Source organism: Dermacentor andersoni, chromosome 6, assembly GCF_023375885.2.
Source record: "Dermacentor andersoni chromosome 6, qqDerAnde1_hic_scaffold, whole genome shotgun sequence".
Classification (NCBI taxonomy): Eukaryota; Metazoa; Arthropoda; class Arachnida; order Ixodida; family Ixodidae; genus Dermacentor; species Dermacentor andersoni.
In genome coordinates this window covers 85,807,814-85,947,903 of record NC_092819.1, presented here as the reverse complement: position 1 = coordinate 85,947,903, position 140,090 = coordinate 85,807,814, and the positions used below count along the sequence as shown (strand labels likewise).

The window sequence follows — 140,090 nt, the reverse complement described above, 5'->3', positions numbered from 1 at the left end:
ATACACAATGCCTCATGACCTCGAACGTACCGGAATCTTGGAAGAACGCTAACATAATCCTAATCCATAAGAAAGGGGACGCCAAGGACTTGAAAAATTACAGACCGATCAGCTTACTGTCCGTTGCCTACAAAGTATTTACTAAGGTAATCGCAAATAGAATCAGGAATACCTTAGACTTCTGTCAACCAAAGGACCAGGCAGGATTCCGTAAAGGCTACTCAACAAAAGACCATATTCACACTATCAATCAGGTGATAGAGAAATGTGCGGAATATAACCAACCCTTATATATAGCCTTCATTGATTACGAAAAAGCATTTGATTGAGTCGAAACCTCAGCAGTCATGAAGGCACTACGGAATCAGGGTGTAGATGAGCCATATGTAAAGATACTGGAAGCTATCTATAGCGGTTCCACAGCCACCGTAATCCTCCACAAAGAAAGCAACAAAATCCCAATAAAGAAAGGCGTTAGACAGGGAGATACAATATCTCCAATGCTATTCACAGCATGTTTACAGGAGGTATTCAGAGACCTGGAGTGGGAAGAATTGGGGATAAAAGTTGATGGAGAATACCTTAGCAACTTGCGATTCGCTGATGATATTGCCTTGCTTAGTAACTCAGGAGACTAATTGCAATGCATGCTGACTGACCTGGAGAGGCAAAGCAGAAGGGTGGGTCTGAAAATTAATCTGCAGAAAACTATAGTAATGTTTAACAGTCTCGGAAGAGAACAGCAGTTTACGATAGGTAGCGAGGCACTAGAAGTGGTAAGGGAATACATCTACTTAGGGCAGGTAGTGACCACGGATTCGGATCATGAGATTGAAATAACCAGAAGAATAAGAATGGGCTGGGGTGCGTTTGGCAGGCATTGTCAGATCATGAACAGCAGGTTGCCACTATCCCTCAAGAGGAAAGTGTATAACAGCTGTGTCTTACCAGTACTCACCTACGGGGCAGAAACCTGGAGGCTTACGAAAAGGGTTCTGCTGAAATTGAGGACGACGCAACGAGCTATGGAAAGAAGAATGATAGGTGTAACGTTAAGGGATAAGAAAAGAGCAGATTGGGTGAGGGAACAAACGCGGGTAAATGACATCTTAGTTGAAATCAAGAAAAAGAAATGGGCATGGGCCGGTCATGTAATGAGGAGGGAAGATAACCGATGGTCATTAAGGGTTACGGACTGGATTCCAAGGGAAGGGAAGCGTAGTAGGGGGCGGCAGAAAGTTAGGTGGGCGGATGACATTAAGACGTTTGCAGGGACAACATGGCCACAATTAGTACATGACCGGGGTAGTTGGAGAAGTATGGGAGAGGCCTTTGCCCTGCAGTGGGCGTAACTAGGCTGATGATGATAATGATGATGACAAGCGTGGTATCTATTTTCATTGTTGAGTTAGAGAGTTGTCAACTTAATAGTACTGTTTTCTGAAATTTTGCAAATTCCAACAATTTTTATTAAAACGAAATCAGCGGTTTAAATGAAGATTTGTTTCTAATAGTCACTAGATTTAAACCTTTCCTTTTAATGCAACACACATATTCAAATTTGGTACGGTGGTTGCCGAGAAAAAAAAAAATGTTTGTCCGCTCTCGTGTATTCAAATAAAAGCCAGCGAGCTAGAGCTTCTTGTTAAGTTCTGGTTTGGTTAGGGAAAACACCTAGTGAAACATGGAACATGATTCAGCTAGTAAATGGTGACGAAGCATTAACGAGAAGCCGTGTCTTTGAGTGGTATCAAACGTTTAGAAAAAGCAGAGATTCTGTTCAAGGCAATCACAGGGTGGGCCACCCTTAAACGACAAGTATCGCGGCCAATGTGGAACATGTCATGCTGTTAATGCATGAAAATCTCCGTGTTACCACGCACCTAGTATCACAAGATCTCAAATTCAACAGGGATGTGTGTCACCAGTATAATACGCAACGATTTAGGGAAACAAGAACTGAATTCGAAAATCGCTCATTGACAGGCGAACAGAAAGATACCATACCAACAATTCCTCCCGGATGTTTGGAAAGGGCGAGAAGTGATCCTACGTTAGCGTTAAGCATCGTCGCAAGACATGAAAGATATTGCTATGAGTGTGACCATCAAACCAAGTGACAGAGCATCGAATAAGAAGGTCACGGTTCGCCTCTCTCTAATAAGATGAAGCGAGAACCATTAAAACTAAAAGAAAAAATTGTGTTGATCCAGTTATTTTTGATGCTAGAGGATTGGTTCGTACATGTCAAAAATTAAGCGCAAGCTTTTGCACTAACGAGCAAAAACATTTGCGCCAAGCAATTCGGCGTCATCATCCTGATTTGTCGTCATTCTTGAGCCGTGGTCCTCGTTGCACGACCACGCGAGACCCCATATTGCTACCCGCCATGGTTGCTCAGTGGCTATGGTGTTGGGCTGCGAAGCATGAAGTGGCGGGATGAAATCCCGGCCACGGTGGCCGCATTTTGATGGCGGCGAAATGCGAAAACACCCGTGTACTTAGATTCAGGTGCACGTTAAAGAACCCCAGGTGGTCCAAATTTCCGGAGTCTCCAACTACGGCGTGCCTCATAATCAGATCGTGGTTTTGGTACGTAAAATCCCATAATTAAATTCTTAATTAACCCATATTGCTATATTATGTAATAACGATTAGGCATTTATTTAATAAATTAAAGCTATTTAATAACCCGTATTAACCCATATTGCTATATTATTCCACGAATAGCTTGGCTATGCACCATACATCCATTATAATCACCAGGCCTGTTGCCGCGTGATTTTGTTTGCAGTGTCGAAATTGCCGCTGGGAGCGAAGTGTCATAAAGAGTAGGTAACAATCTTAATTGCTGAGGTTATAATGTGCTGAAGAGCGTCCTGACTGAAGTTTTCTATGCTTGCTTCTATCACCTCCCGAAAAGATGGCAGCAGTTGCTTCATTGCCGAGGGAGCTATTTTTTCGGAAAGGAGCTGTTTTTTTTTTTTCAGAATGGTCGTACGCTTGCAATACAAAAGTGAGGACTAGTTGCGTTCATTGGTCCTGATATAGTGTAATAACGCTTTGTGCACGTGAATAATGCTTGTTGACGAAATCTAGAAGAGCTCAGATAAATGAAGACTGACTTTAGGTTCGTAACCCAAGTTCTAAAGGAATCTGTGCTGAAAGAACGCCTCGCGGTCGATTGTGGTGATTGCGGCTACGTGATAGATGCTTAAAATGTCTTTAGTTTCTTGAGCGCACCGGCTGCATAATTATGATACCGCCTTCGTGCGTATATCGTAAACGTTTCCATTAAGCGCCCCCTTGACACTCCTCTTATTTGTTCTACACATCTAGCTAGCCCATGTTGCTCCGCCTTTAGTATCCTAAATCAAGTTATTGTAGTTAGGTTGAGAAAGCATTTTCTAATGATATATAGAATTCAAGCTGCCGCGCGACTGTGTTACGGAGAAAAAGAAGCTGTGCCTTTCACAAAATAATCAAAACATATATCGGTCTGCAGCATTTTTTTAATGCTGATGCACGAAGTTGGAGGCTTCGTGGTCTTTACACTTCGGCAGGTGCACGTTCGCACTTGAACAGCAGTTATTTGGAGGTTCGACCAGTCACGAAGTCACCGAAAACGCGAGAACCTCATCACGACTTAAATCGAGGGAAGGTGGTTGGTTAGGTGCAATTTTGCAAGCTCTCCCCAGCACCCATTCGTCATTCGGCGCTCGTTCTGCTTCAACATGGTAGGATGCTCTCAGAGTAAGAAGTTCGTACTCAATTCGCTTCTTGTCCTAGTGCTTTCTGCGGCAAGCTCTCAAAAGGAAGTCAAGATAACGTTCGAGGCAGCGGACGTGGACGTTCACGCACGCTTTGGAGTGTTCGTCATCGCAGACGACAGCGGAGACAAAAATGAACTTTCACCGGAGTTGCCTTCAGAACCGGCCCACGGCCGCTTCAAGAGAGCCGACGAAGACGATGGAGGTGGCATGGGAGAACACGGCGGTGCCCACGGACATCATGGAGCAGCGGGGCACACCGGACACCAAGAGTTCTCATTCGAAGAAACACCCGTCGTAGTCACCTATGAAGGAGGTGCCGGCGAAACGGGAGTACCAGAAACGGGTGTCGGCTACGAAATGAACAGAGGCCTCGGAGGAGGTGGTGGTATAACGTCCATGGGCGGTGGTAGCAGGCGCTACCTGACACCGACTTCTGGCAGCGGTGGAAGTGTTCGTTTAGGACGCATTGTGTACGGCGGCGGTGGTGGCTTGCGACCGGGCTACGGCATGGTAGGAACTCAATTGGGAACTGGTATGAGCGGCGGCCGCCTTGCTTACGGCCTTCAACCAGCACTGGCGACGAGTGGACTAGCGTTACAGGGAGGACCAGCGATGAGCATCTCCGGGACTCAGCTCGGACTGGGAGGCACAAGACTCGGCTTGGGCGGGAGTAGACTCGGTATCTTAGGCACTGGCGCTGGCAGCGGGATGGGCTATGGCTTCCAACCGGGCGTAGGCTACGGACTAATGCAACAGGGAATGCCTGGCTTGTCTACGATGGGCACTCGCTTTATAGGGGGGTCACCAGGAGTTCTCTACTCTGGCGCTGTCAGAGGAGGTCCGGGTATCTACGGAGGTGGCATAGGCTTAGCGCCTGCATACCAAGGTGGATACAGGTTAGGCGGCGGTCAGATGGGGACTATGGCCCTCAGAAATGGTTACGGAGGTAGCTTCGGTGGTGCTAGAATGGCCATGCCGAATGTTGGAGGCTACAGTATCCGCAATGGGATGGGTATGGGTGGGCTTGGAGGTGTCCGAAATGTCGGTGGTAGCTCACTTGGTCTTGGTAGTGGCTTGGGTGGTTCTTTAGGAAATCTGGGTAGCGGTGTCGGATATAGACGCATCGGTCTAGGTGAAACAGGAGGCAGCGGTGGTATGTCCATGGGTGGGCTAAGAAGCGGCTCTCTTGGCATGAATATGGGCGGTGGCAGAGGATCAGTTGGTGGTGGTGGATTGAGAGGGGGATCGATTGGTCTTGGAAACAATGGACAGAGCTATGGCGGCTCTCTTGGCATGAACGGGGCCTCTCTTGGTGGCAGAATGGGCGGAATAGGATCTGGTAGAAGCATGGGAGGTAGTCTATCGGGAGGATCTCGCGGTGGATCTCTGGGGTTGAGTGGTGGTAGTGCGAGAAGTGGAGGAGGTCTTGGTATAGGAGCCAGAGGCGGTTCTGGTAGTGCAATGGGAGCAAGCGGCGGGCTCGGATCTGGTGGCCTCGGCGTCGGAATGAGAGGTGGCGGAGCTAGAGGGTCTATGGGCACCAGTGGTAGCCTTGGGGGAGGCTCGCTTGGAAGTGGCGCGGGACTCGGTTCTGGTGGAGGAGGACTGGGGATGAAAGGCGGCTCCCTACGTATGGGAGGAGGCGGTGGTTCTAGCGGCCTGGGAGTTGGAATAAAAGGAGGTTCTGGAAGATCACTCGGCAGCGGACTCGGCGGTGGTTCTCTAGGAGTAGGTGGTAGTGGGAATTCTGGTGGTTTGGGAATGGGCCTCACAGGTGGTTCTGGAGGGGGACTAGGTGGCAGACTCAGTGGCGGTGGCATGAAATTGGGTGGAGGCACAGGCGGGCTTGGACGCAGCGGATCACTCAGTGCTGGACTCAAGGGCGGTGGTCTGGGTGCGCAAGGCAGCAGTCTGGGCATGGGTGGCGGCACTGGCATGGGGCTCAAAGGCGGCTCATTGCTCGCCGAGGGTTCGAAAGGAGGGGCCTTGGGTGGCGGCTTAGGTGTTGGTCATGGAAGAGGTGCCTCTGGCGGGCTGGGTGTGAAAGAAGGCGGAGGATTAGGCGTTGCCCTGGGTGCTGGTGGTGGTGGTACTGGATTAGGACTCAAAGGCGGCTCCTTGGGCGGTAGTGCAGGTGGCGGACACACTGGCCTAGGAGGAGCTGCATCCGGTGGCCTCGGTGTCAAAGAAGGTGGCGCGATGGGTGGAGGTCTTGGAGCTGGTGCCAGTGGAGGTGGAGCGGTCGGGGGCAAGGGCGGTCATGGTCTAGGTGTAAGTGGTAGCGCTAGCGGAGTACAAGGAGAATTAGGTGTCGGTGGTAATGCCGGTCACTAATGGGCGGTAAGTGGGGTAGCTTTAATTTAGTGATTTGAATAAACGAGCATCATGTGCCTTTTTTGTCATATTAATGCGCAGTTCCTTCCGTTATGCCGGCATGTTTTGTGTGAACAAAGTGAAAAAGAAAACGTGAGAGCGGAACAGCCAGTAAGCAAAACGGAAAGAAAAGCTGCGAAGTAGATTAAGGGCAGCAGAACACAGCAAGAAGGCTGGTGTTTTTCTTGTGTCTCACTTTCAGCAGCTTTTTTCGCCTATCTTGCTTGCTTCAACTTATAGTCATGTATCAAATCGCCCGGCAGGCACGCCCTATGAGAAGTAGATATAGCGTTTGGAAATCCTGGTGAAGAGCCTTCGTCATTTGAGAATTTTAGCATGTACTTACGGGTTGATATTATGCGTTTGAGATCTTCGTTTTTTGTAGGTTAGCGGACATATATTCTTTACTAAGGTTGTTACTAGAAAACGATCCTAGTGACACTAAAAAAATTATTTGCGGCGCAAATACTTAGCTGTCAGAGCCGATAGTACAGACAATTGAACGATGCTTAGGTAAAACATTATAATTCTGTGACTTTGACCAATATTATAAGCCGCCTAACTATCTCTAAGGTTGAAGTATCCCGATTTTAGCCAATTACTTGCAACAAACGGTAGCCTAACCTTTAAATAATTTGAAGGAGCAACATTCCAGCACATTCAGTCAACATTTCAGCCTGTTTGAGAAATTTCCCAATTAATTTTGACATTTCGTAGTGAGAAGAAATTGGAAAAAATTGCAGCCCCCCCATTTCTAGAATACTTTACCAAGACATTAACCATAGTTGGTTACAAGATTGGGCGCTGCGACATTGTAGCACCGTGAGCGGATGCGGTGGCAACGTGAACGGATGCGGATGAGCCGGGCACGCGATTCCATCCTCCAGTATAAAAGAAACAGAAGGCAGGTTACGTTGTGTTCTGCACAGCCTGAAACTTCATCGCCAGTTCTACTACAGTGGTCGGGCAAAGACCTATTGAATGCGTGTGCTTGAAGGCGCATGCGTTGGCCCTAAATTATCAGACTCTTAGCAGGACACAGATCAGCTAATCGTTACCGTATTACTATGATACGAAGGCGTAGCTGGGAGCAAGAAAGCTGATGGCGACCTCTTGTGGCGCTCTAACGACGGCAAATGTATTGTTTTTAATGATCTACTTTGATGGGTGAGTTGATGGCAAACTTCGTGTGGGTGAACAGCGCAAAGACGGCAATAGCAGTCCGGTCGTCCCTGCTGTGTCACGTTGCTCTGCTGTTTACTCATGTATATATTGCTTCCCTTACTTTAAAGACTTAAAGTTCTGGTAGCGTATCTTCGTGAACATGTTCCACATTAACGAGTTCTAACCTCTCCATAAACGTATTGCCCTTTGCGGAGTGGAGGATTATGGGAGACGTAAATGTGAGCGGTCGGGTTGCTGACGCCACCTGATGGCGTGGAGTTTGACTAGAGAGGATAAAGAGGTATTATTGAAGCGCGAGGTCTGTCCCAAAAGCTTGCGCAGAACGTTTAAAAAGATCGTTTCTCACACTTTCAGATATGTCAGGGCGGTGACCTGCAAAAATACTCGACGTTAGATACTTGTTCCACCTCTTCTTCCATTGGCGCAAGCACTCTTGGAAGTCCTCTCCTGTTAAACGTTTCAGTAGCCGTGTCATTTCTTTTTGAATTTTCCAGACATCCCCGAAATGCCACTTCTTGGGTAACCATCTTGCATCTGGCGAAAAAAAAATCCAGGAGGCTTAAATCCGGTGCGTATTGCGGGTGCTCCACTGCAGTGGCGGTATCGCGTGCCAAAAACTTGCGTACTATCAATGCAGAATGCACCGGGGCAATATGATACTGCACACGATTTTTTTCTGACGCTTCGAGATTTCCACGTTACAAGCTGCATTGACAGTTTGACCTTCAGGTACAAATTCGTGGCGCACAATTCCATGGCAGTCAAAAAACACGATAAACATGACTGATTTTTGCTTTGTTCTTTCGAGGTTTTTCTGGCTCGACCCATCTTTTTTCCACTCCTCGCTATGTGACTCCAGCTCGGTGCCGCAAACCGGCGGTTGGGACAGATCGTGTAAGTAACCATATCGGTGGTTCCGGTATGCGTCTACTGCACTGCCTACGGGTTTGACAAATCATGCGTCGTTGAGAATTCCGGGACGTCTTGGAGTGCTTCAAATAGAATTGTCCACAGTTATTAGGGGCAGAGAATTCGACTAAAATTATAATTTTTGATGGCCGTGGGGATCGACAGGTATATTCATACAATGAACGCGTGAAATAATCGTTTATAAGCCTCTCATTTAACTTCAACTGAATAATTAATTTCAAATTTCTTACTTCCAAGCACACGTTGCTACTGAACAACTGAAGTTCATGGCCAAAACTCCTGCAGTAGAGGTCCATAAATTACTTGCAGCTTCGAAATGTTCGTCCCCTAAATCTGCCTCAAATTACATTGATATTCTAGATTGCTTTTTTTCCCTAAATTATGCGCGTCGACTGATGTACGTTGCCGCATGTATGGTGACGTATAATTCGAAACAGACGCTAGTCTCACGGCCCCTGCCGGCCTTGAGCCATGACTAGTTTCAATTACGCAATTTCTAAATATATGAAAAATCAAATGCAAGGATTATCAGTGCGTACAACACTTAAAGTCAATAATTTATTTTTACACAGTGGAGAAGCATACTGAACATTTTCGCGGAATCTATGATATACTCTGCTGGTATGAATCTTGGCCAGCAAAAATTGTAATTTTTCCTCTAATTCTACATTTTTATTTATTGGAGACCGCCGCCATTGAAATAACTGGCATATGCATACTGCTTACAGAAGAGCCACTGAGTTGGCGTGAGTATTGTACCAGTGCCGCACGCTTGCCGTCATTAGCCATTAACCCCTCCGTAGTCATCAGAACATGTTTAAGGCTGACGTAATATGATGCAAACTTTCGTTATGTAAATGGCATCACGAGTGGGAAAAGAAAAAGACACGAAACGCGCTAGTGTTTTTCTTTTTCTTTATGATGATATCATATTCGACTGTTTCCTTTAACTTTTGTACTCCTAGCTCGTGCAGCTATCTGGTGAGATCATATAGCGCTCGCAACTACCATTCGTTAATCAGAAAGCGTTCAGTTGTGGAATTCATTAAAGGCAAGAACGAATGGAGGCGGATACAACTTGATAAAAATTCAGTGGTGACTTAGCGGTGAATGCGAGAGAAATGCCTTAGCTTTAAGCCGCACGGCTTTGAGGTCCCAGATCCATGATTTAAAGCACATTCACCACATTGCAACGTGCTATTCGGAACTCACTTGACACACGTGCTGCCTCTTTGAGAAGTGAAGTTCAACCGACAGTGGTACGGAGCAACGGAGCAGAGGTGGTCAGTTATATATATATGAGAAGAATGAGAAGCACAACTTCACGGTTATCCTCGGTATATTTGCTCAACGCTATCGGTCGGCACACCAACTTTGGTTTGAAAGAAGGTGAGGCGCACGTAGAAAAGCCAAAAGAAACATTTAATTTGGATCAACGTTTCCTAACGAAGACCGCACCACGGGCTAAAGGGCAAAATAAATGTTAGCATTTGCTTTGCTGCATGCGCTTGCACTTCTTTCAATTCAAGGTGGATCCACCGACCACACACACACATACACACACACACACACACACTATATATATATATATATTTGTCGTATCATAAGCAGCCAACCAGCCATGACACCAAGGAGAGCATAGGGGAGATTATATGCAGTTCTTTATTGAATTAACGAAATGATAAATGAATGAAAATATAAGGGGTTGAAAGAATAACTGGCCGCTGGGGGGATACTAACCCATGTCTCATTCGATACGAACCCATTCACATTACGCATGCGATGCTCTTAACCAATTGAGCTACCGCGGCGCCGTTTCCCCGTCCACTTTCCGGGCTATTTATGTTTATTTAGTACAACTGACCCTGGAAGTGGTTGTCAGCGCCACCACTCAAGGCCTTGGCAGCGAATGTGAAACATGCCTTCTGCCATAGGCGTCACATGTACTTGAACTTTTTCAGGTATATATACCGGTTGTCCCACCTATCATGCACCGAAATTTAAGATACGGAAACGCCACGTAGCTGAATAGAACCAAAGCAGTGTTGTCTGTCATCGCTTGGAGATACTCCGGCTATTTTTTGCATTCCGCCTAATTACATAGTCTTAATTCATTAATAAATTCCTCAAACACTATAGTTAGATGAAAAGTTTCAATGGGAATATTGTAGAACAACATGAAAAACTCCCGACACAATTTTCCTTAGCGCAATACGTGCTACCTAGAAGTGTTTGTCCGAGCGTGAAAGAAGCCCACGGATACACGCGAAGTGCCTCGAGCGGCCAGTCGCGCGGCAACATTGAATGCGTGCATATATATATATATATATATATATATATATATATATATATATATATAATTTTTTTTTCTTTCCTGACACTTTTCTCCAGGACGTTACTTTCAATGAGCGTTGCGTGGCTGCTCTGGGTGCTACACGTACAGGTCAGCATAGTATTCTTTACTACATGATCGAAACCAGTGATGACATTACCCTGCTTATCTTTGACTGCATACAACTTGCTCTGTCGTATGCCAAGTTTTCTTCTCACTGATTTCATGCCGCCGCCATTTCACAGCGTAACCTGTTATGGGCTTAGGCTAACAGCCGTTTCGGTTGGTGACGGTGTGCACCACCACCGGTGTCGCCGGCTCTGTGAGAGCTATCGCCGGCAATGAGAAAAAAAAAATCCGCGTTCCCGCCACGACCAAAACTGGGCCCGATGCGCGTGAGCCATCTACTCTACCACTTAGCCACGCCAGCGCTTGCTAGCTTGTAGCGGAAACATGCCCCGTACAGTCGCCCTAGCGCGCGAGGAGATACGCCATGAGAGATGCGCGCCGTGTAGCGTCGATGCGGGCGCACTTTGCATTGCATTTGCCTAATATTACACCAGGTGGCATAACCATGCAGCAGTTTCATAGATAGCGGTACACGAGAGGTAAAAAATTTTTCAGGAAGAAAAAGAACATTAAGGAGGTGTATAAAAAACATCCAAGAATAGAAAGCTAGCCATGTTCTGGGGCAACAGCAACAACAGACGTGTATGGCTCACCTGATTAAATCAAGCAGGCTAGGTAACTGTGAGCGCCCCGTTTCAAAGGGGATGACAATAAATCATCATTATTATTAGCATCGCACCGTGCCACTTGGCACCCGATGTGAGATGCGCACCGCGGAGCTTCGATACGTGCACACTTCGCATTGCAGTTGCATATTATTACACCAGGTGGCACACCATGTAGCAGCTTATAGGTAGCATTACAAGGTAGATAGAGAATGTTTGAGTAAGAAAAATAATAATAACGCGTTAAGCGTTAAGGGCACCGCGTCGCAGAAAATCCGGCGTGGGAGTCCCTTTTAGAACAAGTTTATTTGAACAAAAGACGATGCGAACACTGAGTCACAGTGACGGCACAATTGCACTTGGACGATAACATGTACAAACTACGAAGCGTTGCATACATGACACGATTTGAAAGAAGTGCCCGAGTCCACACTCACTAACATATAACCACATAGACCCGCGGAAACCCACAGTTACAGATAAACTAATTGTCGCATTACACAAAATGATGTTAAATATACACAGTGTACACAGTAGTTATGTACAACGATGATGTGACTTTACATAGTTTTGCAGCGATGTTTCAGATGTGAATATACAAAGATGATCATGCATATACGAGAGCACACAGAAATCACAGGCACCTACATACATGTATATTCAGTCAACACTTTAATGGCCTGGCTAGAAGAACCAGGCTAGTCGAAAATTAAGCCATAAGCGTCCGCGTGTTTAGAAAAAGTTTATTTCGACAAGAGAGGATACGAACACTGAGTCATAATCACGACACAATTCCACCGGGACGATAACATGTAAGAAACGAAACACAGCACGTTTTCAACGTAAGTAATGTCCGAGTCCTCACGCACTAACATATAAACACATATACCCACAGAAAGGAACAGTTACACATAAACTAAATGCCACATGTACAAAATGATTTTAAATATATACAGTGTACACAATGGTTATGTACAGTGATGATGTGATAGAACACTTTACACAATTTTGAAGTGATGTGCACGAGATGTGTATATACAAAAATGATCATGTATACGAGAGGACACACACACAGAAATCACGGGCACCTGCATTCTATCTGCATTAATTGAATACTTCTGATAGTCTGGCTACAAGAACCAGGCTAGACGAAAATTCAGCCATACGCGTCCATCAGCCACCGACAGGAAACGACATGACCATTGTCGAAGGAACTCTTCTTCTCCAAGGAAGAACAACTCCTCCGACAGAAACGACAGTAGCTCAGAGTAGAGCCTCCCTATAAGTGGAAACAGAGCGCGGTGACGACGTCCCGTGGCAACTGCCTCGCACCGGTTACGCCATAGACAGATGGCCCCCGCAGCAATTAAAAGTCGCGCGAAGCGGCCACGTGAGCAGCGACCAGACGTAATAAAGCGGTTAACTCCAAGGCCACGAAATCCAGTATGCACGGCCCTCCAAAATATCCTGGCAACGACGCATTGCAGCAGTACATGTTTATTGGATTCTTGAAGGGGGCAATTGGGACACCGCGAAGATGGGACAACGCCCCACCGCTCAAGCCTGTCCCGAGTTGGAAGCACTTGCCACCCTAGACGCCACATGAAGTCGCGTAGGTGGCCAGGCAGGAATGATGCCGTTATCGCATCCCACGACACATTATTTGAACGTGCGAGGCGCGCTGGGGGAACTAGAGGAAGCAGTAAGGCTGACATAGTATCTACTACACGGTTTTGGAGAACGTCTACATCAGGACATACCTGTTGTATGTGGCGATAAAATGCCACGGCCGTACAGTAAAATGTAGGTGCGTTTAACACTTGTGGTCCGCGATTTAAGTGTACGCCCGGTAACATGTAGCGAATTTTTGTGCCAAGGAAATAGCAAGCGAGTTCACGCGCTGGACACTGATCATGCTGTAACAGACGGAGCAGAAATCGCAGAGCAAGCAGCCGGCAGCGGACAGACACGGATGGGAAGGCAAACCCACCGCGAGAGCGTGGTTGCCCAAGCGCCGCTCGACAGACCAGTTCTGTACGGCCCGACCAGAAGAAGGCACCAAGAAGGGACTGCAAGGACCTAGTAACCCGTAATGGTGGCTGTACGACGTGACAAACGTACCACACTCGGCCGCAAAATACAGACTGCGCTAAGTACCTTCTTTCTGATAGGGGTAAATCATACCCTTGAACCTCTTCAATATTTCGCCTTACATCTTCAAGAATTGAGAGCCACACAGAGTCTGATATGCCATTAGAGGTGTAGTCAAGGCCTAAAATGCGAAGAGAATCGCTCTTTTGAAGACGGAAAAGGGGACTTAGGCGTGTCTGTGGTGAACCAATGAACAAATAACGACATTTTGAAAAATTTAGCGCAGCACCTGAAATATTTCCGTACTCAGTGAAAATTCGGAGGCTAGGGGTTAAGCTATCTTCATTCCTGAGATATAATGTGATGTCATCGGCGAAGGCTGTCACCTTCACAACACCGCTACCAGGCAGTGGGAGACCGCATACGCAACGGTCTCTCACTATTGAGCGCAGAAATGGTTCAAGGCTGAGCACAAAGAGTACTGAGGATAGAGGGCACCCTTGACGAACGCCACGAGTAACGGGAAACGGTGCAATTTCTCGACCATCAAGGAACAACGTACTTCGGATATTTGAAATCAACGGCGATCGTCGTTTCCGCAAATATCAGTTCGAGCCATGCAAACCCAATTATGCATATCCAACCACGCAGACCCTCCGTGTAGCGCAATGAAGTTATTGAACTAATCGAATTTCTCAAAGTAATATATGTCAGAAAAATCGTAAAGTACGACTTATACACAACCTACAGACATGATAGCCTCGGATTGTGATTTAAATATACGAGAAAACACAATTTTGTTACGCGGAAACTCAAACAAAACCCCTATTTCCAGAGTCTCTGCCAATCATAGACCGGCCACGGCACCGAGATTCGCGCGCGCCGAGGCCACGGAGGGGTGCGCCCGGTTCCTTGCAACACCTCCAGATGGTGCTCGCCTCTAACGCGTTTCTACAGAAAGCTCGCCTTCGTGTACAGCGTTCGCCGCCAGCGTTTCTCGGTAAACATTACGGTTACATAAGCTGCAGTTGCCGGGAAGCGTGATAAGCAGTCAGAGACTTTTGAATTCTATCGCGTTCCCCTTTTAAAGGCAAAGCTTAGGCGTCCTCCAAATTTTTAAGGAAATGCACACAAAAAATGCTAGAACGAAAGAAGAAAAACATCTACAGTATACCTTATTAAATCAAGCTGGCTAGGTGACTATTTGTCACCGCCCCGTTTCAAAGGGGTTGCCAGTAAATCGTCATCATCATCATTAACATGGTATCGTGCCACTTGTCACGCGATGCGGGATGCGCGCCGCGTAGGGTTTATGCGTGCGCACTTTGCATTGCAGTTGCCTAATATTAGACCAGGTGGCATGCCATGCACCAGTCGCATAGCTGGCGGTACAAGGGAGGTAGAGAAGCATTGAGAAGGAAAAGAAGATTAAGGAGATCTATAAAAAAATCTTAGAATGAAAAAGATGTATGACATACCTAAATAAATTAAGCAGGCCAGGTAACCTTTTGCCAGCAACCCGTTTCAAAGGGGATGACAATAAATCATCATCAACATTAGCATCTTCTCGTGCCAGTAGTCACGCGATGTGAGATGCGCACCACGTAACGTCGATATGTGCCCAATTTCCATTGCAGTTGTGCATTATTACACCAGGTGGCACGTCATGTAACGGATCATTAGTAGCGGTAAAGGCAGAGAGAGACGTTTTGAGGAAGAAAAAGAAGATTCAGGAGATATGTACAAAACTGCCTTAATTAAAAAAATATATTGAATAAATCAAGCAGGCTTGTTAACTGTATGTCACTGTATGCCATTTCAAAGGGATGCCAATAAATTGTCATCATCATTAACATCATATCGTGCCACTTGTCGCAGCTTGACAAGCGCGCCTCGTAGCGTCGATACGTGCCAATTTTGCATTGCAGTTGCGCTGTATTCCACCAAGCGTCCTGACATTTACCAGTTGCATGTAGCAGTTGGTTGTTGCATGTAGCTGGACCTCGTCAACTCAAGCACGCAAGGTGAGTATTTGTCCCTCCTTGAGGGACAAATGAGTATTGTACGTGAGTATTGTACCTCCTTCCCAAGGCGATGCAAATAAGCGATCATCGTCATCATCAGCAGCATCAGCATCATCATCGTATAGTACCACGGGTCAAAGAATGTGACATGTGCTCCGCCTAGTGAGGATACCTGTGTTTACCCTTCGGGGCCCGTTATGGCGCCTCCTCGCAATTTCTGAATATCCTAGTGTGTGCTGCCGAAAATGGAGCTGCAATGGAGGCACTCCTCCAGCTTACGCGGTGGCGTGGCTGTGCTGCGGGTGCTGCTCAGCCCTGTCATTTTTTTTACAGCGAAGCTGTATATGACTAGGTTTCCCTGAGTCTTTGTTCTCCGTCGACAAAAATGATTATCATCAATGGTTCATATACCCCCGTAAGCAATCAATCCCCCGATAGCAAGCAAAACATGCAATGGCGTAGAGTCCCGTAAGGCAGAGGCTACAAGCACTCAACAAGGTGAAGCGAACAGTGCTTACGTTCTGTCTAATCACGCACACAGCATACTTTTTGTCTGGTTGAATGGATTCTTACCAATTCTGCTAGACACCAGATAGGTAACGTTTTCATATCTGAAGTTCCTGTTAGCAAGAAAGCTGATTGCGTATACATGAAGGACGACATCTGAATCTCTCTGAAAAATACCTATGTTATTTTGGTAGTGCCGCAAGAATGCTTCGCGAGATTGTTAAGCCAAGAAATAACGAATCAGAGACTTTGATTCATTAGGTCGGTTTCGTCAGTGCTCCTCAAGACAAGCAAGACAGATCTTAATGAACAAGGTATCTTGATTATCAGCGTTGACAAAACACGCAAAACGTTAGCGCGGAACCAACGTTTAGACGACAAAGAAACTTGTCCTCGTCAGGATAGCAGGTTTGAGCTAGCGTGGCATTTCCTCACGATGACCAAGTCCATGCTTTCAATCAACATCTCATGCAATGGTTTCGCCCCCATATATCCTTCTAATCTGAGACGCTTCCAAATTTACTACCTCTCCGCAAGTCCGATCAAAATAAATATTTTTTTTCTCTCTCAACGAGGTTACACTAGCACGAGGACTAGTCAACCGTGCCGGAGACGGTGCAGGTGCACCCGCAGGACGCGACCACATTACAATATACAACGACCTTGTGAAGTCATTTTACCTCGCAAGAAAAACCTTCCCCACCCCTCACCGCAAGTTAAACAGAGCGCAGGCAACCACCCTTCGTCTGTTACAGACCAATACATACCCCTCCCTCACACGCTCTCACATCATATATCCCGACATCTACCCGAGTCAGACGTGCAAGATCTGTAAAACTCAATCAGCAACACTCACTCACGTGCTATGGGAGTGCAAACATCAATACCGAAACTTTAATCCCGTGACCCTCTCGTCGAGATGGCACGCCGGCCTGCGCAGCTCCCATCTCGACGACCAACTCTGGGCGACCCAGCAGGCCTACGAAGCGGCGAAAAGGCAAGACCTCGACGTACCATCGTGGGAGGCCTAGGCCCAGCCGACTAAACTGCTGGTTCTCATTAAAGTTATCTCTCTCTTGCAAATTTATTCCCACTCAAATGATTTTTCTGGCAATCTTAAAGGATTCCCTGTGACCTTAGCAACCATTGGCTGCCACGCATCGTCACCAACTCACCACCCTCCTTCATTTGTGATACGAACGAACGCGGTGGTGACTCCAGTTTTCACAGATCAGAGCCAGCACAATTTACATGTTACAGAACAACAAAAGAGGAGATATTGCAGCTCCTATAAGTGATACTCTATTCTTGGACCATGACGAAATATGACGCTTATGAGAGCGGATGCACACATCGTCGTCTTGTCAGCCTGACACCAACTTGATGAGTAGGAGAAGACGGCGTGCTAGTCATACCACTTTGGCCGCACCAGACAGCCTTTATCGTCTATTGTGTAGCGAGAAAACCAATACGAGCAAGACAATAGAAGACTCAGCGACCTCTACAACGCCTCCGCTACTAAAAATAACTTTCATTTTGAGTGACGCTTGATAACCCCAGTGTGAGGCGTTCGACGTAATTAGAGTGGGAGGTTCACAAAGGTTACGTCGCCACGAAGCTTTCCAGACAATCTTGTTTTGAGGTTGTGCCAAATTATGAATCCAGAAAAGCAGTCTTCTTGTGAATAGCGTTGCAAGTTTTGCTTTTTTATTAGGCTCTAAAAATGTTTTTTGTGTTTTCGTCTGCTCCATTCTTGGCCAATCGGAAGTGCCACTGCAATCTGAGCGATCACAGATCCCAATTTGCGCACGCCTAAAGAGACTACTTGAGTTATTAATACGCTAAGAATCCTCCGCACAGTCATGCATTAACCTGTGAGCAATATATGTGCCTTCTGCAGTTTCTTTTAGAAAATAAATGACAGTGTCTGTTAGTTAATGCTAAAGTCCAACTTTCTTACCTGCCCAGAGAATGGGTAAATGATAATGTAATCAACGTCGTCAAAGAAAGAGACTTTATTGTCCAAACTGAAAGAAAACAATGCATTGACGTAATAGTTCTGCGGAAACCCGCAAGGTGGAGAGAAGTAATTAATGAAGGGAAAAATCAGACATCCACCCGTTCGTAGCGATTGCTACAAAGGAAACCCATACGGGTTCCTCGAAAGAAAAGCCTCACAGTTGAAGAAAAATTTGTCCCGGTCCGGGACTCGAACCCTGGACAACCGTCATTCCGAGGGAGCCGCTCTACCATCTGAGCTAGCCAGGCGGCAAGCAGAAGGCAGGGCGAAGTCGAATTTGTCGACAACACTCCTGGTCCGGGACAAATTTTTCTTCAACTGTGAGGCTTTTCTTTCGAGGAACCCGTATGGGTATTATTTTGGAGCAATGGCTACGAACGGGCGGATGTCTCATTTTTCCTTTCATTAAAAACAATAAATTTCATGAAACAACAGGGCGAGCACGTTTGCCCACAAGCGGTGGCTTTTCGGTGTAAAAATAAATTATAATAATATCAGTAGTTTGTGTATTTTGAATAAAACGCAGTATTATTACAATTAGCGCCTTGGAAAAGAAAGCGCATGTTTTTTTTTTTTTTCGTTCAGTTTATTCTTCGCTTCAGCAAACACTCTGAGAGGCATCAACCTAAAGCAAGAATTAGCTTGAGTTTGGTTCTAGCGAGATAAATGTTCGGTTTATTTTTCAAAATGCCATTTTCAACAGTCTGCAGGAATGTCAGAAAATTAAAATAATTAAGGTTTTGTTTTTTACGCTAGGTGTCAAGACTAGTGTTATAAACTGCTACACGAGAACTATTGCTCTTGCTTGTATAAAAAGGTCCACATCGTATCACCAATGCAATGTTAACTTTGGGGGGAGGGGAGGCTGGCGATATATTCATTGTTTCCTCAAATATTCGTTCTCATGCCAACATTCGAAAAGCTACCTCGAAATTGGCTGCATTCCCAACAGGACGGCCAATTGCCTCTACGCTGATATACGCAGAGAAGAGCGCTTTGTTGACTTTGGCTGATTAGACCACTCCGAGCAATCGACGAGTAGCACAAGTTAGCAGAGCTCCCTTCGCTCTGGACGAATACGTGAAATTTCCACGGATATCTTCACAGCTAAGCCACGTGGCCGGCGCGATGCACAACACGCACGAAGGAGAAAGTAAGTTCTAGTAAAAATATATTTCATTGTATTTCCGTTCAGCACATCAAAGAAGTCTGAGTATTCTTCTTTTTTTCGAGTAGAATTAAAGAGATAAGGTTATAAATACATTGAATAGCTATAAGGAATACAATGAAATACACTGAATAGGCTAAAAATTCGTCCAGTAATAGTTAAGTTTCAACTTAAGAATTAGAAGTCGGTTAAAGAAGTAAGATGTGCCATGTAGTTCAGCAAATTGAGATGTTGGGCTTGTTGGTGGTGCACATCTGTCAATGCATATCGTTCTAGGTAAGAATAAATGCAGAAAGATGGAATAAGGGATTCTGTCTTTTCGTTCTTTCTTTTTACCTCTACTGTGGCCACCTCGAAAAGATACCTTTGTGTGTTAGCGCGATTCCTAATCAACCCTGATCGTCCGCCTTGCTCATAAACACTCGTACTGGATTTATGCGCGGTGCCATCGATTCGCTTAGCTAGGGCACAAGCCCCGCTAACCCACTGTTCATCTATGGCGGGTCCGAAATGCGGAAATTTCTTTGAACGCGCAAAATTACGTCATAAAACCACTTCTATTGTTCAGCTTACATCGGCCCCATTTGAGGTGATAAACGCTTCCAAACGAATCAGACGGTTCCGATATGTCAACAGTCAGTTTCCAGTTTCGTAGCTTACGAATCAGCTGGCGTGCGCTGTGACTGGCGACTGATATAACATAGAGCAACGGTGAGATCGCATTGACTGCTTGTTGGTGTATCTTGAGTGTTGTGGAGGCTCCTAATTCATAAAACCTCATGCGGGAGCTCTAACTCAATGTGGGTGCGTTGTTCATTTATTTGGCTGCTCTCGAACATTCTGTAAGTTCACCGGAAACTATCTGTCGGTGACCAGGCGCAAAGAAATAGTAAACAACAAACGAAGCGAGGAAGTGGAGGAAAATTGTTTTCCAGTGACCAGCAGATATTTAGCAAACTATTTAAGGTCCACCAAGCTGCCTTGCAAAAATTAAAATTTGTGCACCACAGCAACGAGAAACAATATAATTTATATGGAGCGTGGTCTTCCACGTGGTTAAAAATTGAATTATGGGGTTTTACAAGCTAAAACCACGATATGATTATGGGGCACGCCGTAGTGGGGGACATCGGAAATTCAGACCACCTTGGGTTATTTAACCTGCACCTGAATCTAAGTACACGTGTGTTTTCGTATTTCGCCACCGTAGAAATGCGACCGCCGTGGCCGCGATTCGATCCCACGCCCTCGTGTTTAGCAGCATCTTCCACTTCCTATACATTTGTAGAGATGAATAAAATTTTTGTTGTGGAACAATATGCATACATGAACTCTGGCAAACGTGCGAGAGAAAGCCACAGGAGTGCAAGAAAAGCATTGCGTGGGAACTGCATGTGGAAGCACGCTTGAAACAGTCAGTTATTCCTATGATTTCTTCCACAGTTAATTAACCAAACAGGTTGCAGAAGCATTTTTCTCTGTGCTTAGAAGCAAATCTAAATATTTTGCAAACTGTCTGCCTATTCCTGGCAAACAAGCGTAATCTTACTAAAAAGAAAAACAAAGAAAAACTATTTTCTCGTTTCTGTTGTCTAGGGCTGAAGGCGAACAACCGAAAGAAGCCTAACCTAATGATGGTCAGGGGCACTCCTTTTGCGGGCTACTTCCATCGCGAGTACATCGAATCTGCCATGGACTACGTCCACCGCCAGGGCGACCTGTTTATTGTAACCTACGTCAAGTGCGGTACTACGTGGATGCAGCACATCGTGTACCTTATCCAAAACGACGGCGTGCCTCCGGCTAGTGCCGTAGAGTTCTACAAGGCTTCACCGTTTATCGAAATCTGTGGCGCTGACTGCATGCAATGGGTGAAGAGGTCCGGTGCCGTCAAAACCCACCTTCCGCTACATCAAATGCGCTACTCCCCCGAGGCGAAGTACATCGTCGTTATAAGGAACCCATTCGACGTCTTGGTGTCCATGCACCACTTCTGGTTCATGATATCCGCTTACGAGTACGAAGGCAGCTTTGACAACTCCTTCGAGAACTTCATGGACAATTACATAGAGAGTGGAGACTACTTTGCCTTTTACCGAGACTGGTACGAACGCAGCGCCGATCCCAACGTGCTGTTCATGGTCTACGAAGAGGTCAAAAAAGATCCGGAGGCAGCGATACTTAAGGTCGCCAGGTTCCTCGGGCCAGAGTACGAGCAACGCCTGCTGCTCAACGACGGCAAGGTCCTCAAGGACGTGCTAAAGTACAGTAGTGTGGAGGAGATGAAAACGTACACCAACGACATGATCCACGACTTCTACGCGTCCGAGTTTGCCTTTCAGGGAGAGGCGTACGAAGGCCTGCGTAAGTTTCATGAAGTCGTACACAACGCGCGCGGTCGAGAAGATGGACACGGTGCATGTGCGGACAAGATCTACTACGTGCGCAAGGGCGTGGTCGGAGACTACAAAAACTGCTTGTCTCCCGAACAGGTGAAGAGGCTGAAGTCGAGATTTCAAAAGGAAACGCAAGGCAGCGGAATCGCTAACTTGTGGCCGGATATGGGATTCCATGAATGAGAAGAATGACCTGCGACCACAAAAAAAAAAAGGAAGAAAATTGGTCATAAAAAAAAGGACGATGCGTCAGTGCCAGGTCTGTGGTGTCGACACAAAATGAACATCGCTTTTCGTATGTCGCAGCAGTTTAGTACGCACGATTTATTATCGCATCTTCGTGTAAACACTATGTCTGACCCCGCTGGCCTTTCAAGTAAACAAGTCGGAAGTGCACGGCGCATGGCCCGTCCCTTGTATTCTACAACCCCTGTTGATTAGGTACATCATACGTCCCATCGTAGGTGTGACAAACAAGTGCTCGGCAAGCCTAAAAAATGATGAGGTTTTACGCGCTAAGACCACTTTCTGATTATGAGGCACGCCGTGGTGTGGGACTCCGGAAATTATGACCACTTGGGGTTCTTTAACGTGCACCTAAATCTAAGTAAACGGGCGTTTTCGCATTTCGCCCGAATCGAAATGCGGCCGCCGTGGCCGGGATTCGGTACCGCGACTTCGTGCTTCGGCAAGCCTCGTACCGATCGTTCGTAAACAGCGCTATCTCGCACAATTAAGGAAACGTCCTTTGCTGAGTTTTTTTTGCTAAACTCATTCAGCAACTAACTCAATGGCAGCAGCATCAGCCTCTATAATGGCAGCGTCTATAATGGCAGATTTTCATACCTCCACAAAACGAGTATTACGCAGATCTGAGACGTGCGTTATTCTGCGTCCCCTAAACGACCTAATAGCGGAAGTTACTGCGTATCATACTGACCGCAAATAAAAACGGAGACACTGGCAGAGAACACAAAAACGGCATGGGCGGTGTATGATAAGCAGTAATATGATATGCAGTAAACACCAACTAGGCCAAACTGAAGTTCTGAAGCAGAGGTTACCCTTCACTATAAAGAAAAAAGGTTGATTTGCTAAAAATACGGTAATTAAATTTTCATGCCATCAAAACATGAGCCTTCTTATTCATTTATACTTTGTTCGGAACGTCCGAAGGAAATTGCCGTGCGTCCTATCGCCAAGGCTGAGATGGCTTACATCAGGATATAGGTACGGCGACTACTTTTCCTGGTTTGTCTGGAACGTCGCGGTAAGTACTAGCTTTGAGTGTTGCCTTTCGTAATGTAATGTCATACACCTCGCCAGTGCCTTCAGCACCAACATCGCTCAACAACTTATTGCTTTGCTCTTTCTATTTCCACGTGCCGTGTATTGCGCTAAAGGTTGTGAATCACGGCCGGCAATTCACTCAAATGTTCACGTTGCCTGTTAGACAGATGCGCCGTCTCTGAACGTTGTCAAGCACAACCAGCAGGTATATGTACTGGCTGAAAGCAACCTATCTGTCTGTAGTGGCCGTCCCAAAATGCGATAGGCCTTTGCGCGACCGTGCCGGCTTTTGTTGCTGCGATAATGCTTACTTTGTTGTCGCAACGACTTCAGGCGGTGCATTAGAGTCGCTGAGGTTGCAGCAATACAGCTTCGACTTAACTGCCGTGTCGCGAGTTCAGATAACGGCAGATAAGCGATGGCATTACGATAATAACTTTTTATGTTGCTATATTTTGTCTAGTAATGTCAAGTTTTGACGCTTTGCAACATTTTTTTGTTGCCTTCTGCAACTAAGGTGGTGACGATGCTGATAAAGTTGAATATTACATGTCTATATTGACCACCTTGCAACTTTTCGCAGGCAGTCTTTGTACAGAATACTTCACACACAGCGATCTACTTGTTTAAGCTTATAAACATTGGGACACTGCAGTAAGTGCGCGACCACGCCTTATAAGGAGCTTTGTTCATCGTGACCTTTATATCATAACAGTCAGACCATTCCCGTGATAGGAGCTCTGTGATTTGTAGATCTGACCGATCGGCAAAGCCAAGCGATTATGGCGCATACATTGCGCTCGAGCCCCCATTTAAAACTCGGGAACACTGTATAGGAAGTAAAAGTTTATTTCATTCATTCATTTCTGAGGTTTTACTTGCCAAACTACCATATGATTATGAGGCATGCCACAGCGGTTAACTCCGGATCAATTTTGACCTGCTGAGGTTCTTTAACGTGAACCCAGAATACGGAACGCGGGCGTTCTTGCATTTCACCCCAACCGAAATGCGGCCGATGCGGCCGTGATTTGATATCATGCTCTCGGGCTTAGTAGCGCAACGCCAAAGCCACTACGCCTTGCGGCGGGTGAAGTTCTACGTATTACTAAACGTTGACGCCAACTTTTAGTGCTTACATGAGGAGGAAAAGGTGAAATGAACTTTATTTATAGAAATGAGCAGACGGTGGAATCGTCGGACGTGGGCGCCGTCCCCAGTCCAGGATACCGAGGGCCCGAGCCGATAGCGTGGCCCTGTTCACCAAACAGTTCTGGTCTCCAGTGCTCGGGCTCGTCGGCAGAAAATAGCATGAAACCAGCGGTCCGGCCGAGACCAGATACGAGTACACACCGAGCGGTAGGGCGGGTCCGCATGAAAGCAGTTTCCCGCGCGCACGCCACTGAAGGTGCCGCTCTCATTGCTGTCCGCCGTTCGTGGCTCGCGTCTTTCATCTGCGCTTTCATCTTTCGCCGTCGTGCTCTTCGCTCGGTTACGGCGCCGCCACCGCCGACAACGACGCTCGCTGTAAGAACGGCACGCTCTAAAATTGCACAGTTTGCACGAACTTACATATTACGAGATTTAGCGAAGCTAGTTTTTTTATGCAAGATCTTGCCGATCTAGTTATTTTATATAACCTTACCATTGCTACCAGCGCGTTATGGAGAGCCTAGCAAGATATATGGCAGCAAGTTACCAACTTCAAATTAGTAACGCGGAGAGGGAGACATGAATAAATGTTTATTAAAAATAAGTAAGAGGCAACCTTTGTGGTTCCTCCATACAGGTGCCTTTATTAGGTGGATTATCTACTCTTCAGTCTTGGTAAGCATAATAAATAAAAAGACAATAACCAATCAGCAGTCGTATAGACGGCTTTCTGGTGCGCAGGGGTACCTCTTGGCAGAATCCAGTCCTTTAATGAAACGACTAAGCTCTGTAGAGAGAAAAAGATCTGTCTCCATTACACTCTGTGAAAGTGGATGTACAGCGAAGCTGTTGCTGATGTTGGACAAGTGCCACGACCCCAACTGACGCTAGGCGACGTAACACAAGCGCCACCACTACAAGTGACGTATACGTCGTGCCAGCACGCACATGTGCGAAAGTGCGGCATATATCCTCATTCTTCTAGGCCCTCCGCCAAGCGCAAGTGCCTTATTGAACTTAAATGAATTTTTCAAAGTAAATTGCGTAAGAAAATTTGTAAGGTATAGACTTACACACAAGCTGCAGACATGATGATTTCGCACTGCATTTCGAATATACGAGAAAAGAAAAACACCTGTTTCTGTTATGCGGAAACAGCGTTTGCCATAATGTCAATTAAGGTCGCAGTGCACGATGTGCGACAGATGCAACGGGCAGATCACCCACGCATCAAGGACAGATACATCGTGCGCACACGTACGTCACGCGCGCATGTACGTGTGCGGAAGTGCAGCACATATCCTCATTCTTCTTGGCCCTCCGCCAAGCGCAAGTGCATTAGCGTACAAAGTTAATTTCTCAAAGTAAACTGCGCCAGAAAATTTGTTAAGTACACACATACAAGCTGCAGACATGGTATATCTCCGGCTTCTTATTGGTATAGATTGGTATACTGTATTCGAGAAAACAATTTTGTTAGGCGGGAAGTCAAAGACAAAGCTCTTTTCCAGCTGCCGTTTGAGGTCCGTCAGAGAGGGCGCGGCTACTAGATGGCGGTACTATTTTTCGGTGAGCAAGAACGAACGCACGAAAAATCGCGACCAACTAGAGGCTAACAGCTTCGCTCTAAACAAAGACTGTGGCGATCAATCAATAATACGCGTGAGCACACAAAAAGGAATGGCGCTTCTGTCTTTGCGAACGGCCTTCTCCCTCTTCAACATGCGAGCGCTTCTGTGGCATTCTACAGCTCCGACGCGACAGCTACGTCAACTTTGTCCTCGTGCCGCCTGCCTCGTGCTTCCTCGAAAGAAAAGCCTCGCAGTTGAAGAAAAATTCGTCCTGATCCGGGACTCGAACCCGGGACCACCGCCTTTCCGGGGCAGCCGCTCTACCATCTACGCTAACCAGGCGGCTAGCGTAGCGTAGCGCAGGGCGAAGTCGAATTTGTCAACAACTCGAGGCAAAGGCAAGAGTTTGACGTCATAGTTCTTTTGGAAACCCGCAAGGTGGAGAAAAGTAATTATTATGGGGGAAATGAGACGTCCACCCAAACGTAGCTAAGTGCTATGAAGGAAACTCTTACTGGTTTTTCTTCAACTGCGAGGCTTGTCTTTCGAGGGAACGTTAGGAACGCACCCCGTAATGACAAGGTGGTCGCCACAATGTAGTGGTCACTACCAAGGTGCTCCTCTAAAGGCCCGTGCGCAACGACTGGGCCAGTATTGCGCACGAAGGTAAGGTCAGGGCAGGTGTCACGAGACACGCTGTTCCCCATCCGAATGTGGTGCTCTGGGTCGGTAAGCAGTGTGTATCTCATGTTACAGATGGCATTCCATAAGCGGGTCCCTTTAGCCTGCGATTTAACGTAACTCCATGCAGTATGCGGAACGTTAAAGTCGCCGGCCACCACACAAACCCGTCCAAACCTACCAAATTCTGTTAGTAGGTGCTGAAAACAGTGCGTTTGCGAACGGGGGGAAATGTATGCATTGAGTATAAACAGATTCTCGCTGCGTTTACCTTGCGTAATTATTTCCAATATTTGGTGAGCAATGTCAATCTTAGTGGTATGCATGCGACATGTAACATGTTTCGAAACTAAGGCTCCCACAAGAGGAGAGACACCCGAGAGCGTGCTGTAGCCGGATAAAGAAGGGGTGCAATTGATTTCCTGTAGAGGATGACATCGGGAGGGTTCGTGGATGTGGCGATATACTGCTGTAGGGAACCTCGTTTTCGGCGGAATCCCCTACAATTCCACTGCCACACCACTAGTTGCTCCGCGTTACGCGGCGCTATCATCATCGCGAGAGGAAGCAGGCGGTCGGGCATAGGGATGCGGGTGCCGGGTGCCCACATTTGAAGGTTGCGGCCGAGAGCCTTGGTCGGAAAGCGCGCTTTCGTTGTTACCGCTAAGCTCAGGAACTTGCATGCGTGCGAAAGTGCACTCTATACATGATTTCACTTGCTCCGTAATCCCTATTTGAAGCGCCTCCATTTGGCGTTATATCCTGTCCAGAGCCGCCTGCATACTAGTGCTCATGTCTGCCACCAGTGCGTCCATTTGTTTTTGCAGGCGCTCACAGCGCGCCTCCATGTCACGACGTAGGCGGGCTATTTCTATTAGAGGATCGGGATTTGATAACGAATTGGTAATAGGGGAAGGGGTAGGGAGAGACTTACGGGACGGAGCGAGCTGTGGGTGACACTCCGCCCGACCTACCTCCCGAGGCGCCTCCATTGCTGTTTTCTTCTCCGGGGTCCGCTGCACCCCTGAAGGGACCAGGGTCACCTTGGCTGGGGCGTTGGTCTGCAGGGCCTTCTTGTAGGGTTGTTGGGAAGATGGGGAAGAAGGGCGCCTTTCTGGGAGGCGCACCGATGCCTCCCGGGATCGAGACCGACACTTGGAGCGGGTCCGGAACTTGCGACGGAATCTCGAACGGGTCTCCGACCGGACTTGTCTGGTCTCCTTCGTTGGGGCGCGCGACGTTCGGGTCTCCGCCGTATCTGTGGTAGTGGTCGGGTCGCTGGAGGGTTGGAGTTCACTCTGCTCTTTCTCGACAGCTTTCCGCACCCAAGCTTTGTTCAGTGTCTGCCTAGCACGCCGCGGGCAGTTTGGATCCGCTGTAGGGTGGGTCCCGTCACAGCATCTGCAGTGTGGGGTGCACGGATGTGACGGGGTTGGGTTGTCCGTCCCGCACGTCGTGCAAATGACCACGTGCGGCGTAGGACAGTAATCAGCCCAGTGGCCGAACTAGTGACATATCTTGCAGACCAGTTGGCGGGGTCGATGGGGGTAGCAGCGGAGTTCTGCACCATAGAAACGCACGTAGCGAGGCACTTTAAGTCCTTCAAATGTTACCAACGCAACGTTGGTTTGACCCATCATTCGTGCTTGAAGTATTTGAGTTCCAGGAGCCAAAAGCTCATCCACTAGCTCGGAAGACGGTGTACCGGGCAAAAGACCAGGAACAATTCCCTTGCATGAGTTGTCTAGGGCCGCAAAATATGTTGTGATGGGATAGACCCGCTGACCAAGGTTCAGCTCCCTCACCTTGTACAATGCGTCGGCTACCTGTGACTGGGGTGTGCTGATGATTGCCAAGTTCTGCTGAGGTCGCAGTCGGAATATGATGTCCTGACGATCGTCGGTGGTCAAGCCGGCTGCACTCCATAGAGCACTGGCGAGTTCTGGGCGCGTCCACTTATCGAGGCAAAGTCCTCCGTGAGGCCGCAGAATTATCTTTTCATCGTGCAAAGGAAGTTGAGGCAGGTTTTGATTCCGACTGCGTTTGCGTACGGTAGGCTGGGAGGCGTCCGGAATGCCGAAGATGTTCTCGAAGGGTTGCGTCTTAGCGTGCGTTTGACGGATGCGTCGCTTATGTATGACTGTCTTCCAACAGCCACCTGTGTCATCGTCAATTTTGTCGTCGTAAATGTTCGGGGTAGCATCTCCCTCCATCCTTTCCCCGGTCGGAGTGTCTACCTCTCGTTGTTGGGAGGGAAAATTGGCGACGATGTGATCGGCGGCCACTCCCGCGGCATCCACCTCGGGCTCTTCGTTGTTGTCGAGGAACGCGCGGCGGCGTTCTCCGTCGCCGATTGCGTCTTCTGCTCGTTGGAAAATGACGTTGCGGTAGATAAATGCTCCATCGAAACAGAGCGGTGAATTGGCCGAAGGCCCTTTGCACGCCCGTTTAGAACATGGGCCTCGGAAGAGCTGGTCGCTTGGCGCCCTTGGTTCATCGTGTAGAAAACACGCCAAGGCAGCTAAGGCCCCGGCAGGGGCAGCAGCGTTGGAATTGCTTCAGAGCTGTAGAGGCGCGGGGAGCGGCAAAAAAGTCCCGGGAAGAAATGGCGGTCGGTGGGAAACGGCGAGAAAGCCGCTTCCCATATGACTCCCGGCGAAAGCGGCCCGGGCAAGGGCGGTCAAGGGCGGTCGGTGAAAGGTCGCGTGTCTCGGTGGTTGGGGAGCGCGCCGACGACACGTCCGTTCACTTCGGCCGACTGACTGGAACTCTCAGGCAGCGCTGAATGGCTAAATAGACTCACGCAACACAAGCTGACGGAAAAACTGAACGTCCGCCGATATACTGCATCTCTTTGACATCAGCTTAGAAGGTGAGGGCCTGATTAAAGGCCCTAGTCGTGCTGCGAAGAGCAAGAGCCTTTGAGGTACGGTAGAAAGCCGACAACACAGACACCCGTGCGCTAGAAACAAAGCTGTTCTGTGTAGAACAACATAAGCAGATGTCCTACGAAACTGTGTAGCACGGAAAGATGGCTAAACACGCCAAAGAGTTGTGTTCGTCAATATAGATATTAAAAGCACAGATGAAAATAACATATTTAAAGCCTGCCGCAGCGATCATGAAACACTTCTTATTGGAGATGCGCTGCAAGATTGAATAATATGCGTAAAAAGTTTAGTAAAGCGACTTGAAAGGTAGGCTGCTGGCTCTTGTGTCTCGGTATCAGTATGTCACGACGTAGTGTGCTCACTTCTTTTATTGCATTTCACGACAATTTTCCTAAGACGTACTTTCTGGGCAGTTGAATGGATTCTTACCAATTCTGCTAGACACAAGATAGGTAATCATTTCATATCTGAAGTTCCTGTTTGCAAGAAGGCTGATTGCGCATACATGCAGGACGACATCTGAATATCTATGAAAAATACCTATGTTATTTGGCCGTGCCGCAAAAATGCTTTACGAGGTCGTTAAGACAAGAAATAATGAATCAGAGACATTGATCCATTAGGTCGGTTTCCTCGGTGCTCCTGAAACCAAGCAAGACAGTTCTTAATGAACTCGGAATCTCGATTATATCAGCGTCGACCAAAGACGGAAAACATTAGCGCGGAGCCATCGTTTAGACGACAAAGGCACTTGTCAGGGTAGCAGGTGTGAGCTAACGTGGCATTTTCTCACGATGACCAAGTCCACGCTTTCAATCAGCATCTCATGCAATCGTTTGGCCCCCGTATATTCTTCTAATCTGAGACGCTTGCAATTTTACACCCTCTCCGCGGGCCCGATCAAAATAAAACACTTTTCTTTCTCTCTCTCTTTTGCAAATTTATTCCCACTCAAATGATTTTCCTGGCTATCTTAGAGGTTTCCCTGTGACCTTAGCAACAACTGCCTGCCACGCATTGCCACCACCTCATCACAATCCTTCATTTGTGATGCGAACGAACGCGGTGATGACTCCAGTTTGCACAGATCAGAGCAAACACAAATTGCATGCGACGAAATAACAAAAGAGGAGATATTGTAGCTCCATTATTATATTCTTAGACCATGACGAAATACCTCTCAGACTCACGACATCAAGAATTATTGTAGTCAGATGTTTATGGGGGCGTATGCTCACATCGTCGTCTTGTCAGCCTGACTCAAGCTTGGTGAGTAGGAGAAAACGACGTTTTTGTCATAACACTTTGGCCGCACCAGATAGCCTTTATCATCTATTGTGTAGCAAGACAAACGATATGAACAGGACAATAGAAGATGCAGCGACCTCTACAAAGCCTCCGCTGCTAAAAAACAACATTCATTGTGAGTGACACTTGATACGAGAGGCCCCAGTGCGAGGTGCTCGACGTGGTTGGAGAGGTAGATTCACAAAAGTTGCGTTGGCACGGAGCTTTCCTGACAATCTTGTTTCGAGACTGTTGCAAACCATGAATCCAGAAAAGCAGTCTTCTTGTGAGTAGCGTTGCATGTTCTCCTTATTGATTAGGCTCTAAAAATGTTCTTGGTTTTTTCGTCGGCTCCATTCTTGTCCAATCGGAGGTGTCAATGCAGTCTGACCGATCGCAGATATCAATCTGCGCACGCCTAAAAAGACTAATTGAATTATTGATAAGCTAAGAATCCGCCGCATGGTCATGAATTCATCTATGAGCAAGACATGTGCCTTCTGCAGCTTTTTTTAATAAAATAAATTATAGTGTTTGTCCGTTAATGCTAAAATCCAACTTTCCTGCCTGCCCAGACAATGGATACACCATTCAAAACGATAATGCAATCAACGTCATCAAAGCAAGAGACTTCATTGTCTTCAAACTGAAACAAAATGCATCTCATGAAATAATAGGGAGAGCACGTTTGCCCACAAATGGTTGCTTTTCGGTGTTAAAATAAATTATAAAGGTATCATTAGTTTGTGTATATTGAATAAAACCCAAAGTCTTAATATAATTAGCGCCTTGGAAAAGAAAGCACATGTTTTGTTTTGCTTTTCATTGAATTCATTTTTCGTTTCAGCAAGTACTGTGACAGGCATGAATCTGAACCAAGAAATAGCTTGGCTTTGGTTACAGCGAGATAAATCTCCCGTTTATATTTAAAAAACGAAAACACTGACAGGCATCAATCTGAAGCAAGAAATAGCTTGGGTTTGGTTTGAGCGAGATAAATGTTCGGTTTAATTTTACAAATACAGTATTCAACAGTCTGCAGGAATGTCCGAACATCCAAAGAATTAAAATTTTGTTTTTTTACGCTGGGTGTCAAGACTAATGTTGTACACTGCTAAACGAAAACTATGACTCTTTTCATGTATAAAAAGGTCCAGATCGTATTACCACAGCAATGTTAACTTTTTTTTTGTTTCGTGGGGGGGGGGGGGGGGGCTCATTCATTATTTCTTCAAATATTCGTTCTCGTTCTAACGCTCGGAAAGCTGCCTCGCAATTGCCTCAAGCATTAATACCTCTTGTGTTCCTTAATCGCAGCTGAATGCAACGTGGCGAAGTCGAACAAGCCTGCTCTGCAGTACTACAAGGGCGTGCCGCTGCCTGGCTTCTTTCCGCGAGAGTGCATCGAATCAGCCTGCAAGTACAAACCCACCAAGGACGATCTGTACATCGTCACGTACGTCAAGTGCGGCACCACGTGGACCCAGCACGTGGTCTACCTGATTCAGACGGGAGGCGTGCCGCCGTCGAACGCGGAGGAATTCTACCGGGCCAGTCCGTACATCGAGGCCTTCGGAGCCGAGTGCGTGCAGTGGATGAAGAAACCCGGCGCGCTTAAGACCCACTTGCCCGTCCAGCTGCTGGAGTACAGCCCGGAGGCCAAATACCTCGTTGTCGCCCGTAACCCGCGTGACGTCATCGTCTCTCTGCAATACCACTGGCTCGCGTTTGTCGGGTACCATTACAACGGGACCTTTGACGACGCCTTTGAGCACTTCATGAACGACGAGATTGACTGCGGCAACTTCTTCACTTTCTACAAGGACTGGTACGAGCGAAGCCGGGATCCCAACGTGCTTTTCGTCGTTTACGAGGATCTGAAGCGCAACCCTGAAGAAACGATTCTCAGAATCGCTCGCTTTATGGGCGCTGAGTACGAAGCTAATCTCCTCAAGGACGACCGCAAAAAGCTCCGCGAAGTCGTGAAATACAGCAGCGTGGACGAAATGAAAAAGTACACCAACGGTATAATCCAAGATTTCTTTCGTGGCAGCTTCAAATTCCAAGGTCCGGAGTACGAGGGATTCCGGCAATTTCATCGAGGAATTCATTCTGCTGGCGTGGAGGCGGCAAACAAAGTCAACTATGTCCGGAAGGGAATTGTGGGAGACTGGAAGAACCACTTCTCTCAAGAACAGCTCAAACGTCTGAACGAGAAGTTCAAGAGAGAAACCGAAGGCAGCGACATTGCCAACTTGTGGCCGGACATGAACTTCCTCGACTGAGACAAATTGTAGCAGTCTATTTTACGAGGCGCTGACTACATATTTTAGTGAGAACGTACGGTGTGGCCGTAAATTGTGGTTAGCTAACCCACATTACTGCACTATAGGGTCTAGAATCAAGCACGTAATCATTCTGTGGTAGTTGTCCTAGATTGTATTCGGGTGTGTCAAAAGTGGTGAAATTGTCGAAATTCTTTTTTGGACTTGTTTAATTCTGGGGCAACTGACATTACAGGAACTTGTGTTTGCGATTCGACAATACCCGTTATTAAAGACTGACTACTCATGCAACTCTTGGTGAAAAACTTGTCAACACCTTACACGTGATTTGTATTTTGACCTGATACTTTCATGAAGAGCATTGCGTACCATGTTATTGTAAAAAACCCCTGTTGAAGAAAAAAATTAAGTAGAGTCAAGTCCGGTAGACATCTACGTAATGCGGAGCAGCCTTAATTTCGCAGAGAACGATTCTGGTGAATCATGCAACTGTTCTGCAGCGAATGTTTAATGTTCTTAGGACATCTTGTGAACTGATGCCACGGATGGTGTTGTTTGTTGTTGTTGTGATACACCGTGAGCCAAGTTGCCATCAGAGAGGTTCATTGATTACTGGCGCATAACCAGTGGTGTATACCCTGCGAAGCATATCCACTGGCACATAGTGGCTCCTGTGAAACATACCCAACTTGGCGTTAAAAAGGTTCATTCAGAAGAGGCACATAGCCAGTGCCTACCCAACATTTTAGACGACGCTATTTTTTGCGATCGACCTAGGAAAATGGCTAGATACGCATTACAGCGAACTTGGTTGAACACGTCAAGAATGCTTCGCATTATTAAATTTTTTGCCGCCACTTGGTTTCTGAAAGCCAGGCGCTTTGTTATTTTATTACGTAAGCTGTTCGACAAAACTTGCTTACAGGATGTGTTACAGCGCATCTTATAGGACGCGCCAGGGATGCCATAATTACGAAGGAAACAAAGCGTAGTATAGCAACGTGCCTCCCGGTGACGTCAACAATTGTTTGTTAAACGGTCCCGAATTTGATCGCGAACGTAAAGTGGTAATTGGTGTACTGAAGCGCAACATAGCCCAGCGTACAATCGCAAGCGACGGTTTGTTCCCACGAGGACAGTGGGTATTTATGAGAGAGAGAGAGAGAGAGACAACTTCATGTAGTCGCCTGCAGAACGACACCATGACTAAATGGCGCCGTGACGCGGGCCCTGACGTCTTCTCAGCGGGTGGTCTCTACTCAACTCCAGCGCGTGTTACTCCCGCGGTTGGTCGCCCTGTGGGGCAACGTTCCGTCGGTTTCGCTCGGCCTTTGTCTTTCAAGAGCCGCCGAGACCTGCTGGACGGCCCAGGTTTGGCTTTCGTGGTCGTAGCATTCCGCCGCAGCCGCGAGTCGCGGCGGAATCGAACTTTTTCGGCTCCTACTCAAATTTATCCATGGTACGGAGCAGGAGTACGAATGGTGAACCCTGCGTTTGAGATAACAGGAGAATGGGGGGTGAGATGACGCGTAGTCTGTTTCGCCCCGGTTTGAATCCAGATGCAACGGGCTTCGGACCCAGCCGCACTTCATAAGCTACGCTAGCGCGGAGTTATTTCCGGCAGTTTTTGCTAGGCCTCTGTAAAGTGCATTTGTGTTCCTGATTCATTTTTCGGGAATGGAAATGTGTTCAAGAATTGACACTCGTTTTCACTCACTTTGGAAGGAAGGAAACATTTAGAAAACAGACACGAAAGCGTTAAAAAGGTAGCAACGACTCTGCTGGAACTTCTCTGGAAACAAAGAAAAAAGAAATTTAGATAACGGGGGATAGGCCATCCAAAGGTTAATTCCTCTAGCCTGCTACACAACGCCGGGGAAAGGGGAGGGGAAAGAAATAGGAATAAAAGTTTGCATTCCAAAAAATGAGGACGTTTTGCAGGTTTATCTTGTCATCAAATCTCTGCGTCTTTTGTTTTCTCATATTATAATTAACTTGAAGTTAGATGAAATTATATGCGCTTCACAGCGGTTGTTGCTATCGGCCAAACTAAATTTATGTCTGTATCAGAGCAATAAACGAAATACCTTTAGATCTAGTTGAAAATTCTAGCGGTTGTTTTGTCACTGGCTCTTCTAGCAACCATAAATTATTCAGTGCTTAAGGACTGATACCGTGAGGTGAAACAACCACATTACATAAACGTCCGCAAATTATTCCCAGAATTAAAGAAACATCACCAAAGACACATAATCTTGCATAGCGTACCGCAAAACCCGGTCTTGTCATCTCACTCGACAGAATTGACTGTCGAATGCACAGACTTCGTAACAAAGCGAACTTCCTTTCAACACACAAACATGAACAGTGAGTACGATAACAACAGGATGGGAACCAAAAGGTTATAAGGCTCCATAGCTAACACAACTTTCATTCGACGTTGTTCTTACAAACTTGTGCAGCAGCAGTACCCTGCAATATTTTCCAAATTCTATAACACGCACAGAACGTGCTGTCCCTGAATAGGGTCACTGCCTTTGCGTTCTTAAACAAATGATCCACTAACGTCACTGGGTGCGAGTCCACGATGCTTTCCGTGGGACGATCGCTGACGTGGCCCGCGTAGTCATGGTACTCGGCGCTTGCCTGACGTGCATGTGGTCAGACAGACGGGAAGCCGTGCACTGGTCTTGGCTGTCGACGGCGGCGCCTCACTGAGGCATGACATCGGGCGGGTGGACTTCGTGGATGCGCGAGGTACTGGGGCGAGACCCCCGACCAGCATGCCACGGCCTTGTAGAAGTTTCCGAGACACAGCGCTGACATGTCTGTTCAACTTCACTTCTCAATCAAGTCTATCTTCGCGCCGCTCGCGCTGCAACGTCTTTTCTCACGCGCACTTAATTTTCTTCACTTTTGGCACCCTGCCCTTTTAACTTCTTGTTGTTGTTCTTATGACTGAAGTTGTCGTTTCCAACAATTGGCTCGTCATTCCAAACAGATAGCTTCCGCTGTTGCACGCAGCGCCGAACACAGCCCCAAGGGCTTGCGTCTGAGTTAACGTTCTTCAATATATCTATTGTTCATATACTATACTGGGTACGGGGGGGGGGGGGGGAGGCGGATAGCATGAAAGTCAAATGATTGATTCATGGAGTTGAACGTCCTGAAGCAACACTAGTGCTGTGAGAGATGTCGTAGTGGCGGACTCAGAAATAACTTTACCCACCTGGCTTTCGTTAAAACAAACCTAAATCAAAGTGCGCGAGCATGCACGGCCCATGGGAATGCCGCCGCCAGGGATCGAACCCGCGACCTCGTGCTTAGCAACAGGAAGTCATAGCCATTGAGACACTATGACGGAGGAAGTCAACTCGCCGATATAAGCACACGCGTCTGCAAGAAACGTAAAAGGAGCACACATTTCCGGGCTGGTTGGTTTGATAGATTTACTATGGCTATAGAGCTTAAGGGACGCTATGCGGCATTGTCAGCGCGCGGTGATGCACTGCGGTGTGGTGATGCACCGCGATGTATTTAAGCGTCGTTATCGGTGCACTGCTGTGATCACGGTTGTGAACTATATTGTTCAAGGATTGCGGTATTATGCTCTGCACAAATGGCAATAAAGATGCGTGGTGAATTGTGGAAGCGAGCATGGTCGCGAAAGTGGGCGCTAGCTGCGTCAGCGCCGCGTCTGCAGCCACTGAGCAGAAACGACATGACTTGTCTTGACTCTGTTGGACTACAAGCGCGGTGATATTCTCTAAATGTTTTCGTGGGTTGCTATTTGTTGCCGCCACGTCGGGTATAAGTGCATCACCTCTCAATACAATAATGCAGTTCAAAGCTAGCCCACCGCCCTTGTTTTTCTTTACTGTCCACGTCGCCTAAGCGCTATGGTCCCTGTAAATGCAAGAGAGAAAACAGAAAGTTCGAAACAATAGTACATCGCCTGCGGCTTGGTACTGCATTTAAGCGACGCTTCTTCTACAGCATAATACGTGCCTCTATATCCCAGTGTTATTGTCGACATACAGACAAAGATGTGCACCATCTCCTCCACGAGTGCGCTAAATAATATTCACAACGAAGGGTTTTGCAAGCAAATTTGTTGCCTTTAGATAGAAGAGCACTCACTCTAAGAAAGATACTTGGCCCATGGCTAACAGCGGGCCTTTAGAGAAGAGCACTTCTTATCTTTAAAAAGTTTTTTGTGGACACCGACATTCTGGGAAAATATTAAATTTCAGCGTATCCTAATAAGCTAATTAAGCGATATAAATGTTGTTGTGTGTTGAAAATTTACTTACGCGGGGATCGTGATTTTTACGCTGTTTTTAATTACTTGTGTTCTATGTTTTGTACTGTAATTATTTCAGTGCTGTGTTTTGGCTATTCAAAATATCTGACTTGATACATGCGTATGTGTGTACTGAACTCGTGCATAAAACTATTGTTTTTATTCATCTGGTGTTCTAATGAGTGTCATATCTTGTGGCAGTATCCTCCCTTTTTGCGCATATTTGTTTTCTTTGCGAAGTGACAAGCAGTCGCCGGTGCCGCAATAAAGGCGGCGGTGACTGCTATTCATTTAAATAAGACAAAGGAGGAGGTATCGTTATCTGTCATTGGCTGCAATCCCAACAGGACCGCCCTTTGCCTCTCTATATATACACTCATATACGCAGACAAGAGCTCGTTGTTGACTTTGGCTGATTAGACCGCCCCGAGAAATCGACGGGAGCTCTGCACAAGGTAGCAGAGCTCTCTTCACTCTGGACGAATACGTGAACTTTCCACGGATGTCTTCGCAGCTAAGCCACGTGACCGGCGCGATGCACAACACGCACGAAGGAGAGAGTAAGTTCTCGTAAAACTATCCCTCAGTGTATTTCCGTTCAGCACATCAAAAAAGTCTGAGCAATCGTTCTTTTTTCAAGTAGAATTAAAGGGACATAAGGTTACAAATACAATGAATAGGTATAAGGAATACATTTAAATGCAATGAACAGGTTAAACATTTGTTCAGTAATAGTTCAGTTTCAAACTAAGAACTAGAAGTCGATTCGATAAGCAGTGTAGTTCAGCAAAGTAAGATGTTGGGCTTGTTGGGGTTGCACAGCTGTCAAGGCATATCGTCCTAGTTAAGAATAAATGCACGAAGAAAGAATAATAGATTCTGTCTTTTTGTTCTTTCTTCTTACCTCTTCTGGTGCCCATTTTGAAAGGATACAGTGTACCTTGGCGTGTTCGCGTGATTCCTAATCAACCCTGGTGGTCCTCCTTGCTCATAAACACATGTACTGGCTTTATGCATGGTGCAATCGGCTTGCTTAGCTAGGGTACAAGCACCGCTAATGCATTGTTAATGTATAACGGGTCGGAAATGCGGAAATTTCTTCGAACGCGCATATTTAGTGCACAGAACCGCTTCTATCGGTCAGCTTACGCCGGCTCCATTTGAGGTGAGAAGCGTTTCTTGAGGAATCGCATGGTTCCGATGTGTGGGCAGTCAGTTTCCAGTTCTGGAGCTTACGAGTCAGCTCGCGTGCGCTGTGACTGGTGAATGTCATAGCGTAGAGTGGCGGCAGAATCACATTGCTTGCTTGCTTGTGCATCTTGAGTGTTGTGGAGGCTCGTAATTTATAAGAACTCATGTGGGCGCTGTGAGTCAATCTATGTGGGTGTGTTGTTTATTTATTTGACAACTCTTTAAAAAAAAAATTAAGTTACGGGATTTTACGTGCCAAAACCACTTTCTGATTATGAGGCACGCCGTAGTGAAGGACTCCGGAAATTTTTACCGCCTGGGGTTGTTTAACGTGCACCTAAACCTAAGTACACGGGTGCTTTCGCCCCCATCGAAATGCGGCCACCGTGGCCGGTATTCGATCCCTCGACCTCGTGCTCAGCAGCCCAACACCATAGCCACTGAGCAGCCGCCAGCATTTGTCAGCGCTTGACCATTCTGTAAGTTGACCGGACACTACCTGGCGGTGACTAGATGCAAACAAACTAGTAAACAACTAACAAATTGAGCAAACGGAGGAAAACTGTTTTTGAGTGACCAGCAGATATTTAGCAAAATATTTAAGGCCTGCCAGGCTTCCTTGCAAAATAAAAAGTTCTGCTCGACAGCAACAAGACCCGTTTTCCAGGCAAAATAATTTAGATGCAGCGCGGCGTCTTCCACATGCTTGCTTCCTCTACACTTGTAGGGATGAATGGAATACAACATTAAGTCTGCTCTGCAACAATATACATACATGTACTCTGGCGAACGTGAAATGGAAAGCAACATTAGAGGAAGAAACCCACTGTGTGGAAACTGCGTGCGGGAGCACACTTGAAACAGTCAGTTATTCCTATGATTTCTTCCGCAGTTAATTAACCAACCAGCTTGCAGAAGCATTATTCTCTGTGCAGAGAAGCCAACCTCAAAATATTGCAAACTGTCTACCTATTCCTGCAAACAATCGTGAACTTACTGAAAAAGAAAAACACTTTTTCTTTTCGTTTCTGTTGTCTAGAGCTGAAGCTGAACAACAGAAAGAAGCCTAACCTAATGATGGTCAGGGGCACTCCCTTTGCGTCGTACTTCCATCGCGAGTACATCGAGTCTGCCATGGACTACGTACACCGCCAGGGCGACCTGTTTATCGTAACCTACGTCAAGTGCGGTACAACGTGGATGCAACACATCGTGTACCTTATCCAAAACGGTGGCGTGCCTCCGGCTAGTGCCGTAGAGTTCTACAAGGCTTCACCGTATATCGAGGTCTGTGGCGCTGACTGCGTGCAATGGGTGAAGAGGCCCGGTGCCGTCAAAACCCACCTTCCGCTACATCAAGTGCGCTACTCACCCGAGGCGAAGTACATCGTCGTTATAAGGAACCCATTCGACGTCTTGGTGTCCATGCACCACTTCTTGTTCATGATATCCGCTTACGAGTACGAAGGCAGCTTTGACGACTCCTTCGAGAACTTCATGGACAATTACATAGAGTGCGGAGACTACTTTGCCTTTTACCGAGACTGGTACGAACGCAGCGCCGATCCCAACGTGCTGTTCATGGTCTACGAAGACGTAAAGAAAGATCCGGAGGCAGCCATACTTAAGGTCGCCAGGTTCCTCGGGCCGGAGTACGAGCAACGCCTGCTGGTCAACGACGGCAAGGTCCTCAAGGACGTGCTGAAGTACAGTAGTTTCGAGGAGATGAAGACGCACACCAACGACATGTTCCACGACTACTACGCGGCTGAGTTTGCCTTGCAGGGAGAGGCGTACGAAGGCCTACGTAAGCTTCACGAAATCGTGCACAAAGCGCGCGATCAAGAAGATGGACACGGCGCATGCGCGGACAAAGTCTACTACGTGCGCAAGGGCGTGGTCGGAGACTACAAGAACTGCTTCTCTCCCGAACAGGTGAAGAGGCTGAAGCAGAGATTTCAAAAGGAAACGCAGGGCAGCGGAATCGCTAACCTATGGTCGGATATGGGATTCCATGAATGAGGGAAATGTTCTGCGACCACAAAAAAGTTGCTGTACACATGCAAAAACGTTTATAATGTTATTACGCTATTATGTTATTGTGTTTAGCGTTTATTGTTATTGCTCTACATATTGTATTTGCTAATGTATTAATTTTCCGTGTTGCGTACATATTCCTTTCTTTATACCGATGTTTCTTTTTACCGTTTCCATACTAATATTTTATCGTATTTCCCCCCTTACACAATGCCTTCTGGAAGGCCTGTAAGGTACATGTAAATAAATAAATGAATGAATGAATAAAAAAATAAATAATAAATAAATATAGAAATAAATAAAAATACGAAGTGTCAGTGCGACGTCCATTGTGTCGACACAAAATGAACAACGCTTTTCGTATGTCGCAACAGCTTAGTGGGCACGGTTTCTTATCGCACCTTCGCGTAAACACTAAGTCTGACCCCGGCTGGCCTTTCAAATAAACCAGTCGTACGTGCACTGCGCGTGACCCGTCGCTGTATTCTACAGCCCCCGTTTATTAGGCGCATCGCGCGTCCCGTCGTACGTGTGACAAACAAGTGCTCGGCAAGCCTCGTACCGACGTTCGTAAACAGTGCTATGACGGGCAATCTTAGGAAACTTCCCTCTGCTGAATCTTTTTTGCTAGACTGCTTCAGTAACTGACTCAATGGCAGGAACGTCAGCCAATGGCGTCTATATTTATTTATTCATTTATTCATATACCCTAAAGGCCCATTCGGGCATTACGTAGGGGGGGGGGGGGGGGGGAGCCAGTTACAATTACAAACGTGTAAAAAAAAAGAACATTGGGAACATACAGTGACATAATTATATACAGAAAGAATAACATACGCAAGTAAGCACTCAACACAGAAATAATCACACATTTAGAAAAACCTTCAACTGGTTAACAAAAACGTCATGGTTAATGGCAGATACAATGTCCCTCGGTAATTTATTCCAATGATATATTGCCAAAAGTAATGGTGAATGACGGTACAGATTAGTGCCAGCAAAAAGGGGTTGCACTTTAAATGGGTGATCAAAACGTTGAAAAATACTATGAGCTCCATTGATGTAAGTTTCGCGGAACGGGGATCTACTATGATAAAGCGCGTGAAAATGTGATAACAATGTTATTAGTCGGCGGTTTTGAAGAGAGGGCAATGAAAGTGATTCCTTGATGTCCATAATACTGTAGTTTCGCGAGTATATTTCTGTGATATATCTTGCTGCTTTATTTTGTATTGCTTCGAGCTGTTCGATCAGATAGGTTTGATGCGGATTCCAAATAATGGATGCGTACTCTACCTTTGAACGAACAAGCGTAGTGTATGCTAATAACTTAGTAGAAGAGTTCGCTAAGTATAAGTTGCGTTTAATGAAGCCGAGTGTTTTGGATGCCTTACTGGTTATGGTATTAATGTGCTCGTTCCAAGATAAATCAGAGGATAAATGAACTCCAAAATATTTAAATGTGGATACTTTCTCAACAGGGATTGCCTGAATCGTGTAGTAGCTCAATTCTGGATTATGTGTTCTCGTGAACGTCATGGCCTTAGTTTTAGAAACGTATAATGACGGATTTTCACACCTTCAAAAAAAAAAAAAAGAGTATTGCACAGATCACAGACGTGCATCATTCCGTTTCCTCAAAAATACAATAGTGGAAGTTACGGTTCATCATAAAGAAAAAAGACTGATTTGCTAGAAACACGGTAATTAGATTTTCATACTTTCAAAAAATGAGTTTTACACAGATTACAGACGTGCGTAAATTCCGCCTCCTAAATATTCCAATAGCCGAAGTTCCGGTTCATTATAAAGAAAACTGATTTGCTACAAACACGGTAATTAATGAGAAGACTGCTTGGAAAAAGAAAAGCATTGCTTCTTAAAAATGAAGGATACAACAATAACAACAACAACGACAAGAAAAGGCCTTACGCTGACTCCTTTTTATTAAGGGTTTGGAAGTAGCGTTGCGGCTGCCACCTCGTGGAGGCTGTCGCAAATAAAACGCGTTTCGCGCTTTTCGCTCTTCTGCCGTCGCGCACTTCGTGCAGCTGCACCCGGGAACTACCTCGCGCATCGATTGCATATGGAAGTTTGAAAACCTCTACTGCGAGACGAAATAAAAATGGGTTCCCTTATTTTCCTCGAGGGCAGTTACAAAGTGCGGAGTCGCTTGATTTGATGACTATATATTTTTTTTTCCTTGGTGCGTAGCACGGCCACATAGCACAGCCATATGAGCACATACATACAGAATAGCGTGTGCTTGAAGAAGCGCTAAAGAATGCGAGCAACTTGAAATCAGAAAGAAACTTCGCAAGGGTCTAAAAAAACGCTGCATAATTCGGTTTTTTTAATGTCAGCTTTGCCGCAGCACAAAAATGCTACGCGGTAAAGCATATCAAAGTATTGCGGTGAAGCATACGAAGAGTGACGGGCGCATCCACCGTCTCCTCTTGCAGCAAGAGCAACTAGACGCCTAATAAGTGTGCTGGCAGGCCTTCGGAACTATTTCAGACGAAGCTGGAGCGAGATGAGCATTTTGTTTCGTCGATCTTGCGCGTCCCGGATGAGAGCGTAACGCAGCCTACTAAACTTTCATGAAGTAAAAAGCAGCCAGTAAAAAAAGAAAAAAAGGCAGCGTTTTGAGTAGTCATTGTACATGAGTCTTGGTTGAACGAAATTAAAAGTTTTGTACCCGGAAGAGAAAAAGCGCGTAGAACTGCATAATTATTCACGCGACAATGCTGCTCTATAGAAGCTGCTTCGTATACCAAAGGCAATAATGTGGGGTCGGTCTCAATAAGGAAAACGTTCTTTCACTAGTTCGTTCAGGCTCACATTTACAATCATCGTCGATGGCTTCCGCGCAATATCTTTTACCTCGTAGTACATTGTGAAGTGGCTCCTTTCCACTTTTATTGTCTTTCTTCTAGGAAATCGGCTATTGTGCCGACGATATTACAGTAAGTGACCATAGCATGCTTCACGAAGTCTACACGATATCATGAAGAAGCATGGCGTCATAAAATAGCGTTGCGATCAAACATATTGCTTAGAATCATCCACTCAAACATTTGAAAACAGAGCGGAATCGGAAGTGTCAGCGTTTCTTGCACACGACTTCTTATAACAGGCCCAATAAACGGCAATGTAATAAAGATTGACGACTTGGTTGAACACAGCAGCCACTTGCGAGCCTTCTTATTAATCTGTCCTTTGTTCGAAACGTCCGAAGGAAATTGCCGTGCGTCGTATCGCCAAGGTTGAGTGAGACATGGCCTACATCAGGATATAGGTACGGCGACTACTTTTCCTGGTTTGTGTGGAAGGCGCCGGTAAGTGCTTTGAGTGTTGCCTTTCGTAATGTAATGTCATACACCTCGCCACTGTCTTCAGTACCAGCATCGCTCAACAACTTATTGTTTTGCTCTTTCTACTTCCACGTGCCATGTATTGTGTGCTAAACGTTGTGAGTCACGGCCGTCAATTCGCTCAAATGTTCACGTTGCCCGTTAGAAAGGTACGCCGTGTCGGAACGATGTCAAGCACCAGCAGCAGTTATATGCACTGGTTGAAAACAATCAATTTGTCCGTAGTGGCAGTCCCAAGATGCGATAGACCTTTCTGCGACCGCGCCTGTTTTTGTTGTTGCGATAATGCGGGCTTTGTCGCCGCAGAACGACTTCAGGCGGCACATTAGAGTCGCTGAGGTTGCTGCAATACAGCTTTGACTCAAATGCCTGGTCCCGAGTTAAGATAACGGTAGATAATCAACGGAATTCAGATAGTAGCTTCTAATGTTGCCATATTTTGTCGAGCAACATTGTTTTGACGCTATGCAACATTTTTTTGTTGCCTCCTGAAACTAAGGTGGTGGCGATGCTGACAATGATGAATATTACATGTCTATATAGTCCAGTTTGCGACTTTTCACAGGCATTCTTTGTACAGAGTAGTTCACACACAGCGATCTACTTGTTTAAGCTTGCGGACATTGCAATAAGTGTGCGACCACGCCGTATAAGGAGCTTTGTCCACCGTGACCTTTACAGCCTAACAGCCATATCATTCGCGTGATGCGAGCTCTGTGATCTGCAGGCTTGATCAATCGGCAAAGCCAGGGCCAGACCATTATGGCAGATACATTGCTCTCGAGCCTCTATTTAAAACTCCGGAACGCTGTATCGGAAGTTTATTTCATTCATTCATTTTTGAGGTTTTACTTGTCAAACTACAATATGATTATGAGGCATGCCACAGTGGCTAACTCCGGATTAATTTTGACCTGTTGAGGTTCTTTAACTTGCACCCAGAATACGGAACGCGGGCTTTCTTGCATTTCACCCCCACCGAAATACGGCCGCCGCGGCCGAGATTTGATATCGTGCTTTCGGGCTTAGTAGCCCAACACCAAAGGTACTACGCCAAAGCTACTACGCTGAAGGTATTACACCACCGCGCATGAGATTCTACGTATTTCTAAACGTTGATGCCAGATATTAGTGCTTATATGAGGTGAAAAACTTTATTTATAGAAATGAGCCGACGGTGGAATCGTCGGAGGTGGGTGTCGCCCCCAGTCCAGGATACCGAGGGCCTGAGCCGATAGCAAGGCCTTGTTCACCAAAGGGTTCTGGTCTCCAGGGCTCGGGCTTTTCGGCAGGTCCTCGCACTGCTCGACGGTTGGTTCAGTGATGGGTGGTGTCAATGGGCTGTGCCCATACTCCCATGTCAGGTGGCAGAAGGTATCGGGTGCACAGCAGAAGGCGCACTTGTAATTGTAGCTCGTAGGATACATTGTGGGCAAGGTGTCAACCGCGAATGCGAGGCATTTAGGTATTGGCATATAATTAAGGCATGCACAAATCGAAATGTAATCTGCAGCAAGGCGATCTTTAAAATTTCACCGCTTATTACAATACTCCCTGAGGCGAAATTGGAGTACAGCTATATACGTGTTTCATTTCGCGATATATTGAGGCAACGAATTTGAGAGAGTATAATCTGCGGGTCAAGCACGTCGGCTTTTATACATGACTCGTCGAAGGTTCTAGCGTAATCACTGGCGCCGCTTGGCTTCCAGAAAGTACTACACAATTCGCGTCGCGCATGCAATCATATTGCAAATTAATCCGACACCGTGAGAATCCAAACAAGCACGAGCGAGAGATGACGCGAGCAGACGATAGCACGAAACAAGCGGTCCGGCTGAGACCAGATGCGAATACGCATCGAGCGGTCGGGCACGTCCGCATGAAATTAGTTTCCCGCGCGCATGTCACTGAAAGGGCCGCTCTCATTGGTGTCCGCCGTTTGTGGCTCGCGTCTTTCATCCGCCGCTCCACGCTCGCCCTTTCATCTTTCGCTGTAGTGCTCGTTGGCTCGGTTACGCCGACGACGACGACGCTCGCCGTAAGAACGGTGCGCTCTAAAATTGCGCAGTGTGCACGAACTTACAGATTACGAGATTTAGTGAAGCTAATCCTTCTTATGCAAGAACTTGCCGATCAAGTTATCTTTTATAACCTTACCGTTACTACCAGGGCGTTACTGAGAGCCTAGCAACATATATGGCAGCAAGTGACTAACATTACGCTAGTAACGCGGAGAGGGAGACCTGAATAAACGTTTATCAAAGATAAATAAGAGGCCACGTTTTTGGTTCCTCCATAGGGGTGCCTATATAGAAAATTTGTGAGGTACGACGTACACACAAGCTGCAGACATGATGGTTTCGCACTGCATTTCGAATATACGAGAAAAGGAAAACACCTGTTTCTGTTATGCGGAAACAGTGTTTGCCATAATGTCAATTAGGGTCGCAGCGCACAATGTGCGAGAGATGCAACGGGCAGAGTGCTCACGAATCAAGGACAGATACATTGTGCGCACACGTACGTCACGAGCGCACGCACGTGTGCGGAAGTGCAGCAGATATCCTCATTATTCTTGGCCCTCCGCCAAGCGCAAGTGCATTGGCGTACTAAGTTAATTTCTATAGTAAATCGCGTCAGAAAATTACAGTACAAATTACACACAAACTGCAGACATGATATATCTTTGGCTTGTAATTGGTATACCGCATTCGAGAAAACATAATTTTGTTACGCGGGAACTCAAAGACAAAGCCCTTTTCCAGCTGCCGTTTGGGGTCCGTCAGAGCGGACGCGGCCACTAGGTGGCGGTACTTCTTTTCGGCGAGCAAGAACGAGACCACGAAAAATCGTGACCAACTGTAGAGGCTAACAACTTCGCTCTAAACGAAGACTGTGGGCGATCAATCAATAATGCACCTGCGCGCACCAAAAGGAGTGGTGCTTCAAGGCATCTGTCTTTGCGAACGGCCTTCTCTCTTCAACGTGCGAGCGGTTCTGTGGCATTCTACAGCTCCGACGCGACAGCTACGCCAACTTCAGCCTCGTGCCGCCTGCTCGTTTGCTGACGTCACGACTGCGGCACACGGGCGCTCCTCTCTACCGGCCTCGATAACACACGCTGCCAGACTTTCGCGACGGAGGGCAATACATCGCCAGGGCAATACACGCGGAAGCGAATCCGGTTTTTTTTTTTTTCTTTTTCACCTCACTTTTATTTTTCACTCTCCGAGTCTCATCGGTTGTTCGTTGCTGCGACCAACGCGCACAAGCACGCAGTACCCATTCCTGCCCTGAACGAATTATAAATAGGTACTTGGTTTGTCAACGTTTAACTGCTCAATTTAGACGAAGGAGACTTGCAAATACGGCTTGTTTTTTCTTGCTCTTGTTTTTTGTATTCCGTTCATCGTCAAGCGGCGGATTCGGCACCGACAAACATGCCGCACACCGAAGGAGCAGACGACAGGAAGACGAGGCAAGGTGAGAGCTGAAAGTGTCCGTTCTTGTGCGTATGTTCAGACGGTCCGCGCAAGCTTTTTTCTTAATGTTACGCAAGAAGCAGTGGAGGAGGAACAATAGCAGTGCAGAAAACACTCGAGCCTACGCTGCAGCGCCGTTATTGTGGAGAACAGGGTGGACGCCTTGAGACTTGACGCCCTACCGTTCGTTGTTGTCCGAACTTTCCTTCCACGACCGTGAAGTCGGTCGTTACGAATCTGCGTTGCATGGTGATAAGTGGTCTCCGCCGCATCACGATTTTGTCGCTAAATCTGTTGGAACAAAACAACGCCTAAGAGAAAGAAAAGCCGTCTATAGTAGGTAGCATCCAATGTCAAGAATGTCGACACAGAATAAGCGTCTCTGCCAAGCAGTTTCAGCGACAGGATCCAGAAGAATCCCTTTCTTTCTCTTTTTTTTTTCTAGTGGTTAGTACTGGCCAGAATTTGCTCACGAATTTCAGATCACCCATCTATAATGTTCCCAAACACCAGCCAGCTATCTTTAACCCCAGCTAGATATCTGTACCGGAGCTTGGCGTTTGTACACAGACAGAGGGGTGTGGCGACGCCCTGTACAGAGAAAAAATAACAGACGTAATTGGCTACATGCATTGTCATTCCGTTTTTTATGCGCTGCGACTTTTGTACATTTTCCCCAAGTATTTATTTACGTTATGTCGCACTCAATCAGTACTGCTTCTTCAGTGAAAGGCTATTTCGCAGGCACTAATCATGATGGCAGCGCCATCCTCGTCAACTAATTTTCTATCATTTCAATGAAGGCATACGCTATGACGTGATAATGTTGCAGTCACAGGCGGTGTCTAATGGTGGCGGGCTTTTTCACCAAATTTTGCCACGCAGTCTCATACGCTATGCGATTTCTTAAGTGCGTACTTTGTGACGTCCAGGGCCGCTCAGAACCTCCAGGGCTTTGCTTTAAGAGCACTGACATATGGGCAGCGTTTCTCGCAGTACTAAGCAGTCCGCCATGATATACCTAAACCCACACCTAAAACCCATACCTAAAACCCATACCTAAGCCCCATACCTAAAAGCGTAACTCCCGTTTGGTCACGGGGTCGACTGCCTGCCACCCCAAGCGTTTTACAGAGGGAAGGAGATCCAGGAAACACCCTTGTCTACATAGACAGAGTACGGCCCTAAAGAACCCAGTGTAATTAACATTAGTCTTTCTGGAGCACTGCGTTACGACGTCTCGCATACATACAGAATATATGTAGGGTTCGTAAGCTCTGCGGCACTACTTTGTCAGCATTTATTTTCTACAGCTATATTATTTTCGTGGTATATCTCAGTGGGTATGGCATCGCACTGCTGAGCTCGTGGTGGTGGGTTCGATCCCGGCCATGGCAACCGCATCTAGACAGGGCCGAAATGCAAGAACGCTCGTGAAGTTAGCTTTGAGCACGCGTGAAAGAAACCGACGCGGTCGAAATTACCCCGGAGTCCCTCACTATGGCGTGCCTAGTAATCAAAGCGTATTTTTGCCACGGAAGCCCCTGAATTTCATTTTTGTTTCTGTTCTCTTCATTGCATTCGTTCTGCCAAGCAGACAATCCCAACAGTATCGGACGCATGCCTTTGTGCGAGCAAAAAGAAAAAAGAAAGAAAGGAAGAGGAAAGAGCAACAAAGAATGAAAATGGAAAAAAACCCGCTACAGAAAGCGGCCTCTGCAACGCTATAAATGGGATTGATGTTGTCCGTTTTATCCCGTTGCTCCGCGCATCACAACGTAGTAATCGATTCGCACCTCACAAGTATTCTTTGTGCGCGTTAGGTAATTGATTTAGTCATTTTTGTACCCGTCCGTATACGAGCGCATTCATGCACTGCATGTGCGCTGTGTGTTTCAGTCCGCTTGGTCGTGAGCGTATCGCGCTGTTTTAATTGCAGGCGCAAGTTACGATGTTGAGAAAACAAGTTACCTTTTCAAGACAGCGGCTCGAAAATAACTTCATCTTTTCGGTGAAATTGTCATACAGAAAAACTGCATATATATATATATATACCAGAAAAAATGCACTTCTGGGTCCGGGTAAATAATCACAGTGAAGCAGACGCGCGTATGAAGCGGTTTATTGACGTTTCGGCCGGGGTCCGGCCTTCATCAGAATCATATATATATATATATATATATATATATATATATATATATATATATATATATATGCAACGTCATGATTAAGCGCACTGGTGACACAAAAAATCCACCAAGAGAAATGCTTTAGTGAATCATGACCGATGGCAATATTTTTCAGTTGTATTAGCTTGAGTAATAAGAGTACCTACTACCTAGTTCTGCGGAGAACGCATTTAACGTACAAATACTCGAAATTGTGCGTTCATTGTGCGCATCTTCATCAATGACTGAATGAATCGGTCAATCAATCGGACGCATGTCATGAGGTTTCAAAAGACAAATCCTTAAGCGCACTCGTCGAATTAACGCTGATGCGTCTGGGGTGCACACCTTATGCTTCATAGTAGGCAGGTGTAAACATGCCGATGGCCAGTATGCAAAAAAATGCTTATGTATACTACCTGGAGGTATAGGACACGCCGAACTTCATGCGACTGCAACGAGGGAGTAAACACGAAAACAGAAGGAGGGAGGGCGTCAACATTTCTTGGTCCTTAACATGCTCTGCATCACACAAGTGTTCGCGTGGACAATCATTCCGAAAAAACAAAGGGCAATCAACCGCTCGCGCTTCCCCATCTCACCACTCGCACCCCGCAAACTTCTGGCCCTATCGATCCCTCCTGTTCTTAGGTTAACACACAGCACGTTTTATTTATTTTTTTAAGATTTTGAATTATACCTTGGCGATCAATGTAATCGTCGTGTTTCTTTTTTTCCTCCTTTCCACCCAAACAGGCGACCGGAAAACCACAATTAAAAAGCCAATCCTGCAGCTCGTCAGGGGCACTCCGTTCGCACCAGCTTTTCTTCGCGAGTGCATCGAGTCGGCCATGGACTACGCGCACAGAGAGGGCGACCTGTTCATTGTCACCTACATGAAATGCGGCACCACGTGGTTGCAGCACATCGTGTACCTCACCCAAAACGGCGGCGTGCCTCCGGTCAACGCGGCCGAGCTCTACGGCGCGTCCCCGTACTTCGAGGCCTGCGGCGCGGAGTGCGTCCGTTGGACGACGAGACCCGGCGCCATCAAGTGTCACCTGCCACTGCATCAAACGGGGTACTCGCCGGAGGCACGCTACATAGTCGGGATCAGGAACCCTTTCGACACGGTGGTGTCGTTGCATTACTTTTGGCGCATGATATCGTCGTACGAGTACGACGGGGAGTTCGACGACTCCTTCGAGAACTTCGTGGCTGGTACCGTGGACAGCAGGGACTACTTCGACTTCTACAAAGGCTGGTGCCGTCGCATCGATGATCCCAACGTGCTCTTTCTCGTCTACGAAGACATGAGGAAGGACCCCGAGGCAGCCGTGCTGAAGGTCGCGAAGTTTCTCGGGCCCGAGTACGAGGAGAGCCTGCTGGCCGACGACGGCAGGGTTCTCAAGGACGTGCTCAGGTACAGCAGTTTCGAGGAGATGAAGAAGTACACTAACAAGATGATCTACGACTTTTACGAAGCGGAGTTCCCGTTCCGAGGAGAAGAGTACAGAGGTCTTCGCCATGTACACGAAACCGTTCGCAACGGTTGCGGCTCTGCCGGTGGTGACGGAACCGGAAGTTCGGCAGACAAGATAGACTACGTGCGCAACGGAGTCGTCGGCGACTGGAGGAACTATTTCTCCAGCGAACAAGTGAGGCGGATGAGCGAGAAGTTCCAGCGAGAAACCTGTGACACCGTAATTGCCTACCTGTGGCCAGAGCTGAACATTGGCAGCCGAGAGAGCGAGAGAGTACTTGATGGCCGTAAACTGTGAAGTTTTTCTTTCTTTTTTGTTTTGTCTCATGAGTGTTATATGATCAGTGGTGTATAGCGCTCACGTGAAACGTCTCATGGCGTGCATCAATTGATCGGCACGGTGCGGTGAAGTTTCCCTAATACCGTGACTATATCAACTGTGATCTGTTAGTGAGAGAGAGAGAGAAAAAGAATTAAAGACATCTGGTATATGTACACAGTTGCAGAAGTGCAAGATCGACGCTGTGACACAGGAAAAAGTAATAAAAAGAACCGTCCGAAAGCCTAGAAATAAAAAATTTTTTATAGAATATGTCATTTGTAGAATAGACAAAAACATTATCGCTATATAGCAGCGCATTCGTATGAATGATAAGCATGCCTCCTCAAGTGGAACTTGTCTGAATCAAAATTTATACAGTTGCTGAGCATAAATAGATTGCGAAACATATGTATTCTTCAAGTACAGTTAAAGGTAGCATTAGATGGTCGAGCTTATTGGCGGTGTTTACCGAAAACATGTAACTTGAAGTGACTGCCAAAACTTGTTGACCAAGACGGTACCTTGTCGCTTCTGACGTTTGTAGTACGGCAAAGCATGGCGTCCGAGATTGGTTTTCATTAATCTCTGGGGAGTGGAGGTGGGAGGGAGGGTCTATGTGAAGATCAAGTGGCACCGACGAAGAAAAATAGTATTGTTTCTTGATAAATCAGTCACGTTACAGTGTCTAGTGTTAGATGTAATGATCCGGGTCATGATACGCGATATTGTTGAGAAATTAAGGTAAGAGCAGCTGTACAAGCGCAATATCTTGAAAGCTTTTAGGGGAACGAGCAGGCCTCTCATTGTATACGGTACAGCACTGAGTGTCCCAGCGTGCTAAGATATTGTATAATGCTCTGCCTTGCAAAAACTTGGCCTTCTGATACGAAAGCGTCAAAGGACAAATCAAGACGCACCAAGTATCTCAGCGCGCTCGTTTGCCCGCGAGGAGTTAACTCGAAGAAGACCTTAGCAGCATTCAATTGCATATAAATGCTTTCCCATTCACAACTTATAGGAAGTGCTTAGGTGTGTTCGGATTTTATTCAGAAAGCTACTACTCCATAATTGCACCTCCTCACCTTCGCGGTACTCGTTCGCTTAGCGGTTGTGATCGCTACCGACGTAATAAGAACAACGACTGCAGTGGCGATAGCTTATCCCGGATGGCGGTTATGTAAGAGAGTTTTGTGAGTCCGGGCCTTTGTTCTTGATGTTTGTACAAGATCAAGATACCAAAGCTAATACGAGAGCTGTTTGCACTTTTGCTTTCTTTGTTGTGCCCTGGTTATATCCATGCTGTACAGAAGATATAAAGAATCAGTGAAGTCACCGCAGAGTAGGTGTCCTATATGTTTAACGAAGAACTCTGACAAATTAATCTCTTTTATAGACTGAAGAAGAGATGAAAAATTTAGTTCCTCCCGGAAGGAAAAGCATCGATAGAGATAGCAAAGTATTAAACTAACGTAAGAAGATCCTTCTTACGTTAGTTTAATACTTTGCTAGTCTTATCTTGTAGTCTTATCGGCCGCACAAATTGCAGTAAATATTTGCTTACTAATTAAATTAACCAGTGCGGTGACACGCGCGCACCGGCAAACATAAACTGATCTCACTCGATGACCGCATACGCTTGTTGTCGCAACGCTGGTGCGATTAAACGCGGCAGCAGCTACGAGCCTCGTGCTGCCTCACGCTTCAACGCGACTCCGAAGCTTCAGATTACTTGAACTGCAACGCTAGACACGTGAGAACACAGGGCACACGAAGGCATCAGTCATCTAGGCTCGCCGAGGCTTTTGCACCCGCCGCAGATTACCTGCCAGATAGGGCGCATGGGTGCGCTCGGCCGCACTGCGCGTAGTCATGATCGGGCTAGAATAGAAGCATTCACACTTGCCCCCCTCCTTGCGTCCTTGCGCGCACAGCAGTGAATGCGTCAAGTCAACATCCTTCTCGACTCACTCTCGCACGCTTTGCCTCACGCCTACAGCCTACGGCGCGCGGTAAGATTCTATCGCATTTAGAATTTATATTGAACCTCACGGCGACGCCAACGGCGATAGTGGAAGGTCACCTGGAGAATACCTATAATTGCTGTTGCGATAACGCTTTTACTCCAATTGAGACAGTGGAAATTTGCGAAAGTGGTTTGAAACGAGAAGGTACTTCGATAGGAAACAACATAAAAGCACAGTGACTACACCAACAGGAATTGTTTTCAGGGCTTTATTATGCACGCAGAGAAAGACAGAGGGTGTTGCAAGAGTAGGAAATTCAGGGAGATCAGTCATGAGAGCGGTCCATCTCGTGCTTTGAGAGACTTTGTAGGAACGTAAGTGCCTTTAGCATAGAAACGGACTGCGACAAATGCAGGAAATAGTGATGTTCTGAAATTTCTTGAAAACGATAAATCGTTGTCATTACAGCACAACCTTCCACACATATAGAACCAATAATTAGTCTTTAATTGTCGCCGATGGAGCTTCGCGTGCTTTTTGCATACATGTGACTGTATGTAACGATAGTGTATGATCACATAAAAAATTTTACTTTGATTTAACGCATGCCTGGCACTGTTATATACAGCACTGAATTTCGGAAAATCTCAGTCGTGCATATCTTTACGTGATTGTTTTAGTTGTTCTCGCAAGTCTTTCTTCTACGGTAGTAATTGAAACGTATGCCTTTTACCTTCTTCGTTATAGGCGAATGAAAACTGCTGATTAGTGTGCGATGCGCTTCCATATATATATTGCTAAAAAGGATGACGGAACTTGCATTTCTTATGTCTGTTACTTAATAGAAAGTCTTTTAGCCATGCTCTCTAGAGATTTTTCGCCTCGTTGAACTGTTTGTAACAACATTTAGGCGACAGTTCTCCTCAGAACTTCATCATCTTTGGAAATAAAATTTAGTTCAGTTCAGCATACAGTTTGTTGCTCACACAGAGGTAGAAGAAAAGAGGGAAGCTCACGCCAGTACTCCTGAACAGTCGAAGTGTACAAGAGCACAGACGGTAAAGGGTAACTCAGATGGTAACTGATAACTCATGGTAACTCAGACCGGTATACATAAATTGTGGAAGCGCGCGCATGACGCTTTGCGTCTCTGAAGGTGTTTCCAAGTCTGGTCGCTTGGCCACGTTCTAGAGAGAAAAGCGCTGGATACTTTGTGCTATGTAGAAAAACCCAATTCGCCTTGATGCCACTCAACAGCAATTCAGTGCGCGCTTTTAAGCAAAAGTAAGAAAAAGTACGCAAATTTTAATGACACAGAAAGCCGTTCAAAACACTATATATATATATATATATGACTACATTGAGCAGACTAAGAAAAAGGTTATCGATGTCAAATGAAATATAAGACAGCTCAAAAAAACAACATTTGACCAACCTTACAGTTATCCAATTATTCTAGCAAAAAAAGAATATGTAAATTATTGCGTAAATTCACCAGCGATGCTGTTAAGTTAAACGTTCTTCGCCGGTGTCAGTACAGTTACAATTACAAGTCGGGAACAACTTAAGGAGGATGGAGGCCGCGCCCAGATAACCGAAACGCGGCAGCCGATTGCCTCCACGACTACAGTGTTTGAAGGCCGCGGGCGTATGTTTATTGCAAAGTGCAGTCGCAATCCAATGGTGTTCTGTCAGGCGTACCGGTCTGCATATTGGGATTTGATATGTTCGCTTGTAATGTAAAATAAAAGAAAACTATATAGGATATAGCTTCGTTGCGAGCTGAGCGCGAGATCGCGGCTTCGAATCCCGGGTGCAGCGGCCGCATTTCGCTAGAGGCGAAATGACAAAACGCCCGTGGTGCTTGAGTTCTATAGTGCACCGTAAAGATACCCAAGGGGCCAAAATTGATCCGCAGCGCTCCACTACGGCGTCCCTCACAATCACAAAGTGGTTATGAGACGTTAGACCCCGTCAGTTAACTTTTTTAGCTTCATTGCAAGGGACAAAAGTAGAAAAGAGCAGCGCTGCATGGCTTTTGCGCTAGTTTACATGCGCACGGAACATTTACCACTCGTTTTCCGAGCTTCAAATGAATCAGTTGCTATTTAACAAGCACTTGAAAAAACCAACAAACCTCAACGAGCTGGCCTACTCCAAGGCACGAGGTCTCGCTTCCGCGACCATGGAGAACTCCACCGGCGGCCCGCAGTGGGAGAGAACAGAGATCAACCGACAACATACAATGAAATTACACAGCACTTTTATCTTGGCAGAAGAGAGTTTCCCCTTCCTCACAAGAAGTTAAATAGAGCGCAGACATTGACCCTCAGATTATTGCAAAGGGGCTCGTATCCCAGCCCGGCTTTATTCCACAAGCTTTATCCCGACACTTATGCCACTAGTTCTTGCAGGCACTGCAATGACTTCGCTAGGCTAGACCATATGCTCTGGCGTTGCCCCTCGTCACGAGGCACAGAACAAATCAGTGAGGAGAAGTGGCTCTCCGCTATCAAGAGCCCCGATGCCGGGGCGCAACTATGGGCTGTCCAGAGGGCCCACGATGCGGCGGTCGGGCATGGCCTGACTGTCCCAACGTGGGAGCGGCCCGCAGCGCGCCGAGTTGCGTACCTCAGGACCTTCATTAAAGTTTTGCATCCGTCCATCCATAGGAAAAAATAATTGTATTTCTGAAATAATTTGGTAAAGATACATTAACTTTCAAATTTCATTAAAATTGTTTAAAAATAAAAGCGCTTCTTGAAGTGCCTTGTCACCCTTAAATACCGGGAAATCCCAATGCAAATAAAATTATTGACGTTGCATAACTATATGGGGCCCAAACGTCTCATTCAGACAGCGACGGAGTTGAACTTGACAGGACCTATGGTGATATAGCAGTAGCCACTGCGAAATTGACCGCCGCTCTTAGTAGCTTGCACGCCAAAGCACATTCATGTGGTTGCATTGTTTATTTTCGTTATCTGGTTCTGGCAAATAATAGCGAATAAGGGAACACTTATACATCATTCGATTAGTTAGGTCCAAAATACTCATTCGGGTGACCACTGTCGAGCTTGACGGGCCGTATGGCGAAGTAGCAGCAGCTGAGGCGAAAGTGTCGAAACCAAAACACATCATGTCAAAACTAAAACAGAAGTAGTCATATTGCAGCCGTCGTCAAGCTTTACATGTACCTAAAGGACAATGAATGCAGCCAACGGATAACAAAACACACCGTCGGCTCAGTTTACTCCGCAGCACAATCATTGTTGATATCTGTAAGCCACTTGAACAAGCAATAGCAATACAAGCACAGTGACATGCCCCTGTAACCTGTTTCCAGGTAGTTGTTCCGCCTCTATTTTCTTTTACAGCCTGTTGATATCATCATCATCAGCCTATTTTATGTCCACTGCATGACGAAGGCCTCTCCCACGGTCCCTCGATGGAAAAGCTCAGGGTGCGGCCCTCTCCTTCGCGCCTGAACGGCGTCTCGGGCCTAGTTCTCTCTGCGCCCGCTGCAGCGCCACTGCTCTGGGATGGTTGCTGACAGAGAGCGCCTTCACAGCTGCGTCGGCACGCGCGATCTCCACTCCTATCAAGGCGTACATTATGCGTTTTATATTTGGAAATTGCAGATAAAATTTTTAAGTCGTCGTTACAAGTGCTCATTATGCCACAAACGCCAACAGATTGTTACAGGGGTGAAAATCTATTCTATAATGCGCCTGAACGCTATCCGTGACGGTTGCCCGTACGATGCACGACTGGGTAACGCACTTCCATCGATAGGTTCGGCTTGAAGCAATCTGTCAGTACTTTTATTCACTCCTCGTGATCAGGTACGTAAAGTACAAAGTTTACATAGGGAGAACTTGTACCGAGTTTCCCAGGTAATACAAACTAAGATGAAATTGTGAGTTGTGAGTTGAAATATTGTGAGTTGCCTTGTTCCCAGTGTTGACAGAGTGAGCCGGTTCCCAGATTTGTTCCACGTCGCCCCCCCCCCCCCCCCGCTCCCGGTTTTCATGGTAGTTTTGAAGGATTTTGAGATTGATTCTTGAGATTCCTCCTCTCAAGTAATTATTAATGACAGTTTTGGAGTCACTTATAATGGTTCCAATTTTGGGGTTAGTTAAAGCTAGTGCTATGATCACTTCCTCCGCAATGTCGGAGTGTTTCACTCTCAGTGTAGCTTCGACATTGGTTCTCCGTTTTCTGTGGAGACTGCTATCACGAAGGCATTGACATTGCCGGGGTATGCCGCCGCATCACCATACGCGACTTCCTGACTTCCCTTGTATGTCTTTGCTATCGCCTCGGCTTTAGCTATGTCCCTACCTCCGTGGTAGAAAGGATGGATGTTTTTGGTAGAAGTATGATGATCATGGTGTTTCTGGTCATTGACGGGAGTTTCTGCAAGTCCTCCACTAAGCTTTCAACGGTTTTGCCTAAAGCCTCTAGTATTTCTCTGCCTTCTGTCGTGCGGGTTGGTCTGAGCTCTAGTGTACTCAGGTGGGCCTCAACGGGCTCGTCCAAGGTGTGTATTCCTAGCTGTAATAGTTTCTCGGTGGGCGTGTTGAATGGGAGCGCGATGGCTGCTTCTTAAGCTTGCCTGATCAGAACAGTACGCATTTGGGCTGGTTAGTTCATGATTACGAAAAAAAAAAACAGCGCTAAATGACCTTGTGACCACCAAGTAGACGCAAGCTTCGAATGCCAAGTAAATAGGCTGAAGCTCGCATGCTTCCCGTTCCGCTTTTAACGAGCATCGCTGAAAGCCATGCAACAGGCCTAAAAGAAAGCGATCGGCAGCCGCTCAATCTGACAATCACTCATGGCAAATGGTTGCGGTCATTCTATGTGTGCACCAGGTTGATCATAATCTCAAAAAAGTTGTCAGCATGGCAGGCATTAGGTTGCTGTTCATTGTGCGAAATAAGTTAAGTAGTCTGTGCCATCAAGTCAATCAGGTGACCGAGAACAAAGAAAGTTATAAAAAGCAGCACAGGCAGAGATTTGTTGTTGACTGTTGTGACTGTGTGGTTTATAAGATTTCTCTTTCATGCAAACGTTTCTATATCGGTCAAATGGGGCGGTGCATCAATGACCGCATGTGTGAACACTCAAACAAGGTCCGAAAACCATCTAGAAATAGTCAATTGTCACTGCATTGCAATGAATGCGGCTGCAAGCCGTCTTTTAAAGACGCGACCTACCTGTCAAAATACCGCAGTGAACGCAGACGTCTTATTTCTGAAGCCCTTCACATCCATAATAGCCGCGCAGAAAGTGTAAGCCTCCCCTTCCTTCCTCTCCTTCCGAAGGAGACAGCCTTCTTATCTTACTGATTGCAATTTATTGCCCCTGCGCATGCTGAATTTCTGTTGCTTTGTTGTGCTTCGCGATAGTGGTAGAGTATATATATGCTTACTGAAAGAATAAAGGCACTTGGTTGTTAGTCAGCGCTGTCGTCTGTGTCCCTCTCTTCGTCCTGTCGTTTAGCACTGTTTTCTGCTCGTGGCCTGATTAGTCCGTGAATCGCTTATGTTTCCCTCTGCGTTAATGCAAGGTATAAGAGCGCATATGTGATTCTACTGATTACAAAGTCTTGAACTAGTTTGCACAGGTCCCTCTTCTTTATCCCTGTTTTCTTGCTGGATTTTCTCCTGATGAGCCTGATAGTTTGTGTGGTGGCGTGTCTTAATTTTTCTGTGGTGGTGTGATTACTGCGGTTTTCTTGCACATAAATGCAAATGATTCGCAGAGTGATTGTTCTTTTGACAAGTTTTTCTTGTATCAGGATGTTGAGATCCGGGATGGGATAGCCTGCTGCTTTTTTGCTTCTTGGGATGTCACGCTTGACTAGTAGCTCGGATTTAGGCTGTGAGCTAGTAAGAGTCAAGTTTTCTACTAGGGGTCGTGTGGTGATGACTGCTCTTTTCAGGGTCTCTTCTATGTGGCTATCTCACTCTTTGGTAGTCCATAGGGCGATGCCATGCGCATATAACATGAACCTGAGATTAGGTACAGTTCATAGTTTAGCCGGCAGGTTAATAAGGGCCAAGTTGAAGAATAAGCATGAAAGCACCGAACCCTGTGGGGTTTCGCAGTCCCTCATGCTGATGGGATCTGAGTTCGTGCCGCCGGCCGCAATATCGACCGTTCTTTCCATCGAAAAAGATCGCACGTAGTTTTATGTGCTGGGGCCCGGATTGATCTGGGAAAGGTTGGTGGCTACACTCTCATGCGTGACATTGTTGGACGCTTTATTCAGATTCAAGCCTAGGATTGCCCTGACACAGCACCTACGCCGGGTGATTTTTTCGCTAATGAGGAGCATGATGTAACTGCGTAGAGAGACGTGCTGTGAAGCCTATCTTTAGTTTGGGAGAAGGTTGCCGTCCGCGTACGCCTGAAGTCTGCTGAAACCTGCTCCATGAGCTTACGTAGACACGACCTAAGGAACATCGGTCAGAGATTATCAATCTTCACCCATTTGCCTGGTTTTGGGATGAATACGATTCTGGTGGGTCTCCATCCTTGCGGAATATTCCCTTCCTGCGGGTAAGTATTTATTAGGTTAGTAAGGGCGATAACCAACGTAAGGTCGAGATTTCGAAGGGTTCTGCCAGTGACGACATTGGAGCCAGCTGCTGACGTGGTTTTGAGTTGCCTGAGGGCATGGCGTCTCTGCCATACTAAATTACTGGTCTAAGTCCAGGTTTTTCTCATCTTCATACCATGCGTATAGATTGGGCGTCGGATGCCAATTGACGTATCTGTCTTTGGTGTTCTTTATGAGATGCTCCGCAGTACTCTCTTGTTGATGCGCGATCTCAATGAATTTGACTTGGATTGCGTGCGCTCAAGGATAATGTCTCAGTAAGAACCAAGTTCTCCGGTTGCCTAGTTAACCATTTACCCGATCACTGTCCCCATTGCTGTCTTTCCAGCTCCGCGGCGTATATTTCAATTTGCTTCTCTGGTTCGACTACGCGTTTCCCGAGTTTGTGGCTGTGTTTCTGCGGCTTCCCGTGATTTTGCAGTCCTAGATGCGCCTCCAACAAGTGCTTTAACTTGGGCTAAGTCGTGTGTTGCCCATTCAGTGCTTCCGTGACTGCGGTATGGTTTTGTACATACTTTTCAAGCTCGCAGGTGCAGTCACTGAGGTCCTCGATGTCGATCGGGGCCTTTCTATCTCAGACTTTGTGGAAATTATCCCGGTTGGTGATTCTGGCTTTTGGTGGCGGCGGTTTGAGTTGTGCTGCTTCCACGGTCGTTTCGAGCAGATATTGGTCGTGACCCATTAGGAGCCTAGTGTTTAACTGCGTGACCGTGAGTTCGTTCTTCGTGAGTGTGTGATCTCGGGTTGTCTGCATTTACGCTAGTACTTTGGCACAGGGTATCGAGGTTCATTGTCATCAGAGCAACCAGCATCAGGTGAGCAGGCATAATCAGCAATCTCGAAGTCATTATCATTCCAGAAACGATGGCGCGTGAAAACGTTCACCAAAAGAACTGCTTAGAACTGTTTAGAAGAAAGAAAACTGGAAAGCCACCGAGTAAATGATGTTTTGTAGGCCAGACGTTCTAGCACAGATATCCTCCTACTATACGTTATGTGGATACATTTTGCGTAACAGTCGGCTCATAAGGGCAGTCCACCAGAAAAAAAATGGTGCTGGACGAGTCTTAAGCGAAGCATTTGGATCGCATGTGCATTCGTTGAGGGGATTTATAATCTCTCTGAAATGGCACAGGCATCGTCGGACGACGTTCGATTGTGGCACTGGCCCGGAAGGGCAAAAGCCGATGTAAGGCGGAGCAGCCGTAGCTGATACTTGCGGCTTCACTGGCTCGCGTGCGGGTACGACACAAAGGACAGCATGAATGACAGATGCGAGAGGCCATCGGTACTCTGGTCTCAAGACAGTGGTATTAGTTCAGCTGCCTTGTCTGTGTCGCGTGAAGAGTGTTTGTAGCCGCCAATCTCGGATTTGTCAGTGCAGACGGCGGAGGAGCTTGACGGCAAGTCAGCCGAAGGATAAGACGGGCAGGGATAGGGAAAGGATGGAGATCGCTGCTTCAACTGCGTCGCTCTCGCTGGCTTGTAGGCGCCGTGGTGCAGCGTAGGGTTGAACGCCCTCGGTGGTAGACGGTACAGCCTTTACCCTGGAACTGCACCTTTGTATCATGCGATGGTAGGTCCACTTGGCATTGCAGCAAAATACCTTCCTAGGTCGTGGTGGTGTCGGTGGGCTTTGAGCGAAGCTCAACCAAGTTGTGAAGCGCGCGAAAAGCAGCAGAGGAGGTTGAAGTTGAAGTAGGCAAGGATGCACCTTAGATGATGTATGAGGCAGCGGTAGCACTGGCGAAAGCGGTGCTTCTGTGGGGCGCCTGACATGGCGTGGTACAGGCAGGGCAGCCGCACACGTCGTAGTGAGCGGGTACGGCTGCCCGATAGTTCTCGTTACAATCGGGACCAGTGAGTGGCAGCCTGAGTTTGACGCGAAGTTCTCCAGGCAGCTTCTGCTGAGCGTGGTGATATCAATCGCGCTGTTTACACGGACCTGACTCTCCAGCTGGACAAACCAGAAGTACGGCATGATGACGTAGAACGCCCGAACACCGTACATGCACGGGAATTCTGCCAGCACGTAGAAGTGGCCGGGATTCGATGCCGCGACCTCGTGCTCAGCAGCCCAACACCATAGCCACTGAGCAACCACGGCGGGTATATAGGTGGCTCTACATCTACATCTACCTCAAGCCATCAATGCCCACTGGAGCGCAGAACACGGCAATTCCCCGTTGTGGGTGTGTCCCATTGTGTTGTTGTTGTTGTTGTTGTAGCCTGCGATGCGTGTGGCTCCTACCCACGTTGGGGGATTGGCCAAGAAATAGGTGGATTATTCGAAATTATTATGGAGCATAAATTGAGCATTGTGTGCTACCATCATCAGGTCACTAAAGAACGATGAAGCAACCGATACGTCATCATCAGCAGCAGCTAGTCAGGCAAACAAGCTCCGCCTCGCGCCACCTCCGCGCGCTAACCATTTCGTTCGGAGGGCGTCGGCGTCTACCCCGCGTTTCGAGGCTGGTTCACGATGTTCTCGTTGCCTGAGCAGTTGTTCCTGCTTCATCACCAGGCCCTCCTGCTTTTTGCGGCAGGCGCCGGTCTCCTGATTCTCTACGCTCGCCGCAGCGATTGCTTGGCGAAGGCGGCCGCCGTACCGCTGCTCCTGGACGTCAACCACGACTACACCGTGCGCCTCAAGGAACGGGTGCAGGTGACGCACAACACGCGGCTTCTACGCTTCGAGCTGCCCAGCGAGAACCAGGCGAGTTTTGTAGATGCAGAGCCTACGATTTATCGTGGAACATTTCCACTCTCGGGGAACGGACCGAGAACCCGGATAGCTAAAACGTAAGGTAATGAAGAAGAAACGTAAACTAATTCGAACAAGACTTGAAAAATAAGGTAGATAAGAATCAAGAGATAGATTATAGATCACCACTTTATGAAAATGAAGAATTGAATGAAACAGAGAAATACGACTATATAATCGAAACCAATTTCCCTGGAAAGAATGGACACATTTAGGTCTGGTTTTACAGTCTAAATCTCATTGACCCAACAAAAGAAATTCTGAATAGCTTCGCAAACCTTCCTGTCGCTGTGCCAAAGAATCGAAGCCCGAAAGGATAGCAAATTTGTAACATTCAAATCGTTTCTAAGGAAGTGGAACATGCCTTTCTAAGGTTCTTTATCGAACGTTTCCACCATGCTGCAGTATCTCGAGCTCTTCTTTCTCTTACCTTTTCGAGCTCTCCACCCAAAAAAAGGTCGCGGAAATCTGTGTATGAGTTTTCATTGTATACCCGATAGCTGCGACCCGCATAGGATTAGCTTGTATTTAGGTCCACGTCAACGTATGCAAACATTTTTGGCTAACACCCTTGCCCTTTAGGCTGTAATTATTTCTTTTTTTTTTTTTTTTTGCTGTACACGAAGGTGAGCTCACACTACACTTGCAATGAGAGAAGTTGTGTTTAAGAACTACGCGTCGGCAAATCGCTAGCGCCACCTATAGGAGTGCTCGTGACGTTGCGTGCCAGCATGTCTTTGTAGATCTTGGGACACACGTGGACAGTTGCAGTCATGTTCCGTGCAGGCAATATTTCCTTTTTTTTCTGGGAAGTACGGTCGTCACTTTGGACGAAAGGGAAAAATGGTATCTACAGGATACTGCAAGGAATATTAGAATTGCATGAGTAAACGGTAAAATTACGCCATTGGACAAGCCATCCCGTCAACGGCACACATTGCATCTGCATTATCTCCAACTTGGAGTCGGTCAATTTCAAGTTTTTATAGTCCTTGCTCTTAAAAAGCAGATTGCACTGCTGGGTTCAACACGTCAACTGTGATTTGACACGTCAGTACCGAAACCGTAAATAAGCCGCGTAATATTCTTGACCATGACTTTCCAATAATCTCGATTCCAAAGATACCTTTATCATATATCGATATCTATGTATATAAATCATGTATGTGTGAGTACGTGTATGCAGAGAAATTTTCATTTTTCTTATAATCATGCGGGTTAAAGGCGTCGCAAATAAGGAATTTTCGTACATAGAAATGGTCATTTTGCAAAGCACAGAATATCATTGTGCAGTTGCCTGTAGTTTCCAAAAGAGACAGACGCACCTTAATTAGCTTACTGCCCGCCTGTGTAGCGTTACCCTGCCTCTGTGGCCATGTGACTGTTATTATATACCGCCCAGAATAGACGCTATTCTATTTTCTACGACGCCTGGGACCAGTGCCTACAGTTGAAGGCTACATGCGTGTCAATTCTGACCACCCGTTGCTCACCGAAACATCCGAGACATGATTCTGACAGTGATGGCAATGAAAGTTAATATAGCTTTCTTGCAGTCAGTTTACCACATTGTGGAGTTGCCGTGTCATATTTACTGGTCACAAAAATACGTCAGAAAGGAAAATCATCACGTCAATCATCTCATCAACGATGTCATGTTGCCCCTCAAGTTTAAGGGTTTTAGATATGGGACAAACCGGCACTGTTGAGGGTACCAAAAATATTTCCCATGCAGGTGGCTAAAATTATTATGAATCATCTGCTATGGCGTATATTCAAGTGGCCCAGGTGCTGCTTCCACATTATGCCTCATCAGCGAATCACACAGAGCGGCCTGCCCTGGAGTAAACTGTCGGCCTATTGCACCCTAATTTACAGGTTAAAGTGTAAAAGGACAGTGGCAACTTAACGCTAGCTGCGAATTGGCTGCTCGAAGAAGTCGAAGTTTCCCCCGAAGGGCGAAGAATCGATTGCGATAGCAAATTAGTAGACATCTATACAAAGTAACGATATTAGTTTTATCCGCCGTGTAGACTTGTAAACATTCGCAAACTAAATTAACAAAGCATGGTGTCACGCGCGCACAACCTCACATCAAGATATCTCACTCGATTACCGCGGAATCTCGCAGTCAAAACGCTGGAGCAAGGAAGCGCGGCAGCAGCAGCGAGCGAATTGACCTTTCTGCTCCCTCTCGCTTCAACGCCAACTAAGCGGCGAAAACACAGTGCACACGAAGCTATCGGCACTCGGCGCACAACCCCCATCACCGATCGATTTCAAGTTAGGGCCCACGCTACCACGCGCGGCTGCGCCATACGCAGCTGTTACCGGAGTAGAAACCCCCTCCCTTCTCTCCCCCTCGCCTTGCGCACGACGGAAGACGGCGCGCTCCCCTCCCTTCCCACCTCCCTTGCGCGGGCAAGATTCAGCCGCGATCGTTGGCCCACCCTCGCACGCTTTTATTCGCACATAAAGCATACGGCGCGCGACGACGATGTTATCGCCCTCGGACTTTGTACAGAACAACACGGCGACGGCGACGGCAGAAATGCGCCTGGAGCGTCCATATGATTGTCTATCGCAATAAAAAAAAGCATACGAAAAGCTACCTTGGTGACCCAGCTGCTACGGTGTTTTGATTCTCAGCACGCGTTCGTGATGTAACTCTCGACAGCTGAAGCCGTTTAAATAACGGGAACAGAGTTGAAGCTTACCCGAGTACTTATATTTAGTTACTCGTGGAAGAATCCCAAGTGGCCAAAAATATTCTGAACCTTCAGTGAGGTCAGAGCCCGTGTGTAGCTTTAGGGTGTTAAGTCTCATCAGTGAGTCAAATAATGTGGCCTGCTCAGGGGAAAATTACGTGCGTGCTGAACGTTGCACACTTGTTTGTCTTACGGAACTAAATTTTCAAATTACTCTCGCTTTCAAGTTTCCCAAAGCATGTTTCCCAAAGCAGCTTGTGGCCTCCAGAATTAACCGCAGAAAACAAACAAACAAGAACGAGTACCACTAAAGACCACCTTTTCAAACATAGTCTTATGTGCGAACGTTCTGCAAGAAACAAATTCACGTTTTTACAGAGTTTCACTTACCTTGAGCCAAACTTCAAAAATCTGCAAATGCTACGTAGCTGGACAGAACCAAGGTAATGTTGTTTGCAGTCGCTCGAAGATACTCAGATTAGTTCTTGCATTCCGCCGAATTAGATAATCAGTCTAATGAATTATACATCTTCTCAATTATTATAATTACACGAAAAGCGCAAACGACACCATCATAGAGCCACATGAGAAACTCGCGATACAGCTTTCCGTTGCTCAATACGTACTACATAAAAATGTTTTTCAGAGCATGAAAAAAGCGCACGAATACACACAAAGTGCACACTTTGCCAAGTATGAACAATAGCGTAGAAGTGTGCACTCAATTTACTGACCTCTTCATGACACAAGGGCAATATCTTCGAAAGTATCTTTGATTTACTTTATTTTGTTTGATTTACCCATGCGGTATGCGCCACTGGGTGCGTACTCATTCTTGGCTAATAACCCAGACAGGGTATGCGCCGCTGTAGCCTTAACTATTGTTAGATATGTGTAGTACGTGTCTGTGCATGCACCTGTCATCACTTATCTTTCACTGACAAGCATCATTTATCGTCTTCGTCCTCAGGACATCGCTGCGGAGACGTCTCACATTGTGCATTCACATGATTTGGAGTTTTTTTCGGCACAGCTTCTGAGTGGTGTAGTGAACAAACAAGCAAGCAAACAAACAAGCAAGCAAGCAAATAAACAAGATTGCGTGAGATTAAAGTTGCGACACTGTGGCGAAACCTAAACATTGCATGAGGTTGGTTGCACGTTACAAGCAGTGAAATTAACGTAGCGTTTTTCGCTAGGTTACTTTCATTGTATTCGAAACAGCCTTTCTAAAGAAAACGCTGTTTTATGAAGTCAAGCACAGAACTAACTGGAACATTAATTCATCTTTTCGAACACTAGAAATTAATATCTTAAACCTGCATGGTGCAGTCCTGAGAATTCATTCCAAGTGGATACGCCTTGCGAACTCACCGGCTACAATTCGTAGGTTAGAATATGGGCCATAAGATAATGAAGTTAAAAGCTAATGAGCGTAATTATGTTACATATTAGATTAAGAATTTTGATGTCTCGTGGAAGTAATGACCGCCTCATCGAGTAATTTATATCAAGGGTTAGAATATTGCTATCTGCCATAGTCATTAAAAAAAAACATTAAAGAAAACGGAAAAACGCTGCTATACGGGAAAACATCTCCTTCGATATTGAAAGGTGGTATTCGAAATTGGGGAGTGGGGGTCGGGTGGTGGGGAGGGGGGGTGCAGTGTTGATTTGCACTCCAGATGTGGCCTGCACTCATCTACGACGCGCAGGCGATGCTCCAGCGATTTCTTTCGGAAAACAGTGCGCGTTAGAATTGAGTAAACAGGGTAGTTACAAAAAGACCGCGCTGTTTGTTGTTTCTCTGCGCGCGAACAGGTGCTTGGCTGTGCCGTCGGCCAACACGTGTACCTGTGGACGCGCCTAGGGGAGCGTCTGCTGGTGCGCCCGTACACGCCGGTCAGCCCGCGCGACCAGCGTGGCAGCTTCGACATCATCGTCAAGGTGTACCGGCAAGCAACCTCCTCCTCTGTCCCGGATGGCGGGATCATGTCGCAGACTCTTGATAGCCTGATGCCCGGCGACCCCATACAGGTATGCGCGCTCACCGCTTGGCAACTCACGGTCGCTTGGAAAGCCTTGCAAATGTGCTTGAGGGGGCGTGCCAGAACAGCGCTTTGGTCGTGGTGATTCGGAGGAGCTAAGTAAAAGTCAATTTTTACCATGCCCTACTTCGGGAACGTATTATCCGGGACACATTGTACACGAAACTCGGGCTACGAAATCCATCTGTTTTCTTTTTCGTCCCCATATCCTACATTGTCACCCTTAGATTGTTTCGATTTTTTTGCCCGGGATCGCTTCTCACCGGATCACCACTGTTATGAAGACAGCACTCGCCACACTTAGACGCTTAGTTCCTAGATGTTTAGCGCGGTTTTTTAGAGCTAATTTGAAACACGAAACTACAGGCACTAGCGCTAACTTCCAAAGCGCTTACTGTTTCCCAATTTTCTTGAGTGCTGTCGCCGATTCTGTAGCGAAAGAGCCTCTTCAAATCAGAGTGCGCGTGGGACGAGTAGTGTTGTACGTTGTCAAATGTACGCTTGCACCATCAATTACTCTGGAATGTGCATACGTTGATACATTTTACTAAACCAGTCATCAACCCGCCGTAGCGGCTTAGTGGCTTTGGTGCTGCGCTTCTAAGCACGAGGTCATTTTTCCTTGCGTAAAAGACGCCCGCAGATGCACGCGAAATTGCCGCGAGACCGGCCACTCGAGGCACTTTGCGTGTATTGGCGGGCTTCTTTCAAGCTGAGAAAACACTTTTATGTAGCACGTATTGAGGTACACAAAAGCTGTGTCGGGAGTTTTTCGTGTCACTCTACACTTTGCTCATTGATACTTTTCATCTTATTATAATATTTGAGAAGTTCATTGATTAATTAGGGCTAATTATCGGATGAGGCGTAACGAAAAAAATAGTTGGAGGACCTCCAAGCTACGGCAAACAACATTATTTTGGTTCTGTCCAGCTACGTGGCATTTGTATATTTTTAGATTCTTGCTAAGGTTATTTGGAACACCATGTATATAGGTTTTTCGGTCGGTAGGAGCTTCTGCATTTTCATTGTTAACCTGTCACTGGCTACAGCAACAAATGTGACGTGCTTTTACTAAATATAATATAAAGTGGAAATTCTGGTTTATTATTATTATTATTATGATGATTATTATTATTACTACTACTACTACTACGACTACTACTACTGCTGCTGCTGCTGCTATTGTTGTCATCGTCGTCGTTATTGTTGTTGCAGTTATTGTTCCCAACTGCAGCCTCAGAATGGTTGCCAAGAGAAAGGGGCAGAAAATTAGACGGCGTGAAGAAATTGCGAAATTGATGGGAGTCAGCTGGTGCAAAACAGGAATAATTAGAGATCGCTAGGAGAAGCCTTCATTCAGCAGTGGGCATGAATATGATGCCGATGACGATTCTTCTTCTTGTTGTTCTTTTGCTTCTTCTTCTTCTTATTATTACTATTATTATTATTATTATTATTATTATTATTATTATTATTATTATTATTATTATTATTATTATTATTATTATGACGACGACAACAATCGCGGCACGACGAGTTTCTTGCCTGTGCTCTGCATTGACGCTTGCCCACGCGCACAGGTCCAGGGTCCGAAGGGTGAGTTCGAGTATGTTGGTGGCGGCCGGTTCATAATGGAGAACGGTAGCATGCTGTGCCTCGCCTCGCATATCGGCTTGGTGGCCGCTGGCTCGGGCGTGACGCCCATGCTGCAGCTGCTGCGCCACAAGTTCGCCGACCCAAATGACGTCACGCGCATCTTTATGATTAACGTGAACCACTCCGAGAAGGACATCATTATGCACCAGGAGCTCAAGGATTATGCCAAGCACCAGCGGAGGACATTCAGGTGCGTCTGTCATGTGACCAGAAGTACCCGAGTCAACAAGTGGGTAACGCCTGTGAGCTGCGCGGTTCACCCTACTAGCTCCAAAGAGTCGGTAGGCTTCGCCTAAGGAATACTGGCTCATAGGCGGGACGTGCGTGGTTCGAATTCCACCGAAGGATGCGTACATCACTTGTAAAACGGGTACAATGAAACTCTGACTGCGCGCGTCCCATTAGCATATTCACTTTAAGTGGTAGCTAGATTTGTTGCCTATGTTGAGAAGAAAAGTTCCAGATTCTGCAGACTCTTGATTCCCTTAACTTGAACAATGCGAGCAGCACTTTCGAATCTCAACTCTTCGACTTCGTTTAAACGTTCGCACATGGTTTTGAAAGACCCGCCGTGGTTGCTCAGTGGCTATGATGTTGGGCTGCTGAGCACGAGGTCGCGGGATCGAATCCCGGCCACGGCGGCCGCATTTCGATGGGGGCCAAATGCGAAAACACCCGTGTGCTTAGATTTAGGTGCACGTTAAAGAACCCCAGGTGGTCAAAATTTCCGGAGTCCTCCGCTACGGCGTGCCTCATAATCAGAAAGTGGTTTTGGCACGTAAAACCCCAAATATTATTATTATTATTATTATGGTTTTGAAAATCCCCTCCAGGTCGAGGACAAAGCGCTTGACGCAAGTTTACAAACCAAACGAGAATGTTTCAGACAATCCCTTTGCAGCAATGCCACTTTCCAAGGTGAATATGCAGCACGTTCACCTTGCGATACGACGTACTATGACTTTAGAGAAAATTTGGGTGTTCGTTTATCTTGTAATGCGCCTTTTACCACGCTATTACCCATGACCACGAAACGGCGCATCACACAAGGGCGACGGAACTATTTTTTTCCTGTCTGTTAGTTGCACAATATAGGCGCATTACGAGATCAACGATGTAGCACGGTCAGATGCCGAGCCAACCTACACAAAGTCCGTAAGGAGGAAGAACGCCTGCTGAGCGACAAAGCTAGATGACGCAGATTACTGCGGCGCAGCCGCAAGAAAAAGGGCCAGCAGATCGAGAAGAGTACACGGGGTGTTTTTGAGTGCAACTAGAAGATTTTGATGGCCTCGTTTTTTAGTGAACCCGACTGCAAGTGATCAGCTTAGCATGATTACCAGGCGGACACAGAGGAGAAAGGGTGCAGTCAAATAGTTGTTGCCGTACTTCTGCATCAACTTGACAGTCTAGTTCGTTCTTCGGAGCGAGACTGAGAAATTTAATTTCGCCATCGGTACTCACCGGGTGCACGTCTATTGCTCCATTTTCTTGAAAAAGGCCAGCGACATTTACGGGCCTCGAAAGCGCTGAGTACCTTCAGGATATTGTACTTTATGTTAAACTTTCAAGTTACATTTATCTCAAATATTTCAAAATTCTCTTAGCATTGTCAAATTTCTGCACGGAGCTGTTGCTTTTTCATAGCTTTTCTTTTTTTCACATTGCTCTACTAGCTATTCAATTCTTCCTTAACATTTTGCTGATGAAATATTCCTCGCTATTGTCTGCCTACCTTTTATGAGGCCGACCCAACTAGCAGATCGCGTATTCGGGCGTTAAATCTACATTCAGTCTAGGGAAGAGGAGGAGGAGGAGGAGGAGGAGGAGGAGGAGGAACAAGCTTGATTAGGTAAGAGAGAGACAGAGATCAGTCTTAGATTTTCCCGCTGAGCTGTCTAACGACCTGAGCTGTCTGAGAAAGAGCGCAACCCGTCGATTTATCTCGCCCGCGGCACACAGGCCCAAGTGACTCAAAAACGAAGTTTCTTGCATGGATGTGAGACGAAAACAACTGACGCGGGGCAGCCCGCGTGCGCGCCCGCGAGCACGCGAACACACAAGCGCACTAAGCGAGCATCAAGGTGGGTCAGCGTATATGCGGCATTGTGCTGCCAACCATGAGGTCTTGGTTTCGTCTCCCGGCTGCGCCGGCTGTTGAAGGATCAAACAAAGTCAGTACTGTAATTAGATGTCCGTAAGCGCCTCAAGTGATCGAAATGTATCTGGAGCCCCCCGCAACGGAATCTCCAATCAATCAAAAGATGTACGCATTCATAGTCAAATATTTAGCGCGCACAAACGACAAGGACACAATGAAGGGGGACACACGAGCGCTTATAATCACAACTGTTTATCTTGAGAAAGATACAGAACATAAATAGCGCAGCTATCAGCACTGAGCATGTGCAACAAGAGTCGTCAGTATAAACAGAAAAAAAAAAACTGATTAAAAAGGTTCAACCAGAATTTAAAACAAATTCATTGTCAGTGATTGCAACTGAGGGTTGGCTTATACATTTTTCAGCATACTTTTTTATATGAAACGCTTCTGTAATTTCACGTATTAGTTTGTTTTTATCTGAAAACAAAATGTCAGTGTCAAAAAATACCGGATCACAATGACAGATTTCAGTGGTTCGACAAGTGCGAATAGTTTTCTTTACCGAGAGAACGTTCATGTTCTTTTAGACGGGTGTTTATGCACCGAACCGGTTTGTCCTATGTACATGTTGCCACATATTTCACTATGAATTCGTACCAACTCGGCCAACTATCAGTTCTGATGTACGCATAATCAGTGCATTTGTAGGTGTGCACACTATTGTAAGCATCCATTGGACTTTATGTTCTTTGCTCTGCAATGGTCTTTGCGATATGTGCAGCTTTCGTCGGAAACTACCCACTATTTTTTGCGACTGTATAACTATTTTCGTGGGCCCATCCCTGAGGTAGTACAGTTTAATGCAGCCTACACCGAGCACAGCAGTAAGTACCACATGGGGTCCGGCACGTTGGGACCGGGGTACGTAAGGGGGAGCGTTTCGGCATTCCTCCCTCGTGACAGCTGGCGTTTTGAGACGCTGCGCCTCCGATTACCGATGCAGACGCTGCACGTAAAGCTACTGGAGGTTTAGAAGTGACCTTTAAGGAAGTGGCGCTCAAAGTATCGTTTGTCTCCCGCTTATAGGGATAAGGCACGGTGGTAAAGGTAACGCCACCTATAACACGCAGAGCGGCATAGTGCCACAAATAACTACTTCCGAAAGTTTTCGAAACGCACTGCTGGATATCGACCGTAGTTGGTACTTCCTAAATTTTCATTAATCGCCATTGCTGGCACCAAGTTGCCGATTCGGGAAATAGCGGTGGTGTCCGAGCACAGGACGCAGAGCGAATCCACTGCGTGGCACATAATCGATCGTTACAATATACGGGTCCTGTCGCACGCCCGCGCAGGCTCTGCAACGTGCTGACCGAGATGCCCGTTCGCAACGTGCTGAAGAAGACGCACGAGGATTACGTGGCGGGCCCGCTAACGCAGAGCATCATGGAGGAGTACCTCCCGCCGCCCTCCTCGTACAGCATCATCCTCATCTGCGGGCCGCCTCGAATGATCAGCGAGTTGTGCCAACCCGCGCTGCGAAACATCGGCCACGACAGGCTCCGCGTGCTCGTCTACTGAGCGCGTCCGCCGTCCGTGTTGCCGCGCGCCGCGGCTGTCTTCACCTCTTTCTTTCTTTTGTGCCTATCTTCCGGTGCGAGTTTCACGCTGCCGGACAACATGATGGCTGCGCACAATTTGCGACGGGAAATAAAAACAAGCGTTATGTCCCCGTCTTCCCGCTTCATCTGCGTCCCTCGATGTATGTGTGCGACGTCTTTATCAACACTTATCTCCTTTTTCTCCGGCACGTGTTAGTTAGACATGCTTCTAAACATTTGAGTGCATGAGCGAATAGTTGAGTATATTAGTGCGATACGCCTGCCTTCAAATAAGTCTCCGATGTGGACGTCATCTGCTGCAGAGCCTGCCGGGATGCAAACGGCTGTACGAGCTGAGGATTCCAGCTGTGCTCTGTTTCTTTTTTCCCTTACCCCCTATAATTTAGCAAACAGAAATCTCGTGTGGTTGACTTGTCCGCCTTTCCCATCTTTGCTTCCTCTCCCTTTTTCTCTCTCAATTGGCTGCCTTCGTGCATGTCCAGCTCTTGGCTCCTAATAAGCACATAAACTAGATACTCGAATATAGAGGCACGCCAGGCCAAAACTTGACCCACGCGTCAAAGTTCCTAGCAAAAAAAGTGCAAATTTCTGCTTCCCTAATGAGAGCTTCAGTTACTTTCTACACAGAATTAAAAGCCGCTGCAAAAACATAACACATCCATGATAACTGCTATAGTTTTGGGGTGAAGTCAGGCGTGCTTAAAACGAAATACATACAGGATGCGGAAACTATTCTTGGACGTACGCGATGCACATTACTGCACGATGCATCTGCGTGGGCGAAAGGCGAAAGGCGAACAATTGTGCTCAGAAAATTACCTGAGGAGGTACCTTGTGTCATAAACAATGAAGAAGAAGACGGGTCGGCTCACCTTTGCATTAAATTAACGTGTTTCTGAGGTATACTTTATAAAGGGACTCTATAAAGCGACAAGCACCGGCTAGTCTTACGAGTCTCTGCACACGTGAACAGTCGTTTGAGTTACGCTTGAGGAAGGACGAGGCTTAGCGTGCTCATAATTGAGACCAACAAATGCTCAAAGGCCAATACTCACCACTCAACCTGAAGAAGAGGAAACGGCCATCGATTTGGCCTATGCCTCTGCCAATGCACACTGTATCATCAGCGATTCCAAAACGGCCATTTGCAACTACACAAGAGAACTGGTAGCACCACAAGCACAGAAGATACTATCCGGCACTCCCCCCTCAAGGCAACGCCACGTCCAGAACATCTGGGCCCCTGGTCACTCGGGTCTGGACAGAAACAAAGCCGCTCATGATACCACCCCAGCTCTCGCACACCGGGCGCATCATCCTTCTACTGCGTCTTCCGGTCCTGATCAGCCCTCTGTTCTGCATCGCGGTCACGCGCGCGGCCAAATGGTCTCGTTCAGAGAAATTCTTTCCCACTACCTCAGAGAGGGGTTGTGCTACCATCCAGCATACGCAACACTGAATAAACCTCAATCCACCACTTGGCGACTACTTCAAACGCGAACTTTCCTAAACCCCGTGCTATACAATCGCACTTACCCTGATGCATACTCTCCACTCTGCAAAGTGCGCGAGGCCTGCGCTGACCTCGAAAACACTATCTGAGCATGCCCCAAAGCCTCTGCCACCAATACTCGCCGCACCAACATTACACGCATCATAACTATGGCCAAGCAGTGAGAGACTTTGCTGCTCAGGTTGGATTTAGAAGAGCAGCTCTGGACCGGTCCGGCCGGCCGAAGACGCCGCCAGAGAGCAAGGACTGGCCGCCGTCTGAGAAAGAGGGGCACTGAGGGTCAGTCTCCCAACACCCGCCGCACCTGGACCCCATCAAGGACACAATAAAGTTTTATCTCTCTCTCTTGATGGTTTCATTACTTACACCAGTCATTTTAATATTAGTCTGTTTAAATATTTGCAACATCTTTACCACACCTTGCCTTTCCTTCTCCTTCCGATTTTGTCTCCCCTCCTTCCTTCAAGTGCCGGCATTTTCGCCAATTCCCGCAGTGGGCAAGTGTTGCAATTCGAGGAGCAAGCTAGCAGGCAAGCCTCATGCTTTCGATGCTTGGGCAACTCCCACAGCTATTTATTTATTTATTTATTTAATTCTACTTAGTATACTCACTCACTCACTCACTCACTCACTCACCTTCAGGGCCAGGTGGCATTAACCAGGGAATGGAAGTACCGAATATATGATAAATATAAACATAATTCTGTAATTCTCGCTATTACGCAGCAATTTGCTCCTAGTTATACAATGATAGCTAAGACTAGATTAATATGTTTATTTTTACACATAGCGATTCTTTAGGTAGTTTGTTCCGATTGAGGGACATGCTCTAAATAAAGGACAAGAAAATCCAGTGATAATTTAGTGGTAAATGCGAGAGAAATGCGTGACCATTACGTCGCACCTCTTTGAGCGCCCGAATCCATGATTTAAACCGCAACCACCACATTGCAATACACACACACACACTATATATATATATATATATATATATATATATATATATATATATATATATATATAGTGTGTGTGTGTGTGTGTGTGTGTGTGTGTGTGTGTATTTGAGTCTAGCACGTGACCGGCTTCCCACACTTCCCACACATACACTTTTTAATGCTGACGCATTACAATCGCTGTGGGAAATCACTGTAATAAATCAGCACTATCATTGCTAGTTTGATTTTAATGCTGACGCATTAAAATCAAACAAACAATAACAGTGCTGCATAGTCCAGTTCGGACTTTGTACTCATGATCGACGCGGTGCGACGCGTATAATGGTATAGCTTATAAAATAGAGATCGTCGAGCCACTTTACAGCAATATACTAGACAAGGAAGGAATATCATTTGCTTTAAGTATGAACCCACTAATCCAAGAACAAGTTCTGCTAAAGAAGAGCTTAGCTCTCATGGAAGTTATATACGGTTCAATTCCATTTAGAAACGATCAGGCCAACTGAACGGTTTTGCTCTAGCCCTAGCGACGTAAGTAAGCTTCCATAACTGGGGTTCCATACTGCTGAAGCGAATCCCAGTTTAGAAGGAATTAAAGTATTTTATAGAGCAATAACTTCGAAGAAGATGGAGTGTAGGAAATGTCACTGCTTAAGTAGCCCAGCATGCAGTTAACACTGTTCATACGTTCTGTATGCAGCGCTTACGCAGCGTTGAAAGTAATCGTCAATTACAAGCTTTGAGATAATAATAATCATCCTCTTTATCTTATGCTTTTGTTCTGCCTATACAGCTAGCCACGGACGCAACCAGCCCTGCCAGGAGGAACGAAAGGATACAGCACATGGGCGTTTTGGTTGCACCAACAGGAAAAAAAAAAAAAAGACTACAGGGCTTCAAAAAAGTGCAGCCCTTAAGATATCGCTGCACACCATCGGATATATTCGGTTTAGGGTCTCTGGTTAAAACACAGAAACACAGTGGCTGGATTTATTTAAACAACTTATTTGAGTCGGAGATGGACGAGGCGACATCCCGCAGACAAGTGTCGTTCTGTAACGAAAAGACGTGAAATAGCGGACAGTTAGGGATACTATGCTGGTTGTGAAACTAGCGAAATGTCGAGCGGTAAACGACGCAGCGAGAAAACGATGCGTTTACTGCGAAGTCTAACATGGCGTCTTTTCAGACCTATTTTATTGGCGTTGTTTGATTTACGTTTGTATTTACAAAGCCATTCGTTGGCTAGAACGCTTAGGAAAAGACGTGATTACGAAGACATATATGAGCGAGGGCTGTCAAGAAGTTACGTGCTGTGCTCTTAGGAACGAGGAGCTTTCTGAATTTGGACGCAGAAGCCGAATTCCCAAACCTTGGCATTCGTAAATGCAGTTTAGTCAGCCAGCCTCGTTAATAAATTTTCTAATCGAATTGGCTGGCGCCTGACTCTAAGAGCCATGGGTCGAATACAGAAACTTGCCTTTGTAGCTGTTCTCTGGCACTGATCGGCCGCTATGGTATGTTCAGCATGAGGATGGGCTGGAATTTTCTTTTATGCACAATTTTATCGTAAGGTCTTTGTGAGTACGGCCCCACCTTAATGGAGTAGCGTAGGAAGTCCATGCTACGTTCCTTGTTTAGGAGAAGTTAAACAGTTTGAGTTTTACTGCGATCGAACAAGTTGCATACAACTGAATCTATATTAGAAGAAGACTAGATCACTGGTGTCAAAAAAAAAGTGACTGGGTGAAGGAATAAAAAAAAATTTCACGCAGAAACTCCTCTGGGAGTTGTCGAAGTACGCGCAAACATTGCGTCACTTGCTCATCTTCACGCAGCCCGGTGTCATTATTTACGTTATGAAACTTCATTCGACCAGCATAAACCATTATCAACCCTAATCGATCGTTTTCAACCTTATTGAACATGATCAGACATTTATCAACTTTTTGTCAACTCTTATCGGTCCTTATCAACCGGGATGTCCAGCGAAGCTGTTGCAAAAACACCACTACAATTGCTAAGGGGGGTATGCAATGCTTGATAGTTCGGATGCTTGTTTTGACCTTGTTCTTTATTGAAACGTATGCTGTTCTGTATGTTATATGGGCGAGTTCAATGAACGTATGCACTGTTCGCTTCACATTGCTGAGCGCTTGTAGCCTCTGCGTTACGTCGGTATGAGGCATTGCATTTTTTGCTTGCTTACGGGGGTATGAGCCCTCGTTTAGGGTGGTATAAACCATTGCATTCGTCTTACGTGAGAGACGGACAATTTTCTCGTTGGGTAGGCACAGAAGTGCTTTCGCATTTAAATGCAGGCCCCGTGGGCACAAAAAGCTCTTGCACAGAACTGCTCGCAATAGGAAATAATAGCCAATCCTCATGCTGGGCATACGGCAAATAGAACATGGGGAAAAACGTTTTATGACAGTGGTCCTAGAAAATTTGCTGACTGCGCTCGCAGCCTGGATTTGAGATTTGCTATCGGTACTAGCGCACGCAACCAGTACCATCATCCTCCTGTTTTACTGGCTGCAAACTAAATCTGGGCTGAATTTCGGCTTTTTCGATCAACCCTCGCTGGGCGTACTTCTGTCGCCGACTGAACATTGCAAAAAACTCTTACAGTTCCGACGTCCCCTCGGCGTCGCCGTTGTCGACTGCATGCTGCCCTTTTCGCTCATCATCTTCGTCATATCACTCCCACCGCCTTTCATCATGTCGCCCATTCGTTGGACGGTGCAGTTTGCCCCCGCCTTCATCATGTCCGCGCCCATCTTGGCGCCCTTCATCACGGCTTTCGCAGGAGCGGTCGTCGCGCCGCCTTTCATGTCGCCGCTGGCCGCCGTCATGTCCTTCTTCCCGCTCATGTCCATACCTGGCATCGTGCAGTTCTTCGTACCTTGGCCCATCTGATCCGCTTCCATGCTCTCGCTCTCCATGGAATCTTCCTCGTCGTCCTGACCGGGTGTGCTCGCCGACATCGCCGCGCCCTGCATTTTGTCACCCGGCGAGCCTTGCTGCTTCCCGGGCTTCATGCTCTCACTGTCCTTCATCATTGCCTTCTTAGTTGTCATGCTCGAGGAGGACTGCAGCATCGAGAGCGCGAAGCATGCAAGGACAAGACCGCGGCAACCCATCATTTTGGTGCTTTCAGCAGTTCCTTTAACTAACGATGGCGTCGGCCACTCAGTTTCAGTCTTATAAAACGTGGGACTTGCTTGGGCGGCCGAGAGCGCGGTCACTGAGCAGTTTGATGTGCGCCAGCGGGCAAAATCAATCTTGGATTAACACAGAATGAAAATGAGCGAGGCGAATGCGTGACTTGGGCGCTCATTGAACACGGCGCAACGTTTGTTTGGGAGGTCTTTCGTGAATCCACGTGCATATATATATACAATCAGGCAGGCATGGTGACGAGCGTCCGCAATGAATAGGCGGTTCCTGACGCAGTTGGTTTTTTTAGGTCGTGGCTGTTTGATCAGCACGCGCCGGCGAATCTCGTGGCAGTCTTTCGATCGCGACACTCGCCGAGAATGGTGGGAGGAGAAAATTCGAGGCTGAAGGTCGGCGCTGAGGGAGGCGGAATAAGGGGTGTTCGCGCGACGGATGCTGCCGAATACAACGCCGTTGAAACATTTGCACAACTTACAGGTGGTAACCATGCATTTAACGCTAACGGACAACTCGGTCCGTTATAGCAAAGCAACTATGACAAGTAAATTAACGAGCAGAACTGAAGCGTGCAGTTTCATTCCGCAATACCACGAGTCTTACTTGGCTCCAAATGCTCTTTCTGTGACCTTTAGTTAAGAGGCTAGTCCACAAAGCAGCAGTGCGGTGCTGCTTTGACTTGGTCGCGAAGGGATTAACGTGCAACAATTGTTCTGAAAATAAAACAACGAAAACAGAAAACTATTGGCTACTGAGGTAGCTGCCGTGCTGCAGGATTTTAATGTATTTCCTCCTTCATAATCGCTGATGTAGCCTCACAACTGATACCCATTAGAGGAGAATGGCAATGTTGCGCAGGACTGGGTACGCCTTGAGGCCGTATATATATATATAGGTCTGGTGTGACATCTCTGTAGAATCCTTTTTCAATCACTCGCTTGCGAAACCCATGTTAACAACCTCTTTAGCATAGCTATCGATTTAGTCTACGACTGTTTGTATGCGCACATTTGTGTCGTCCACCCGTACTCTTTAAACTCGACGATCACGCCCTCAGTTCAGTCACATTGGTACTTGGTATTATATCAGCAACAAACTAAACTGATTGATTCCATTGATTTCTCTGCTCAAATCATTGGCACATCACTGCCAAATTGCTCGGCAGTACCTGTTTCATAAATTGCATGTTTAACTTCTAGCAACTACTACGATCACTTCTTGTTCCTTCAACCTGTACACGACGCCGGCTTTTATAGTGAAACATTCTTCTCCGAGTACTGAAACGTTTTGGCGGGCAAGCCAATCCCACCGTTTTCGTGGCATCCAGATAATAGCACAGTCTAACATTATGTTATATTGTGACTGGTTATGTGCCGATTGGTTTTAGGCGGCTTTCAATCTTATATCTTGCCATTATAAACATTATGTGTTATCGATATAAACGTACCCCTACAGCCTACAATCTCTACGTAACCATTAGCCACACAACGGGTTTTATTCATACAACTGCTGCCCACTAATCATCAAAGCTTCGCATACACAGGCGTCAACTACAGGTAAGTTGCTCAACTTTTTAAAACTACACAGCATCTGTGTTCAGGAAACTTTATTAATATCTCTCTTCTGTCTACTGCAATGAAAGAATGGAACAAACTGCTGGAAACAATTGCTAATAAGGACAATCCCAATGAAGCAAGCAGTTATGTTTTGATTCATTTGGAAACCTCAGCACAGGAATTTTTAGCTGTAATTCCCTTTGTTTCCTTTCATCCCGAAGCACCACAACTGTTGGTTATGCCACTCTTTGTTGCGTTCAATTCATTTTATCCTGCCTTCAGTAAACGCGTCAATGCATTTTCTATCGTATTTAAAATCAGGAACTCTACATTTTTTAGACTTCCTCTTATGTGGTTGTGTGCTCAGTGTGCATTTATTTTCCAAGTAATGCGGAAACTGCTATACTTTTGTATGCACGCGCGTGCACGTACGTGTGTGTGTTCGTGCGCGGTGCGTGCGCGTTCGTTCGTTCGTGCGTGCGAGGAGTGTTTCCACTTATATCATCGCACACAATGCGAGATGTGCTACGCGACGGTGTTATCCGTCTGCCGTATTTCTTATTATAATTAGCGCGTTACATGTTGACTGCGTTGGCCAGCTGTTTGATTGCTGTGAAGTTCATTTCGCCTGATGTGACCTTCCATCCATTCAATAAACTAACGCCGACGCCGGCAACGTATACCTTTTGCTAAAGTTTTCACCACAGCTTTAGACGCAGACATGCTTAGAGTCGCGACCTGACCGTAGTGACACGTGAACGCCATGCTTGGAAGCACAGATGGCACTGATCGTTGGGAGAAACCCGTCTCCGAGATCAGACATGGCTTGTGGACACAGGTTTCCAGGTCGTAACTGCCACAGTGGGTCGCGGCCCCTGTACAGAGACGCACTTGCTGCGAGAGCCTTTTCATCGCGTTACAAATAAGCGCTCCTTCCTGGAGTGGCCAGCGCAGCGGGGCCACGGACGTTTCATCTGCAAATGGCGACCTCGTGCCAAATTTCCCGTGGTGCAGTTTTTGACCGATTCACGTCCTTGGCTCGAGTTGCGCGAGCTTTGTTCGTGCTGCTCCCAGGTGCTTTCTGTCTGCTTTCACGTCACTGTGTTTCCACAAAGAAGAACCGTGCCTTTCGCAGCAAGAGACTCTTGTAGATTATGCAGTGAAAAAAGAAAAGAGAATTCACAATTTGGCGCCAGTCGGTTTCTTATGCCTCCGGCGTCTCCGTGCGCAGAAGCCATTTCACTTGACCGGCTTGTCGACCATGTGAGATAGATCTAAATGGACCGCGAACAGCGATTCAGATACCCGGTAAAGAATTAGAACGGCATCTTTGACGTTCTGCTGTTTCCTCTGTCTCCTTTTTTACGTGGAACCCAAGGGAACTGCGAAATAAACAAAAGGACGTCGGGTATGCAAAAGCAGAAACCGGTAACAATGCTTCTGGATTCTTTTCTTGTGGATATCTCATTCGGTAGCACTGACACACAGAATTGTTATGAGCTTTGCCACAAATTCTCAGCCCACACACGACTTTCACTGGACATGATGTGGCACGAGGTCATAGGTGTACAATGACGGGACACTCAAAAAATATCCAAAGCTTCAGCTCCAATTCCATATATACACTCAGCAGGTCCGAAGCGTATATATATACATACTAGCCCTCCCACAACTCGTCGAGCCAAGCAGGGCATGTTGGGCCTTCTTTGATCCTTGCATCTCTCGGCGAAAACGGAACACTGCTTCCTGGATCACCCTACAGACGTTCCGTGTGCGTGGTAGACGCCATTCATCCACTGTGAGTGCAGTTCTGCTCGAAGCCTTCTGTAAACCTCTTCTGCAGCGTTCGACAGAATCCTGAGAGGCTATTCCTTCCTACGGTCTGGAAACGTTCGTAGTGCATCTGTTACCGCCCTTGCTTTCTCGGGTTAGCATCTCTGCTCAAGGCCTCCTGCGACCATCCGCCCCAGTAGGCGTGCGGCGTAAACTGAAGACACCGTTATTTTGGACAGGCCACTGACGAACGTTTAACGCTTTGTGTTACGGGCCTCTAGATTAGCTCAGCCCGAAGCCTCGAGCTAGACGGCGATGTCCTCCGTGGGTGCAGAAGCCTCGAAGCACGTTTTGCTTGTGATCGCCTGCGCGCTGCTGGCAGGCCTGCCTCTCGCGCATTTGGATGGACCGCGCGACGCGAGTTCGAACGCGACCCTGGGCAACGTAACGCTGACGAGAACGACGCGAAGCAGGTCTGACGTCATCGTCGTGCAACCGGCCTGCTGCGGGCAGGCTCCGGCGGCTCCCGCGCGTCCACCGGCCCCTACGACGCTGGGACCGCTGTTCTTTTTGGGCCGGTTTGGCATCGGCTTCCGGCCGCCTTCCATACGACTCGTAGGCGGCATCGACACCCAGTTTGGACGCCGCTGACGGCGACAAACGTTGCGCGCCATTGCCACGCCGCCCAGCTGCATGTCACGGCTGGAAGCCCCTGAAAGCTGAAAATGGACACTCACGAATAAATAATTCACTGTAGGCAGTTCTGTGGCAGTTCTGTGCATCTTTGTGGTGAGTGCTAGAGAAGCGCGATATTTATTGCTGTGGTCGTTGGTAGCTTTTGCTTGTAAACGTATCTAAAATACAAACGAAGAAATCCAAAGGGACTACAAAAGTATGCCTATCTGCATATAATCATTTATGCCGTGGTCCACACCTGTAAGATACACCAAATCTTGCACAGTGGAGAGCGTTCTAAACTCAGTCGTTATAATGTAGCTGATACCGAGAATCTACAGCAACACACCTGAAATTTAACAAAACAATTTTAGTAAAGAGGCCAGAGTTTATCCAAACAATTAATTCCTACACAATTTTCTGTATTCGCATCAGTGATGGGAGCCAGCCCCGGCGCTCTTAAGGTCCGTTAATTGCGCGTAGCCTGCACGCTTCGCTATGCCCACAGGATTTGATCGAATTTGCATGGCGCGGGCTCCTTCGCCAGGACAGTTCAACACTAAAGAAAGCCGAGTGTCGGGCTGAGGGGCACCTGCACTCATTGGGATAACCGGTGGGTTTTCGAACGCACGTCATCCTGCTGCCGAGGTGGAAACTCAATACGAAACCACGGTTGCGGCCGTCAGCTACTGTGCAAGTGGGCTCACTCCCATGCACGCATCCTGGTACACAGTTTAGTACCCAAGGAACTGTTTTCTGCTTCGATGCGATCATCTAAATCAATCGGTAGGAAATGCACGCTTCCTTGCTGCAGGCGAAAATACCCTTTCTATGTTCGAAAGGGACGCCTACACATTAGAATGAGAGGATACGATTGAGTGATGGAATGCCTCTATGACACAGGACGCAAGATGCAAGAAGCGCCTCAGGGCTATCTGTAGGAAGGTATACCTATGCTTAAGCTTAAACATACAGGTGAGAAGTTAAAATTGGCATGGATTACTTTATGGTCACTGGTTTCTCGGAGGCATATAATGGATTTAAGGCTGTCAGGATGAGGGGTCAGTATGAGGTCCAGAGTGTTCGCTGCTTCCCCTGCGACGCGTGTCAGTTCGGATACAAGTTGGGTCAAGTTAAAATTAAGGCAAACATCAATGAAGTCTTTCGGCTCTTCTTGACTAACTATGCGCTGAGGTTGATTATACTCGAGTCGATAATAGGGTAATCGAAATCCCCAAATAGCAGGATGTGTGCTTTAGGGTGCTTTGAATCTAGTTGAGTTAGAACATTGTGAAGCTTGCGGGAAAAGTCGGGACTAGTGCGAGGTGGTCTATAACACACACCAATTAATATTGTCAATGGTGAAGCGTGGCACGTAAGCCACATTTCCAAGTCTAACGCGACATTAATGGCAGAACAAGACAACTGTTCGCTGACTGCAATTAGAACTCCTCACCCGCGATAATTCTTGCAATTCGCACGAAAAAGATGGAAATTGGGTGGCTGAAACAGAACCTACGAGGTCAGTGATATCGTTGCGTAGCCAAGTTTCGGTTAATATAAGTACATTACTGCCTGACGATGTTATAAGGTTTTATACGACATCGCGTTTCGGCAGGGAGCTGCGAATGTTGTACTATAGATTACCGATAGGGAAACGTTGGCACGGGGACTAGGCGGGGCATAGCGCGATGACTGGCAAGGATGAGTTGATTGTGAAGATATTTCTTTTACAGATTCTGAAGTTTCATCAAAAACGTAACGTTTTGGCGAAATATGCTAAGTTTTAAACCTCAGAGAAAAAGACACAGACTTCGCCCTAGCAAAAGCGACAAGGTGTTTCGGGCAGTTATGAACATGGCGCGAAAAGTCTTCATCTACGCTGTAGTAGGTACCTTTGAACTTTGAACCTTTAGGAAGAACTGATTCTTTAGTATTGAATGATTTACGTAAACTTAACGATAATCGGGCGTTGCTTATTCTTAGAGTGTCTTCCGAGTGGATGTGGGCGTTCAATATTCTTAGGGCTCAACTGAGTGTCTAGGTTGTTAGAGCAGTGGCGAATGATTACGTCTTCTGATTGCGAATACGTTTCAGAGGGGTTAGCATCGGGTAAACCAGAGAAAAGTAGGTTGTGTCGCCGGGATCAATTTTTCGCGTCATCCAGACAAGCCTCTAGCACACTAACTAAACGAGTCGTTTCAGTTGCAGTGGTTTGAATCGTCTCTAGATCACTGCGGAGTGTACAGAGACTTTCGCAGTGAGTTTCTAAAGTGCTGATACGCGTGGTCAGATCCGTCATTTTCTGGTCCATTAAGAGTAGTTGATCCTTAAGCCCTTGTACATTATTTACCAGTTAAGTCTGGCCAGCAGACATCTGTTTTTAGTTTTTAGTTTCTAGCTTGTCGGGGCCAGCATTGCTCTCAATGTCACCGCACATCAATAATAGGGATCGTACAACATCTCAAGCTGCATCAAGTGTTCCTCAGGTAAGACAGTAACAATACGTATGCTAGGAAAATTGTTTCACCTTACTGTGGAAGATGTCATCATATAGTCATTTCCGGCGTTGATTTACTAGTATATATATATAGTATACATAAGTGTACAAGTACGATAAGTGTATTACTACTCTAATCGAATCCACTATCATGCGAAAACAACTTGTCCGCGGAAACGAAGCCATCGATCTCAAAAAAAAAAAAGAACACAAGCTAGCTGACAAATGAAAACCAACCATGACTGCCTCAGTGGTAACTTATTCAAAATTAGCGCAGTGAGAAGCCGCAACTCCGTTTCCTAGGAACAAACGCGTGCTTCATACTATCGCACAGCGTTTGCTACAAGCTCTGTTTTAAATTCCGTGGTCAAGAGGAGAAGGAGATGAAGCTGATCGAAAAAGAATACCAGGGCTGTCAAAGAAGGGCAAAACGAATATTGAAGAAAGGGGTCGAAGACGGTGACTAGGTGATTGCAATACGGGCCTGAAGGCTCAGTGAGTTCGGGACATCCATACTCCGATATCCAAGCGGAGCGCATCCCATGCTAATAAAAGCAGGGGACGCAGTTTAAAGCAGGGAAGCTGGAGAACAAAACGCACTCAAGCTCAATGACAGCACAAGTGTAAGATGCCGTAGATCACTAACCGTGAGTCTCGGTGCGATACATAGCGCAACTTGCGTTCTTTACTTCCTCTTACTTTTTTTAAATTTTCAAGCAATGGAGCCCACTCATTACAGGTAATCGAATAAACTCTGGAGACTTGCTACGAGGGCGAATAAGAAAGCCATTGTCCCTATTTTTTTAGGCAAATTACGTCTGTAAATGTGAAGTCAACATATCCATTCCCAATGGTGGGAATTTCTTGGACCGCAGCCCGCCTTTATCTGCCGGTAACTCCAATGCACGGCGCTGCTGTCAGTTGTCTAAGATGGCGGTTGGGCTTCACACTTCTACGGCACATGAGCCACGAAGGGAGATTCATTTTCTATGGAGCAATAGACGAACGCTGATAGAAATCCACAGGAAAATGCAGCCCACGTATGGGGAAAGGTGTCTCGCTTTGAGAAGTGTGAGGTGTTGTGGTGGTGTTGTGAGTTTGCAAAAGGCCGCGAATACATGCGTGACAATGAGCGTTCGCGGAGGCCGCGTACGTCGCTGACTGAGGACAGAGCAACTCAAATTTAGTGCTGCGATGGGACAAATACCTGAACTTGTGTGGGAACTATGTGGAAAAATAGTCTAAGGTAGGTAGAATAGCCCGTGTATTTGTAATTAGCTCTATGTACCTTATTGTCGCTAATAAAAAATAAGGACAAGAACTTTCTGATTCGGCCTCGTACTTGTGATATAGCGCGAGATACGTAGCTGACGTAGTCTACACAACCACTCAGAACTGGGGCAAGCGTTCAAGAAATGATGTGCCTGGCGGCAATACTTGACCCACGACCACTATGCATCAGATTTTCAAAAAAAGGACTGAGTAAAATTCGTGGTGTTTCTGCATGTATGCTGCACGTGCAATACACGCAATGAGAATCACAGACAATGTAACACAAGCATGCCATGTCACGTGTGTACTGAATTTATCAATGATAGAAATCGGCTCCTATATGCGCTGATGTTGAAGTCTCCCTTTAAGCTCTGTTTAAGAAGCTTTAGTTAGAACTGAGTATGTTACATTGCATAAAACTGGGGGGGGGGGGGCTTCTCTGGCGGCACGTGGTAACGAATGCAATTTTGTCGGCCACGTCGCGAGACAGTGCTTTTTCGTACAGGCATATGAGTAGGGTTACCTTCAGAGAGAGGGAGAGGGAAAGGCAGGGAGGTTCCCCAGATGCGAGCTTTCGGTTTGCTGTCATCTTACTATTTCCTATTTTCTAGATTGATTTTTTTTCCATGCAATGAAATGAATTTTGAGGGCTGGCCTTGTGGTCACCGCGATAGCCTGGTCGAAAATCGTTCCAGCGCACAAATAAACAAGCACGAGCAGAGAGGGACATAGATCTTAAGACGAGATAGGCGTTTCCTTATCTTTATTTTTCATCATCATCATCATCGTCGTCGTCATCATCATCAGCAGCAGCAGCAGCAGCCTGGTTACGCACACTGCAGGGCAAAGGCCTCTCCCATACTTCTCAAACTGCCCCGGTCATGTACTAATTGTGGCCATGTTGACCCTCCAAACTTCCTGATCTCATCTGCCCACCTAACTTTCTGGCGCCCCCTGCTACGCTTCCCTTCCCTCGGAATGCAGTCCGTAACCCTTAATGGCCATCGGTTATCTTCCCTCCTCATTACATGTCCTGCCCATGCCCATTTCTTTTTCTTGATTTCAACTAAGATGTCATTAACGCGCGTTTGTTCCCTCGCCCAATCTGCTCTTTTCTTATCCCTTAACGTTACACCTATCATTCTTCTTTCCATAGCTCGTTGCGTCGTCCTCAATTTAAGTAGAACCCTTTTCGTAAGCCTCCAGGTTTCTGCCCCGTACGTGAGTACTGGTAAGACACAGCTGTTATACACTTTTCTCTTGAGGGATAATGGCAACCTGCTGTTCATGATCTGCGAATGCCTGCCAAACGCACCCCAGCCCATTCTTATTCTTCTGATTATTTCCCTCTCATGATCCGGATCAGCAGTCACTACCTGCCCTAAGTAGATGTATTCCCTTACCCCTTCCAGTTCCTCACTACCTATCGTAAACTGCTGTTCCCTTCCGAGACTGTTAAACATTACTTTAGTTTTCTGCAGATTAATTTTTAGTCCCACCCTTCTGCTCTGCCTCTCCAGGTCAGTGAGCATGCATTGCAGTTGGTCCTCTGAGTTACTAAGCAAGGCAATATCATCAGCGAAGCGCAAGTTACTAAGGTATTCTTTATTTACTCTTATCCCCAATTCTTCCCAATGCAGGTCTCTGAATACCTTCTGTAAACACACTGAATAGCATTGGAGAGATCGTATCTCCTTGCCCGACGCCTTTATTTATTGGGATTTTGTTGCTTTCTTTATGGAGCACTACAGTGGCTGTGGAGCCGCTATAGATATCTTTCAGTATTTTTACATACGGCTCGTCTACACCCTGATTCCGCAATGCCTCCATGACTGCTGAGGTTTCGACTGAATCAAACGCTTTCTCGTAATCAACGAAAGCTATATATAATGTTTGGTTATATTCCGCACATTTCTCTATCACCTGATTTATAGTGTGAATATGATCTATTGTTGAGTAGCCTATTGTTGAGATCTATTGTTGAGTTAGCGGAATCCTGCCTGGTCCTTTGGTTGACAGAAGTCTAAGGTGTTCCTGATTCTATTTGCAATTACCTTAGTAAATACTTTGTAGGCAACGGACAGTAAGCTGATCGGTCTATAATTTTTCAAGTATTTGGCGTCTCCTTTCTTATGGATTAGGATTATGTTAGCGTTCTTCCAAGATCCCGGTACGCTCGAGGTCATGAGCCATTGTGTATACAGGGTGGCCAGTTTTCAAGAACAATCTGCCCACCGTCCTTCAACAAATCTGCTGTTACCTGATCCTCCCTAGCTGCCTTCCCCCTTTGCATTGCTCCGAAGACTTTCCTTACTTCTTCCGGCGTTACTTGTGGGATTTCGAATTCCTCTAGACTATTCTCTCTTCCATTATCATCGTGGGTGCCACTCGTACTGTATAAATCTCTATAGAACTCCTCAGCCACTTGAACTATCTCATTCATATTAGTAATGATATTGCTGGCTTTGTCTCTTAACGCATACATCTGATTCTTGCCAATTCCTAGTTTCTTCTTCACTGCTTTTTGGCTTCCTCCGTTCCTGAGAGTTTGTTCAATTCTATCCATATTATACTTCCTTATGTCAGCTGTCTTACGCTTGTTGATTAACTTCGAAAGTTCTGCCACTTCTATTCTAGCTGTAGGGTTAGAGGCATTCATACATTGGCGTTTCTTGATCAGATCTTTCGTCTCCTGCGATAGCTTACTGGTATCCTGTCTAACGGAGTTACCGCCGACTTCTACTGCACACTCCTTAATGATGCCCACAAGATTGTCGTTCATTGCTTCAACACTAAGGTCCTCTTCCTGAGTTAAAGCCGAATACCTGTTCTGCAGCTTGATCTGGCATTCCTCTATTTTCCCTCTTACCGCTAACTCATTGATCGGCTTCTTATGTACCAGTTTCTTCCGTTCCCTCCTCAGGTCTTGGCTAATTCGAGTTCTTACCATCCTGTGGTCACTGCAGCGCACCTTACCGAGCACGTCCACATCTTGTATGATGCCAGGGTTAGCACAGAGTATGAAGTCTATTTGATTTCTAGTCTCGCCGTTCGGGCTCCTCCACGTCCACTTTCGGCTATCCCGCTTGCGGAAGAAGGTATTCATTATCAGCATATTATTCTGTTCCGCAAATTCTACTAATAAGTCTCCCCTGCTATTCCTAGTGCCTATGCCATATTCCCCCACTGCCTTGTCTCCAGCCTGCTTCTTGCCCACCTTGACATTGAAATCGCCAATCAGTATAGTGTATTCTGTTTTCACTCTACCCATCGCAGATTCCACGTCTTCACAGAAGTTTGCGACTTCCTGGTCATCATGATTGGATGTAGGGGCGTAGACCTGTACAACCTTCATTTTGTACCTCATTAAGTTTCAGAACAAGACATGCCACCCTCTCGTTAATGCTATAGAATTCTTGTATGTTACCAGCTATATTCTTATTAATCAGGAATCCTACTCCTAGTTCTCGTCTCTCCGCTAAGCCCCGGTAGCACAGGACGTGCCCGCTTCTGAGCACTGTATATGCTTCTTTTGGCCTCCTAACTTCACTGAGCCCTATTATATTCCATTTACTGCCCTCTAATTCTTCCAATAGCACTGCTAGACTCCCCTCACTAGATTACGTTCTAGCGTTAAACGTTGCCAGGTTCATATTCCAATGGCGGCCTGTCCTATTCCAATGGCGGCCTGTCCTATTCCAATGGCGGCCTGTCCTGTTTCATAGTACTGCCGAAATCTCTTACTTCAACGTTACACATCATCATGAGTCCAAGCAAAGCCCTTACATCATCTTGTTCTGTAGAACGAAACCTAGTGAATCAACTGTGAAACAACCACAAGCAGCAGCATGACTGGATGAGATAAGCTTAGCAGTTATGGGGCAGATAAAGCAATTAATAAATAATCGCGACGAAAAAAATACTGGCTGCAAGTACACGCGACTGCCCCTACTATTCCGTCCGTACGATTCCTCTAGAGCTCCTGGCTTCTTTAAATTTTCGTCTTAGTTAACTGGGACACCTGGTATATGCAAGCAGTACGTCGCACAGGCACTTTCCTCATTTTTTTTTCTTGGAAGGGGGGAGGGGGGTTAACAACTCGCCTTGTACATCGCATTCAAGTAGGTTTAAGTCATTCTATTGTCATTTTAATATCGGCATTAGGAAGGAACAGAGCACCGTGAAACAGTCGCACTTTATTCAGGTGCTGTTTTGACATTTGTTCGTAGCACGTTGTCGAAAGATGGTTGATGACTTTTGCTACGAAGCATGGCTACATTCTTTTTTTTTATTATTATTATTTCTTGTAAGTTTTCAGACAGCAGCGATTTTTCTGTTTTTCTATTTCCTGTGAGAACAGAGAAACTGCGACATATGCGACATCCGTGTCTATCCCACCAGGCGACCTTGAGCAGCTGTTGTGAGCGGGGAGAAAAAAAAAAAAAGAACTCCCCTCTAACGCTCGCTTTCAACGGATCCGAACAAAGGGAGTTGGCACAGCCGTGAAGCCGGTTTCATGTTCCTTCGTGCTTGCCCCCAAAGCAGCTAGTCACACGCAACTGTGACCAAACCCCGCGCAGTGGCTGTGCACAAAGGCGCGCCGAAGTTCCTTTCTATCTATTATTTTTTTCTCAGAGGTGGTTCAGCTTTCTGCGAAACTGGCTTTCTCTAACCAGACACAATACTTTACGTGACGTGTCGCATGCGACCTGTCTTCCCGGGCTTGCGCCAATGTTTTGTCCTCGTCTGTGTTTCCGCCCCTGAAATGGACGCTGATTTCCCCGAACGCGGAGACGCGGGCCCACAGTGCACACAGAAAGAACGAAACGCGCGAGCCTAAAATGTTGAAGCGAAAATTCCCGAAACGGACTTCCCCGCTCAGCAGAGTTCGTCGGACATCATGCTCACAACACTGTTCGCGATGGGTTTCGCGAGTTTCTCCCATCCCTTGCAGCAGTGACGGCGTTCGCACTCTCGTGCTCACCACTACTGACGCGAGCACCATCACCGCTACTCGCGGTAACGGAGCGGGAAAGCGTAAAAGTTTAATTTAGCACGCCTCCGCATAAACGCCTACGCGCGCTAACACGCACATACACAAAGGCCTATGAGAGGCCAAATGGGTCGTGTGGATAATTCGCCCACTAAACGGTGGGCCTTTTTTTGAACACCGCGCGAATCGGAAGAAGACTAATCGCCTAAACAGGTGCACTGACCTTACTCGGGCGTTGCGTATAATTTACCTCTAAGCTGCGGCAAAGTATATGCGATGCAGACGGGTCGCTCCGTCAAGGTTCGTTTAAGATCCCTTTTCTCTTTTTTTAATCTACCAGGACCTCACCTTTGCCGTCATTGTCGCCAGCGCGATTGCGTGCCGTCCTTCCACAGCACGTTCGCAATATTGATGAATCGCGATCAGCACAAGCGGGAAATCGCTGAAGCTTTTCGCATCGTGAAACATGAGGGCACGTGCATCATTCAGGCTTCGGTATACAGATATAAAGAGACGAGACAGCTTTTATTGACATGTCGTCTGCTTATTATTGCTATCGATTTATGGAAATTTCCTTATTTGTATCAAGGCTCTCTATTCCAGCATTTTCTTCAAGATAAACCTTCAGTTCGCGAACATATCTCGTCCCGCGTTTTTTCTTTCTTTTTTTTTTAGTCCTGGTACACGTGCGCGCTGCTCACGATGAATATTTTCCGACTTGTCCACTTTGCCATAATGCTAGTTGAACGGTGCGCACACTGCGTATAAACCAATTTACACACTTCTTGGTCCTTATGGGTGCAAATGGATCTATAGCTCCCACTCTTACTCCCGTAAAGGGCGCAAGGGTGATGCAAAGCACCCTTAAAGGTGCAAATTGGTTTGCAATGTACGCGCGTGAGTGAACGGACGGACCAATGGATGCACGCATTCACAGAGTGTTCCATAATGTCTAAAATGAACACCTGCGATGCCGTAACGTAGAGCTATTCTAAACTGTTTCTATTTCATTTCTACAATCAGCCCTCCACGATTGGCTAAAATCTTTTCGGACTACCCCCGCTTCGCTTGTCGGTTACGCGACGTCACGCAAACCGCGAAAACTCCCTATCTGATATGGCATGTGCCCACTGATTATTCATGATTAGGCCGAAAAAAAAATATATATGATTTCTGATTCCACACCTGTTTCCCCATTAGCCCTCCGCAATTGGTAAAAAAATTTAGGGCTGCGCTTACTTCGCCTTTCTATCACGAGTCGTCACAAAACCGCGAAAACTCACCACGTCAAAATAGCGTGTGCGCATTAAAGGTGCATTAATATGCCGAACAAACCTACTTTTTTTTTTAATAGCCGCAGACTGGCCCATTTCGAAAGGAATAGCTAGAAGACGTCTCCCTACCGATCGCTCTGGCACTGCCTCCTCGGAGTTGCCGGGGAGAACGGTTTTATTTGCGTATAATAAAAAAAAAGGTCACGGGCGATTACGATACTCCCTAATGCGACATTTTAGCGCAGCTTCATACGTGTTTGCATTTCGCGATATGTTGAGGCATCAGACTGGCATGCAGAGCCGCAACGCACGGCCTATATGCCGGGTGTGTCAGTGAACACTTTCAAAAATGTTTAAAGGTTGCCTGTGGCTCATAGCACAATCCCAGTTCATAAGGTGGTCTACTCCAAGAGGCGGACATTACTTGCATAAAAAAATGCAATACATAATCGATCAATTAAGAAAAAAATCCCCAATTAAGTTTTGAACTATTTACCTTATGGCCTATATTGAAATGTACAACTTCCAGCCAAGGCGGATACACTTACTTGGAACTAATTCTCAGGATTTTCGAGATATTGACAAGTGTAATTGTTTATCTTTTTCGGGTGACCGCTTTTCAACGTCTAAAAAGATGTTATCGCTCAGCGCAGGACGCGCCCGCGTATGTCGGAAGTTTCTCGAATGTTATCGATGTTTCTACCCGTTGTCTATTGTCACCCAAGCTTGTATAAACTGATTGCACGTGCGACGCGAATTGCGTAGAATTTTCTGGAAGACACGCGGGCACCAGCGATTACTCTGGAACCTTCGATGACCCATGTATAAAAGCCGACGCGCTTGACCGGCAGATCGAATTTTCGACGATCGCCGACTGTGTTCGCCGCTATCGTTGTCCTTTGAGTCTAGCCTGCTCTTGAGGGCACAGGTTCGCCCAATAGAACGCTAGTTTCGTCAATCATAGTTTCGCTACCTTCTTCCCCGTCACTACTACGTGACAATATTAATTCCCGAATTTCGCGCAGAAATGCATTGGCCTTCCAGTAACTTTCTAAACAAAGCGTCGTTTTACGCATTAACGCACGAAAGTAACTGGAACAACATTTCGTATTTTGTGAATCAAGATGACACATTATCCAGGTGTCTCTGCAGATTAACAAAATCGAAACTGTTACTAATAACTCCTTAGACCACACGGCCATCTGCGAACACTCTGAACTATGACGATGTATGCTTGAATGATGAATACCTCGAACTACCGACGCGCGACTCGTGCTGTAGTTCCTTCAGCGGCTGTTGAGAGGCGCTCAGCATAGCGTAACGCCGTCTGTTGGTTCGTTACAGTTGCGCCATGAGACCCGGTGCACGAGATCTCTTACTGTGCATTCGAGTAACGTCCTATAGGAAAGCGTGTCGGAGCATAAGACTGTCCCCGTAAAGCTGCTGGCCGGAAACGCTGAAGCACCGCTCAACGAATGTGCATTACAGTACAGTCAACGAAGTCTCGTCATTTTGCCGTCGTAATCGTGTCGGCGTCATCGTCGTCGAGCCGTTGTCCACATCGAGACGCATCGCCATTAACATAACGCTAACGATGTCCTGCCGTCTTCGTTCTTCTGGTTGTCGTCATACTATCATTGTCGTCGCTATGCTTTATTCTGGAATCATCGTATATACCATCCCGAATTGTTAATAAAATCGCGCGAGCGTCCGGCTCACGGCGTGTCAGCGTTTCGCAAGGGCGGGAAGTCGCGAGACCGGCGATAGTCAGCGGGTGCGAGAAATTTGTGCCAATCTTGATCCACCTTGCTCTAATTTATACCAATTTTAATTCACCTTTATCCACTTTAATTCCCCTTGATTCACTTTACTCCATCTTAAGTGACCTTACTCTTTTTTCTAACAGTGATTTACTTCACTCTAATTCACTTTATATTCACAATAATTACTACTACTTAACGCTGTTAAACCATTTACTGTGCTCTGTATTACTACTGACGTCATACAAGACGTTGATGACGTCACTGATGATGATGACCTTTGGTACCATCACTTGATCACGCCGGATTTTCTGCCTCGTGGGACATATAATGCTTTCGCATTAATAAAAGCTGCGTCAAAGCGGTGTTTGCTACAAACTTTAGTAGCCCCAGACAAAAGCGCAGCGCTTCCCGTTCCAGTAGAACTAGTGGATGTAGATTATAAGCTGTGGAGGGTGGGGGGCGGAGAATAACACAGAACCGGGCTCTAATATAGGTCGGATATGCATGCGGTAAATCATAATGAGTGCGTGTCTGCGCGTGCCCATTGATTGTTACTTATCATTCGCAATATCCCCGTTGCATGGGAAGCTTTTAAAATGTTGACGCCAGTTAAGATTTCCATCATAAATAATTGCAAGGTACCTGACTTCTTCCACTTGTGGAATAGTTGAAGGACGGTATGAATGGGATACAATAACTGGATCCTGTAGAGGAAAGACAAGAGCAGCGCTCTCATCTACATTAAGGGAGAACGGGATACTGTCCAGCCATGCTTCTAACTCGCACAAATATTCCTGTAAACACTCGTACACTGGCTGAGTGTCATTTGCCGAAGTAAAGAAACACTATAACATTAGCGCAAACGTACGTGCTTGCATTCTGATGACAAGAAAATGGAGTTGAACAAGATATTAAACAGCAGCGGAAATAAAACTGCGGTTCGCGGAACCCAGTGTGTTTGCCTGAATTTACCGGATCAAATTCCACTTTGGGCATAATAAAACTCCTTGCCCTGCAGGAACACAGCAGCCCACTTTACAGAGTATTCAGGTGGTGCAATATCCTGCATCCTCTCTATTAAAATAGGGTATTCCACACTATCGTATGCCTTAGAAATGTGTAATATAACTAGAGCTGCACATTGCTTGTGGTGACGTGTCAATTGAGTTCGGCTCTCTGAGTTCACGTGTCCCCACCAGATTGACATCCCCGCCTAAATCTGCTTTGGCAGGTGCTCTATAATTCTCTTGTGGTCCCCAATTTAAACATGCGTGCGTGTAATAATCTTTCTATCAACTTTACAAAATTTGATGCTGGATAAATATACCGAATATTGACACAAAAATGTGGGGCTGCCGCACCGCAGGACGGCGCGGGCAAAGGTTGGCTCCACGAAAGGCGATGAAGTGCCTAAGCTGCACGCTTTTGTTCTGTCCCGCCATCAAAGAGAAGAGTATTTTGCAAGAATCTCTCTCCAATTTACGTTACAATATTGTCATAAATACATACCCTTTCCGTTGGTCTTTATACAGTGAGGTCACCTTCGCGATTCTCCATGCAGTAGGGATCCACGCATATTGTCTAGAATAATTTACGGCATTTAACAAAACCTTAGGAGCGACGTGAAACAATTTTAAGTATCTTATTACTGAGTCCATCGGACCTGGGGCTGCAGCTGGTAAAGATGAATTAACGTAGGACAATTCTGGCAAAGAAATCTCTTCCAACCTTCTATTGTGCCTTGTCTTTGAGGAGAGGATGGAAGGCAGGTCTCGAATCGGGCCTCGAAACCACTCGCAATTATGTCTAGATCTGGGTTCCCATCATACATAATGTGAGTTGAAGTCTCCAGCCAATGCAATTTCTTTGCCGCAGTTTACGAGAACAGAGTCTAGTGGACATGTATCCTGCACACCCGAAGGAATGTATATATTAACCAACGAGAAAGGACTACTGCCAGGGAGAATATTTTCTACCGCTAGGATTTCACGTTCTGGAGACATCCACTCGAATGATTTATTTGCCCCTTTGCAAAACTTGCTTGAGACCGGAATTAAGAAGCCCCCACCTCTAGACGGGGGATCTAGGTGAAACGACCTAAAATTATGCATACAAAATATTTCAGGAGATAACAAAATTTCTTGCAGTAAAATAACATATCGAGAAATCTGAGAATATAGAACATTTGAATTGGTAGAAGCCGGTAATATTGATCTGCAGTCCACGTAGCAGCCGCGTCTACCTTCCGGTGATGAGGGCACCACAGAGGTGGCCATGCCTGCTCAAAATATTGGCTGTGAGAGGATTTTTTTTTTTTTTAGATTTAGAAATAAGCGTAAAGTGGTAGTCTCCAGGGGAGAACACCTCCTTTTCTGTGCCCGCACGTCAATTTGCACGTTTGAGGTAGCCTGAGCGTCATATTTGTCTGAGATACTATTGTACTTGTTTGAGGAACCTGCAACAAGCCTGAATTGCTTTGAGATGTGGTCGCAATTATCCCACCTTCCTGAAAGTAAGGTAAAGTAGCATTCACGCCAGAGTTTATTGGCTGAGCAGTAGCAGTCGGTAATAATTGCGCTAACGGGGAGGATACAAGTCCATTAAAGCATTCCGTGACGCACAACGCACTCCATAATTTTAGCCAAAGACTTTTCAATGGCCTGTGCGATTGCTTCTTACAGGGCTCCATCAACGACAGCCTGGTGTCGTGCTGTCACACTCGCATAAGAAATAATTATTTTTCTTTCGTTCGAGCTAATCATGCATAATCAGTGTGCACACATCATATCAGATCGCGCTTTTCGTGACGTCGCGTGAGATACAGGCGAAGTGGGGGTGGCCTGAAAATTTATTGATCAATCATGGAGGGCTGATTGCAGAATTTGAATAGAAAAGTTTAAAATATCTTTACGTCACAGCGCCCACTTCCACCTTTGTCAAACTGTCGTACACAGGTAATATGCAAGTAGTGATGCGTGACCGCCTGAAAATCCGCCTGCATTGCTTTCGGGTTGTTGAGCCGGATGGCTCCTCCATGCAAAGGCATCAGCGCTACAGGAATGCTGCTCACCCCACGACTAAAGTAAGCTTCAAGAGGCTCAGGTTCAAGAGGCATCAAGTTGTAGGGAGGCTGACCAAAGCGGAGATCGCCCTGGGCCGTTCTCTCAAGAATTCGTCGACATCTGTGGCACTACCTCAATATCAAATAACTAAATTTCTCTCAAAACACTACTTGGCACCAACAATAAGACGAAGAAAAACCCCGACACCTGAGTGTTTGAAGTTCCAGACAAAGCGCGGTGTTCTTGTTGAACCGGGTGGAACGGTGAAGGATGCCGAAAGGTATTCAAGTCTGCGCCTTCTTCAAATAGCGGGATCTTTCTTGAACGAAGTTCGTCCCACTTGCTTCGAACTTAAACATAATCACTATATTTGGTGGCTATGCGTGTTCGAGTGGTTATAGTTGAGAAAATACAGTCGATAACTTGGTGCGTTACGACTTGCTGGTAGCAATCATCTGTAATGGGCGACACAATACCGTCGAAGCTCTTCATCTGCTAGGATGTGCCTGCAGCACTAATGAAAAAAAAAAAAAACATATATATAGTCCTACGTTCTTACATGTACACTGTCCTATGGGCTCTGAAGTTGTTTGTCGTTTTGGAATGACGTTGCCGCTGTCATCACACCCCTACAAGACCATTTCTGCCCCCGCTTTCATTAGACGCCTGCATGGATATTACAGTTAAACTTTTATACGGTACATACCTCTGAGCACTAAACACTTCGCAGCAAGCGCCAAATGTGGCTGTTTACGTTTTAAAGGTTAAACACTGAAAAGATTTGACAGTAACTTACACATTCTTACGCGATTTGGATGCTAAAGCACCATGACTTCTCTAATTATTTGATTACGTCCATGGTACGTGACGTCATACGTTGTCAACGTGTCCTTCGCAGCTCTACCGTAATCCACTGTAATCCAGCTTGCTCTAATTTGTACCAAACTTAACCCACCTAAGCCACCTTGCTCCAATTTGTACTAATCTTAATCCATCTTGCTCTAATTTGTGCCAATCTTAATCTGCCTTGCTCTAATTTATACCAACTTTAATTAACCTTAATCTACTTTAATTCACCTTGGTTCACTTTACTCAATCTTAAGTCACCTCACTCTACTTTCTAACTTTCATTTACTTCACTCTAATTCACTTTATTTAGAGATAATTATTACTATTTAACGTTGTTATACCATTTACTATTTTCTGTATTACTACTGACGTCATACAAGACGCTGATGGCATCACTGATGATGATTTTTGGTACCATCGCTTGATCACGCCGGATTTTCTGCCTCGTGGGACATATACTGCTTTCGCATTAATAAACGCTGCGGCAAATGCTGCCAGAAAAAACAATGTCAAAGAGAATTACAAATAATGCGCCCCGGCGCAGTGGTTGTCATGGCACTCCATTGCTCGCTCACCGCCGCCGTTTTGAACTTCAAACTTAATTATGACATGAACAATAGTACTTTATTGGGCAATTATATTTGTCATACAAAGGTGGACACAAGCGTAATCATGTACAGGCATTCTCGCAAAAGAAACGTGATATGGCCTTCATGCGTATACTCAGACCCCGAAATAACAGGTAAAGCTAGGTTCTTGCACTTATTCGCGTTTACACGAGCGCAAGCCTGTGCGCAATAACCAGCGCAAGCGATTGGCCCTAACCATCACCTTCATCGAATTTGCAGGATAATTACAAGCCCCTGCACAAATCCGCCCAGCAAGGACGATTCACATTTAAGAGGGCCCCAAAAAACACACCATCTCGTTGCTTGCTTAAAACCAGAAATCAGGAGGTGCCGAGCTCCCTACTTCGTCTTCTGTTGCTTCTCATCGTTGTCTTTGTCGTCCTGGTTGCATTTGCCATTGCCGTTGTTGCCGTTGTTGTTGTTGGTCATGATTCCCGGACCGCCGGCGCGCGGCTTGTTGGTCCTCGCCGTTGACTGCGGCTCCTGGTTGCGGCCACCAGCGGGATGCGCTGCTGTTAGCACGAGCGCCAGTAGAACAACGAGGAGGCAGAGAGCAAGTTGACCTCCGTTCATTATAGCCCGATGCCTCGCTTGTGCTACCGGGATGCTTGCTATCGCGCTCGCAGTGCGCAGCTGTTCCCTCGTTTGAACAGTCGTATGTACGATGTTCAATCTGACCACGCTGAACGTCCGCAGCTGAGTTGCAGACGCGTTCGCACAAGAACACCGGCACCACAAGTTGGCACAAGATCTACGGGCAACGTCCGGCGTACTGCTTCACACAGATCGTTGACGCACCGCTCGATAGCCGTCGATTTCCAGAAAAGGCCAACTGGACCGGACAAGCGGAAAGCGCTTCGCAAGACGCCGCAGGATCCAACTTCTCGTGGCTCGCGCAGTGTAGCTCAACAAACGGCAGCTTGGAAGCTCGAAGCCATTATTTCAAGCCTATGTATGTCGCGTGACGGTCTGCGTTGACTTGCGGTAATGGTGCCGCTTTTGTATCCCTTTGGACAAATGAGAACAAAGAAACATATTGTCGCTGATGCCGGCGGGTGAATCGAGCATCCAGAAAATGAGTTTTGCCCTCACGTTTACTGTGCTGAGGCCACAACACACAAGGCACGCGTTCGAGGCATTATGTAAGGCCAAATAAACGGTACTTATACAGCTGTGATGTCAAGGAACATTCGCCAAAGCATCGCTGTATTGCCCAGCTATTTGGAGCGGCTGTTAGTACTTCAACTAGAGTTAATACTTACTTTTATCCTCGTTGATGCGCACGCGAATGTTCGTAACACTGAGAGGAAACGACGTTGTGTCACGGCAGCTTGGAATTAAGCTAGCTGTCACTTTCACACATGTCAGTCCGGTCTTAACGTCTCAATTTGAGGGACAGTGGCGGTTCCAATTGCAGCCAGTGGCGTAGCAATAGGGGGGGCCGGGGGGCCGTGGGCCCCGGGTGCAAGGGGCCTGTGAAGGGGGGGGGGGTGTCATATACGTCTGAAGACACCCCTCTTTCCGCCGGCTACACCCGGAGGGGGGGGTGACAGAAGACCTATGGGCCCCGGGTGCAAGACGACCTAGCTACGCCACTGATTGCAGCCCAGGTGCATACCGTTTCTTCTTATAACCTGCGAATCCTCTCATTTTCTGATCGTCACTACAGCTGCCTGTAGGTATGTCAGTTGAATGCATTCGACCAACGCCATTTGAAATGGCTCTGATGCATGGGCGAACGCCACGATGCAAATATAATGCCCATGGAATTCTAATAAGGCGGAGAGTATCTTGCGATGCAATAAAAAAGAAAATTCTACTAGGTCTCTCAGACTTTGCAAGTTTCACTCTCCACATTTATCACAAAGTGCGTGCCCGCGTTAGGGTGGCTAGAAGGGGAGGTGTGAATACCGGCGGCGCTTTCCTTCGGGCGCGCGTGACCCCCTTGCGCACCGATGCCACCAGGGGGAACGTGGCGCTGCTGCTCGCGGCGTGGTCGGCGTGGTATTACGGCGTGGTACTCCTGCGCTGGCCTGCGCCCTCCGCTGCCAGTTGGTCTCGTCGCCTGATTTGGAGTGTTCCTCCCGACATTCCGTCATTCGAGGGCGAGATGCTGTGGACCACCAAAGTTATGTTGAGCACCGCAACGACGCACGGCTAGTTTATTACATTGCAGGTTATGTGGCGAGAAGGCGTGTTTTGCCCACACATTGTGAAGACTGCGAAGCACCATAAAGGCAATATCCCCAGAGAGCTTCCACTAGAGGCATCCAACGAGTGGGACCTTGAGGGCCTTTTATATCCCTCAGAATCGTTCTATAAACTGGACAATGCCCTTGAAAACAAGCTCACTCGTTTATTCAATGTAACACCCGCCGTGGTTGCTCAGTGGCTATGGTGTTGGGCTGCTGAGCACGAGGTCGTGGAATCGAATCCCGGCCACGGCGGCCGCATTTCGATGGGGGCGAAATGTGAAAACACCCGTGTACTTAGATCTAGGTGCACGTTAAAGAACTCCAGGTGGTCAAAATTTCCGGAGCCCTCCGCTACGGCGTGCCTCATAATCAGAAAGTGGTTTTGGCACGTGGAACCCCATAATTTTTAATTCAGTGTAACACGCTAGCATGCCAAAGCTGCGGCCGAGATTTTGCAGTCAATTGGTTAAATGTCAAAGATTGGTTGCCTAGACCATTCTGCTACCCTGACAGCCTCAGTTATACGTTTTTATTGCCTCACAAGGATTCACTTTTTGCTTAAAGGTGTCAATCAGCAGAGCAGTGAGAAGAAACGGAAAACAGTGAAACCTTGTGTGTTGTAAATTTTTTTGCTCACTTGTAAATAAACGATTTCATGACCAGATCTGTTGCTTCACTGTCTGCAATCATAGTAAATTCCTTATATGAGCGTCAGAATGACATGCTACAGGTCTGCAAGCGCAGACAAAAAGTGGTTTGTAAATACGTCCAGACTTTATCAGGTAATGTCTGCAGTTTACAGGTCTTACGGCACGCATAGGGTGATTGACTACTGATCTCGAGGACGACGGTCGCATTTTCAGGGAGGCGATATACAAGGCGCCCGTGTGCCGTATGATGTCAGTGCGCGTTAAAGAACCCGAAGTGGTCGGAATTATTTCGAAGCCCCCACTAGCTCCTAACACCCAAAGTCAGCTCACGAAATGCGCACAGACAAAACACGTTTGAATCTCGATACAGTGCGAACTGGGCCCGTAAAATTTCACAGGAGTAATGATTTGGGCTGACATAACATTGTTTTCATGATATTCATTCTTTGACGCTCGCAGAAAGCGCGGGATACCCGAAACGGGCTCACTTTCACTTCGGTGGTAGAGATGCAGCCGACGCGAGGCTGGCGAGGCGCTCATTTCGGCTACGTGCTTACCCCGCCTTGGTCAACAGCGCCGCCCCGCGGTATCGGTGCGCTGTGGGGTCACGTTTGTGCCGCCGATATTCACACCTCCCCTTCTAGCCACCCTACCCGCGTCTAGCTCGAGATGGCAGCCATTGCCGCCGCAGCCGCAGCGCAGCTTACACGGCCATAGTATGGTGGCTCTAGCCACCATAGCCATAGGGTTGAGAGCTCCCCATTGTTCCTGACCTCCCTGGAGCGTTTGGTCACGTGGGTCGCCAGAGCTTGACCAGGGACGAGGTGACCTCGGCGAGCGGAGAGAATGGTTTGGGAGACGGAGCAGCATGCATGTGCGCCGAGAGACAGCTGGAGATGTGATCGGCAGGCTGAAACCCCCAGGCCGAAGTCTTCGCTGGTAGATTGACAGACGGTGCAAGCCCGTCAGGATTTTCAGCAGCGAGGTACCAGCAGCCTGACGCTTCTTCAGATCGGGATCTCGGCGAGCACTCCACAGACAAGCCTCGTGTTCCAACCTGCTCTCAGAACTTTCCGCCGGACTCTTTTTCAATCGCGTGTCATCTTTCATTTAACTATTCATCGCGTGTTGATTTTTGTATATTCTGTTAGTGTAGTGTTTGTCGCGTTTATTGTGGCGTATATTTTTCATTTGCGCCTCGTATTTTTGATTATTTCGCAAGTGTTAGACATTCCCACGTGGTGGGCTTTGTTTCGCGCGTCGCGTCAGAGTGTATTGCGTGTGACCCGCACGCCTTCCGCGAAGCTTTGCACCATCTGCTTGCAGTTTGCTTATTATTTTTTTCATCATGTCTCCGGCATGATGTTATTTTATTAAGTTAGCGTGTGTGTTTACGTCGCCTCCCATCCCGTGCTCTGGTCCACGGCCGATCAGGCGTGGACCTTATCGCCGGTCAGCAGTCGATCCATCTATAAATGCACGCGGGGTGGGTTTGTTGTCGCCCCAGCCTCTCCGGTTCGGAGAGTGCGAGTAACGATACCCCAATCTTTGACAACATTACAGAAATACCTTCAGGAAATACCTACAAATATCTGGTTTAGCAAAGAACAATGCCTTTCATTACATTTTTAAATTTTCACGGTGCTTTTTCTATTCGCTGTTGGAACGTGTTCATTATCGTGCACCTTGACTACTGGTGGTAGTGCAAATACAGCAACGTTAAAGCTGTCAATTGCGTGAACAAATTAAAAAGAAGAGAAAAATAGAACACTGCGTCTTCACTGTTGCCTCTGTGTCCTTAGTTCGAGTTTTGCGTGGCGGGCGATTGCAACATAAGTAAACACTCCCAGCCTAATCTCCGACTTAACAATGGTTTCCCCAACAACCGAAAGAACAGTCTGCTCGTACGACAAATATGAAGTATGCTATCCAAAAATACGAAAACTTCCGAAAGCATAATATCCATAGCGTTCGTATAACATAGACCAAACTTCGCGCTCTAAAGAAAACGAGCGATACACAGGCTCACACAAGTTAGAGGAGATGCACATTTCAACGGCAGAAGGCACCCGCATGACGGGGTTCAGAAGCGTACAAAACGATATCATCGTCTTTCAAAGATCTATAGTTCATAGAAAAACAAGCACGACGTGAACACTATATCAAAGCTAAACATTCAAACAACGAAATGCACACGGTTAGAAAGCCCACAGCAAAAAGGGAAAAAAGAAAGAGAAAGAAGGAACGCATTTCCAGCAGTAAACGAATGCCAGCGAAAAAGAAAACAACCGCGAGAAATGCACGCTATGGTCCTGAAAAAAAGCCGCACTTACGCCGCGGGCTCATTCGCGAACCGGCGCTGCACTTGAATGCCTTCCCGAAGGGTGCAAAGTTCCTGAGCGGCACGTTGCAACTGTCCCCGTAGTTGGCTCGGCTGCCGGCACACTGAACGTAGCAGTAGTTGATGAAAAACAGCTGGTCGTGGGTGACCTTCTCGAGACCGGGCAGTCTCTGGTCGTGCTCGGCGTACAACTCGAACGCGTGGTAGGCAATCTCGAGTCCCGGCACCGAGGGAAACAGCTGCATGAACGAGCAGCACTCGCTGGCGTTCATGTCGCACGCGAGGCGTTCGCGGTAGTCTCGCGACCGGTTCGGCCCCCACCACAGCGCGCCGCGCCCTTCTTCGTCCAGCGCGACGCCCTTGCGGTCGAACGCGCGGGCAACCTCGCGCGCCAGGACGGAGCCCGCGCCGGCGTTGAGCACGACCATGTCGCTCAAATTGTAGTAGAGCGGCGGCTGCAACATGGTCATCGGGAAGCGTACGCTGTTGAGGGCGTAGACGTAGAAAGGGCGCGCGTAGCCAGCCGATGTGCGTAGACCGTACAAGCCCAGGCGGTTCCGATGCTTGCGCGTCGCCTGGTACCAGTGCGAGGCGTGGACGAAGTTGACGGTGAAGTCGGCGCCCATACGCGGGAACGTGTCGAACAGCTGCTCGCGCCTCTCCAAGTCGAAGAAGGCCGGCCGCGGGAGAGAACTGCTCGTCATGTACTTGGTCTTTTGCAGCGCGGCGTGTCGAGCGTTCCCGATCCATGCAAGCTGGTCGAGGAGCGAGGTCGCCGACTTGACGACTACCTCGAACAATTCCGGCGAATTCGACGGCAGGCTGTTGATTGTCTCGCCGAAAGGAAGCAGTGATCCGAGCCGAGACTGGACGTACTCGAGGCAGCTGTAGTTCTTCAACGTCGCGAACAAGGTGAGGTCGTCGCTCGCGCCGCTGTGGAACCTCAGTTGCGGAAGGTCGAGGATAGCCCACAGGTGCGTCTGTACAAACAGCCACGACAAGCCGATCAAGAACTGCCTCTTGCTGTACTTCTTCAACAGCTTTTGGATGCCTCGAACGAGCCCGGCGTCTTCTACCACGACCAAATGGTCGGAGGACCAACTCAGGTCTGGAGAGAAATGTTTGTTGAGCAAGCTGAGCCAGACGCCGGCATCAACCCACGGCGTCGGATTGTCGAACAGGTCGAGCCGGAACCAAGTTTGGCTTGCCTCGCCCTTCGCGCCGTCTCTCTTGACATTGAGCATATCGCGAGTCAAATTCCTGAGGAGGTGCGGGTGGGCTTCGTTGCCACCGGCAGCCTCGCTCAGACCCATGTACCCTACGTAGTCTTGGACGTGACCCTCGTAGTTGGCGGGCTCTTCGTAGTGCACCCAGCCGGTCAGAGGCTTCCCGCGACTGAGAAACAGCGTTACGGGCCGACCACTCACGTTCACGAGCTGGGCGTCGAAGAGGAAGTTCTCGTTCCAGTTGATGGCCAAGTCGAGCATGACGTCCAGCGGCTCGATGGTCGTGGGAGGCGTGAGTTCGGGCCACGGAAGCCGCATCCTCATGCGCAGCTCCCTGAATAGCTGAAGCTTCATCTTGGAGGTGGTGGAGCTCGCGGAGACGGCGCTTTCGCTGTCATCGGACCTGGTGCAACTCCTGAAGAATCGCGCGGCCAGATGCATAGTTTGGTTCGCATCTTCTGAAGCGGATCCTTCGAGCTTCACCAGGTTCGACTGTAGTTCGTCGATTGCCCTTTCTGCGAATGCCACCATCAGGCGGTCCTGGTACGCTGTCACGATCAAGAAAAGACTTCAGTCATCGAGTGATACGACGTCTACGCTGCGCGCAAGAATGTTTAACGTATACTTAAATATTCGGAGCTCGATATACTAAAGGAAGCTAGCAACACCCGTCACACCAGCAACACCTAAGTCCCCTTTTAGTGTTGTTTCTTTCATGTGAACGGACTAGCGCAAGGTAATTCAATGGGAACATGAAAGGTGCAAAGACACAAAAGCGACTGCGGGCATGATTTCATATCCAAAGAGGTCTTGATTTTTTCCTAGGCATGTCTGCCCTGAGATGACGCTTCAATTATTCAGCGCTCACCGTATTTCTTAGCCTGTACTTTAGTGACCTGTATGTACGCACACTCTTTGATCGATTTCTGCTGTCTCTTGAACACGTATATTGGGAAAATGCCGCCAACACGCATTATAAAGAAGTTACAGGTTTTTCGGCACTGTTTCATCATACAACAATCAGATCCGCTTTATAATTAGTTTTAGTAGTAATAACACTAAAAACCACAACGACGACGACGACGACGACAACAGCAACAACAACCCGTGATGTTCAACGTGTTAAGCTATATCCCGTGGGCCAGGCACGTACCCAGGGGGGGGGCCCGGGGGGGCCCGGGCCCCCCCCGAAATCAAGTGGCATACCCCCCCCTCCCCACCCACGCCACCACTCCTCACACATTCCTAAAGCGCCGCCAGATCAATGCTGAGACTTGGCAGCTAATCATCAGTCAGCATTATGCTGCCTTTTTCACTCCTTTTATATGGCGGTAGTTATCGGCATCTTTTGTAATGTGAAGGACAGTTTTCTCATAGATTCCGCACCCGCGCGATTAGCTCGAGAAGCGTTCAGTTGTCACCATCTATTCAACCATCACGCGCATAGCTGTTGCTTTTGTTAGTTCAACCTTCTTTGTTTAGGCTGATCCTGGGACCAGGAGAGGGATGCGGCTGTTACTCAGCTGGTCTGTACTCTCATGGAACGAGTTGCGGCCGGAGAAAACGCCAATTGCGTTTAACTTGTTTCTTTGCTTCATTATTTCCTTGAGTTACGGCTCGCCGCGACGCTGGCAGATGCCCGGAACCATATACACGTGATATGGGCTAGATAAGGTCGGAAATAAGATAATGCGAAAGAGCGTCCATCATGAAACCCTGCAATAACCCTTAAACCCATAAGCAAGATGACTGTCGCCCGTTACCTCGTCTGTTTTTCCCTAAATGTACAGCACTTGTCGTACAAAATTGGCAAGTGGAAACAAAAATCGCAAGGAGTTGAGAAATTAAGCGATCTACTGAGGGAGAGAGCCAAGGCAACAACCAAATTGCAAGGAAAAGCGAACAATAAGAATGTTAACCGTTGTTTATGAGAATATTTATGGATCAACATCTTTTTATTTAAAAAGGAAGTAGAGAAAACGCCGCCGGAAGTGGAGAACAATTACTTGTTTTGAATGACGCTTCTACAGTTATCAGTCGAACCGCCTCACGTAGCCACTTCTCTGCCGTGCTTATGTGGGTGTTTTTCTAACCTTTTGCGGTGGGCGCAGTACGTCTAGAATCGCAGTGTCCTGCGCTCTACGCGGTTGTATGGGACTGGCGGCCGCACAGCGTTACGCAATTCGCGGATCTGTCAAAACTGATCAACAAGGCGAAAATAACTGATATTCGAAGCTATAATATGAGAAAGACTGAAGAAGCCGTAAAAAATGAACGCAGCCTGAAATCAGTAAAAAAGAAACCTGTCATAGGACAAACCTTGATGTATGCACTAAAAGATAAGAAGGATAATATCATCATAATCTCGAAGATATAGTAAAAGCAGCGGAAAAATTCTAAGCTGACCTGTATACAGTACCCAGAGGAGTGACGATACCTCACTTAGAAACAGTAATGAACAGGATACAGAAACTCTCCTATAACTAGCGATGAGGTCAGAAGGGCCCTGCAAGACATGAAACGATGAAGAGCGGGAGGAGAAGGTGGAATAAAAGTCGATTTAATCAAAGATGGAGGAGACATAATGCTTGGAAAACTGGCGGCTTTTTATACGAAGTGTCTATCGACTGCAAGGGTCCCAGAAAACTGGAAGAATGCAGACATTATACCAATCCACAAAAAAGGAGACGTTAAAGAATTGAAAAATTATAGGACCATTAGCTTGCTCCCAGTATTATATAAAATATTTACCAAAATAATCTCCAATAGAATAAGGGCAACACTGGATTTTGTCAACCAAGTGAACAGGCTGACTTCAGGAAGAGATACTTTACAATGGATCACGTCCATGTCATCAATCAGGTTATCGCGAAATCCGCAGAGTACAATAAGCCTCTCAATGTGGCTTAGATAGATTACGAAAAGGCATTTGATTCAGTAGAGATACCAGCAGTCATAGAGGCACTACGTAATCCAGGAGTACAGAACGCTTACGTAAAAAGCTTGGAAACTATTGCTACATGCGTGTGGTATTTGTTTGTTTGAACGAGGCGCGTGGGCGCCATCACTCCAGAAAAGAGGAGGAAGAACGAACTGTGCTCGCGCTGTGAATCTAACCGGTCAGCGCTGCAACCGTTGTTGTAAATATAATCTGTAAATAGTTTCTCGTCTTACTGACTCGTCCTTGGCGTAAGAATATCTACAGAGGTTCTACAGCTACCTTAATTCTACACAAGAAATGCAGGGAGATACCTACAGAGAAAGGGGTCAGACAGGGAGACACAATTTTTCCAAAGCTATTCACTCAGTGGTTAGAATAATTCAAGCTATTAAACTGGGAAGGCTTAGGAGTAAAGATCGACGGCAAATAGCTCAGCAACCTTCGATTTGTCGATGACATTGTTCTATTCAACAACAATGCAGACGAGTTACAACAAATGATTGGATACCTTAAAAGAGAGAGTGTAAGAGTGGGGATGAATATTAATATGCAGAAGATGAAGATAATGACAAATAGTCGGGCAAAGCAACAAGAAATCAGGATCGCCAGTCGGCCACTAGAGACTGAAGGAGTACGTTTACCTAGGTCAATTAATCACAGGGATCCCTGATCATGAGAAGGAAATTCACAGAATAAAAATAGGTTGGATCGCATACGGCGGACATTGCCAGCTCCTGACTGGAAGCTAACCATTATTATTGAAAAGTAAGGTGTGCAATCAGTGCATTTTGCCAGTGCTGACATATGGGGCAGAGACTTGAGAGCAAGTTAAGGACCGCGCAAAGAGCGATCGAACGAAGATCGCTAGGCATAACGTTAAGAGAGAGAAAGAGAGCGGTTTGGATCAGAGAGCGAACAGGTATAGATGATATTCTAATTGACATCAAGAAGAAAAAATGTAGCTGGGCCGGTCATGTAATGAGCCGGTTAGATAACCGTTGGACCATTAGGGTTACAGAATCGGTACCAAGAGAAGGAAAACGCAATCGGGGACGACAAAACACTAGGTAGCGCGATGAAATTAGGAACCTCGCGGGCTCTAGTTGGAATCGGTTGGCGCAGGACAGGGGTAATTACAGATCGCAGGTGGAGGCCGTCGTCCTGCAGCGGGCATAAAACAGGATGATGATGATGATGATGATGATGATGATGATGGTGGTGGTGGAGAAGGTGGTGGGCCCCCCCCCCCCCCGAAAAAAATCCTGGGTACGTGCCTGCCGTGGACTTTGAGGTGTGTGGTAGCCGAGGGCACAAAAACGCCATTGACCTGAACGTTATGCACAGCTACAACCCCAATGGGGATTAGATTTCATTATGTCATGTGTCTGTGCGTTAGGATATTTCGTTAAAAGGGTGCGATACTATTACGTTAGGCTGTCCCTGTTGGCTTCTCCGCGCAGTACATCACAGATAGAAGTGGGGAGCCCTAGTATTGCAACCACTATAATTGTGGTGCTAACACTAGTGGCCCAACAACTATAGAATCGATGGCGCAACCAAACTGTTCGAGCGCGCACAGGGTAGTGCAGCCGATCAAGAGAACGTGACAGAAGAAAATTCAAAATGCTGAAGCGTATTGCGAATGTGACAACAGTATACTATCAATTGCTAAAAATTAAACGATGCGTATCGCCGATATAATAATAAGCCACGGGAGAAGTCTTTTTGCTCAAAAGAATTTCGAGTCCCCGTGTGACAGGCGTACAATACTCGCGTCACGGCAAAACGAAACTGCTCGAGATCAACGGTATATAGCTGCACGCATAGCTGCTGCTTTCAACCTTGTTTTGCGGTGTCCTCCCGCTGCTGTTCGCTGGATATAAGCGACTCAAGGGACCCGTGGCAGCGCAGGCTGCTTTTTCTAGCAATGGGCACAATGAAAGCCAAGAAAATGCAATCCGCATGCTAAACCATGGCCGACGCAGACGGCGTTGCGAACTGGGAACTGCTACTGCTAAGTAACAGCAGCATGTACTTTACATCTCGTTCCATCGTGAGTGTTTGTTGCAACTGGTATAATAGCCGTCTCATGCACCATCTACTCATTTCACCCTTCCCAAAAAAATTATTCGTATTTTTCACCACGTCAGCTTCGTTTCAATTTGCGCTGAAGTGAACGGTAGCTTCTAAACAAAACAAAATGTTTTATTGCCATTTTTATGCGACATAACGACACACTGAGAGTTTTTAAGCGCTTTAAGATTTTATCGGCTAACAAGAATATGTGTTAGAAATGATATACACACGACTCGCGGATTGTTGCGGTACACATTCTGCTCCAAAGTTTAACCAGATCGAGCTAACAATAACGCAGCTTCTAAGAGAGCACTTTGTTTATGAACATGTTATTTTGATTACTCCGGGGGGGGGGGGGGGGTACGGAAGCGCTTTGACACGTTTTTAGAGGGTAGCAGATGGAGCATAATTATTACTGCATTCTGTTCCTTGAGAACTTAGGATAATTGCTGTTGAACAGCATGCGCAAGTTCTCCGTACTTAATTCTCCTATGGCATTTAATTACTCTTATAATACTCATTGGCGGTGGTAGTGAGATGACGTGCTAGTGCGCCTAGCTTGCGCCTAGTGCGCATGGTTGCTCGTGTTGAGGTGGTTGTAGAAGACTAGGCGTTTGTAAACATGTAAGTCTTCAACTTACAGATGCCTGCATCACAAGAAACTGCGCTACAATCGAGCAGTGCACAGAACGTCAGCCAGAAAAAACATGCTGTAGGCCCATTCGATTGAAATCTTCATACGGGCAGCGGCTAACAAAATAAGCTAGAGGAGCCCATGGGAGACCATACGTTGCCACGGCCGCCAAACACCGGGTGCCCCAGTTTTCCTATGGTCCATATCACGGCGCGTTGGCCTTTTACTTTGTATTGCTGTAGCACATACCGTTCCATGCGGCAACTGATCGACTTAACGCACAAAATCGCCCCCCTCTTGACTACCATGACTCAGCGTCACTCTGATATAGTCCACATCGCACCGCTCCAGGCTATTATTCCATTGCCACGACTTCTTATTTACCAGCAGTGCCGGCGCTATAGCCGCCGGCGGTCGTGTCAAAGCTTGACGAGGTAGACACTCAACAACAGCAGGAAGACGACGACGCACGTCCTGCAAGCCTCCAAAGCCATTGTAAATATTGTGTAAATGTATTACACATAATCTTCGCAAATCGAAATGGGGGAAATGATACACGGATAAAGCAGAAGACGCGCGTCTCCGTACAGCCATATAGGCGATACCTGGTTGGGAGAAGCACACGCTGAGTGGGTCCTTTCGTAACGTATACTCTAAAGAGACTTTTTTTTCCCGGCCCCATTAGGGAGAGAAGGGTTCCCACCGGGCGCGGCGCTGGCGGGCCCTTCGTTGAGCCGGCGCTCCCAGGAGCCGCAGACGAATGCGTGGAAGTCGTCGCATGGGTCGGCGGACAGGTTGAGCGCGTCGCGCAGCACCTGGCCGTGGTGGAAGCACGCCCGACTGCTGCACGTGCTCGTCGGCTCGCGGCCTTCTTGCTTCTTCACGAACAGCGCGAGCAGGAAGAGCGCCACGAAGAGCAGCGCGAAGAACAGCAGCAGCACGAAGCCGACGCGCGGGGACTTGTGGGTGCGGCGTGACCGCTCCAGCACGTGCGTCACTCGAACCGCGTTCTCGCAGTCAACCTGCGCGCGGGGCGATATGCCTGGTATGCCCGAGCCATAGGCCGGCATGTACTCGCGTGCGTTTATGAACAGGAGAAGCAAAGGGGTTAACCGAGGGGCCCGATTTTTATTAGCCATATCATAAGAAGTAAACAAACACTGACACCAAGGACAACATGGCGAACCTTCGCGAAATGCGAAGGTTGTGGGACCGTTCCCCACCTGCGGCAAGTTGTTTTTTCATCCACTTTCATTTCCATTAATTTATCGTTTCTTTATTTCATTTAGGAAGCACAAGTAATTTCCCCTATGTTGTCCTTGGTGTCAGTGCTTGTTGGCTTCTTATGATATGGCAATTAAAAATCGGGAAGCTCGGTTGACCCCCTTTCTTCTCGTTTATTACATAACGAGGGTCTCGAATCCGGAAACATTGATGCCTTCAGGTAGCATGTGTGGGTTTATTGGCCAGTTGCCTTCACCCAAGAAGATCACGTTCTCGTAACGTCCGCGGCAGAAAGGACGTTCCACGTCCGCCGCCAAGGCCTGTGAGTGGTGGCGCTGGCTAACACTCCCAGTGTTCTACTAGGACACATAAATACCCAAGAAAGTGGATGGGGAAACGGCGCCGCGGTAGCTCAATTGGTAGAGCATCGCACGTGAAATGCGAAGCTTGTTTGACCGTTCCCCACCTGCAGCAAGTTGTTTTTTCATCAAATTTCATTTCCATTTATCGTTTCTTTATTTCATTTAGGAAGCACAAGTAATTTCCCCTATGTTGTCCTTGGTGCCAGTGTTTGTTGGCGGTTTATGAACAACAGCGAGTGCTGGTTAAGGGCAAGCATTAACGGACGTCAGTGACGCTGGATTGGCGTGGAGGTGAATATCGCCGCCGAAACTGACTGATGGCGAGGGTGAGCGGACTTGAGTATGTATGGGCATGAGTGCCGGCGAATGGGAGTGGACGCGAGTGAGTCCTGGTGAGTCGAACAGGAGTGAGTCCTGGCTAACGTAAGTATGAATGAAAAATCCCTGAGGGTGAGGCGTATACTTTTGCATTCACACCACGGGGCCATCGGTGTGAATACCCGTCCGCGCTACTCCATGGTTTGTCCTTGTAGTAGCACTTGAAACTTCCGTAAAACTACCACGTATGGTAGTGGAGCTACGCCGATTTTTTAAACGCGGCAACATATATAAAGGCGCACTCCGTTATAAATGGGTCGGCTACAATAGACACATCAGTATGATGGCTGCCTATCATGATTTGCACAGTGAGGCGGTATAGCCTTAAATTTTCTACGCCAAGGAATTCTGATTTTTTTTAGTTCTCACTTATCATTAACGTGTACTTTTTCACGTTTCAATTTGGATCGACACGTACAATGGCTCGTTGTCACTTATAAGCTGTTAGTGAAGGGTTTCGGCAAAAGCTGTTCAGTACCTTTAATCGTCATACCGAACAAACCGCTAAATCTAGTGGCGTGAAAGTGGTCACAACTGCGCCTGATTGAGAAACAAAAATGCGGTACAGAATAATCTACGGCTACCAGAGGCATCTATGGGCTAGTTGTCACAATTTTCACCCTAAAACCATTTAGGTATGAAGTGCCTACGTCGGCCCACTTGAACCTGAATCTCAGAGTCGCGAACAACGCTTGAAATGGCAAATCTCTAAGGTAGTTGCAACACACCCCCTCCGAGGCTTTCCGAGGTTTCGTGAACCACAATTTGACGGAACTTGAGTAAAGCCGCCTACATGGGTTTCAATGATCAACTGCCGGTTGCAGTGATTAAGTAAAACGCTTGCTTGGGCTACTTGGGTTAATGCTTGAATGTGTAAAGAGCAGGGTGAAAAGGTCAGCAGGACAGAAGAACACAAACGACACAAGCGCCGGTCCTGTTGTTTGTGTCCTCATTCTGTCCTGATCTTTGCGCGCTGCTCTTTACACATTCATGCAGTGATTAACTGCCGGTTGCCGTGATTTGACGGCGTACTGAATCTACGCTAGTAAATCATAACGGGACGCTTAGGCGCGAGAAAGCTGGATTTTAGCATCACGTTTAGTTGTTCGACAACTCGTAAACCAGTCACCGTCACCTGATTAGAAAAGAAAAAGGTTTAACACATGGAGCTTCCACGAGGCTAACATTTCATGAAGTTGGCACCGAAGCATTCATTCAAGTGCGCATTTGGTAAGTAGACACTCAGATCGCTGTGGAAATTGGAAGACTGGCGTATGGCGACGAGATAACAAATTTGTTTCAACTATTTTCTTTTTCCCTAGGCGATTATTTCAGTTTTTGTGCCCAACCCCCATTTCGTTTTTTCCCTACGACAGCGGTATAGGATGGATAACCTAACAGCAGGTGGCGTACAGCTTATTTGAAACGTTTTCATTGCACGTAAGAAGATGAAGATGGATCAGGGGAAAACGGGAACGACTCACGCTTCTTTTTGAGAGCCTGCTTAAGTCGGCGTCGAGGGCATAGCTCTTCCTCCTGCGACCACCGCGGAACGAGGCGGCCGATTGCTTGCTGGTATCACTCCCCTCCAATTTATCCTGTACGATCTGGAAGGAAACGACACAACAGACAAAAAAAGAAACAGATGCAACTGTTTCCTAGGCATATTTAACTGCATGAAAAGTGATTATACGTGCATGTACTGAAGAAATCGTGTATACTGGGATAAAAGTAGCACCTGTATCTACGGGGTGATTAAAGTGATTTAAGTACATTTAAGTATTCCGGAATTTTTAAATATCGCCTGTGGCAGGTTTGCATAATTCTTGTCATGGGCCGGATGGTTCAAAGTGACGGACATATAGCACGGGAAATCGAAGCACATATTCACCTAATTAACAACAATTCACTAATTAACTTTCGAATTCCTTACTGTACGGCACGTATTGCTATTTACAAACTGTAGCCGGTGAGATTGCAAGACATATACACTTGAAACGAATCTCCAGGATGACACCGGTTTCGATATATTTCCCCAAGTGCGGGACGAAATACGTGGACGTTCCAGTTACTCCTCTGCTTCAATGTATCACAGAGCATGGCAAATTCGGAGCGCGAACTATTAGGACAAAAGCAAAGTCACAAGAAGAGCGCTGTGTCCCATCACTTCCTGCGCCCTTGTTTTTGACCGAGTAGTTTGCGTAGTTGGTATGCTTCCATACCAACTCACCCATTGTGCGCTTTTGAGCGTAACAGAGCGTTACGTTAAAGTACTAAATGCAACAAAACGACATTCTTACGGTGAGTTTAATGGCGCATATCTATAATTGGTGTCATTCTTGAAATTCATTCCAAGCGGACATGCCTTGCGAACTCACCGGCTGCAGTTCGTAAATTGCAATATGCATCGCAAAATAATTCATTGAACAGTTAATTATCGAATGTGTTAATTGTTTAACTATATATTTCACTTTCTCGTGTAAGCAATGTCCGCCTCTCTCCATAATCCACCTTATCTCTGTATAATCAACGTTATCTGCAACAGACGACGTTTAAAGGTTCCCATAAACTATATAAATGTTCAGCCACCCCCTATATAAAGACACTCTATAATTCGATACTCTCCAACGCTTTTTGCGGTGACGCGTATCACGTAACTAACCGCGCATAAAAGTAGCTTTATGCACATGGGTTTGGCGCACGTGGAATCTGCGTGAGCTCTTGGTAAAAAAAAGCAGCCCCTTTTCGCCTCCAGGGCATCGTATCGAGTCGCAAAAGGTATCGAAATATAGGTCTCGTTGAGACAAGAAGAGAGTATGAGTAGGCAAAACTAACAGCACGCGCGTAATTCACGCTAATCTAGTTGAAAATCAATCGCATTGCACGCCAGGCGGCACAATCTCCCGGATGGGGCCTGTAGCCTGTTGGTTAAACAAATAAGATAGAAAGTTGTGTCAGTCAAAGTAGACAACAAAGAAGGCAACGTCGACCTACTTGCGCACTAAATAAATACGAATGAGGAAACTCGATAAAATGAATAAAATAAATAGAGACTCCGAGCTGCTCATATATTATTGTAGGCGTATTTCTTAGTTTGCGTTTTCGAGTTTTCGCACACGCAAGAGTCAAGTACGTCGCACGTTTTACGCATACCTCAAAGGAAAAATGGCACCCGCGTCTTATTGTGAGTGTTCGTCACTTGCTGTCCCGCCTTTATGCTCTCCCGAGTGACTTGAATTTGAATTTGAATTTTATTTCTCGTTCATTCAAACGAGGGTAGACTGAGACTAAAGGCATAAAGCCTGACAAAGGTCTCAGCCCCCGCGAACGACAGGTTCGACAGCAGGTCACACACATATGCACAATTTTGCGCGTTACAACAGCGTTGGTTACTGTGAAAATTCATGGTAGCAATGTTCATGGTCATTAGATTCTACAAATATATGGTACAATGTACAACAACGGCTAAGTGCAGGTAAGTATTTGAGATGCTAATGGTATGCTAAAATTGTACAATTAAACATGAAATAAACGTCAGCTTATTTATGGAGCAATATAGAGCAACAACATGCGCAAAAAAAAGAAAAAAGAACATCATAATTGTGTGCCAAAAGTAATAAAACAGTGGGAACAATACGTGGATGCAAACATATTTGTGTTAATACAAAACCCAACAATAGATGTTAAATGAAATGTGTGAATCCTGAAAAGAAAAAATATGTAATTCATGGCAGAAACATTTTTCATGTTATTACACGCATTCATTCAATTTTAAAGTATATGTCTTCCCTATCTAACCAATCTCTTATTCTTTCTTTAAATGTCTGTAAAGAAGTGTTTAAGGATGCAGATGCACTGAAACTGTTCATTATTTTTGTGGACTGATAGAGAAAGGTTTGTTTGCCGTAATTGGTCCTTGCTTTTGGTGTGTGTCGTGAGCTGTGTCGCAAGGAGTATCCGGAGAGGTTACATTCACTACATTGAGCGCTTGGATTTCTTTTTCGGATTGCCAGAAGAATTTGCATATAATATATCCTGTCCGCACGCAGAATATCATATTTTTGGAATAGTGGACCGGTTCTTAGATCTGAAAAACGGCCATAGTAATTTGCATATAAACGGATAACTCTTTTTTGTAAGGTAATCAATTTCGTGTAATTTGTTCTGGTGGTTGTACCCCAAACCAATATCCCGTAGCAAAGCTTTGAATAAATAAGTGCATTATATAGTTGTTTTTTCAGCCATAGAGGGATCAGGTGTGCAATTTTATAGATTACACCGATGTTTTTTGATAATTCACCGCAGAGGGAATTTACATGTGTATTCCATGACAATTCTTCACTGAAATGTATTCCCAGAAACTTTTGTTGTTTGACCTGTTTAATGAGGTAGTTGTTAAATTTTACTTGTATCCTACTATCAATTCTTTTATTAGGCGCCCTAAATATTATGTAGGTTGTTTTAGTTGCGTTCAGCTGGAGTTTGTTGGTCGCCAACCAGTCAGATAACAAAATTGTATATTCATTTACACACTGTTGTAATTCTGTTGTGTTATCAGCTGTAAAGAACACATTTGTATCATCTGCATACATTGCCAATGTTTGTGAACCTGATAAATCTGTGATGTCATTAACATAACTTAGAAATAGTAATGGTCCTAACTTTGAACCTTGTGGGACACCTTGATGTAGGGTAAGCATGTCAGATGCAGTAGTTCCCAGCTGCACGAACTGTTTTCTATTACATATATAACTTTTTATCAAGTCATTTGCAACGCCTCGAACTCCGTATCTTTCCAATTTTTCAGTTAGGATATAGTGGTCAATCGAATCAAATGCCTTTCTCAGGTCCAAAAACAGGCCAAGCGTTAACTTCTTCTGTTCGATGTTAGCAATAATTCGATCTTTAATATCCAGTAAGGCTTGCTCAGTTGACTTATTTTTTTGAAAACCGTATTGGCATTGCGCAATAACGTTGTGTTTCGTAAAAAAATTTGATAATCTTGCATAGATAACACCTTCAAAAAGTTTTGAAAATACCGTGAGAACTGAAATTGGCCTGTAGTTCGACAATTGGTCTGCACTTCCCCCTTTATAAATTTGTGTGACACGCGCTATCTTAAGCTCGTCTGGAAAAACGCCTGTGCTAAGAGACAAGTTTATAACATACACGAGCGCTGGCCCTATTTCGTGTGACACATATTTAACCGGAATAGGACTGACACCGTCTACGCCAGCTGAAACATCATGCTTTAATGTCTTGATAAGATCACATACTTCACTCACACATGTCGGTTTGAAAAAAAGTGAGTTTGATATACGTGGTGTGGAAAACCTGTGATCGTTTCCGATTGCAACGTGTGCAGGGTTCATACCAGCGTTAATAAAATGCGTATTCATGCAGCTAACCATTTCTGCACGTTCTATTTCCCGTCCGTTTAAGCGTGTCATTTGCGGATGCGCGTTTGGATTTTTCCCTGTTATATCATTAACGGCATCCCATATTTTTCTCGGATTGCTTCGTATATTCGAGAAAAGGCGCTCATAGTAATCACACTTTGCTTTCTTTGAATCACCTTGTACTTCATTCCTAAATTTCTTGTACGTCGCGAATAGGTCAGGCTGCCGCGTGCGGATGAAGGTGTGATACATAGCGTCTTTCTTTTTGATGCGTTCGTACAAATCTTTGTCGACCCAAGGTTTGCGCGCCTTTTTATGCTTCTTTCCAGAAGCAGCTGGCTGAAGTGGAAAAGCCAAATCATAGCACGCAAGCACATTTCGTTGAAATAGAGCAAATGCTCTATTCACATCTGTTTCATTATAGATTTCTTGCCAGTCTACGCACTGGAGGAGACATCGGAATTGCTCTAGAGTATTTGATCTGATTATTCTGCGGAATCGTGTTTTGCAGTCATTGTTTTGTTTGTCAGGGTCTTTAGGTATAAGACAAAACACAGGTAAATGGTCACTTACATCTGATATTAGTACTCCCGACTTGACATCACATTCATTTAAGTTCGAAACGCATATGTCTAACAATGTAGCACTATTGATTGTTACCCTTGTTGGTGCAGTAATGTAATTATTGCAGCCGTAACAAGAGAACAATGTTTTGAGTTCTAGCGACCATGCGCTATCAGTGATCATGTTGACATTCACATCCCCCATAATTACACAAGTCTCACTAGTTGATCGGGTCAAAAGCAGTAGCCTTTCCATAAAACTACAAAATGTGGCCTTGTCTCCAGTTGGGGGCCTATATACGACACTTACAATAGTTTTATTTAGGTGCACGGTCAAGCATTCCACATCATTAGTAATAACAGAAAATTCATCAATGACAACTAACTTCAACGGTTCTTTAACATAAACTGCTACCCCTCCACCGGCTTTATTTTCTCTTCTTACATGATGCGAGCTATACCCTGAAAACTGTGGAACAGGATCATTTGCAGTTAACCATGTTTCCGTGAAAAGCACAACATCAAATTTTTCGGTTTTTAATTGTATTAACTCATTAATTTCATCCAGCTTATTTCTCATGCTTCTTGTATTAATATGTATACAGGATAACGTCTTGCATCCGGAATATTCTTTGTTCAGCTTCTGCATGTCATAATAAGCGTCTGTCACTTGGTGATGAGATGAATGAGTAGACGCCATATTAGTGTCATAGTTTATCATTAGGTCATTTTAGATAAGTCTTCAATAGTGGTGATGCGCAGAATGGGCGAGCCATCATCTTTCCGAGCGAGCACCCCGCCATTGGCAGTCCAGACATATTTCCACTTTGTTTCCTTCCTTTTCTGTCGCGCAGACGCGAGAAGCTTTTTGTTTTGTTGCGTCAAATGCTCGTTGACGTACACTGAGTTGTCTGAGGTGAAACCAAGATCTTTACAAGTTAGCTGCTTTTTTCTTGCCTTCATGTGCACACGGTTTCTTTTCATTCTTTGCACGAAGCGCACAACAATGTTTTTGACGCCAGTCCTTGCAGTTGACACCCAGTGACACGTGTCAATATCACTTTCTGAAATGCTCTCGCCAACCGCTACTCCAATTCTTTCTATCACTGTCATGACGTCATTTCCACCGGGCACGCCTTTAATTTCTAAATTATTGGCTCTTTGATACTGTTCTAGTTCGTTTACTCTTTGCGACAACCTTTCGTTCTCTGCCTTGTAATGAACATTAAGTTTCACTAGCTCCTTGATCTCAGCCCTCAAATCAGCTATATCTTTCGTGAGGCCCTGCATTCCATCGCATGCAGTGGAACAAAAATATACGCTGTCTTTCAATTCTCTGAGTTCCGTTCTCATGTCCCGCTTGAAATTCTCTAGTTGTCGGCACAACTCTTTCACATCCATTTTACCAGACTAGCTCACACAACAAAGCAAGTATACATCAATATCGACGCACACTTTGTTCGGCAGCAGCGCACAGGACAATCCAATGAACGCTCGACTCCTAAACAGTTAGCTCACCTGCAAAAGCAGACGATGGCTATTAGCGCTGTATGGACGGTGCGCTGCTGCCGAACTGTAGCCCGTGCTAGCCGTTCCGTCGCCTTTTATAGGGGCACGGTGACGCCCTTTTCTAGAAGGTGGCAGTGGTAGTCCTGACTGTCACGTGATGCCTCCGATTAGCCCTTGCGTCGCTCCTTCACTTCTTGCTGATATGTCGGATCAGATGCAGCATGCTTCCTGCAAAAGCAGACGATGGCTATTAGCGCTGTATGGACGGTGCGCTGCTGCCGAACTGTAGCCCGTGCTAGCCGTTCCGTCGCCTTTTATAGGGGCACGGTGACGCCCTTTTCTGGAAGGTGGCAGTGGTAGTCTTGACTGTCACGTGATGCCTCCGATTAGCCCTTGCGTCGCTACTTCACTTCTTGCTGATATGTCGGATCAGATGCAGCATGCTTCCTGCAAAAGCAGACGATGGCTATTAGCGCTGTATGGACGGTGCGCTGCTGCCGAACTCCAGCAACAAACTCCAGCAACTCCAGCAACAAACGACTGTCGAAGCGCGCAAACAAGTGCATGAAACACCTTTACACGTGGAAGCCAGACGAACGCATCCGGAAATCACAACCGTCGGCGTGTACAAACGAGTGAGCGAGCTGACTTATGCGTAACCGACTCGATACCAACGCTAGCGTTAGTTGTGCATCCTAACCGACGCCGATGTCATACGGCCGCTTCCGTGTTCAGACGCAGGCTCATATTCCAAAACGCTTCGTGTGTGGCCCTGGTTGGAGTGCAGTAAGCGTAGAATCTCTGAATAAGGCGGCCAGCTACGGAGCCCACTGTTTAGGCTAAAATAGACAGATGTTCAAGCAGATCGCTACGATTAATTAAGATATTTTTACCTGACCATATAGACAATAAGGGTTTTCAGGCTGTCTCAACTACCGTGAAAATTGCCGCCAGGCATACACGCACGGTCTCAAGTGGGTTCCAAATCATTTAAAGCTTTTCTGCCCCGACTCCTGGCCGTGGTCGAGCAGTCCACGCCTGGTTAAGGACGGCTGCACGCCGTGTGTCGGCAGGTAAATTACAGCTAAAAGGCAGCCATCAGGTTTCAATCTCAAGCCAACTGCGTACCTTGGAGCTGCTGTCTTGGCTTCCTTCGTCCCTGTGGTGGTTACTTCGATGACGATGCCCAGACTTCTTGTCCTTGTTTTGCTTAGACACATGAGTCGCAGGCGCCGACGGATGCCGCGTGCCTCCAGCCGATGACGGGCCGGCTTTTCCTTCGCCGAGTGTCGCCATGCTTGTGTCGCAGTCAGCCTGAGACGGAAAGCCAGAAGCAGCGACAGTGTATAGCTAAAGAACGAGCCGACGTCACGAACGAGAAGTGCAGAGAATGCGACTCGTAGCACCGCCGGTGGAACCCTACAGCCCGAGCAAGGTGAGATCTTCTTCTTCCACTTCTCCTTGTTCTTGTTACCCAGTGAAAAGGCGCAAACCACCTCTGGGTTGCCCTTTCGTGATCTTCTCCTACCGAGAATATGACATATGATGATGATGTCCTTGATGAGTTTGGCGCTTACCCACTCACGGGGATTGGCCAAGAATCGGGCCGACTTTGCTTATGTGTTCAGAAAATGGAGGTAAAAATCTACAATTTTGTTACATGAATTTAAGCGAGGAAAAATCTAAACGGTTCAGTAGACTGTCATGCTATGAAAAGGAAAAAAAATTATCTATAATATATAAATGAGGCAATAGAGGAGGAACGAAAAGAATAATGCGGACATCAATGAAATCGGCTTGATTCAATAATAAATTTTTCTAAGGCGAAGCACACATTCCTGTGGGAGTGCCCAAGCACAGACGCTCCGAAAGACAGCAGTACCGGAGTGTTCAATGACAGGTCGAGCTGTCGCACTGTAATTTTTAATGTCATTTTCCTCATGGAGGAGAAACGCCGGCATTCTAGTAAGTAGTGCTCAATCTTCTCTAATGCGTTGCGAAAATGGCACAATGGGGATATTGCCAGACAAGATCGGTGCATGTAAAAATTTAGAGATGGGATTCGACAACGTAGTCTCGCTAATGTGACTTACGTTTGTCTTGTTTAGCGAAATTTCCTGCTCCAAGGGAATTGTAAGTGGTGTAGTCCCAAGGATGATTTCAGGTTTGATTGTGATGTTAAAAGGATGTATCTTCTGAACCTGACGGATGTGACAAAACCCATCGTTGGAAGAAGGGGAAGCACTGGGCCGCTGATAGAAGCCTTGGCCATGCTGTCTGCCACCTCATTCATAAATATGCCTTTGTGCCCAGGTACCCATATTAATCGTAAACTTCTCAAATGACTTGGAGCCAGTGAGTACAAAGTTTTCAATATGTGTGACTCGCCGGGAGCAGTAAGTGAGGTGCGCACCGACAAAGAATCTGTGATTATTACCGCGGTTGTCCTGGAAGATTGTAGCTTTCGTAAAGCTAGGACAACAGCTAGGAATTACGCCAGGTATATTGGAGTGAAGTCGGGAAGCCGAATAGAAAAAGACCAGTCCAATGGTGATGAAAAAATTTCAACTCCTGCCTTTTCCTCACTCTGCGAAGCATCCGTTGCTATGTTTACGTTAGTGCGGAGTTGATTCAAGTGATCCCGAAGTAAGCCGTTAAGAATATGCGAGGGAAGCTGCTTTGCATTCTTTGGGTATCAATCGTCATAAGTAATAACTAGTGAATTTGAGATGCTGTTTTCCGTGATTACATCATTTATATTTACGTATAACGGATTCAATAACAATTGTGATACAATGACTTGTGGCGTGTGAAACCGTAGCAATCTGACTCCAAAAAATTGGGCTCGTTGTTTGATGAAGATGGACTGGGATCTTCTTAGTGGGGATTCACAGAGCCTTATAAATGTTGGAACGGTAAGTATTTTAAATTTCATTTCAAGGGAAGGTAAGCATGATTCCTTGTAGAGCACAGCGTTGGCTACAAACTTTGGTAGCACCAGACGTAAGCGAAGCGCTTCCCGTTGCAGCAAAACTAGTGGGATTAGCTTGTAAGCCGCGGCGCCGGAGAATAACACACATCCAAACTCTAGTATAGGTCGGATATACATGCGGTAAATCACTATGAGTGTGTCTCTGCGCATGTCCCATCGATAATTGCTTATCCTTCGTAATATCCCCATTGCACGAGAAGCTTTTGAAGTTATATGTTCAATGTGCTGACGCCAATCAAGATTGCCATCGTAAATAATTCCAAGGTACTTGACCTTTTTCCACTTGGGGGATAGTGAAATGACGGTATGAAAGGGATATAGTAACTGGGTCTTGTAGGGGAAAGACAAGAACGGCACTCTTATTTACATTAAGGGACACGCCAATACTGTCCAGCCATGCTTCTAGCTCACATAAGTATTCCTGTAAGCATTCGTACAGTGACTGAATATCACTTGCTGAAGCAAAAAACGCAATATCATCAGCGTAAACGTACGTGCTTACATTCTGATGATAAGGAATGGAGCTGAGTAGGATGTTAAACAACAGCGGGGACAAAACTGCGCCTTGAGGAACCCCGCGCGTTTGTCTGAATTTTCCCGATGATATTCCACTTTGTGCACAGTAAAACTCCCTGCCTTGCAAGAACTCTGCAGTCCACGTAACGAAGTAGTCTGGCAATCCAATATCATGCATCCTCTTTATTAATAAAGGGTATTCCACACTATCGTATGCTTTAGAAATGTCTAATGTAACTAGGGCAGCATATTGTTTTTGGTAACGAGCCAACTGAATTCGGCTTTCTAGGTCGATATGTGATCACCAAATGGACATCCCTGGTCTAAATCCAATTTATTAGGGACTCAACAATTCTCTTGTGGTCCCAAACTTAACCATACGTGCGTCTAATAATCTTTCTAATAATTTTACTAAACTTGATGTTAGAAAAATAGGCCAAATATTCTCTAGGACATACCCTTTGGTTTGGTCTTTCAGCAGAGGAATCACCTTCGCAATTCTCCACACAGGAGGGAACCATTCATATTGTACTGAGTAATTTACGGCATCTAACAAGCCGTTAGGAGTGACTTCAAAGAGAAGTTTAATCATCTTGGTAGTGAGTCCATCGGGACCTGGGGCTGCATCTGGTAAACAGGAAACGGCTTGGGACAATTCTGCCATGTAAAACTGTTCGCAATCTTCTGAAGTGCCCTGTCCGTGAGGAGAGAAGGGAAGAGAGGTAGCGAAGCGCGTCTCTAACCCTTGCGCGATTACATTTAGAGAGTCAGCTTTTTAGCTTGTGGTTAAAACTACCGACTCCCAGTTCAAGGGGCGTGGAATAATTTTTGGGGATCTTAAAAGCCGAAATAATGCATACTTATTATTTGCTTTTGAAAGGAATTCGAAATGTCGGACATTGTATTCGTCTTTTGCCTTACACACCGTTCTTTTAAATGTTCCAGCAATAAATTTATAGGTGCTCCAGTTTTTCGGAGATTGGTTATGCATGAGTTGTTTCCATGCAGCCTTACGTCGCTTACGTCGCTTCCATGCAGCCTTACGTCGCGAGCAATCTTCATTCCACCAATTTGTAGAAGCAGTGTTTCTGCGCGCCCTTAACTGAAACTCTGATCTATTGAGCGAAGTATTAATGATTGAGCAAATATCCTCTGCTTTCAATGGAGAATTTTCCATTGATTTGAAAGTGGCCTACAAGCATTTTTAAATGTACGGTAATCCACAAAAGAGTAGATTCGATCCTCCACGGTGGACTGCGGACCTGCCACTTTAAGCACAACAGGAAAATGATCGCTGGTTGTCCCGACATTCACCGTTTCCCATGCGGATGTGGGAAGACCTGGACCTGAAAATGTAAGATCCAGCACAGATCTAAACTGTGCGCGAAGAAACGTAACTGATCCCGAATTTTGACACGAAAAGTTATTTGTGATTGCCCTGTCCCATAGACGCTTTCCGCACAGGTCTTTCCTGGATCTCCATGATACATGATGAGAGTTGAAGTCACCTGCCAAAACTATATCTTTACCGCATTTCACCATAACCGAGTCTAGTGGGTGTGCATCCTGCACACCCAAGGGAAAGTATATATTGACTAACGAGAAAGGCCTACTGCCAGGGAGAGTAATTTCTACTGCTAGAATTTCACATTCTGGAGACATCAGCTGGAATGATACATTTGCCCTGTGGCAAAACTTGTTTGAGACCATAATTAACAGTCCCCCACCTCTAGATGGGCGATCTAGGCGAAAGGACCTAAAATTGCGCAGAGAAAATTGTCTTTCAGGGGATAACCAGGTTTCTTGCAGTAAAATTACATCTGGAGAAATTTGAGAAGATAGACCGTTTAAATCAATAGAAGCAGCGAATACTGATCTGCAGTTCCACTGCAACACCCTCATCTACCTTCCAGTGATGAGAGTACCGCAGAGGCCACAGCCTCCTCTAATATAGTACCTTTCGGGTTGACTTCAGGGAGGATTTTCTTGGATTTACTAACTGAGTGTGAAGTGGTAGCCTCAAGGGAAGAACACCTTCTTTTATGTGCCCTCACGTCAATTTCCATGTTTGAGGTATCTTGATAATCAGAGTTGTCTGGGGTATTAGTTGCCTTGGTTGAGGAACCTGGAACAGGCCTGACTTGCTCTATATGGGTTGCGGACGCAATTGCCCCATTTTCCTGAGTGGGTTAAACAAGCATTCATGTCAGAGCGTGATGGCACAGAAGTAGCACTCGGTAATAAGTATTCCAACTTTGAGGATACCAGTCCATTAAAGCATTCCGTGACGCTTTCTACAACGCGCTCCATAATTTTAGCCATAGACTTTTCAATAGCTTGTGCGATTACCTCTGACAGACTTCCATCAACGACAGCTTGGAGTCGTGCTGTCACACTCGCATAACCATGGGCTCTTTCTTTTACCGCCGCAATTTCCTCTTGGCGTGAGCAGCGCCTTTTGTCCATAACTTCCATTATTTGGACTTCATGAGTTCTAGCAGGGCAGTTTGAGCAATCAGCTTTGTGGGCTCCACCGCAGAGGCAGCAAGAGTCCGACTCGGCCGAGCAATTACTCACGGAATGGCTCCCTCCGCAGACGCAACAACGAAGGCTGGATTTTCAACCACCCATGCTGTGACCATAGCGCCAACAATTGCGACATTGCAATGGACGCGAGGCAAGCGGGTCCACTCTGAATATTAGAGGCCAGACTTTTATCTCAGTAAGGCAAGACGTACCTGCAAACGTGGCAATTACTGACTCAGTAGGGACACGTGTATCGTCCACCATTCTGTTGCACCGGTAAATAGCAATTACTCCAGCCGTGGAGAGCTTTTCTAGGGTCTCTGCCGGACTTAAAGTGGAGTCTACACAACGAACTATTCCTTTAGTGCAGGCAAGATGCGGGGGAATGAAGGTACTCACTTGCATCGATCCAAATGAAGAGCACTTAAGTAAGTCGTACACACACGCCTGGTCTGGCGAACGGCAAAAAATCCCACCTCTGCCAAACTGTCGCACATCAGTGATGTGCAAGTAGTGATGCGTTGCCACCTGAAGTTCCACCTGCACTGCCTTCGGGTTGTTGAGCCGGATGGCTCCTCCATGCAAAGGCACAAGCGCCATAGGAATGCTGCTCACCGCACTACGAAAGAAAGCTTCAAGAGGCATTTGAACAGGTGGTAGCGAGGCCGACCAAGGCGGAGATCGCCCCGTGCCGTCCCCTGGAGAATTTTTCGACATTTGTGGCACTATCTCCGTATCAGACAATATAAAGTTATCTTAAAACCCTGATTGGTATCTACAAAACTGGACTAAATCCGCCCGACACTGAGCCAAAACCCCGATCGCTCACTGTTGCGATCCGAACACCAGCGCGCCAGTCGAGGCTGAACGGGAACTCCCATAGCCATGTTCTTCTTCTATTTTTTTCTCCATGCAGAAACATTCTTCCAGTAGGGTTGGATGACTTCCCCGTGGGCCTCCGCTGACCAACGAGTGAGAACTTGACCCAAATTCTGCTGAATTGACCAGCTGACGGCACCGAAAGTAGCCGCTAATCTAAAGCGGGAGCATGGGAGAGGCACCTGAGCGCTCGTCTCCGCGCCTCCTACTCTAGCCTGGCTGTCGCTGCGCATGGCTAGTCGCACGCCTGAGCGCATATACGCTCATGGAGGTAATCTTGGAATGCCTTGGAGGTAAGCTGCGGCGGGTGAAAAGCTTTGGCGAACTGTGATGGCTGGTCGCTTCGCTTTGTGGGTGCTATCTTTCCGCGCTCATGCACTCTCTCTCAGTAGTTCCTTGCAGCACAGTGGAAGCTGTAGGATTCCTTAGCCAATAGGAAGTCTGGATGGCCTTCAAGGTGTGCTCGTCACCGCAGCATCGTCTGCTCAGTGTCTGCCTTACCATCCTTTCGACACATGTTTCACGCTTACTGCATTGACGCAACAAATGTTTTGTCATTGTAAACATAAGCTGCGTCTGCATGAGTGCGGCAGCAGGGCTTCACTTCACCTGCACGCTTGCTTATATCTCAACGGGAGCGGCTTAGCTTGACCTCCTCTGGCAGAAAATTACTTTGCCGCGTGGGTTACCCTACTCGTCCACAGTATGCGGGAGAAGAACTCGAATCTCTGCCCAGAATCCTTCGTGAAAGGATCATAGTAGCCCCAATCCCTAAGAACATGAGTCCAAAATACCACCGGGGACGTAGAAGTGCTCGAGCTCGAAAGTTAATACAGCAATTCGGTGGAAACCCGGATACAGTCTACACAGATGTCGCCCGATTTGGTGCTTACAAATACGCCCTCGCAGTGGTAGGAGCGGCCGCAAATCAAGGGCTTGTGACTTGCGCCACGGCTAGAGTTGCATCTGCGAATACCGCAGAAGCTTCAGCCATCGCGCTAGCTATTAAAACTAAGGACGCTCTGGGACAATCGTCGATAACTCTTACAGATTCCCAAGTCGCATGTAGACTATTCCTCACCGGGAGGCTACCACACAGCACCACTCACCTATTAGGATCCAACCTAACGCAGAAACACATGATCATCTGGTGCCCGGGTCACGCAGGACTCGAGGGCAATGAGAGAGCGGACGGCGCAGCTCGTGCTTTTGTCAACCGAGCAGTCGACCACTCTGACGAAAACCCCTTTTTACCACGAGACATCCTTGAGCACCAGCGACGCGAGCGAAGAAAGTGCAGTCCACCACACCCTGACCTATCCAGGCAGGACTCTTATGACTGGCGCCGAATACAGACGCACACATTTCCAAACCTTTCTTTGAATAATGCCATTCACCCAACGCTGTACAGCGTTCGCTGTCCGTGGTGCGGAGGCCGGCCAACTCTCGCCCACATTACGTGGGACTGCCAGAACAGGCCACCCAAAATTAATACACCAAAAATAGCCGGCAAACTTTCCGGAAGGGAGCAGTGGGAGACTTGGCTCGCCAGCGAGGATCGGGAGATGCAACTGGCGCTCCTCGACCAGGCACGGCGGACCGCTCAAGCCAGTGGGGCCCTGGACTAGGGGCTCCACCCACTCGCTTTCTGCAATTTTTTTTTCTTTTAAATAAACGTTTTGATATATATTCTCAGCAGTTGCTTGCAGCCTCCTTAGCTAGTTGTAAGGGCGAACGCCCTTATGATTGTTCAGGCAAGGCGCATCGTCTGCTCGACGTCTATTTGGCGTTTGCGCACTACCGGAATCACGTGCCATACTAAAGGGGAGCAGTAATTTATGACGCAGTGAACAATTAGGTCTTTATAGCGTTCCGAATTGTCAACTCATCACCGGTGCTAATGTTGTGGCGCCATCTGCTAACTGCAAATCAAACCCTTAAGCTCCGAGCCACTTACGTATTCTTAGCAGTGTTTAAACAAACAAGTGATCTGAATAATAACGAGAAATCAAACCTAAGTGTGCAGCCAGTCGCGCGGCAATCTTGCGTGTATTTGGAGGCTTCTTTCACGCTGGGAAAAACACATTTATGTAGCACGTATTGAGCAATATCAAGCTGTATCGGGAGTTTTTCATGTCACTGTACAATTTTCTCATTTACACTCTTCATCGAATTATACTATTCGAGAAGCTGAATAATTAAGACTAATTATCTAATTAGGCGGAATAGAAAATGCAGCTTGCATGAGTATCTCCGAGTGACAGCAAACAACATTACCTTTGTTCTGGCATTTTCATATATTTAACCTGGCTAAAGTTAGCTGGGACACCCTGTATATATAGCGATCTCTTTCATGCATTTCGAACCCGTGTCGTTCTTTAGCGAATTGGCAAAGGTATGCGAGTTGCGTTACTTCTTAATAATTCGCCCAATATTGCCTGTAGGGTATCTTTTCATGTATAGTCGCAAGCGGCATGCAAATATTTGCGCTACAAAACAATGAAGCTACTATACAAGAAAAACAAGCAATGGAAGGTTACGTGACTGCATTCTTGTGATGGGGAACGATAATGGGTATGGATAAACTTTATTCAAAGTCCTGCAGGACGCGCGCCAGTGCGCAGCTGGCGTCTCCCACGCAGGGCAACGATAGTTCTATGAACTGAGAAGGAAAAAAACAAATATTCTGCAATGAGCGCTAGCGGTATGGTGGATACATAGCTGGGTGAATTATATTCGTATGATAATAGAAATAAACCCAAACATATTGCCCTTGAAAGGAAAGCTTGGCTGCTTAGGAAAGATTCAAGGTTTATACTTGTTGCTCATAATAAAGCCATGAACGAGAGCATTCACACTCAAACACGGTACGAGTGCTGTTTGTCGTGGCAACATATAACCCACGTGTAGGCCCATTTTTGCTTTATTTTTTTCGCCTCGTTGTCGTATTTCTCCACATGTATATGAGAGCTATGTACTATGGCCTTCTCGTTAATTAAAACAAAGCGCAGCAGGAAAGGACCTGCAATTTCAAGTCATCCAAGAAACAATCGGTAAGTGCCACATCTATAGTGCATGTTAGACGACCACAATGAATGAGGTGGTTAGGTGCCTTGAATAACAATTTTGAAAGCGGAGAAATTGGGTCGCATTGAGCGGTTGTACCTGAAACATTGTCAAATCATTGAAAGCGCGAGAGTTTTACTTCTTTTACACCGACAAGGAGGAGGCAACGCAAAGGATCGAGGACTGCCCGTCACAAAGTCCCAGCACACTATCAATGTGATATGGCAGGAAAGACTGTACAAAATCACCCTTAATGAGCCACCAGAGAGACCGAAAATAAAGGACAGATACGGAGGTTTACCAGATTGCAGCTTGTTTACTACCCTACACTTAGGGAGGAGGAAACCGGAAGGAATGAAAAAAAATGCGACAAAACCCGTCTCACAATTACTGCCGACGGTAATGCGTTAACAACAAGCCAATATTGCGACACAACGTATTGCCACCGTCGAAACGAGTTGCCATGTACTGCAGCTGGACTCCATCTTGGGTCGCCACCGCGAAGGCTGCGTGTCATGGCCTCCGATATATATGGCGTGTTGGTGCGAGCGAATGCTGGGAAACGCGTCATGTGGCAATCAGGCTCCTCTATCGGGCTTCGTTTATTGCTATATCAATTATATGGACACTCAAGGCATGGTCATGCCGTAGGTGTCGGGGTCGCCGTGACGTTTCGTTTAAAGTAGAAGGGCGATAACAACGCCGCTTCGCGCCTTATGCTGTATGTGCGAATGAAAGAGCGCGAAGGGAGCCGACGATCGTGGCTCAATCTGGCGCGCGCAAGGGCGGAAAGCTGAGAGGAAACGCTCAGTCTTCCGTCGCGCGAAAGGCCGTGGGGGGATGTGAGGGAGAGAGGGGGGTGGCATTGTTCTCTGGAAGCAACTGCGCGTTTCGCGACCAAGCGCAAGGGGAACTGACGATCGCTATTGAATCACGTGGGCACAAGGGAGGAAAGCGGGGAGGCAGCGTGGGAGAGGGGGGGGGGGCAGCGTTCTCCTCCGGCTGTAACTGCGAACTTGGCGCGATCGCGCGCGCCCTATCTTGAATGCGATGTGCAGACGGCTCATACCTTTGTGCGTGCTTTATTCTCGCCAACCAGTTTGTGTTGAAGCGATAGACAACACGGTCCGCTGTCTGCTCGCTGCTGCTGCCACGCTTCCTCACGTCAGTGATTTGACAGCGAGAATCTGTGGCGATAGAGTTTGATGTGCTCATGTTTGCCTGTGCGCGCTGACACATAGCTTGTTAATTGGCTTATTGAGGGATTGCTTGCAAGTTTATACGGCAGATAAAACTGCTACCCTTGCTTCGTATAGCAGTCTACTAATTTGCTATCGCAATCACTTTTCGGGCGAAGGAGGAGGAAGGAGGAAACAACTTTATCGGGCAAAACTACTAAGTTTTTCTGGACACGTTGAGCCATCTAATGAAACTGCCGAGAAGTCTCTGTGTAGCCGCCGAGACGACAAGCGTGACGCACTAGTGCCTGCGAATGCTGAGAATTTGTCCCTCGCTTGCCGCACACTCAGCGGCACATACTCAGTGACCCGATTTGGCAAGAGGTGCGCTGAAGAGCGACCCATGCCCAGTGCATTTGTGGCGAAACCTGCTAATGCGTCGGGTAGCTATCCTCGACGAACAGCGGCAAGCCCGACGGACCCAGCGGGAGTCAAACAAGCACGAGATCGAAATTCTACAAGAATGCCCGCGCCTCGGCCATCAAGGCAGCACGCATGCCAGCCATGCCACTGGAAGAAAGCAAGATAGTTGTCAGACCAAGAGGGGGACTGGACATCGTCAAGAACGGCACCACCACCGTCGCTGCGGCCATACTCGCTGCGGCCAAGATCACGAGCGAGGAAAGCGCCGCGGACACCATCTGCCCCAACACGCAACAGAACATCATGGTCGTCAGTACACCGAACGAAGACAACGCGGCAAGGTACGCTAAAATCCTGAAAATATCTATTCAAGGCAAACCCTACGAAGTCAGCGCATATCGCACGGCACCTCATGACACCACAAAGGGCGTCATCAGAGGCATCCCCATCGACGCGAGCGCCGACGAGCTAGATAGAAACATCGTCAACGAGAGGAACCCGCTAGCAGTGGGCGCAAAAAGGATGTGAACACATCAATACACCGAACGAAGACAACGCGGCAAGGTACGCTAAAATCCAGGAAATATCTATTCAAGGCAAACCCTACGAGGTCAGCGCATATCGCACGGCACCTCATGACACCACAAAGGGCGTCATCAGAGGCATCCCCATCGACACGAGTGCCGACGAGCTAGATAGAAACATCGTCAACGAGAGGAACCCGCTAGCAGTGGGCGCAAAAAGGATTGGAAGCACGACCTCTGCGATCGTGGTGTTCCAGGGACCCAAGGTACCGAACTTCGTCCGATACGGAGTCACCCTGATACCGTGCCGCCTCTACAAGAAACAGATCGACGTTTGCCAGCAGTGCGGCCGAATGGGACACCGCAAGGACGTGTGCCCGACCCGCACAATCAAGATGTGCCTGGCCTGCGGGCTCGCGAACCCTACAGAAGACCATCGAAGACCCCAAACTATAAGTTGTGCGGCGACGAACACCCGACCGGAGACCGAACGTGCAAGGCGAAATACAAGATCCCCTACGTAATGCGCAAGCGACAATGGGAGCGCCGACAGGCCGAACGCCAGCTGCTGTCGGAGAGCAATTTCCCGCCACTCGACAAGCCGCCAGATGCGCGAAAGTCAAGAACCCCATCGCAGAACCGCGCGCCTAAATCCAGAGACAGCAGCTGCTGCTAGAGAAGCCTCAGCAGGAAAACGTCACCATCACGTGAGCGAGTGAGCTGGGTCGACGCAGCGAAAGGAAACAATATAAGGAACGCGCAGAAAATCACCGAAGCTACGAAGAAAGAAGATATGAACAAGGTGCGTGAGGCAAATGAAATCCTAAGACAAGAAAACGCGGCGTTGCGTGCGACCATCAACAACCTCACGAGAGAGATCGCCGAGGTCCGTCAGTTGCTGCTATGCAACAACGAGCCTCTACAGAGACCCACGCCAAGCACAAGCAAGACCGAGGAAACGACAACGAACATCAAGGAGAAAGCCATAGAGGAACCGGCACCGAAGAAGTGAGCCGCCGAGGCCACGCGCACGCAAACAGAAAACGATCGCATCGACAGCCTCGAAGCGAAATTCTAAGCGACATTCACCAAACTCGAAGAGCTAATCACGGCGAACATCGCAACAGTGACAGAATTGAAACAAACAATGGAGACCTACGAAGCCAAGAACATGAACAGATTCGCCTACATCGAAAGGACCCTACAGACGATGGTAAGCCACCCGACGTTTGCGCCCCTTTTCGCGCAACATCCACCCAACCAGGGAGCCCCTTACACGCCAACGCAATCATGGCCGCCAACGCAACACCAGCAGCAGCAGGTGTAACCGCGTGGCAGTGGAACTGTCGCGGCTTCGGAAGGAAGAAGGCAGTCATCCAACAGCACATCGTACATGCCACGCGCAAGCCGGACGTTATATTACTACAAGAAACACTAACCGACGCACCGTGCCTCCCCGGCTACAGAGTGCACAAGGGACCGCCCAACGGGAGAGGCCTGTGCACTCTGGTCAGGAAGGGGCTCACGTTCGTCGAACACGAGCTGCAAAGCAATATCAAGATCGAGCACACACTCACCGAAATCATCCCGGGCAAGAAGAGAAAAGGAAGCATATTTCTGCTCAACGTTTACAGCAACCCATCGATCGATCGATCGATGGATGGGTTGCTCGATCGTGAGATCGACGTCGAGGAGGTACGCGCGGCCCTGCACGACCTTAAAAGCCGGTTGGCAGCCGGCCCGGACCTCGTCACGAACAAGGCGCTCAAGAACCTCGACGACGGCTCGACTGAAAACCTCCCAAAATACTCCAACAAATGCTGGAGAGCGGGCGCGCTGCCGAAGCTTGTGCAAGACAGCCAAGACCATCCTGATCCCCAAGCCGGGGAAGCCGCCAGACACGGAGAACCTCCGGCCCATCTCGCTCACGCCCTGCGTCGGCGAGGTGCTGGAGCACTTCCTGCTCAACAGGTGGCAAGACTACCTGGAACGAGAAGGGCTGTACCCGGCCACTTTGATCGGCTTCAGACAGCACCTCAGCACGCAGGACGCGATGCTGCAGCTCAAATACCAAATCATCGGTGATGGCGGCAGCTCCCGCGACAACAAAGCAATCCTAGGGCTCGACCTGCAGAGCACCTTCGAAAAGGTGAAACACTCGGCGATTCTGTCCCAAGTCTCCAAGCTCAACATGGGCGAAAGGTCCTACAACTACATCAAGGACTTCCTCACGGACAGGACCGTCGAGCTACAAGCAGGCGACCTACAGACGCAAAAGAAGAAGCTCGGGAGCAACGGCACACCGTAGGGATCGGTCATTTCGCCGATGCTGTTCAACCTGGTAATGATCGGGTGGCCGAAAAGCTCGGGGACATTGAAGACGTCAGGCACACCATCTACGCGGACGATATCACGCTGTGGGTGACCGGTGGCAGCGACGCCCACATTGAGGGCGCGCTGCAAGCCGCAGTCGACGCAATAGAAGACCAGCTGGAAGGCACCGGACTGAGATGTTCGCCGAGCAAATTGGAGCTTCTCATACTCCCACCTGACAAAAACAGCAGAGGCAAGACCGGACAACGCGAAAACGAAAAAAATCTGAATTGTAACCAAATCCGGCAACATGATCCCCGAGGTAGGCAAAATTAGGATTCTAGGCATGGTCATCGAAAAGCACGGAAGAAACGGCGAAACCATCACCCGTCTCAAGGCAAAAGCAGCCAACGCGATTCGACTCCTCAAAGGAGTCACTTTCCGGAAGGCTGGCATGAGAGAGGAGAGCCTAATTAGGCTCGTCCAATCCTTCGTCATCAGCCACGTCGCGTACGTTGCAGCCTACCACAGATGGCTGCAACACGAGCGTAACAAAATCAACGTGCCCATCAGACGAGCGTACAAGACGGCGCTGGGCCTGTTCAAGTCCACGAGCACGACCCGCTTGTTACAACTCGGCATACACAATACGCTCGAAGAAATAGCCGAAGCGCAACGGACCTCTCAACTGGAGCGGCTGTCCAAAGCCGGGAGGAAGATACTGGACGATTTCGGAATTGGACGCTCGAACGAGGTGGAGATGAAGCTCCTCTTCCCCGAAGAGGTCCGACGCCAGACCAGAATCGACCCCATACCGAAGAACACGAATCCCGAGTTTAACAAGGGAAGAATAGCGGCGAGGGCCAAGGCTCTCATCGACCAGCACGCCAACGACGAACACGCGCGGTACGTCGACGCGGCCGAATACCAACGGAACTCCTTCGCAGCGGTCGTCATAGAGGCGTCATGCGGCGCCACGAGGTCGGCAGCGAGCGTGAGAAGCGCCGGAGAGGAACAAACAAGCGGAGGAGGTAGCCATCGCCCTGGCCATCACCGACGCAGATTGCCACACGGTGCTGAGTGACTCGAGACAGGCGGTGCGAAACTTCGCGAAAGTCCAAATCTGCAGGGAGGCTGAGCGCGTACTGCGAGCGGTCAAACTACAAGAACGAAAAGTACGACTCAAGTGGTTCCCGGCGCACGCGGGCGACGCGTCGGAACGCAATGAGAACCACAATGATATGGCACACGCAGCGGCGCGAGCCCTAACCAACCCGCGCCCCGGTGACAGACCGTTCGACGTGATTCGGAACCAAGGACCGCATGACGTATTACAATGAAATCACGAAGGCCTACCGCCTGACTCGCAGGACTCTCCCACCCCCGCACCCTAGGCTGAGTCGAGCGGAGGCGGTATTAGTGAGACAGCTCCAGACCGGATAGCTACCGAGCCCGAGACTGATGAATCGCATGTACCCCGAGACATATGCGACCGATAAGTGCAGAGTCTGCCGGAGGGAGACCGCAGACTACACGCACATCTTGTGGGATTGCGGTAAATATCCAGGAGAAGCCAAATCAAGAACGCTCCCACCGCGGCTCGAGGCAGCCGCGACGAGCTACGACCGGGACGATCAGCTCTGGGCCGTCCAGCAGGTCCTCGAGGCGCTCGAAAGGCTCGGACCCAGCGAGCCGGCAACGGCGAGCGGAGACCCGCGCCGAGTAACGGCAACTTCGTAGATGACGTAGGCCCTCGTCGGGGTGCGCGAGCGCCCACCTGCAGGCATAAATAAAGTTGGCTCCAATCGAATCGAATCGACGAACTATGGTAACGTTGGTTCGAATGCGATAAGCGTCGGAGAAATTTATGGAATCTTTTTCATCATTCTACAATGGCACGTTCCCAGTGTCACTTACCTAGTTAGCCAAGTTGGCGTTACAACGTTCTTTGAAGAGCGGCACACGCCTGCTGGCACATACCCAGTGATCCAAATTGGCATCAAAGAGGTTCATTGGAAACCAGCACAGACGGAGTGTCACATACCCAGGACTGCGATCGGTGTCAAAGAGTTTCTTCAAACAGCGGTACCTACCCAGTCCCACATCTACAGTGACCCGTGTTGACTTGAAAGACGTTCGTTGAAGAGCGGCACGTATGCACACATTTCCACATACTACTCAGTGATTCAAGTTGGTTAGAGGGCTGGCTTCGAACACTCTTCCCTCAACACAGCAGCCCGATGCGTTACACAATGGACAAGAGAATACCCAGTGACACACGTAGGTGTGAAAACGCTTAGACGCAAACATACACACATGCATAGATAGATACAATTGTACAAGCACAAATAGATACATAGCCCCTGGAAGCTTGTGTAGTACTCTAAGAATGCTAACGTATTTAAACGTATAGAACCATCTTTAGTGTACGCGCGTGTGTGTGCGTGTGGTGCGTGTGCGTGTGCGTGTGCGTGTGCGTGTGCGTGTGTGTGTGTGTGTGTGTGTGTGTGTGTGTGTGTGTGTGTGTGTGTGTGTGTGTGTGTGTGTGTGTGTGTGTGTGTGTGACGAGGCCGGCGGGAAAAGCCCGTGGGCTTTTGCTAGGTCGATTGACACCCCGAATAAGGATACCGTCGACCTGTTCTTTAGTAACCTTTCGTTCAGTGGCAGGAACACGGTACGAACTGCTGACGCAAAGGCGGGTGGGATCCAGTGTCGATTTCAAGCTGGATAGCTGAAATTCAGTGAAGTCCAGATAAGAACGTGGGAAGTCGAAGGAACGGAGCGAAACTGCTGAAGCAGATGAAGCAGTTGTGAGCGCCGTCCAGGCGTAAGGTCATCGGCAGTAGATGCGTCGAAGGCAACCGTGGAAGAAGCGTCATCGGTGGTGCTAAGTTCGTTCAGAGAACTGATCTCAGTGGGATATGTATACCACCCGGTACGTCGACAATTAGTGTGGCGTCAACGGGCTGAATACGGCCAAGACATTCGCTACGAAGCAGCATGAGAAGGGAGGCCAATGGGGTACGTGGCACGAACGATGTACTGGAAACTACCATAACGTCAAAGGTGGAGAAGAGCAGCGGAATACCTCTGCGTGTGCTGAGCAGGTCTGACGATGTGAAAAGGACTGTCGAATTTGGTGCATTAGCGCAGGATACAGGCACAAGAGCAGAAGCGAATTGTAGAACAAGAGTATCATCCTGGACGCGCAATTTGGTTGAAGTAGGCGGAATGTCGTTGACACTTGCGTCACACAACGGAGAGAAGAGGGCAGCTTGATCACGTGCACCTTCAATGACGGCATCATAGCGCGACAGGAAATTGCAGCCTAGGATGGTCTAGTGCGAGCCGTTAGATAGTATGACGAACTCTATCGAGTACAGAACATCCTGGATGGCTCGACCTAAGGTCGAATGGGTTGTGCGCTTCCCATGCGGAGTAAAAAGCCATCGTGTCACGTCGTGACCTTTCGTAATGAGCGGCAAAGTTTCGAATGCATCACGGAAACAGCAGCATATTGGTTTCCATTAGCGTTAACGTGCCAATAACTTCAACAAAAACTTCGATAACGTTCGTAGGCGGCAAGCGAAAACTTTCGAATTTCAATGACGACGTAGCTCGTGCCACAAATATTGCGGTGCTCAGTTTTGCGGTTCGACAGACGCAGCAGGGCGACGCATTGGGAACAACGAGTGACGGCGCGGCGAGGATGAGCGGCGGTTGACGAACGACAAAGAAGCAGGGGCCATGGCGGGACGGTACAGTCGTAGGGCGACTGTATCGCGTCGGTTTACTGAGTGTAGCGGGTGATCCAGGGTGCGGCGGCGGACGATTGCATGCGATGTCGACAAAAGCGGGCGGCATGTTCAGGGTAGCCACACGCGAAGCATATCGAACGATCGTCTGAGGTGCGCCACGGATTAGCGACGACAGGGGTGGCCCAGTAAATACGAGGAGGAGCTGCAGTCAGTGGAGTTGGCGGCGGCGGATAGAAAAACGACGGGCGCACTTGCTCACCAGGCGACGTAACTGCTTCGGCATAAGCGCGCAGGCGGCTGCCAGTGGCGATTGGTACTCTTGTTACTAAAATTTAAAAAAAAACGACTGTTGGGATAGCTGTCGTGCTACCTCTTCACGCACAGGCGCTTTAATCTCAATAAGCAGCAACGACTGATCCGGTGCGACAGCGAGTCCGGAAAGTGGCTTGTTCCGCAAAAGAAAAAAAAAGCTCGCCATCCCGTCCCTGCGAAAGTGGATGTCCAGCGAAGCCTTTTAACACCGCCACTACAACTGCTGAGGGCGGCAGACAATGTTTTATGGCTTAAGAATAACGGTAGTAGTTAGATTAATGGTAGGAGTGGAGTGGGAGTTAATGGTCATTTTCAAAGCACACTGCCGCCGATAGCGGTTTGACAACAACAATGAAATCAATTGTTAGGTTGGCTATTTTATATGCGAAAGGCTAGAGACATCACACCACATGTCACAAGCTGACGTCGCCGCGGCAGCTTGCGCAACAGTATTCTTTACTGGGAAACGTATGCGGGGAGCGCTCCGGGCTTTACATTGCTATCACGAGCGCCTTATCAAAAATTATGTGGTTCGTATGCCTCTTTTAAGCTTGTTCTTTATTGAAAGCTATGCTGTTCTGTATCTTGTATGTGTGATTCTAAAGAATGTAGGCACTGTTCACTTCACTTTGCTAAGTGTTTGTAGCCTCTGCCTAACGGAGGTATGAGCCACTGTTTACGGGGGTATAAGTCATTGCTTGCGGGCTATGAGCTATTGATGATGATAGTTTTCTACATGCTGTTCTGTATGTTTGCGTGATTCCATAGTATGTATGCACTGCTCGCATCAATTTGCTGAGTACTTGTAGCCTCTGCTTTACGGTGCTGTGAGCCATTGCATTTTTTCTTGCTCATGGGTTATGAGTGCTTAAGGGGCTGTGAGACATTGATGATGCTAGTTTTTTGTCGAGGAACGCGAAACGATCACTGGTATATCAGCCACAGACAGTATCGCCGTAAAGAGTACGTCTAGTCAAAGCACGTAGTTTGCGGAGCTAATCGTAGCTCTGGCACAGCTTCAGACACAGTTCCCGGGCTCTTGCAAAGGAGCATGTGAAACACGTTGTCGTCGACGCCCTTCGTGATTTGCTGGAGTTCGCCCGACTCTTGCATTGACGCGTTGACGCATTTGCAAAGGTCTTTGACGTCCTCTGTATAGCTCTTCAGCGTCTGACCAGGTTGCGGCGCCCCCTCGCGCAAACGTTGTTCGGCGCGTAACTTTCGGACTGCCATACCACCAAAGACATCAGTAAAGGTAGTCTTGAAGCCTGAGCATGTCGGAAAGTCCGCCTCGTAATTTTTGAGCCACAAGTTCACACCTTCTGCGAAGTAGAAGGCTACATTGTTCAACTTCGTGGCATTGTCCCACAGGTTGTGCGCACTCACCCTCTATTACGAGAAGAGCGTGTCCTCGACGTCACTGTCGTCTGTACCGCTTAATGTGGGGGGATCTCTTTGGCAAAGAGCACCAGAGATGACGACGAGTTGTCGCTATGATGTCTGAAGACGGCGTCGGGCATAGCAGCTCGCAGTGTCCGGGAGGGAAGTTCCAGTATG

General features: G+C 47.1%; 4 protein-coding genes and 1 long non-coding RNA gene across 6 annotated transcripts; 3 read left to right on the top strand and 2 right to left on the bottom strand.

Moving 5' to 3' along the window:
• Positions 1 to 19,016: 19,016 nt before the first annotated feature.
• On the top strand, positions 19,017 to 34,788 carry LOC126522507 (sulfotransferase 1C2-like). 2 transcript variants are annotated; one of them, XM_055066450.2, is made up of 2 exons: positions 19,017 to 19,122; positions 31,723 to 34,788. In XM_055066450.2, exons 1-2 carry the CDS (start codon positions 19,098 to 19,100, stop codon positions 32,688 to 32,690), a joined length of 993 nt encoding a protein of 330 aa, XP_054922425.2. In that variant the 5' UTR covers positions 19,017 to 19,097; the 3' UTR covers positions 32,691 to 34,788. The 2 variants fall into 2 exon arrangements, with proteins under 2 accessions (XP_054922425.2, XP_050027219.2); XM_050171262.3 differs by lacking the exon at positions 19,017 to 19,122 and adding an exon at positions 30,541 to 30,691.
• Positions 34,789 to 37,364: 2,576 nt separating this feature from the next.
• Positions 37,365 to 40,925, top strand: LOC126522503 (sulfotransferase 1A1-like). Its single transcript, XM_050171258.3, has 2 exons — positions 37,365 to 37,553; positions 39,224 to 40,925. The coding sequence occupies exons 1-2, from the start codon at positions 37,496 to 37,498 to the stop codon at positions 40,204 to 40,206; spliced, it is 1,041 nt and encodes a 346-aa protein (XP_050027215.2). The 5' UTR covers positions 37,365 to 37,495; the 3' UTR covers positions 40,207 to 40,925.
• Positions 40,926 to 46,326: 5,401 nt separating this feature from the next.
• Positions 46,327 to 72,670, top strand: LOC126522993 (uncharacterized). The gene is made up of 6 exons (XM_055066448.2): positions 46,327 to 47,081; positions 50,005 to 51,025; positions 62,232 to 62,367; positions 66,945 to 67,160; positions 68,755 to 69,020; positions 72,290 to 72,670. Exons 1-6 carry the CDS (start codon positions 47,039 to 47,041, stop codon positions 72,513 to 72,515), a joined length of 1,908 nt encoding a protein of 635 aa, XP_054922423.2. The 5' UTR covers positions 46,327 to 47,038; the 3' UTR covers positions 72,516 to 72,670.
• A 3,331-nt stretch (positions 72,671 to 76,001) lies between these two features.
• On the bottom strand, positions 76,002 to 78,485 carry LOC126522520 (uncharacterized). The gene is made up of 2 exons (XR_011894944.1): positions 77,655 to 78,485; positions 76,002 to 76,078 (listed from the first exon to the last, which is right to left on the bottom strand). It is a non-coding gene; the product is annotated as an uncharacterized lncRNA (long non-coding RNA).
• Positions 78,486 to 98,887: 20,402 nt separating this feature from the next.
• On the bottom strand, positions 98,888 to 121,587 carry LOC126522495 (neprilysin-1-like). Its single transcript, XM_050171247.3, has 5 exons — positions 121,175 to 121,587; positions 114,060 to 114,182; positions 111,315 to 111,633; positions 103,727 to 105,508; positions 98,888 to 99,060 (listed from the first exon to the last, which is right to left on the bottom strand). Exons 1-5 carry the CDS (start codon positions 121,340 to 121,342, stop codon positions 98,888 to 98,890), a joined length of 2,565 nt encoding a protein of 854 aa, XP_050027204.3. The 5' UTR covers positions 121,343 to 121,587.
• Between the last annotated feature and the right edge of the window lie 18,503 nt (positions 121,588 to 140,090).

Coding starts and splice junctions, on each gene's coding strand:
- LOC126522495 (XM_050171247.3), bottom strand. CDS start 121,342: ATGGCGACACTCGGCGAAGGAAAAGCCGGCCCGTCATCGGCTGGAGGC. Junction 111,634..114,059: donor GCAGGCTCTCAAAAAGAAGC/GTGAGTCGTTCC, acceptor CCCCGCGCGCAG/GTTGACTGCGAGAACGCGGT. Junction 105,509..111,314: donor GCCCGCCAGCGCCGCGCCCG/GTGGGAACCCTT, acceptor TGATCGTGACAG/CGTACCAGGACCGCCTGATG.
- LOC126522503 (XM_050171258.3), top strand. CDS start 37,496: ATGTCTTCGCAGCTAAGCCACGTGACCGGCGCGATGCACAACACGCAC. Junction 37,554..39,223: donor CAACACGCACGAAGGAGAGA/GTAAGTTCTCGT, acceptor TCTGTTGTCTAG/AGCTGAAGCTGAACAACAGA.
- LOC126522507 (XM_055066450.2), top strand. CDS start 19,098: ATGCACAACACGCACGAAGGAGAAA. Junction 19,123..31,722: donor CAACACGCACGAAGGAGAAA/GTAAGTTCTAGT, acceptor CCTTAATCGCAG/CTGAATGCAACGTGGCGAAG.
- LOC126522993 (XM_055066448.2), top strand. CDS start 47,039: ATGCCGCACACCGAAGGAGCAGACGACAGGAAGACGAGGCAAG. Junction 62,368..66,944: donor AGCTGCCCAGCGAGAACCAG/GCGAGTTTTGTA, acceptor GCGCGCGAACAG/GTGCTTGGCTGTGCCGTCGG. Junction 67,161..68,754: donor TGCCCGGCGACCCCATACAG/GTATGCGCGCTC, acceptor CCACGCGCACAG/GTCCAGGGTCCGAAGGGTGA.